This window comes from Cryptomeria japonica, chromosome 6 (genome assembly GCF_030272615.1).
Source record: "Cryptomeria japonica chromosome 6, Sugi_1.0, whole genome shotgun sequence".
Classification (NCBI taxonomy): Eukaryota; Viridiplantae; Streptophyta; class Pinopsida; order Cupressales; family Cupressaceae; genus Cryptomeria; species Cryptomeria japonica.
The window spans coordinates 533,940,673-534,084,851 of record NC_081410.1 but is presented as its reverse complement, the minus strand read 5'-3'; the positions used below and the strand labels follow the sequence as shown (position 1 = coordinate 534,084,851).

Here is a 144,179-nt window from a genome sequence, read left to right as displayed (position 1 = left end):
CATTGTTGTGACATTCTTGTCTTTTGGATGTATCTATGCTACCTTAAAGTGATTGCTCCTAGTAAGGTGTACCCAATTGCTTTAACATAAGGGCATAGACTCTTCTCTATGTTACACTTTATGCACACAACACTAAGATATGGTTTGTACACTTTGATAACACACCATTATATGTTGTTGCATGTTGCAGCACCCATTTTGCATTTGATCTTTGTTCAGATTACTCTGTAAGTTGGCACTTTGTTTTGTAATCTTTGTGCTTGGTACGTTCACTGTAGCACCCATTTTTTAGTTGATTTTTTTTCAGATTATGATACATGAGCATCCCCGATTCTTGGCAATCTTGCATCAACCAAAAATATTTCTTTTATGTTTGTTTTTGTTTTGCAGTTTCAGCATTTCATTCTGCATTTTCTTACATTGGCTCACCAGATCTTGTGGAGTTGAATTTTTATTGAGGACATGATCATATTCCTTATTCCTAAACCGTAGAGAATTTCGATCATTTTTCGGCAAGTTATCGATTCTGGTTTTCGAGACAGTTTTCTAGCACCGAAACCTTTTGGACCTATTCACATTAGTGAATCTACAGGATCTCTTTCGGAGCTTGTGGAGCCCTATGCATTGATTCTATTGGCCATTTGGAGGAATTAATTATGTGTTGCATTGATGTTTTATCATTGATGTCAACACTAGCTATTTTGGTTGCTTTACCGGTATCCTTCTGGTTGGATTGGATCATTATCATTCGGTATACTCTAGTATGTTTGGGTTATGGAATTGGCTTATTCATGCTACTCATGTTCATGTTCAGTCAGTTGGTATTGATCTGGTGATCAGATGCTATCTTGTATGCTAGTTAGCTTGGTTTGTTGTTCCGGTGAGGATTTCATCGGCAGAGCTTTGTTGAAGATCTTTAATGATATGCATAAGTGGTGTTGGTGTGGCTTCTAGTGGAGATTCAGGATGTTGATGGTGATCATGTTTGAGACTTAGTTGATTGGGATCATTACTTTAGTGTGTGTGGACCTATATTGGGTCCTAGTATTATCTAGGTTATGGATCAACTTAATGTAACGTATGGATTGGACCTCTCGATGTGTTTCCAGGATGCCTTATGGGTTGGATATTATTTGTTTGGTCTCAGGCCGACATGTTTTGTAATTATGTAATTGTTTTATTGTTTGTGGCCAAGGGTTTGTATATATATGATGTAAGATCTCATTGTAGATCATATAAAAAAGGAATATAGGTGAGGATGTGTATGAACGAATAATGTAATAATCATTCAGGCAGAGGCCTTGGTCAATCATTGGTGATCGAGTTGGGTTTATGTAAGAGGATTTACTCCTTCGGTATTGAGCTTAATCGGAACTATATTCAAGCATAGGAGATGTGATCTTTGCAATTCATTCCTTCTTTTGGATTGTAGTCTGGATTTCTTTGTAGTCAGTGAGACTCCTTTCGTGATGAGCAATGTAGTCTAGGCTATTGGCCTTCCTACAAGAGCAAGCCCCTCAATTATAATTCACATACTTACTTTAAAAGTATTATCTGACTATGGGTAGGCTTTCCATCATGGTTTTCCCCTTTACCGGGTTTTCCACATACAAAGCTTGGTGTCATGTGGGTGGTATTTATTCTCTGATTGTTGTTTATGCTTAATTGCTTTATGCATTTCGGTATTGATCTTTTGGGTTCCGGTATTAAACTTTTAATTACTTAAGGTTTCAATAATCTAATGACAATTGATTCACCCCCCCCTCTTAGTTGTCTTTCGGTTATTCAAACTGTCTAACAAAATTTGATGTTCTTTGGCATGTGGCCAACATTCCTCTTGATCCATACTTCATACTTTGGATTTTCCGGAGGAATCTCTTTGGCGGAGGCCAACCTGTTGGTTTACACATTTGGTCTTGTTCTTTGACATTTGATCACTTTTTGGGTCGACCAGATCCCCTTGGATCATATAAATCATTATAATTGAGCATTAGAAGTCAAGTAAGAAATTAATAAGAGATCATATAGAATATAGTAGATAGATCTTAGGTTTGGAGGTTCGGGAGTGACCTATTTTGTAATTAAGCATATTTGTAGCAGGCTAGTGAGATGAATCTTGTAACCTGAATGTTACCGGTTATCTGTAAATGGTTTTCATGATCTAATTCACTAAGTTTTGCATTGCCTCCATCATAGTTTCTTGTTTCCGTTGTGTTTACTCTTGCTGCCTGGTCCAGATTGATCTCTTTGAGGTCCCTCACAACTAGTGACTGCACCAAGTGGTATCAGAGTGAGATTTTGTTCTAGAGATTGTGTTGTCCTGAGAATTTTGTTGTAGGGTGGTGGATTATGAATCCAACCTGCAGCTGCAGAGGAATGGCATGAAGATGGCGTGAAGAGGAAATAGGAATGGTGGAGCGCATGGAAATGCAGACCTTGTTGTGATGAAAATATTGCAAGGAATTGCAACCCAGTTGGAAGCCATTGAGACAGCCCAAAGAAGAGGTTGACATATTGAAGATGTAAGCAAAGATGAGGAAAAAGAGGCCCCAGCAGAACAAGTAACAAATCCATCGGCGATCGGTCCAAATGAAGAAAGGTTCTTGAGGATTTTGAGTAAGGCAAACACTAAACCATATTTTACCTCACTGAACTATGATGGAAAGTTGGATTTAGATGAATTGATGGATTGGATCTCGAAGATAAAGAAGTATTTTGATTTTGAGAACACTGCAGAGGAAAGAAAGGTGAACTATTCATGTACCCTGTTGAAAGGTCATGCATCTCTTTGGTGGGAGAATTTGCATGTTGATAGATAGATAAAAGGTAAACATAAGATCAAATCATGGGAGCAGATGGTTGTTAAGTTAAAATTAAATTTTATGCCAACGGATTATCAACTAAACCTGTTCCAGAAGTTTTAGAACTTGAAGTAAAAGGAATCTAGTGTGAAGGAGTACACCGAATCATTCTACAAGTTGGATATCAAATCTGGACATGTCGATGATGAGGTTGAACAAGTTGTGAGATATTTGAATGGACTATGGATTTCTATACAAGATGAACTCAATTTGTTCAAATTTCAGAGCATTGAAGAAGCGTACCAATATACCTTGAAAGAAAAAGAAAAGCTGAACAAAAGACATGAGCAGAGACAATGAGGAAGATTTTGAGGAAGAGGAAACACCAGAGGAAGAGGAACATTTACGGATTAGAACAAGGACAAGGAAGTAAGTAAAGAAGGTAATTCATACCGGAAGGATGACAAAAATTTCTACCGGATGGCTACCAAAATGAAAATTTTGGAAAAGATGAAAGAAGACAAGATAAGAGAGTGTTTAGAGGAACTTTCTATAAGTTTGGAAGAGAATGACATCATTCTTTTGAATGTAAGAAGACAAAGAACACTGGGAGAACAACATTGGTGGAAGAAAGCCCCACTGGATCACCTAACAAACCGGAAGATAGAGAACTATTGATGATGAGGAGAGATTTGTTTCATACCGGAGAAGATGAGGAGCCCTTGTAGAGGAGAAAGTTGTTCAAGACCAGATGTAAGGTATCTGGTAAGTGTTGTAAAGTTGTTATTGATAGTGGTAGTTCAGATAATCTTGTTTCAGAAGAAATAGTGAATAAGTTGAAGTTGGAAAGGTTGAAACACCCTAAGCCTTATCAGATAGCATGGATTTAGGACGATCATAAGTTGTTAGTAAGTGAGCAATGTTTGGTGAAATTGAAAATTGGAAATTATCATGATGAAGTCTTGTGTGATATTATGCCTATGGATATTTGTCACCTTCTGTTGGGTAGGCCTTGACAGTTTGATAGACAGGCGATACATGATGGGATAAAGAACATATATAGTATTGTAGCAAATGGGATGAAATAAACCTTGTTACCCTTGGAGGAACCCTTCAAGAGTGAAGTCTGCACGAATGCTAGAATCTGTTTGGTGGATGGAAGGAAATTCTAGGATGGAATGAGATATGAGAACGTGTGTTTTGCCTTAGTTCCTAAGAAGACTGAGCATCTAGAGCATGAAGAAGAAGAACCGGAAGAGATAACGGAGTTTCCAATAGATTATGAAGACATCATTTCAGATAATATACCTGATGGATTACCACTCGTGAGAAGTATCAATCATTGCATGGACCTAGTTTTCAGAGCTACTTTGCCTAACAAAGCTGCACACCGATTGACACTGGCAGAGAATGAAGAGTTGAATAGACAAGTGCAATAATTGTTGAAGAAAGGTTTGATCGAAGAAAGTATGAGTCCTTGTGCAGTACCAATAGTACTAGCACCTAAGTAGAATGGAGAATGGAGGATGTGTACCAATTCCAAAGTAATAAACAAGATCACAGTGAAGTACCGGTTTCCTTTACCTAGGATGGACGACATAATGGACTATTTGAGTGGAACCAAATACTACACAAAGATAGACTTGAAGAGTGGATGTCATAAAATTAGAATCAGAGAAGGAGATGAGTGGAAGACATCATTCAAGACAAATGAAGGATTGTATGAATGGTTGGTGATTCCTTTTGGGTTGACTAATGCACTGAGTACTTTCATGAGGTTGATGAATGGGGTATTAAAGAAATTCTTGGGTAAGTTTTTTATTGTATATTTGGATGATATTTTGATTTTCAATAAGACAAAAGAGGAGCAATTGTTGCATTTAAGACAAGTTTTGCAGAGGTTGAGAGAACAAAAGTTGTTGATAAATCTTAAGAAGTGTACTTTCATGAAGGAAGAGTTAATCTATTTGGGATTTGTGATATCTGCAGATGGATTGAAGATGAACCCTAAGAAAGTAAAAGCAATTGTTGAATGGCCTACACTGGAGAGCATTGGAGAGGTAAGATAATTTCATGGATTGGCTAGTTTCTACTGGAAGTTCATCAAAAATTTTAGTTCAGTTTGTAACCCTATGACTAAGATAATGAGGGGAGGTAGGAAGGAATTCAAGTGGACAACTAGAGCAAACAAATTTTTTGAATTACTGAAGCAAAAAGCGATTGAGCAGCCTGTGTTAGCTTTACCAGATTTCAACAAAGTGTTTCAAGTAGAGTGTGATGCAAGTGGAACTGCAATTGGAGCTGTATTAAGTCAGGAAGGGAGAGCAATAGCTTATTTTAGTGAGAAGTTGAATGATTCCCAGAGCAGATATTCAGTGTATGATCAGGAGTTTTATCCCATAATTCAAGCCTTGAAAAAATGGAGACATTACCTATTGCCTAAGGAGTTTGTGTTATATACTGATCACCAAGCCTTATAGTATTTGAGCAGTCAGAGTAAGTTGAATCGGAGAAATATCAGATGGGTAGAATTTTTGTAGAGTTACACCTTTGTGTTGAAGCATAGAAGTGGGAAATCTAACAAAGTTGTTGATGCATTGAGTAGAAGGAGGAATTTGTTGATAGAAATGATAGTGACAGTATTAGGATTTGAGGAGTTGAAGACCTTGTATGATGGTGACCCAGATTTTGCAAATCCTTGGAAAGAATGTAGAGAACCAGTTATGTTAGATAGAAGCAAGTGGTTGGATTACTTCATTCAGGATGGGATTTTATTCAAAGGAGTTCAGTTGTGCATACCTAAGAGTTATATGAGGGACAATCTGATAAAGGTGAAACATAGTGGAGGATTAGTTGGACACTTTGATGTTGATAAGACAATAGCATTGGTGAGTGAGCATTACTTTTGGCCTCAGATTCATAAGGATGTTAGGAAATTTGTGCAGAGTTGTATAATTTGTCAAGTTGCAAAAGGCAGTGGTCATAATGTGGAATTGTATAAGCCTTTGACAGTACTAGAGAGACCTTGGGAGGATATAAGCATGGATTTCATATTTGGATTTCCTAAGACAGGGAGAGGGAATGATTCTATATTTGTGGTAGTGGATAGATTCTCGAAGATGGCTCATTTAAAACCTTGTAAGAAAACATCAGATGCAGTGCATATAGCTAACCTATTTTTCAAAGAAGTGGTGAGATTGCATGGATTACCTAAGAGAATAGTTTCAGACAGAGATACTAAGTTTGTTGGTTATTTATGGAGAACACTTTGGAAAAAGATGAAGAGATATTTGAAATTCAGTTCTAATTTTCACCCCATAGACTAATGGACAAACAAAAGTAGTAAACCGGAGCTTGGGAAAAAATTTGATATGCTTGGTTGGAGAAAAGACCAGAAGTTGGGATTTGATTCTTACACAAGCAGAGTTTGCCTAAAATAATTCAGTGAATGGGAGTACCAGAAGAAAACCTTTTGAGATTGTAAGTGGAGCACACCCTAGAGGTATATCAAAATTAAGAGATGTCAATAATGAAGACAAGCAGAGTGCAGAGGCAGAAGACTTTGCAGATCACATGAAGGCCTTGAATATTCAGGTTAAGAAACATTTGGAGGACATGAACATAAAGCATAAAAAGAAAGCAGATGAGAAACGAAGACATAAGGAATTTGAAGTTGGCGATGAAGTGATGGTGTACTTGAGAAAAGAGAGATTTCCAATTGGAACCTATAACAAGTTGCAGATGAGGAAGTTCAGTTATGGAAATGCATATGAAGTGGAGTTACCAGATAGTTTGAGTATTTCACCTATATTTAACATTGGAGATCTATATCAGTATCATGAACCAAAATTCAGTGAGGATAGTATTGCAAACTTGGAGAAACAGTTGCCTCAAAAGGAGCCAGATCAGATTGAAGACATTTTGGATAGCAGGATTGGGCGTAGCACCCGGAGTAGTCAGTATAAGGAGTATCTTGTGAAATGGAAGGACAGACCAATTGAATATTCATCTTGGATTTCTCAGGCAGGGGTGGACCACCTTGGTTTTCCTTTGACCCCGATAAAGTGAGAGACTCACTTTTTCAACAACCTTGGGTGTCTGATGCAGGAGCATCCTCGGGTCTTGGAAATTTTGCAACAACCAAAAATATTTATTTTCTATTTGTTTTTGTTTTGTAGTTCCATCATTTCATTCTGCATTTTCTTGCATTGGCTCACTGGATATTGTAGAGTTGGATTTTGCTTGAGGACATGATCATATTCCTTATTCCTAAACCACTGAGCATTTGGATCATTTTCCGGCAAGTTATCGATTTCAGTTTCTGAGACAGTTTTATGGCACCAAAATCGTTTGGGCCTATTCACATTAGTGAATCTACTGGATTCCTTCTATAGCTTGCAGAGCCCTATGTGTTGATTCTGATGTTCTTTGGCATGTGGCCGACCTTCCTTTTAATCCACACTTCATCCTTTGGATTTTCTGGAGGAATCTCTTTGGCGAAGGCCGACCTATTGGTTTACATGTTTGGTCTTGTCCTTCGGCATTGATCCCTTTTTGGGCCGCCTTAGATCATATAAATCATTGTAATTAAGCATTATAATTCAAGTAAGAAAGTAAGAAGATATCAAATAGAATATAGTAGATGGATCTTAGGTTTGGAGGTCCAAGAGTGACCTGTTCTATAATTAAGCATGTTTGTAGCAGGCCAGTGAGCCAAATCTTGTAACCCATATGTTATCGGTTATCTATAAATAGTTTTAATGATCTAATTCACTCAATTCTGCATTGCCTCTATCATAGTTTCTTATTTCCATTGTGTTTACTCTTGTTGCCCGATCCAAATTGATTTCTTTGAGGTGCCTCCCAACCGATGACTGCACCAGATTATTTAGAAATCAAGATTTTTCTTTGCAATATCTCTTCCTTCTAACATGACTCATATTAAGAAGCTCCTTACTAGATCAATAATTCATTTCTTTTCTCTCTACTCTCATATAGATCATAGTAAACAATTTCTTACTACACCTACAATCCATATCTCTTTGCTCCATGTGTTTCTCTATTTATCCTAATGTTTAAACCGATGACATCCTAAGTCCTCGGGGGATTGATGTTTCTCATCTCTTTAATGACTTAGTGAAATTCTTTTGATGTTATTCTATACTTTATTGAGTATGAGTGTAAGTTTATAGTCCCACTAAATGGGGGCAAAATGCAGTGTCATAAATTGTATCCTCGTATAATTTCATACTCACCTATTCCTCACCTTAGTGTTTCTACCTTCTATACCCTAATTATGCTCGATTCTCCTAAAAAAAATATCAAATCTATGATCTCTTCCTTCTCCTCTTACTTCTTGACCTTTTCTCAGCCCAGATTGAATGGACTAGTGTGCTAGTCCTCCTCGACTAAGGCACCTAGTGCCATAGTCCAACTCAAAAGGGCCCAAATTTGAATCCTCCAACAGTTGAAATTTGTTTAGCAGGAAAAGATATATGATGTCATCCTTCATAATTTTCAACATTTTTCAATTGAGCGAGAAATCAAGCATCATTAAAGCAATGAAGGAGAGGTCAAATATTCAAATTTCAAGCATTAAAGATGGAATCCATGATCAATTTTATGTGAAGACATTCATGAATCCTACATATCAACATCGATCTTTTTATGAAGACTTCAAGGCAAAGGATATTCATAAAGGAAGGTATAACATTTTAATTTAGCATCTATTTCCAAATCTAGCCTCTACCCTATAAGGGTAACCTCTCTTTTTCATTTATTTGTCACTGCAAAGTTAATTTTAACCTAGGGTTTGACCTAGGAAAACCCCTGTCAATCCAACACCATTTTTCCTCTAATTTATTTGCAGGTTTCAAATTTTGGAGAGAAGGAATATAGATCCAAAAAGTATAGACTGAGACAAAGAGAACTAGATTTTGAAGAAGCAAAAAACCCTAGACAATGGCAATCACTGAACAATGTCTAACACATTTTTGAAGAAATTTCAAGACAATATGTTGAGTGACATCCTAATCCCAAATATGTTATCAATATCTACATATTACATATTTAGGACTAGGAAACCTATTGACATAGTCCAATACTCTCGAGATCAAATTGTAGACACATGTTCCTTTCTAATTCCCATTTACAGGCCTATACTCAAAGTCTACATATTTGATTTGTAGTTTTTAGTATGTTGATTACTCTCAATTTTGCATCATTATCCCTAGTTCTTTCATTTAACCATTCTAACTTATCCAGCTACAACAATTCAACAAAAAGGGAAGTGGCCTATAATTTTGCTTAGCTCTACCTTAGGTTTGTAGTTGGGCCTATTGATCATTTCCCCAATGTAAGTTGTTTTGAATGTGTTTAACTCTTATTTTGAATGTTTAGACTAGTGAATCTCATTTCCACAACATTATAGTTAGTCTATGTTATTCCATATCATCCTTAGTTGCATTTAGTTGCATTAATCCTTTAAATTCATTATTCCATTGAATCATTCATAATATAGTCTTGTTAGTCTATGTCATTCTATATCATTTTCAATTGCATTTAGTTGCATTAATCAATTAGTAGATTCATTATCCACTTTCATTACCATTTAGTTGCATTAGAAATAATATAGGCTTTTTAACCTTTTTTACTTCATCTCATTATCATCTAGTTTCATCTCGCATACTATAGACTTGTTAGTCTATGCTATTTAATTTATCATAGTTATCTAATTGTGCATGCATAATATATACTTGATAGTCTTTGTTAATCAATTTTTTAGTTTCATTAGGTTCAATACCCATTTGGCTCATTTAAATTAATTTTAACCATCATTGTATTAATGTGTGATTTGATTTCAATCACTTCTTATTCTTAACATAATCCACTTCATTTTAAAATCAAATATATCATTATGCAATAGATCCATTTTTTGTTACCATTAATTTCATAAACATAATAATCTCATAAACATCATCAACATGTACATCATAATCAATGATCATCTCATCCATACATCATAGGCATAAACATATATATGTACCATATTCTACATCATAATTATTAATGCCATCACATAAATAGACATGCATCATAAGCCTATCCATCGATGATCATCCCATCTGGTATTACACATATCAATAACTTATAAGTACATTGACACATTCATGCATAATCATCATATCTTGCATATCACTTGTTATTTCAGAACATAGATCATAAACATCCATTACAATAATCATATGTACATCGTAAGACTATAATCAATAATCTATCAAATTTATAGGATCATACTAAGTCATACACATAATACATAATGTCAAATCTCTAGTCAAAAGTATGTCAATTTTGTGCTCCCAAGCTCTCCAGATAGAGTTGTCTCCCTTTAATTGTATTGACGTAGACCCTCCTGCTACCCCTACTACTGTGGTGACCCTCGTCCTCTTCATCCTAGTGGTAATATCAAAAAATCTTGATTAGTGACAAGCCCCACTCCTAATTTATTTAGATCCACTCCTAGTTGATTTAATCACTACCTCATATGATCGTACTTGTTGTGTTGGTGGCACTCCCATTTCATATTTCCCTTGATAATGTGATGCCTCTCATATCAGTTGAGCTAGATCCCTAGATAGGTATCTAGTTAAATTCACCATCCCATATATTTCATTTATGCTCCAAGCATTGGCTATCTCCTGCCTCAGCATGGTTCATTTGCTACTAGTGATCTACATTACACATCCTGGACACAATAAGAAAGTTGTAAGCTATATCTATCTAATGTTAGAATATCCTTATCTATTGTTAGCCCATCCCTCTATACTGCCAAGTTGTCTCATTGTATAATGGAAGTATCTTCCTCTCCAGTCAACATATCTCACTTTGTGGCCAGGCTATTTCAATCATCTATCACCCTATCAAGTTCTTCCTAAGTCTGTCTAATCTACTAAAAAACTAATCAACCTCAATATGAGTGGTCACTAGTTGTACCACTACATCCCCATCTCCTCTTGTGGACACTTATCCCTCTCTTGGCTCTGGACCCTCACCCATATCCATTCTATCCAAGATCTATGAGCTTGAGGACCCCTCATTGATGCTACTTCTATTTCCTCCTATCCCTTTATCTACCCTTATTGGAAACCCTCTCTCTCCTCCACATCTACCTCTATGTAATCCTCTCCAATAATCTCCTCTCACTTCTCTAGTTGCCTTGGGGAATATCGTATTTATCCCCCCCTCTTCATCTTTTCCCTCCTCTACCTCAATCCTAACCCTTGTTCTCTATCTAATCCATGCAACTTCTCCTAGGGTGGCCTCCATCCACCCCAACATTTTTGTCATTGGCTTGTGGATAATCCCAGATGACCTCCATTCCTAATACCAATCCATGTACTTGTTTGTGGTACCAAGGTCATCCACACCCCCCATGCACATCTCAAATGCTCCAATCTCCTCTACTCCTAGGTAGTAAAGGTTATGTCTATGTGAGGACCCCAATCATTGATCTCTCATGTGACCCATGCAAAGACATGGGGTCCCTCCATGATATCCTATATAATTTCAAAATATTGTCTACCTTTTCTAGCCTATATCTCACAATAATAAACACCTAATATCTTATAATGTAACAAAGAGTTATCATATACAACATAATGTGTGTCCTCGTCCTAGCTCTCATCTCTCCTATATAGCCCGCATACAATGTCTCCCTCCTTCAAATTATCCATAAATCTCCTCTAATTGCTCATCCCTCCAATCTCTTTGTAGAGGAATTTTTACCTTGAGTTAAAGGCCATAGGTACGTCCACCTCCTTGTCCTTCCTCACCCCATGGGTTGTGTCATAAGAGTGTGTTCCCAAACCAATGGCAATACCAATGTCGCATGTGTTATATGTTGATCTATATAGCGTATCAAATGAAAATTTGACATAGATGTGCTAGCATCCACATCCCCCATGCAAATTGTTGTTGTCAAGTGACCATCTTCGCAATGCACACTTTCAACCCTAAGGTATAGTGTAGGCTAGTCATATGTAGCGGGAGTACCCCACTAACTACTATGAAAATAAACAATGTCACCCCAATAACATCAGTAGTGCCCTGTCTAGGTCCACTTCTCGACATGTCATGGGCATATCCATCCTCCCAAACATCCTTTGTAGGGTCTCCATTGGCACTCTATCCTAGTATACACCTATCACCCTCAAATCAAGAGCCACAAAATCCTCTAGACATCCTCCAAGGTGAGCATTGTCTCCCAAGTTGGGAGACAAAATATTGAGGTCTTACTCTTCCATCTCTCAACTAATCTTGTTAGCATGTCTCTATTTTCCCTTGTAGATTACGAAAAGTTAAGTTCTATGAAGTTATAAATTAGTTGATGATATTATAAATTTTTTTTAGATATGTCATGAATACAAAGCATAATTAAATTGTGATAGCTTCACAAATTGGAACTATAGGTGATAGGGGTTTTCTGGATAGTCAAACTAACTCTCTATCACGGATGTTTGCATGGCATGCAAATTTAGCGTAGTGTGATATTATCTTGTATGAACAGATAAAAGAACTATTGTGGGAAACAATAGTACAACCTCTATGCAAATTTCAAAGATAAAAATAATAGAACGTGATAGAATAAAATATATTAATTATTACCTATTTAAATAAATAGATGGAAGGATAAAAGGAAAGGGAAGAAATCAATTGAGAATCAAAAAGTTGTAAGAACTTCCACAAGGCAACATTTCTTTGAAACCTTCACACAAAAGACCTGAGAGAGAGTTTGGGTGATTTTTAAGGGGATTGCCTTAGTCAAACCCCCACTTTGGTATTTCCACCTCCACGATCAACTAAGATCTATTGAGAGAGAAAAGACATGCAAAGAGACATAAAAAAGATATACATGCTTCAAATGATAAATAATACAATGAACTGAAAGAGTGCTTCAAAAATACAATTTACCAATCTATCATGGTAGGGAAGACAATCTAGATGAGAGCAGAGTTGTCTCCATGCTGATACCATGAGAGAGGAAGATTAATCTTTGAAGCTTCAACATTATTGCCAATGCAATAGTAAGAGCTTCAAGAGAGAAAAAAATTGTACATGGGTGAGGAAAATGGAGAAGAATGCAAAAGAATGTTGGAGAGTGTGAATCAAAGTGAATCAAATAGCCAAAATGGAAGTTCAAACTTGAATATATATCAAGTCCAAATTCATTTGTGATGCCTATGCAAATTGATAGAGGTGTTACATTACAAAATGTAGAAAGCATAATGCTTCAACAAACAATCAAGTTGTAGATTTTTGTGAGATGCTAGCACGTCATGTGGACATCTTCATGTTAGACATTCTTCCAAGAAAAATTGGACTTAGGGGTCAGAAATCAACCTTTCTATGTTAAAAATAAGCATATTTAATTAAATTACTATCTAGTTGTGTAATTATCTTTTATTAATATAAAGGGGAGGTTTTTGTGATATGAAATTGTAGGGTGTGCAATTTGCGACATTACATGTTTTCCCACTTTAGCAAGCATATGATATGGAAAATGAGTGAGATAAAGTAGTAATAATATTTTGAAAGAATTTTATCTACTATGCAAAGAGGACATAGTATTGTTTATCTATGTTGCCATAATCCCAGGGAAAAGATTTTCAATGTTGTTGTAGATTCATCACAAACATGGTAGTTGTATACAAACATGTTAGGAAAAGAATAAACAATAAATTTCTTAGACACATAAAAGATGTTGATAAGTATGGATAACAAGTTGTGTTATACTAGAGCATACAACAATCTAATCAGCTTGTGACTATTGTAAGATATGTTGTAGGACAATCACAAAAAAGAGACAAGATATCTATATAAAGACCTAGAGTGTAGCAGGGTGCCCCATGTTAGACTGTAAATGTAATAAGATAGCTAAAATTAGATATATTGTTCAAAAATAAGCTCGAAAGAGTGAAATGTGATAATGGGATTTCCCCCTTAAAATGTTTTGTGTTACTTTAAGGAGTGAAAGTCGTTTTAAGAAGAGATGTTGCATCATGAAATACATAGAAAAATTATCCATGGAATAATATCCTGAAAAGGATAACACATAAAAGCCACAACATCAATAAGAACATAGATAATCTAACACTAGGGGATCCAACTATACAAGGTTAGTATGATTCATAATAGGGAAGTATCTATATATATTTCTATATGAACTAACATTATATCCCCAAATACATTGGAACAAAAACTACAAAGAAAGATAATATAAAAATAAATAAAAGTTGGATCAACATGGAAGAGACCTAAATGTCGCAATGCTTTGTATTGTATCCAAACTAAAAAAATGCATCAATTTACAAAATAGAGAAGAATGATGATACAAATAGAAGAATTGACAACAAATTTTCTCCTTTGTATCCAAGTACCTACAAGAGTAGTTTGGGTACTCCAGTAGAGAGGACAAACAATCATGAAAACTCTAATCTAAAGACATAAATATACTATAATAAATTATATCTAACAATTATTTTTCCTCCAAATCTAGATCATCATAAGGGGAAGGAGGTCAATTGTGTATAAGCATAATGGCTAGGGCAGTAGTAGGTGTCTCACCTACAACAAGAGCCAAGGATGAAGTTGCTTCAACATCTTCATCAAGTAGTTAATGGGAAGCAAGTGTTAATGATCTTGTGAAGATAGTTGATAATGTTAAAATATCCTCCAGAGAGTCAAACATGCACTTCTCATAGGAGTAGTGTGGTGACTACACTGTAGGATGTTGAATAGTTAGAGGATCATTGCCAACTTCTAAAAAAGGTGCAGTGAAAAAATCTAGAGGAACCTCCTTGAGCACAAGAATAGAAGATAGGTTGGTAGGTGAGGGAGAATGTGGGGCAGATTTCATTTGATAGAACTTAGGAATAAAAACCTTCTCAAACTTGTGGTTAGGAAATTAATATGATATCTTCGCATCAAATATAGTAGGTTTGAGGAGCCCTAGAAAGCTAGGATGAATAGTGTGTTATGAAGCAAAAAGAGCAACAAGATTTGCACTAGATAACACTTTATGTGAACCGTGTCTATGGGCTCACCAAAAGGTGGAATATCAAGTAGCAAGGATGTGAAGAGATTTTAAGAAGGGAGTGATGAACACTTGCACCTTTCTGGGGTAAGGTTAGTCAGGATCACTTGAAGGAGCTGAAAGAAAGCTAGAAGTAGTAGAAGCTAAAGATAAAATAAGAATAGAAGAAGTCGATGAAAGTTCAAGAGTAGAACCAAAAAGAGACTGAAGAGAAGAAGCAAAGGCTCATTTTTAGTCTTCTTGAGGGAGTCTCATTCATGAGCCATCACATACCAACAACACTTATGCTCATGTGCAATAGAATTTTGATGATGATGGAGTCCAGGAATAGAGACCATAGAACAATCTAGGGTGACCTACTCTATAGATGAAGTTGTCTTCACATCTGATATCGGTGGAGGAATAGACTCCATAGGTTGGGCAAGAGGTGCTACAGGTGCAAGAGCTTTAGTTTCAACCACAGGTGCCTTTCCTCACTTTGTCTTAGGGGTAGGAGAGGGGATGAGAGGAGCCCTCTAGGATCAATACATAGAAGCTACAAGTGAGGTACAAAACTCAAAATAATGTTTCCCTTTTCCATACAAAGTAGGTTGAGTGATAGTAGGAAGAACTAGAAGCCAAAATACCTTAGGTTTAGACTTAAACAACGTGGGTGCCTTTCCTCTCCCTATGTCAAGCACAATTGTAGGAACAAAAGAAACCACTTCAGGTTGTGAATCCTTGGAAGAATGAGAGGGCCTACTCAACAAAGCATTCTTTTCTTTAGCTCTCAAAAAGGAAGGCACAAAAGATGAAGTACATTGTTTTCACGGGGACTTCATTGGCTAGGAAATATTATATCATGCATGTTCAAATCGGGGGATTTAATACCCAAAAAACTTAGCTCAATATATTTCCTATTTGGAGAAAATAGGGGGGTTTTTAATTCGGATCGTGTATTGGGAGGGGGTGACAAAAAAGGAGTTTAGGGCAATATTTTTTTAAAATAGGGGGATTCTTTCGTATGCCATGAATGCACATTATATAACCTAAGTTCACTAATTGAAGGACCCATGATTTTTGTACAAGAGTAGGCTGAGTAGGAGAAACAAAAAAGAAGAGGTCAGAAGTACTAAAGAAGGTGTTGAGCTGGTGCAGGAACACCATAGGTTCAAGTTGGATATAGTTGTCATTTTTGGTTTTCTTGTAATGGTTTTATATAATAAGGTCATCAAGACAATTTTATGTGAATTTGAGGTCATATTAGGTTGCTAGGTGTGTGGAATAATCAATTTGCAAATGTTGTCAAGTTTTCAACAAAGTTGTAAATGCACTTTTTGTATTTTTGTTATGTATGTGGAAGTTGAATGGTTGGAAGTTGAAAATTAGTTTGTAACTATTGGGAATTTGTTGGAAATTCCTTAAAAAGGATTTGTAAGGTCAAATTCAGTGGTGGTGGTTGAATTTTAAATAAAAGAAATGAAAATATAACCATGTTTCCTACATTTTCCAACATTTTATTGTTGTTATTGGCTTTGGTACGGATCTGTACAGATGAATGGGCTTATAAAACCAATTGGACATTAAATTTAATTAGATCTACTTAATTTTTATTTTATTCTCATGGAACTATGTTTTTTATTGAGCAAGTTATCACCATTTTACTAAAAACTGTTGGAAACCCTACCTAGGGCTTATAGTGAACAAGAAATTTGATTGTCTTCCATTTCCCACGGTGGAAAATTCTACAATTCAATGAAATTTTTTATTTTTTGTGTCTAATTTTATATCCCAAAGTCACAGAGCAAGGTGGTACGGTTTACACATGTTAAAACTTGTTTTAGACCTGAACTGTTATGTTTCAGCATGGCAAAGCCATGAATACTGGAGCGATTTGTATAAAAGGTGTTTGAAATTGCATGGTTAGCAAGTGGGACATGTTTTGGGGTGTATAAGGACCCCATCAGTGCAAAGGGGTGATTTGAAAATCATTGGATCATTGATTTTGGCCAAGCCCTAGTGTTCTAGGCCCTTAACTAGCCCTTTTAGGCCTAATTGGCATAGTTACAGCCAAAATATGAGTGAATTAGTACAAATTAACACCCATTTATTTTTGAGATATGTTGTATAAATCCCAAATGGGTATCCAAAAGTGGTCTTATATTTTCTAGATCACTTATGGTTTGAAAGTTATGACCAAAATACACGAATTGTTGCTCCCTTTAGGCCTAATTGCTAAATTACCAGTCAATTGTTGAGGGTGTTGGTCCAAAACAACCCTACCTTCATTTAGGATATTTTATAGAGGGGAATAAAAGGTATCTCAAAATGCAACCATATTGTGGAGATAAAATATGCCTGGGAAGATATGGTTGAAATATTCATTTTGATGTACTACTAGGAATTGAGAGCCTAGAAAGGAGTTATCCACCATTTAAAGGTTTGAGACTTTCATTTGATGTTTGAAAGCTTTCATAGTTGTGAAATATGGTATTAATTAATTCATATCCACCCATTATCTGCGTCATGAGCCCTCAATCTTGTAATGATTGCGTGCCTTATATAACTAGTTACAATAAGATAACATGGTCCCTACAAGGGTGGGCTAAAATTGATCAAGTGAGAAGCCACATTGATACCACTAATTTTTATTCAATTTATTGGAAAAAATGCACAATTCCATCATGAGAAAACTTTAAACATTTGTGGCTAATTGAAGTGATTGTGTTCATGGAAATTATCCAAGGAATGCTCCACTTCACTCTAAACAAATCAAACTCAATAATAATAACAAATGTTGTGTCCATAATCTTGCAAGAGTTTGTAGAGAAATGCCATCATGAGTATGAATGGTAGCTTTAGACTCCTCATAATTATCCCTATGGATACTATTGATGAATATTGTTTCCTCCCTTATCACATTGACTATATTTGTAGGATCAACCATAATGCCAATGTCTACTATCTAGTTGATTTGAGCAAGAATGTACAATGAATATTATTCTTCATTAAAAGGAACATTGTTTGTCATGAAAGATATGTCAGGAATATTTACTTTATTATGTTGGGGAGAGATAGTAATTATGCTCACCATATTGATATACTCATAGCTCATTGGTATAGAAGAAGATGGTCTAGCTATGCAATTTGAATAATGAGAAGGAAAGGGATTTGTGTAAATATGCAGTTATTGATTTGGATTAGCAACCAAATTATTTGAGTTTTACCTTTTATCATCAATAAGGATGCTACCATTATCTATTTGGTCTTGGATGATGTGTTGAAGACACAAACAATACTTAGTATCATAACCTAACACTCGATGGTATTGGAATTTTTTTGCATGTCATAATAACTAGGGTATCACTTGTTGCTAAGGAGTGGTCTTATCTCTAAAAGGGTAATTATATTATCTTTTAACAACTTTTACAACATTAAAAATAACTTTATTTTTCTTTAACCCTACAGGGGAATATGTAGCCCAATGGCTATCGGGATGAAAAGGATGAGGTAGATCCTTCATACTATGTCAAAGTCTACTAATATTCATGCAACACAATACACATATGAAAAAAAAAAGTGTGCTTTGTTAAAATAACATTATGTTATAATGTTGACTATATATTACCAATAAACACATCTATATGTCTAAATCTAGTAAGACATATGAGATTTAGGAATAGAAAGACTAATACCTAGAGATAAAATTAGTAACCTTCTCATGAGTCCCTAGCTTACAATGGACCAAATAAGTGAAAGTGATCTATTCTATTGATCTCCTAAAGTGTTGGAGGAACCAATTTATCAATTTCTCAAATAAGAAAATGAAGTTATCAAGAAGTGAGTAGAACCAATCCAACATGGTTTTATTGAGGGACTGTGGGAAGATTTTTGCTAGTAGGGAATGTTGAAATAATAAGTCACTACAAAGAGAAATGAAGTAAGATATGTAAATTTATGGATCTCCTTGTCTATTGTGCTTGTAAAATTTTGATATCTCCATGCCTAAGGCATGGGTGTGTTGAGGATAGTCAAGCATAAACATCTTCGACGATAATAGGGCTATATCGTTGATTGAGAAGTAGAATTAGTGAGATTGGCTAATTGTGACTGCATGTGACCCATATTTTGCAATAGGGTGTTAAAGATATGGTTCAATTATGTAAGTCAATGCATGTGGGATCTCAAGGCCCTTATGATGTGACCTGAAAATGTCTCTCAGATTCCCAATGATAGGGCCGCTTGAGTATAGAAGGAGTCTCAATTCAAAAAATTATTGAAATTATTTTAGGTTCTCATTCATGGATTAGACATTCTCAAAGGGTATCCTAAGAGTAGACTCATGATCCATAGCAAGGGAAGATCCAAGCAATGGAGTACTAGGTACATAATGTGGTAGTGTAGGGACATAGTTTGGAGGATTTAGATTGTGTGAGAACATTGATCTTGGTCTAGGAGACTGAAAGTACATTTAGAAGTAGTGGATTGGGTTGTGAAGCTCATAAGAAGCGAACACAACATTTGATCTAACAAAATTGAAGAAAAAAGAGAAGGAAAATTTGTGAAAATATTTTTCAAAAGATTTGTCTAGTTTTGCACAAGTTTTTCTACAAGGAGTGTTCACGGCAGGTTTACCAAAATGTCAAGTGTGAAAAGTGGACTTCTACAAAAGGACAACTATCCCTTGAGAGATTAACTTCCAACTATACATTTGAATAAATTAGAGGTAATCACTCCCTTCTAGTTTATCCAATTAATCATGAAGTCATAAATTAACTAATGAGGCTGTGAGATTTTTATGAATGTATCATGAATATAAAATATAGTTAAATTATGAGAACATCATACACAAAAAGTGCAAGTGATAGATATTTTTTAGACAATCAAACTAGCTCTATATCATGGATATTTGCACGACGCATAGATGATAGTGTGGTGCATTGTCATCTTGTATGCATAGAAAACATAACTATCACAAGGAAAAATAGTACAACCTCTACATAGATTTCAAGGAAAATATACTAGATTATGATAGAATAAAAAATATTAGTTGTTACATATTAAAACTGGGTGGAAGGATAAAATGGAAAGGGAAGAAATCACCTAAGAACCTAAAAGTTGTAAGAGATTCCACGGGGAGAAATTCCTCTAAAACCTACACGTAAAAGAGGAAAAATAGAGGTTGGAGTGGTTATTTATGGGCTTTCCTTAATCAAACCCTCACTTTGGTGTTTTCATGTCCATAAACAGATAAGATGGATTGGGCTAGGAAAGACGTGTAAAGAGATAAAAATGGATCTATATGCTTCAAATAAGAAAAAATACAATAAAATCAAAGAGTGCTTCAAAAATATGATATACCAATCCCCCAAAATAGAGGAAGACAATCTCGATGAAAGTAGAGTTTTCTCCACATAGATACTATGAGAGAGGGAGAATAATCTTCAAAGCTTCAACATAATTATCAATATAATAGTAAGAGCTTCAAGAGAATAGTATTTTGTTATGCATATGTGATAATAAAAAATGGCCAAGAATGCAAGAGAATGATGGAGAATGTGCATTAAAGCAAATCAAAGATCCAAAATGGAAATTCAAACTTGAATATACAAAGTTTGGATTCATTTGTGATGCTCAGGCATGTTGATAGGGGTGTTACACTATTAGAATGCATGAAGTGTAATGCTCCATTGGTTTTTTCAAGTTAGTATTTTTTGTGGGATACTAGCATGTCACATGAATAACTGCAAATTATTTATTCCATTCTAGGAATTCACATGTGGAAAACATAATATTAAAGAATTATGTTCACAAAACACCTTAACCACTGCCACTAGAACCCATTACCCCTCATGAATGTATTACAAACAATAGTATAATAATTATTAGAAATTATTTTCCCTATACACTTTCAGTTCCTTAAAACACTTTCCAAGGATTTTGGAGCCACATCATAGGATTTTCAAGGTAGATGGCACCTTAATCCTACCAAGATACCCTGTATGTCCATAATTGAAGATTGAAGGACAAAATGTTCATAATTTTCATAGTTTTTTTAGTGGACGAAACCCCCTCAATCAATCATAAGAGATTTTGCACGAGGATTGTTATTGAGCTTCGCTAATTTACTATTTAGGTGGATCTTACAACACTTATTTGTCTAAGGCAACTCTCTTAGCAATTATGGTTTGTAATTCTAAGATGGCTGCTATAACACCATTGCTTGTAGATTCATCATATTTCATGATAATAATATTCATGTTATTGTTTCCAAAAACCTTGTTTATTGAATTGATTGTAAGTATATTTTTTGTTGTAATAAGAGTAATTAATTATTGTGAATTATGTTGACTATTCATTTTAAGAGCTTCTAATTTATTTTTGCATATTCTATCAAGTATATCACCTATTCCATTGGATATGATTGCAATTACAATTTATTCATGTATGTTCCACAGATTTTTAAAAATATACAATAATCCAAATCAAGGATATTATAAAGGTATCATAGCCTTTATCTTGACAACCATTGGATCAAGGGTTTATGTGATTTAGGAGAGACAATATAGTAGATAGGAGGTGTTATTTGACAAAGGAAAAAAAGGCCGAAGCCATGTTTGATGCAATGATCAATGTTGATGCAAAGCAAAGAGAAATAGCTCAAGCACTCAAAGACACAATGGAAATGTTGGTGAAATTATTCTAAGGATAAAAATCTTACGAAACTAGACTCACATTCTGAAGGAGACATGCATTAACGATTAATCGAACAGTTAGTTCTTCACCCAATCTCTTCTAATTAAATTTCCTACAAAGAGAAGATCAACGAGAAGAAGGGGCAACAATGTAAATTGACGACTTTTCAACTATGTGCATTGAATACAAATCCTTGGAGCAAGAAAATTTGGATAATCTATTGTTTTCAACATTCTACAACATCAAATCCAAAATGGTCCTTGAATCGAGAAGAAAATATTGAAATCAGGCTAACAAAATATCACAACAATGTTTGGCCAAGGTACCTATACCTATTTTTCATGAGGCACAAAAGTGTTCAACCTACGCTTGGATCCAAAACATCAACATGTGTGTTTACCTAAATCCAATGTTACTAGCCATCAAGTATGTCTCACTACAACTAGAAGAGGTGACCCATAAATGATGGTATCATTGCATAGTGACACAAGGGCATAGTCTCATCACTAATTTTGGAGAGTTCGAGCAATTATTGATTGAAAAATTTGATAGGGTTGATCCAAAAAGTCACTTTCAGTAATTGACAAAGCATAACCACTTCTAATCACTGTAATACTATATAGATGACTTTCAAAACATAACTATCAAAATTCCTAATGTATTTGAAGAAAGGATCATGGTTCTATTTGTAGAAGGGTTGGTAAAGCCACTTGATGGATTAATTAAGACATTGAATCCTTCTTCTTTTCAAGAGGCAGTCAAAAGGGCCCTCTCTTTGCATTCTTCCTTATGTTAATCCTATGCTAGTGCTCCATGTATAAACCAAAAGAAGTTACAAAAGGGAGAATCAAACACAGAAGATTATGCCACCTTTAAAAATAAATGAATACAACAAAAATGAACTCAAGAGGAAGCTACTCTATTTTCATTGTAAGGAACCCTAGTAGTGAGGCCATTAGTGTCTTGGAAAAGGTTAAGTGCACTATGTTGAAGTCAAGTTAGATAAGGAAATGGAAGTTGAGACTAAGAAGTCAAACACAAAATCTAATGAAAAAGGAGAAGACCTAGGGAAGGAATACTTTCAGTTCTCTCAATAACTCAAAGGTACAATCTATTCAAGATTCATAGAGAACTAGTAGGCCAAAGGATCATTGTCTTGATTAATAGTGGAGCAACCAACAATTTAATAGATGAGGTTCTAGTGTCAAAAAGAGACTTAACAACTCATTTTCAAGGGATTCAATATGAATGTGGCTAATGGACTTACAAATTTAGTAGTTAAAAATTACTCTTGGGGATCATTTGATATGTGATGATTTCTATGTGATCGAACTGGGAGATACCAACATGGTCCATGATGTATAGTGGCTATAATTTTTGGGAGAATTCTCATAGAAATACCAATCAATGGAATAAAAATTTAGAACTATAGTTCTCAATGAAATCTAAAATTGATCCCACCCAAATGATCACTAATAAAATAATGGAAAGATATTTCAATAGGGGACAAGTAGTTTCGGTAACTAGCTACTTGGTCACGCAAAAACAATCATCCATGAACAAGAAGGAATCTTATCATTTTGATTTGCAAGTTGTTTTAGGCAAGCATAGTAAAAATTTTCAAAAAAATTCTCCCAAGATTGTCACCTAACCAAGGGTTCCAACACATTATTAGGTTTGAAGCAAGTGCAAGGCTAATGATAACCATCCCTACCATTACTCAAGGATCCATGAAAAAGAAATAGAGAAGGCAATAAAGGAGCTACTTACTATGAGCTACACTAAGCCAAGTTCTAGTCCATTTACCTCTACAATAGTATTAGTGATGAGAATGTGTGTTGACTATCCTACATTATATAACAAAACAAACAAGAATGGATATCATATCCCTATGATCAACAAATTGATAAATGAGCTGCATGGAGTTGTATGCTTCTCAAAGATTGATTTGCACTCAAAATGCAGGATGAATATGCTCCAAAGACTACTTTTAAGTGTCACTATAGATGCTTCAAGTTTCTAGTCATGCCTTTTGGATTGATTAATAGTTTAGCAACCTCCCAAATATGCATGAACAATGTATTTAGCAAGAAATTAAGAAAGTTTGTTCTAGGTTTCCTTCTTGATATTTTGATTTACAATAAAACTTGGAAGGAGCGCCTAAAGCATTTGGATGAAGTCTTGAGCATATTAGACTGACACACAATCTTTTCCAAACAATCAAAGTATAAGTTTGGGCTTATGGAGATTCTTCATTTGAGTCATCTTACTAGTGAACAATAGTCCAAGTGGAGCAAGAAAAGGTTGAGCCATTCAAGATTAGTCAACCCCCAAGAATACATTGCAATTAAGAGGACTCTTAATATTATGCTGAGAGGTTTGTAAAGGATTTCTCTCAATTTGTAGTATCACACAAATTTAACTAAGAAGGGATCATTAAAGTAGATAGATGCTATCAAGAAGGATTTTAGCAAACTACAAATATAATGTGTTCTTCGCCAATGCTTGTTGTCCCAACTTTTCCAATTCCTTTTTGGTTGGAATGTGATGCTTCTAGTAAGGGCATTAGAACTAGTGTAATACAATAGCAACATCGCATTACTTTTTAATGTAGAAAAATAACGAAGGAAGAAAATAAGTTTTTTATTTATGATAAGGAAATGGTAGTGATCATACATTTCTTAGTAAATTTTAGTCAATACTACTTGTGTGAAAAGTTTTTGGTTAATACTAATAACAATAATCTTAAGTAATTTCTCAATCATAAGAACTTGAATGAAAGACAACAAAAGTGAACAAGAAAATTGGAAGGATATAATTTTGATATTGAATATGTGAAGGGTAAGCATAATCTAGTTGTTGATGCATTATCTCATAGACCCTCTATGTGTCATTTCTAAAATCTATGCTAGTTGGGTTACCACAATCATATTTGAATATGGGAAGAACAATTTTACCACTAAGTTGTTGGATGGAAGAGTACAAGGTGATAGGTTCAAAGTGGTAGGACACCTAATTCTACATAAAGTGAGGAAATATTTGATTCCAAAGTCAAAGATGAATTGAAATATTTTAAGGGACATGCATGATACTCCTCTACAATGCATCAAGGATATTTAAGACATATAAACATAACAAAGAGAGATTCTCCTAGAGAGAAATGAAAAGGGATGTTCTCAAGAACATCAAGGAATGTTCATCTCTCCAATTGGAAAATTCTATCATGCAAGAATGCTTAACCTTTCTCAATCCTAAGAAAAAATAGTAAAATATATCTATGGACTTTATCACTAGGCTACCCAAAATAAATAGAAAAGACAAAATCTTTGTGGTGGTGGAAAAAATCACCAAGTATATATATATTTTTTGTCATATATTTCAACTCCTTGGCTCCACAATTTGTTTTGATTAGATAAGCACGAAAAGGGCCCAACCCATTATAGATTAGCCACCAAGGAAAATAGGATGAATCTAACAAGACATGAAGTTGAAAAGAAAAAACTAGCTAGAAACTAGAAGCTTTTGACCAGAGCAACAAGAAATAAGGGTCCTGACCATATATTTGAGGCTTCTCTTTCACAACACATGAAATATCAAGATGAGAAGAGAAATAACATTTCCTCCTATGAAGCACAGTCCAAGCAATACCATCGTCCAAGAACCCATTATCCTGGGAAACAACTTTGACATCCCCACTTGGGGATCTACCTCAATCATAAGAGGGACAATGAGAGAACCTGACATAAGACAAGTGTCAGCTGCAAGAGAAGGTTGGGCCAAAGCAGCCACAAGAACAACAAGAGTTACACTTGTAACAAGAGTCGGGCATGTTGCTAGATAATCTATAGTTGAGGCAATCAAACTTGAAGTAGGAGGGACCTTAGCAAGAGCGGTGAGAAAGGCCAAGGTCACGTTAGCATTGAGGCACACATTGGGAATATCCTCTAAGGAGATAGGAACCTCGACAATCAAGTAGTCTTCATTGGCATTCTTCCGCCAAGTGTAAGAACCATTCCATCATGAAAGAGAACAGTATTAAGCTAAGTGACCAATAATGAAGCAATGACAACCTCTAAATAGGACACCCTCATAGTCCAATCATCGCATCCAAGGCCTATCCCAACCTAAAACACCACATCACCATGAAGGGGTTTGGAGATGTCAATAACAACCAATATATGAGAAAACATGGTATGCCCTAACTGCACAATATAATCATCAACTTTTAGAAAGTGGCCCATTGAGTTAACCATCGCCTCAAAAAAAGTGTCCTCCCAAAGCTAGAGGGGAAGATTTGAGAGTCTGATCCAAACTCGGTGCACATGAAGTGGTTTGGAGAGGGGTTTGAAGGATGGAGGTCAAGGATTGACAAAGAGGAAATGTTCCCCCCAAGCCCAATGATCTCTAAGCACCAAATATTTATCCCCTAAAGAGGAAAAAGAGGCAATGAAACAACCTTTTGCATATGGGTAGAGATCAATTATGTCAACCACAATGGGCTTCTAATTAGTTGAGACCCAACTATGAAAATCACGAAGAGAAGGCCACGGGTTGGAGAACCGATACACCAAACATTTGTAATGGTAGAAATCCTCATTTTCATTAACCTCGCACCTCAAATAACCACTAGAGTTGGTTTGGCACAAGAGAGAGGATGAATCACTGATTGGGAGAGAGCAAAACCAGACTTGGTGGCTTGGTCAAAACTATGTGAACCATCCAAAGAATGACCAACAAGGGCAGCAACTCCAGCACTAGGATACATAGTAGAAGCACCCCCACCAGGGTCAATAGAGGAAATGTGTCCCATAACCTCAGAGAGAGACCAAGCACAACCCTATGTCGTGCCAATAACAGAAGCATCTAGCTACCTAGAAGAAGCACCAAGGGGAAAAGAGGCCATTGGTCAAGGCTTAAAAGACTCAGAAGAACTTGCATTAAAATTCATCCTTGAAATCCCCTCAAAGATAGGCGCAAAGAACCCAAAAATAGGTTTTCACATAACCTCGGACCCAAACAACAAACCAATGAGCAAGGTTGTAGCAAACAAAGGAAAAAAATCAAATGGAGCATGCACGTAAGCAAGGTTTGTAGAGGCAATGCAGGTGGGAGCAAGAGTATAATCCATTTCAAAAAAAATCCCAAATTGTTGATTTATTCTTCAATGAGGTTTTTTTATTACATGAGTTACCTAAGAACATTGTTCATGATAGAGACATCAAATTCTTTGGTCACTTTTGAGAGAGATTAGTTTTCTTGGCAAGAACAAAGATCATCCCTAACACAAGTTATCACCTCTCGATGGATGGACAAACAAAAATTGTCAACAGATAGATCAAAGGGTAACTGAGATATTATGTTCTAGACAACAAACAACTTTGGTCATGTAGTTATACTTGGGAGAAGATTGTTATAAAACCTTCTATCATATGTCAATAAGTATGTCACCTTTGTTGGATTTGTATGGATAAATGATCCAAACCCAAAGCAACATATATGATTTAAGAAAATTCAACAGTTATTGAAATTCACAAACCATTTTCAGCATGCCCAAAAGTAATAGAAACTCTATGCAAACCAAAGGCATACCAGAAGATTTTTTGAAGTTGGTGACATGATCTACCTAAGGCTACGATCCTACATGCAGTCTTCATTGAAGAAGAAAGAGCAAAAAAGTTGAAACCCAAAATTTATGGTCCCTACAAGATCATAAGAAAGGTGATAGAAGTAGCCAATGAACTAGAGCTACCCAAGAATAGTATAATTCACAACATCTTTCATGTTTACTTCCATAAAAATCATTGGGGTAGCATGTTGTATCATCAAAAGACTTATCACCTTTAGATGATAAAGGAAGATTCATTTTAATATTAGAAGCTATAATGGATAATCATAAAAGGGAGCTAAGAAATATAACCATTAGAAATTTTTTGTTGAGGTGTAAGGGTCTACCAATTGAGTATTCTACATGGAAAGAAGCCAACATCTTGAAGCTTTCATATTTAAATTGTTTGAGGGCATGCAATCTCAAGAAGGGAAGACTGTTGTGTCCCTTTTTCCCGGAGATTTTTTATTGACTCGTAAACTCATTTTTCATTTCTAATCGGCTTCGGGAAAGTAACATAGAGAAATGTATGTGTAAATTAAGGACCCGAATTGTGGGGGCCATAGGTGTTATGTAACAAACTAATTATTTTTAAAATATGATGTCAAAAAAAGATTGTGTGTGGATGCATTTTGTAGGGATTGGGAAAGAATTTAAAATTTGCACACTTAATCAAAACAATGATGGAGAGAATTCAACCTTGTTGATTTACTAATTTACTCGAATGGATTGGAAACCTTATATGTCTATCACTAGAGAATGGAGGACATAAACACTTTAATTTCCATGGTTGGTGGATGAAACCCTCGGAACTAATCCCAAGCAATTCCACACAAGGATTGTAATTGGACTTCACTAATGTATTGTTCAAGCAATTCTGACAATGCACATTTATCTAGGCAATTCTTAAAATACATGTTTATATAGTTTAAGGTGGCTCTCTTAGTGCCTAGTATTTTGAACCATGAGGTGGCTCTTGTAGGACCATTGGTAGTAGGTTATATCACATTTCTTGATAATAATATTGTTGCTATTATTCCAGAAAGATTGGTAAACCAAATTGATTGTAAGTACACTTTTTGATGTAATAAGAGTAATTAGTCATTGTGAGTTATTGTATTGACTATTCATTTTGCAAGAGTTTATATTTTATTTATGCATATTCTATTAAGTATATTAGTCATTGCACTAGATCTTCTTAGAATTAAGATTAAATCATTGATTTTCATGGAGATAAATCAATAGAAATATATAATAAACCTAATCAAGGATACTATAGTTTACCCAACAAGAGATGACAAGTATCCATAGCCAAAATATCACATAAATTCTCCAATATGAAAATGAACAAAGCATTGCTCGCTTACTGCTAGTTGGTACTCTTTGCAACCATGATACCTTGTACAGGGTGAGGTGTGGCATCATTTTCAACTGAAGCTTCTCCACCATCTTAGTTTATACCAAGTTTTTAATGCTCTCACCATTCTAACGTTGTAAATTGCACCCTGTGTAGTTCCATGACACATAAGTGCCTTCACTTTTTAATTGGAGATATTCTTGTGGCTTCTGCCTCATCTACTTGCCCGCTTGGTCTTCCTTGTCATCCTTTTTGTCCCCTTTCCCTACTATGTTGATTGTTTGACTCGGGGACACCTACATGCTACGAAGATGTTTGCACGCTCCACTAGTGTCTAGCAAAAATGGAGTCTGAAGGTAGTTGTTGGAGAGTTACACCTGCTATTTTCAATAGTGTAATGCCTCCTTTTACATCCATTGACGTCGGGATTCCATTCTTGGTTGTTTATCTTGTCTTCTAGACTTCATTTTGGCTAGCTAATTGATCTTTTGAATTCTTTGGGCTCTCCGCACAATCTCTCATGCTTTCTTAGACATATCACTGATTTTTTTGCATCATATTCACATATGTTAGTCATGCCATCACCATCATTTAAGCTTGTCATCTCTGAGGGTTTAGTACTTGTCTCACTCTACCGAGCTTCATGCTTCTTGGTGTTGAAAAGGAGTTGCTTCTTCCTCTCTTCTTGCATTTTCATTTATCTCCATTAGCATATCATTTGTGTTATCTTTCTTATTATTCTTGCATTATCATTTTATCCACATCAATCTATTTTGGTTGTTTGTGGAGGTGGAAGCACTGAAGTGGGGGTCTGATTGTGGCAGACCTCTAAATCACAGCCAAACATTTTCGTCCCCGTTCTTATGTGTGCAGGTTTGGCATGGGAAGAAACTACATTGGTTGGAAGCTTCATTAGCTAGACTTTTTATGAAACTCGTACTTGGTTTTTATTGCATTTTTTGGTACAACCTCTTTCTCTATCTGTATAGGACGCACATACATTGTTCTCTCATCCACGACTCGTGCTTGCGTCCTGGACAGAGATCTTATGGAGTCTGCGAGACTATCCCTGTGACATGTGCTTTCGAGTTTTGTGGTTAAAACATTGTTTATCTAATAGCAGTAGTTGGTTTTGTGCTTTCATTTTATTATAGTGAGTCAGCTTAGAGGTCTAAAGACTTCGAAGGTTGCTTTGAGTGGAGAGGAAGTTAGTAAGTCCATGAGAAGTTTAACCGCATTTTGTAGTCGTTCAGTTTTCATTCTCTACATTTTAATGAACTCGAATGAACCCACCTCCTCTATATTTATTTATTTCAAAAACTTGGCAAAAATTTTACTTAAAGAATTAAGTGCTCGTGTCGGGTTCCTCTTTTGCACACTTTCTGAGTTGTCGAATCATTGTGAGGCTTGTCTATGAGATTTAAGACCCAAACTACTTTTGGAGTTGTTGTGAGGAGAACTTCTAGACCAAGTATCCCACTGAATTGTTATAGTCTTATAAGACTTGGCCCAATGTTCTTGGGAATGTAGATCCTAATGATCCTTTTGCTTCTCATGCTTTCCCTAATAATATTATTACGCGGGGCTCTTCTACATTTCGCTCGCAATCTAATTTCCGAAACAACACTAAAGAATAGTCCTCTGGGGTCTCCTCCTATTGATCATGAGTCTACTTTTGTGATCTTGTTTGACCAAATTCAATCCTTAGAGGAGAACCCTAGGGATTTTGAAATATTCTTGAATCGAGAGAATATCCTCCCTCAAGCCAGCTCCATTATTAATAATCTAAGAGATATGCTTATCTCAGATAGTATGAACCTGGAAGTGTTAACGGCTTTATCTATTATTGTGAAGTCTCATGTCCCTCTTGTGAGGCTAGCACCTAAGATGATCACTCTGATACCACTGGTCCATGGATTAGCGTTGTTATCCCTGGAATGTCAATTCACATGGTCGACATTGGTCTTGTTGTAGATCATCTATCTGGTGGTGCTATTTCAAGCATTAGTGTTTCTCTAGTTCCTTTGAGGTACACTAGCATGTCTACTAGCTCCATTGTTTCCACTTCCACTACTCATGCTGCTTCCACTAGCATTTGTGTGGGTGTTAGTACTAGCTCGGGTTGTAGGGGTGGTTTTGGTGCTTGTGTCTTTGTTGCTATGCATAACTTGTATCTACCTAATCCACCTAATAATCATGTCTTAAATACCATTTTGTAGAACATGGGATAGTTGCAACATCTCACCACCCTCGTATCTGATGTTAACTAATCCTCACTCCTAGCATATTATCATTTCAGTTCGCTTGACTTGAGCATCTTAAAAGCCATCATTCCACATGGGGCTAAGGCATTGAAATTTGATTGGTATAATGGAGAAGGGGATCCACATGTGCACAATGATTCTTTCATGACTGTGTGTAGCGATTATCATTATGTGGACTTTGTAAACTGAAACTATTCTCTCGATCTCTTAAGGGGACCATGTTAGAATGGTAGAATTCCTTACCCAATCATTCTATCTATACTTTTGATCAGCTCATGGATACATTTCTCAAGCGTTTACAAGCAAACATTGGTAGCAAGGTCACTATAGCTGACCTTGTTCATTATAAATAGAAACCAAATGAGAAGGTTGCATATTTTATCCCGTTATCAATCTATATCAACCAAAATACCTTGTGCCCTACCACACAAAAATCTTCGACAGTAAGGGAAAAGTAGCCTCTTAATCAATATTCAAATGTCACCAATCTTTATTCTGCACTCACTGATTATCAACATAAAATGACTTTGTTCAGAGATTCTACTTCAAACTCTCGCAATGATGCCTTCAAGGGTGCATCTTCCTCAAGAGGTTCTAGAAAGAAGAAAGTTATGGCAAATGTTATCACTATTTGCCAAGCAACTGAGAAGAGTACTTTTGAGCCTTGGTAGAATCAGGTCTTTACTAAGTTATCGGATTCCTATTTGAGCATATTGCAAAAATTGTTAAAGGAAAATCTTGTGACCCTTCTCGAAAGTAGATTGTTGCCTGACAACAAACCATACCCTTGTTGGTGGGATGGATCAAAGTTCTGTTGGTACCATCATGTGTTTGGCCACGACACTAAACCTTCTATGCATCCACGACATATTTTCCAAGACAATATAGACAAATGTGCCATCTAGATCAATGAGAAAAAACATAAATCTAATAAATTTGTTGACAAGGCGAAAAATGAGCTTCAAGTCTACACTGATCCTTTCCCATTGCATTCATCTAACTTTATTTCTGCATCATCAAATCCTACATCAACTAGTGGCTATTATGTGAATATAGTTACTATCACTCTAATATTGTCCCCTAACTAGAGGATGAAATCTTATGATATATCTTTCACACCTCTAGATGCTCCTTATTATGGGGAGCTTGCTCCTTTATACATCCTTGGGAAGATAAATGGACACACTATTATAGGTGTGATGGTTGACCCTTCATGTAGAGTCGATGTCATTACGGAGGAGACTTTGTTTATTAATGGTTTTCATAGAGAAAGATATGATGAATGTCGTGTGACAATCAGAACACATGATGGGCGTTTTATTCCTCTTTTGGGTTGCACCACCTTAATGGTCCTTGTGGGACCCGAGGCAATATCAAGAACATTTGTTGTTATTCCCAAGTCAGACTTATTCTATGTCAAGCTAGGCATTAAATGGCTAGTTGCTATGGATGTGGTCCCCTCGATTGTGCATAAGTGTTCATAGTTTCCTCATGAAGGTACAGTGCACATTGTCCAAGACACTGGTTACGAACCACTAGTGGCCCATGGGGGATTTTTGCTTGGTCATTTTTTGCCTACTCCAATTAGGCCTCTACTTCCCCATTGTTATCTCTTATACAAAGCTATAAGGATAAGACAATGTAGTTGGCACCTAAGTCGGTTCAACTTTTTATTTCTTTAGGTCCTCCAACATTATTTTTTGCTCCTTCCCTATCTGCTTCTGTACTATAGCATGTTGTGTCCTCCACTCCTTCGTTAGGGGCTAAGAACATGTGTGTTCCTTAGGGTAGACCTCCTTGTCCATCAAGGACTACATGGCATCCAGTGGTGTTCTCTATTCTTGTATCTATACCTAGCACAACCAATGGAAAGGAACCCGTGTTGCCGACATCTAAGGCTCGTCCTCCAATCAAGTTATCGATCCTCGTCGATATCCCTCATCCTACTCGGTATGGTAAGGGTAGGTGTTTGCCTCGTGCTCGTCCTTCACCTCTAACTCTTGTATCTCAACCTCCAAGGGCACCCCCTATTCTTTCGACAACTCATAGAAAAAAATGGGGAAGGGTGTCCATGGCTAAACCTGCAGTTCCTACTACAGTGCAACCTCCTACCTTATTGGTTGGACATTCTTTGATAAAAATGACACCAATGGCCTCTCCTATGGAGCAAGATGTTGTTGGGCCTTCTCACGCTTCTCTTCTTGGTCCTCATCTACACTAGAACCAACTTGTGCGTGAGCATAAGCATCATCAACGAGTGATGGCTCAGAAATGTGAGCTTGCTCTATAGACTGAGGATGACTCGTCGATGTCTTCTCCTGCTTTTGTTATATGTGTGCCTACTTATGCTCTTATTGCTCCTTCTATTAGCTCTGCATCTGCATCTGCTCCATCCTTTGTGTTTTTGATTGTCACTCCAAGGATCGTCGATGAGCCTCCCCCTAAATAGGTATAGGTTATCATTACTTCCTCCTTGGAGCCTCCCCACATCATTTCCTTGTTTTATAAACCTCCATTCTCCTAGCTAATTGACATGTTGCATACATAAGTTGTGTCCCATGTAGTGTTGTCTAATCCTCCTAATTCACACTTGCATATTCATCATAGCTTTCCCAAGGTACTCAGACCTTCTACAATTGATAGGAGGCCTTCACCTCTGCAATAGCCTAAGCATAAGTTTGAGCAGGGCCTCGTTCCAGAGTTCCATTGTTGGAAATCAATTTTAGCAGGATCTTTGTCAGCTTATTTTCCTACTTCTCTATGTTGTTGAGGAGACCCCACTTCCTCCAAAGTTTGTCATTTCCCCACTTCCAAAGGCCAACAGTGTAGCTCCTATTTTGTCGCCTTGGGCCGAATCGCCTGCCTCTTCTACAAGGGAGCATTGATTTGACTCTTTAGAGGATATTCTAGCATTGTTGATGATCTTCACACAGTCGTTGACTTTTGCCTCTCAAAAGCTCTTAGATGACAATGTTTTGGCTACATCATCCTTGGCTCTTACTACTGGTGAGATACCTAGTACCACCCTAGTGATTATCCCTCTTCGAGCTCGTCCTCCTTCCTTGTATGATCAAAATGGGGAGGATGATGATCTGATTATGGGGATTACTAGGACGATACTCATATCTTACATATTATAGTGTGCCTATCTGTGTCCCCTCATTTTGTTCTTTAGATGTTTGTGCCCTCTTGATGAACCCAGGTCACTTTGTAAGTTCTTGGATACAAAGGGTGATATCTTTTTTTATGTGTTTGTGCTCTCCTGGAGGACCCAAATTACTTTGTAGGTACTTAGAAATAAGGGATTATCTGTCGTGCCCTTCTTCTATTTGTTCACCATCCATCTTCTATTTGTTGTATCTTGACTTTTGACATTCTAGGACGATCAAAAGCATTGGGGGTATTTAGGCTTCCTTTTGTGTTTACCTAAATTTTTATTTTTTCTGTCTTCATGTGCCTTTCTTCAGATCTAAAAACTTCGAGACCATGATGAGTAACTCATATGCAAATACATTACATTATATAATTTCACTATAGTGAGTTGTTCTAACACCAAATAATTGGATCCCCCTATCTTTGTGTTTTTATTGATGTTATGGATATGATGTGTCATTTATCACAAGGTGGCATTTCATGGAAGCATCTAGCTATGTTAACATGACATAAATATCTCTTCTCCTTAAAATGACTTGTGTCCCCTTTGTGTCACACATATCATGTTGCAAGGTGTGTTCCCTCGGTCTCCTTATGTTGTGCAACACAATGCTCGGGTTTGTGACATGGCTTAACCGCCTCTCGTGGATTCATTAAATCTCGTGCTTGTATCGGGTATTAACGGATTGATCTTTTGGTGCAAAGACAACCGTGTTAATAACAAGTGGTATCAAAGCCTAGGTCACAAGTTCAAACCCCTCGCTTGCGCTAGGGGGGGAATGTTGCAAGGTGTGTGCCCTTGGTCTCCATGTGTTGTGCAACATAGTGCTTAGGTTTGTGGCATGGATTAACCACCTCTAATGGATTCATTAAAACAAGTCATTTTATTGGTGCAATGGCAACTGTGTTTATAACATATTATTGTAAGGGGGGCTATCATATCTACAATCATATTATTTTTATTTCAATATCATATCTATAGTAATATTTTATCATATCTTTTATCTATTGCCTTTGGGGGAACCAAACCACTATCTATATTAATTATTAATCTCTTATGTGGTTGTCCTACAACATGGTTTGCAAATGTCGCATGTCACCCTATCGTATGGCTATCTAGCTATTGGGTGAATATTTCACAACTAACTTGATTCAACCAATTGCAAAATAATAGTTTCAACCATAGTGTGTGAGACGCAATCCCTCCTCTTTGTAAGGGAAGGCTCCCCTTGTTTATTGCTACCAAAAACCACTAACACTTAACTAGGAGCTAAAATTGCGTACACTAAGCTAATTAATAAGGTGTTACTTTCACCATATTCTCTTTTTTCAAAATAGGTGTTCTTCCTTCATCATATCCTCTTCTTTCAAAATAGATAATCCTTTCTTACAATAAAATTTCAAGTACAACCAAGCAGAGTTGGTAACTAAGAAGCTCATGAAAGCTCAAAGACTTTCTATGACTTCCAATAAAGCTTCAGGAACAAAGATGAAATATATGTGTAGCTCAAAGACTTCAACATACATTTCACCTTAAATGCACAAACGCAAAAAGTAAAAGTAGCACAAAGACTACAAGTTATCTCCTTGCTTGAGCATGAAACATTAGCTTCAAATGGGAAGTAGCTCAAAGACTGCAAGATCAAGTTTGATGACATAATATTAATTTTAAACACAATGAGCAACTCAGAGGCTACAAGATTGGGTTTAAATCTCTCTCAGATAACACCATAATATTCATGATCAAATCCGAATAATGTTGTCACATTACAACTTGTTCCAACACAAAGATTGAAAGCAATTTGTCTATTTTATTGATTGCAAATTGGTTTACATCTAAAAACAAAGTTTTAGAGTGGTTCCCAAACCGACAGAGTTTTATTGTATTGCCAAAAGATTATTATTTACAATGAAGCCCCTCATATTTATAGAGGAAAGCTTATGAGCAAAAATAGGAAAGATTGCAACTAACTATGACTTATTCAACAGCAGAGTCCTATTCGACTTTGGACTTGTGTTGTTGTTACATGTCATTTTATATGTACAAAAAGACATGTAAAATGTTTAAAACAAATTACAAATAACATAAACTAGAAAGCATGGAGAAAATGACTAAGTGTCTCAAAACACATCTTCATTATCATCATCCTTCTTCAGAAAACCTTCATATTGTTGCAAGGTAGCCTGTATTTCAATTCATCTAGTCTTGGTGTGTGGAATCTAGCATCTAGAGTGGAATGCAGTACTGATTTGAAGAATTCCTAGAGTTAGACAAAATAAACCGAAAATTGCAAATCGGGGTTTTAAACCTGATTTGCGCCTAGGAGGGTTCAACACATGCAAGTCATGTAGATTGGGTTTGTATTTGAGATGATGTAGTTCGGAGATATGGCTCCGATTTACACCAATGTGAAGGTCTCGAGGTGTAATTCAAAGTTATAACCCCGAACTACACTTGTGATTGTATTTTGGGTGTGATTCAGAGTTACAACTCCAAACTGCACTTTTGATTACAAATGATAAGATAGGTGTAGTTGGGGTTACAACTCTGAACTATACTTGAATATGATGCTTGAGTGCAGTTCAGAGTTACAACCACGAACTGTAACTTGGGAATGCATAGGCTTTGTGTAGTTCGAAGTTGTAACTTTGAACTGCACTTAAGGGGTAAGACCGGTGTAGCTCAGAGTTGTAACTTCGAGCTGCACTTGAAGGGTAGGAATAACTTTGACAAAGCATGTAGTTCGGAGTTGTAACTCCGAACTACACTTGTGGTGTATAGAAAACATGCATTTTGGGTTTTCAAACCCAAAATGCACCTATTCTTAAGTCATGTGCAAAATCGGAGCTTAACTCTAAAAATGTACAAAGAAATAGAAACTAAATCCTAAAAAGGCAATTTATCAATCTTTTAAATCAACAAATTGAGACTCAAATCAAGACAATTTCTCAAAGGCAAAGTCATGAACAAGGAAAACAAAAATTTTACCTCGATCAACATGCTTAGAGCACATGGGCTACAAATTGGACAAAATTTGTAGGGGTTATTCCATGTTTTCACCGATTCTAAAATCGAGGACAACAACTGGCTCTGATTTCCTTAGATTGTGGAAGGGGAGAAGAATCCAGAACTCTAAGTGCCTTCATCAATCCATTGGGCTATGGAGTCAAGCAACAAAGACACAAAAAAACATGAAGGATGACACGACTAACGAAAAATAACCGACTGAAACAGAACACGAATTTGTGCAACTATACTTATTGGAAAGGGACAGCTAACCTAACCTAGACTGACCAACAACGGGAACTTACTCAAATGAACCCATTCACTAATTCTCCAAAATAGTTGCCCTTCTTTAACAGCTTGCAATGTTGTAAAAAAAAAAAGCAACCACAACCAGTTGAAGCACAAACAGTTGTACCATAGCTTGATGCACCACTTCCTGGAAGAAATGAATGAATGCACTTGCCTCCTCAAGTTGGTCAGATGTACTGCTGCTCCAAAGTGGATCAATGAATCTAGGTTGCCCTTTCTCAACTGTAAATGTATCTTTAGTCTCACTCCATGCTCAAGTACAAGTATGACCTTTGATGACTTGCTAGCTTCCAACCAACCTAGATGTCTTATAGGACATCCCCTTCATATGACGTAGAATGAGCTCTTCTTGTCGGTACCACTTTTATCAGTTGCTTCTTCAACCACAATCTCATGTTAAGTGGAATAATTTTCCTCGTGTGATTCAAGTGAAAACATGGTTGCATAGCTTGCTTCATCATTTTGTTCACAAACTTTAAATTTGGGAGATATTGAGTTGTTATCAAGACTTGAGCAAAACTCCTCTATTATGTTTGTGAAAAGGTCTTCATCAAGTTCTCTAGTAGTTCTCTCATGCATAATATGTTCAAGTTCATGACCTTGAAATACATATGCATTATTTCCATCTTGTTCTAATGGACTTGGTACCTTCATGCCATTTTTCTAACATCTCATGATGTTATAGTCCTCATTTATCAGCACCTTAGAAAACTGGCCTTCAACCTCTTTCTTATTCCCATGGTATCTTTCGTAATCTCTTCTTCTTGTTCAACAACTTCTTCATAATGCACTAATCAGGTATGAGAGTCGCCAGCTATGTCTTCTTCCTTCTCTTGGGAGAGATTAGCAAGATCAATGTGTTCAAATTCAAAGTTCCCCACTGCTGCCTTTATTGGTGGTGCCTTGAGTGCAAGCCTTTATAGTGGTGAAGGAACCTTGTTCCGATTCCTTGTAGTATAATTGGAAGCATTATTTGGATAAGTACTTGGAATGTCTTTGTAAGGAGAAGAGAAAACAGCTTGAGCTATTTGATTTTTTAGGGCAAGCAACTCATCAGCCAACCCTTGCACAATGAGATCAATATTATTTCTTGTAGATAAATCCAAACAAGAATTCCTTTGGATCCATTAGGATCTTTCCTTATCTTTCTTTCAAAGATCAAAACATCTCCAGCCTCAATTGCTAAGGTTTGTGTAGCTGCAAGGCCTCTTGGAATTGCCCTTCTCAACAAGAACCCACCTTAGCAACTGAGCATTGATGAAGAAGCACTCCAAATTTTTAGCGGTGGGTTGAGCCACCATTGGAATTTTGTTAGATAGCTTGTTGAATTTGGCTACAAACCCCCACATGGGTTCTTGTGGCTCTTTTTTCATTTGTGTGAGTTGTGCTACCAATGCATGAGAATCTTTAGTTGGCTTGAACCTCTCTTTAAACTTTGTTTTGAGTGTTTGACAATTGGCGATGGTTTGAGGAGCTAGACGATAGAACCAATTGGTAGCCGCACCTTGTAATATTTCAACAAACAATCTTACTGAAGCATCTTCATGTTCTACCCAAGAACACCACATGCAATATAAAAAGCAGTGATATGCTCGTCTAGATGTTGCTTGTTGTCTCTATAGAACTTCATAATGTTCTTTCATGAGCCTTGAGGAAGCGGATGGAGAGGTGGTGTCAAATTCAAAGGACCAAAAGCATTTGGCCAAGGACCTTGAGAAACCATTTTACATGTCCTTTTACCAAAGTAGAAGCTTGAGATGTAAATCAGCAACAATAAAAATTACCAACAATAAGAGATTGGTGTACTTCAACCAAAAGCGTGATGTGCTTGGTTGCGTATCTGTATCCCCAGTTGAGTCACCAAAAACTTTTGGGTGAATATTTTGCAACTAACTTGATTCAACTAATTGCAAAATAATAGTTTCAACCATAGTGTGTGAGACATGGTCTCTCTTCTTTGTAAGGGGAGGCTCCCCCTATTTATTGCTACCAAAAACCACTAACACTTAACTAGGAGCTCAAATTATGTACACTAAGCTAATCAATAAGGTGTTACTTTCACCATATTCTCTTTTTTCAAAATAGGTGTTCTTCCTTCATCATATCCTCTTCTTTCAGAATAGATGATCCTTTCTTATAATTAAATTTCAAGTACAACCAAACAGACTCAGTAACTAAGAAGCTCATGAAAGCTCAAAGACTTTCCATGACTTCCTATAAAGCTTTAGGAACAAATATGAAATATACATGTAGCTCAAAGACTTCAACATACACTTCACCTTAAATGCACAAACATAGAAGGTAAAAGCAACACAAAGACTACAAGTTATCACCTTGCTTGAGTGTGAAACATTAGCTTCAAACGTTATAAGTAGCTCAAAGACTATAAGATCAAGTTAGACAACATAACATCAATTTTAAACACAATGAGCAGCTCAAAGACAACAAGATTGGGTTTAAATCTCTTTCAAATAACACCACAATACGCACGATCAAGTCCAAATAATATCATCACATTAAAACTTGTTCCAACACAAAGATTGAGAGCAATTTGTCTCTTTTATTGATTGCAATTTGGTTTACATCTAAAAACAAAGTTTTAGAGTGCTTCCCAAACCAACAAAGTTTTATCGCATTGCAAAAAGATTATTATTTACAATGAAGCCCCTTGTATTTATAAAGGAAAGCTTATGAGCAAAAAGAGGAAAAATTGCAACTATGACTTATTCAACAACAAAGTCCTATTTGACTTTGGACTTGTGTTGTTGTTATATGTCATTTTATATGTACAAAGAGACATGTAAATTTTTGAAAACAAATTACAAATTACATAAACAAAAAAGCATGGAGAAAATGACTGGCTTGAAACACATCTTCATTATCATCATCCTTCTTTAGAAAATCTTCATATTGTTGCAAGGTACCTTGTATTTCTAGTCATCTGATCATGGTGTGTGGAATCTAGCATCTAGAGTGGAATGCAATATTGATTTGAAGAATTCCTAGAGTTAGACCAAATAGACCAAAAATTGCAAATCGAGGTTTAAAACCTTATTTGCACCTGGGAGGTTTCAACACATGCAAGTCATGCAAATTGGGTTTGTATTTGAGATTGTGTAGTTCGGAGTTATAACTCCAATTTACAACCAATGTAAAGGTCTCTAGGTGTAATTCAAACTTATAACCCCGAACTACACTCGAGATTGTATTTTGGGCATGATTTGGAGTTACAACTCCGAACTACACTTTTGATTACAATTGATAGGATAGGTTTAGTTAGGGTTACAACTTCGAACTACACTTGAATATAATGCTTGGGTGCAGTTTGGAGTTACAACCCCGAACTGCATCTTGGGAATGCATAGGCTTTGTGTAGTTTAGAGTTGTAACTCCGAGCTCCGATGTAGACCGGTGTAGTTTGAAGTTGTAACTCTGAAACGCATTTGAAGGGTAGGAATAACTTTGACAAAGCATGTAGTTCAGAGTTGTAACTTTGAACTACACCTATGGTGTGAAGCAAACATGCATTTCGGGTTTGTAAACCCAAAATACACCTATTCTTAAGTCATGTGCAAAAGCAATGTTTAACTCTAAAAATGCACAAAGAAATAAAAACTAACTCCTAAAAAGATAAAATATCAATCTTTTAGATCGACAAATTGAGACTCAAATCAAGACGATTTCTTGAAGGCCAAGTCATGAGTGAGGAAAATAGAATTTTTACCTCGATCAATGTGCTTAGAGCACATGGGCTACAAATTGGACAAAATTTGTATGGGTTATTCCAGGTTTTTGCCAAGCCTAAAATCAGGGACAACACTAGCATAACACAACTTGCTACCCATACCGATGCAATCTAACAATCTTTAATCTCAGTGATCATTATCTTGCAATCTCCATCTAATCGTTAGTCCTTTTTTTATCAAAATTTTTGTTTCTTAATCTAACATGTTTGTGATTAAATAGCTCAGCAAAATTTCACAAAGGTTCAAGTCTCTTCCGTGGGGGCAACTCCATACAAATAGAGGATTCTACTTCTGCTTCATATCTTGGTGTAATTTTTTGAACTTTTTCTAGTTAAACTTGCATCTCACGATTTATGCACCCCGTGTAATTCCATGTCACATAAATGCCTTCGCTTTAAGTTGAATTGGAGATATTCCCTTAGCTTCCACCTCATTTGCTTGCCCGCTTGGCCTACCTTGTCATCCTTTTTGTCCTCTTTCCTGACTATGTTGATTGTCTTAATCAGGGGCACCTACACTAAGGAGGAATCCACGCATCACGCTAGTATCCCATGAAAATGCTATTCAAAAGTGGTCGTTGGAGCGTTACACCTGCTATTTTTGGCAACGTAATGCCTCCTATGTCCATCGACATCAAGATTCCTTTCTAGGTTGTTTATCTTGCCTTTTGGCCTTTGTTTTGGTTGGCTAATCGATCTTTTGAATTATGTGGGCTCTCCAAACAATCTATCATACTTTCATAGACATATCACTAGTTTTTTTGCATCATATTCACGTTTGTTCGTCACACCATCACCATTGTTGAAACTTGTCATCTCCAAGGTTTAGTACTTTCTTCACTCCAACCAGCTTCTCGCCTCTTGGTGTTGAAGGAGAGTTGCTTCTTCCTCTCTTGTTGTATTTTCATTGATCTCCATTAGCATATCGTTTGTGCTATCTTTCATATTATTCTTGCATTATCGTTTTATCCATCAATCTATCTTGGTTGTCAATGAAGGTAGAAACATCGAAGCGGGGGTTTGACTGTTGCATACCTCTAAATCACAACCCCACCATTTTTGTCATTGTTCTTTTGTGTGCAGGTTTGGCATGGCAAGAAACTAACATTGCCTAAAAGCTTCATTAGGTAGACTTCCTAAGAAACTTCCCCTTTTCTCTCTCATTTCGTTATTTCATTTCAATTAGTTGTTGATTTTGCATCGTTGTTCTCATCACACTAAATAGTCAAAACTCATATCGGGTTGTCATTACATTTTCTGGTATGGTCTTTGCACTCTATCCATATAGGACACCAGCATGTCGTGCAATCATCCATGACCTGCATGTGCGTGCTGGATAGAGAGCTTATAGACTTTGCCAAATGATCTTTGTGACCTGTGTTTTTGGGTTTTGTGGTTAAAACATTATAATTTGTTAGCAATAGTTAGTTTTGTGCTTTCGTTTTATTACAATGAATTAACTTAGAGGTCCAAAGAATTCAAAGGTTGCTCCAAGTGGGGAGGATGTCAGTGAATCCTCAAGAGGTTTAACCACCTTTCACAGAAGTTCACTTTTCCTTCTCTATAACTATCTACAAAAACCTTGCAACATTTCCATTTCGACTTGCATATAATCTTGAAAGGTTCTACCTGTGAGCAAGTTCATCTTCTTTCTTCAATTTTACCGATACTCATCATCATGAGAGATTCCCCTTGCTTAGGCTTCTTTGCATGTCTATGTGGTACTGCATATTCTCCATCAATTTGTGCGAGGTGGTTTCACATTTGACCTATTATCCCATGATTTTCTTGAGCTAGCAAGCACTTTATAATTCTACGGCCAACTTCTCCACATCAATAGAAAATGAACCCTTTACCTCTTCCTCTTTAGTAACTTGCTCTTCCCCTGGAGGAATTTCCTCTCTTGCTTCTTGATTGTAGTTGTCATCTCGAGAAGTGCTAAACTCACTCTCACTATTCTCATATCTTTTATTTTTACCAAATCTCCCTCTTCCTCTCGTATCGTTTGTTGCTTTCTAGCTAGCTTGTCCTCTACTCTCAAGCCACATCGATGGGCTGCTTCTACCAGTCTCACTCAAATTATGCTAAATTCATCTTGAATAGCTATCTAGAGCCTATTGATATGCCTTGTAACATTTTCCTCGTCACCCTCTACATGGCCAACTCCTATGTTGAGCTAGTAAAACTCTTCTATATAAGTTTTGATGCTCAACTCTCTTCGATTCATTTTTTGCAATTGATTCAACACATTTTGGTGGTAATCTGTGGGTAAAAAAATTTGAAAGAATAATATGAAAGATAGCACAAACGATGTGCTAATGGAGATCAATGAAAATACAAGAAGAGAGGAAGATAGCACAAACGATAAGCTATCGTTTGTGGGTAATTTGTGCTCTCTTTTCCCCACATTTGTCTCACAAAAAGGATGCATGGCCCTTCAATTTGTTACTAGTGAGCTTCACCCTCTTTGAAACTTTAATGGATTCAGAATTGAAATACTTCTCCATCTCTGCAATCCAATCCACAAGTTCTTCAGCATTCAAACTCCCATTGTAACACAGTCTCCATCTGTGGCTGATTCCTAATGAGTGAAATAGCCCTTATAAAAGGCTCATTCATGTATACACCCCTTTGGTCTACTTTTTCATCCTCACATTTTATTGTTTCCAATGCCTCTCACCTTGTTGCCATTGCCCTCAACATCTCTGTTAATCTCAACATTTCCATGAGCCATGTCTTTTTAGGGCCCTCTACAATTACAAGATCCACACACCTGATTCAAGACTTTTTAGGGCTCTCAAGATTGACAACTTGAGCAATCCCAACAAGCTTGACTAGATCTGGTACCACTTAATGCAGTCGAGAAGTGGGGCCCTGAAGTTAGGCAGCCAGCCCAAACAGCTTCACAAACCTTTCTAATAACAGCAGAAACCAGTTACAGTGGTTCAGAATATTAAAATCACAACACAGCATTTGATGATTCCCAAACCAACCTTCATGTGGCCTATTATAGGCACTCAGCCAAAGAAAAAAAAATTACAAAGCCAACAGAAGGTTCCACCTCAAAAAATTTAACTGCAATCCAGTATGTAGCCTGGCAACATTAATTTGCAAGCATTTAGCAATCAAAAATACTTAAAAAACCCAAAAGTCATCGTATGTTATAGCTGCAAGCCTCCAGCCTCGCCTTAAAAAAGCACACACTTTTAACTTAGAAAATCATCCCACTTATTATCAGCATCAATAATATGCAGGTACTGTCCTCTTTTGTTTGTATTCTACTCAAATATGCCAAGTTCAGTTCATTGCGGAGAGGTATATGCAAGGTAGCCACCACAGTCCTGGTTGCAATAATCAAGTGTGCCAATAAAGCGTTCAAGCAGCCATAACAGGTGGAAAAAGAAGCCCGATATAGAATGGTTACCCCTGGGTTGGTAACCACCCAGTCAAAAGGAAATAAATGCCTGACAACCAGTGGTGAATTACCATTCATCAGGGAATATTAAGTGTAGCTGTCCAAGATCAGCAAACAGGAGCTGCAACACAGAGAAAAAATCTAGAATAAAAAATGTCAAAATCATTAGAAATCTGCTTTCGGGATGCATAGGATAGTACAGCCCCCAGATGCTCCTGCATCATCAATTAAGGGCTCCAGCAGCTTCATGATTTCTTCCTCGTCCTCATCACCATTGTTATTCTGCTTTCTTTCTTGTACTTCGGCCTTTTGAGGTCTTTTTTTATGGCCACTTGCTTCTGGACCTTTCACTTCTTTGCCATGGCTCCTGCTAATTGGTGAAGCATTTACAAACCCTAGAAACCTTCAATTGGAAGATACAGTGCTTAAATTGATGATTTATAGGATGGATTTGAATTAAAGACGAGTCTTCATTACAGTTTTACAAATCACATAGTAGTTTTGAAATATGATTTGCACCACCATCCCCCAGTTTTTATAAAAATAAAATTGCTGTCCCAAAACCCGTTCTTGGATTTCAAAAGTATGAATGTTACATTCATAGCATTTCATACACTATGACTCATCTCAAGTGTAGACTGCTCCTAACAAAATGCCCTGCCTTCTTCTGCAATAACATATCCAATTGCAAAAATTAATCTTTTTAAAAGACCTCTTCAAACATCCACAAAACAAGCCCGTGATTAATTGTTCAAACTCTTCATTTCTCAGAGTTATAAAATGGAAAACACCTGTCTATAAGCACAACCCTTTGAAGCCATTGAACTAACATAAAAAAGTAGCTTGTTTTCCTCTCGTGTTTATCATCACATCGAGGTCCATAAAAGATAGCAATTGCAGTAGAAAACCTTCATAAGATAAATAAAATTTTGACTGTCATGAATAATATTCAACTAAGCCTTAGGGCAGCTTTTACACCATCTCTAGTGCTGCCTAAAGAACTTCAGTAAAAGGCATGCTTAATTTACATTAGATAATTAGAGATACGTGGCAAACCAACAGAGAGACTATGAAATGTATATCTTATCAACTCATAGTTGAATTACAAAATATTGGCATATCAGCTCCCACCAGAATGAAATCTTTGACATAATGTCAATCTTGAATGTCCTAGATTGTTGGTCTCTATGCCCAGCTTCACATTTATTCAATTTAGGTTGTCTTACAGTAAAAGTAAACCGGTCTGCGAGATTAAAGCACACAATATCAACCCAACATTCATTGTGAATTCAGCTGTGTATTGCTAGAGTTTTCTTGACTAAAAATTATATAATTTGGGGAACTGTGCCTAAACAGATGGGCAACCAATCTGAGAATGTTTATGATTAAATTTTTTAACTCATTGCAGATTCATGTCGAAATAGTCCTGCACATGGAGTGATGCAGTTAGACGAGGCTTAAGTTTGATTTACTTCTCACAATTCATATAATTCAAATAGAGCAGAAATTTTATGTTCAAGACATTAGTCCAAACCTGCCCAAAGATGCACTATTTGTGCGTGACTTCTGTACTCTGGTTGCTCCTGTTGGAGGTGTTGTGGTCCTGTGGTCATCAATTTCATTTTGTAGAGACGCATTTGCATTTGTCTTTCCAAAATCTCCTGACTGGATTGTGTCTGCAATGTATTGAAGACCCTGAAAGATTGCAACAAAGAAAATAAATCAGCTTGCAAACAGCAGCAAAAAGAAAGCCATACATCCAAACAATAACCATGCTAAAATGCAAGTTATTGAGAATGTAACCCCTAGGCATTTCTTGGGCTTTAACTATGTCCGATAATATAGCCAAATAATTACTTGAATTGCATTTAAAAAAAACCTCCAATCATTTATTCTTTGAATTAAAACCCAAAACTAGGTCTTCTATCTAATTCAAACATATAAAAGAGGATAAAATCAATTTGTATCCCTTCCACCAAATTTTTCTTGACAAATATTGGAGACTACCGTGCTTATTCCGGGACGGGGATGGCAGGGGACAGGAGTACGCATTTCCAGGACGGTGATATTTTTAGCCAAATTTTGGGGACGGCTAAGGGACGGCAAAGGAGACGGCTATATAAAAATAGGGAAATTTAAAATATTCATAGGAAAACATGGATAAAACATGCATGTATACATTATAGAACCTTAACATATAAGAACTAGCAGACTTCTTATGCCAAATTTGTGTTAAATTGAGAGTAAAGTCAAATTGCTTATAAAATTCACTGTCACTATGCAGAATTTATGGGGACGTCCCCTAGGAGTCCCGTCCCCGGGACGGGGACACTTGAAAAAAAACCTGGGGACGCATCCCCGGGTAACGTAGGAAATTAGAGTAACAGCACCCACTGTAACCAAACATTAAATACATTCAACCAAAAAAGAGAAATTTTAACCAATATTACTTTTGATTGAACTGGGAGTTTTTACACTATACCTTCAAACTGTTGTCCTCTGCATATACAGGGGCGGGAAGCATTTTTGAAGCTTTTGCAGGCATGTTCTGTCAAACAAATTTTGATGTCAGAAATCATATATGCATGAATATTAAGTTTAAAAAACATTTTATATCATCTGCAAATCATGCTTCTACTGTTCTACAACAGAGGCACATTATTCTGACTATAACATTCAAAATAGACAAGATAAAGGGATTGATAAAGAAATTTTGCATAGATATATAATCTGGGAAGGCATAAATAACATAAATTAAATGAATTCCTTTGAAAAATATCTTCCATATATACATCTGCTTACTTAAAGAAAGCATGACATACCTAATTCTGATTTGGCACAATATCTTAAAGATTTAACCAGCTATATAATTATACATTAACTTCCATTCAGTCACACCTCTAAAAGGTGATGCAGGCACACCTGTCTACCTTGCATTTTTATTAAGGATTCTTGCTCCTTTGAAAACGACAACAATAGTCATCCACAATTCAAGGAGAACAAGCCCACCAGACAATCATGCAGTTATCAGTGTAAACATCAAGGCATTCAAAGGCGTCACCCTCTGCCACTTTAAATTCTCAAATGGAAAACAAGATAACCATATTGCCAAAAACCTTTACACCGGTATTGACTTGCTCTGCTGCTCTTAAGATGTATCTTAATAGCTTAGGCAAACAAAAGTATGATGGACTGGTAATTCAATTTCTCACAGCTGCGGACAATTCTAATAAACGAACCTGATTGACCAATGTTTTATCAGGGAAGAAAACAAAATACCTTCCAAATCCTAAACTAACCTCTAGATATTTTGCCATGCTGCCATCTTTATCTCCTCCAACAAACCTACAAAGATATGCCACACCTACATTTGCAAAGTCCTGCCGAAACAATATTCAGTTAATATTGGCATTCACATGAACATGCACTTGCTGTGAATAGAACGAGTGATAATTCATTTCAAATAATGACCCAATATACTTTAAAATCTAAAAGCAGAGTTGCATAGAAATGGATGCAGTATTGGATATGCATATGGTATCAAATATGGATATGGCAAGTTTTCAAGATCCTCTAAAACAGATATGACAATTATAAAAATATACATTTATTCAATTAATTATACACATCTAAGGGAACATAACTTTCAAAATGTTTAGTTGTATATACTTTGGTTTGTCTTTAGTGATATAAATAAGTGCAAGGGAAAAGAAATTTATATGTTTTATTCTTTGTGCAATTTGTTTAAAGTTATTTTTATAAACCAGATATGACAGTAAATGCTGTGGTACTGTACCAAGTACCCAGAAGTATCATATTTGTATCCAGTATCACATAGGTAGATATAGGTATCTAGGCAAGGTAGGAAAAGAATCCTGTAACACTATCTAAAAGCTTTCTCATATAATTTAAGGTCCTTAAAAGTACACTTGGGAGCCCTCTATCAGTTAGAAAGAGTATCAATTTGAATAACTGACACTGTATGGAATCTAACAAGCACACAAGAAAATTGAAATGTATGTGCATTTGAATGGTTGGCTGCAACACATCATTATTTTGTTGTGCATTAAAACCTGTCTGTGTAAACTAATTGGCTCAATGCTTGAGCTCCAAGTGCCCTTCATGACACTACTTAAGGATGTGGTGTCTGTATGCACTCTATGAGAATGTGTAAGCCAGTACATACCTGGCCAGATGGGGAAAAGTGTCTTGATATAAAAATAGATTTACTCTGATTAAAGAAAGAATATCAGAACATGTCACTATGCATACATGCGTATGTACATCCACAAAATGTAGCATATCCCTGCTTGAAAACAACAAAAAGGGTTCTACAAATTGAAGGGCTGCTTTTAATTTGAAGGCTAAATGCAAGAAAAACCATGTGTAGGAAAGCTATAAACAAGATTCTGCATTAACATAGATACAAGAATACTCAGATTGATACAGGTCAAAGTTGTTGGCAACAAGTACAAGATAATCATAGATAAGTGAGGATATAAAGAGTTAATAAGCTAAATCTTGTGTTACCTGTTTACCATCAAGCATACCAATCTTCTTCTCCTGAACAGATTTAGCCACAAAACAATAAAATGGATGAGTTAAAAACAATGACCTTGAAACAATTACAAATTTGTTAGACATCAGTAAGATGACTCACCAAACCACAAACCATTTTTTGAATTTCTTCTATGTCAAAACCAATTTGTGAAAGGTCTCCTCGAACATCAGATACCTGATCATAGAAGTTTATAATTATAAACAAATAGCCTTGCAAAGCTCTATAATTCTCTTGTAAACCTTTAGCAAAAGACCACTAAAATTGAAACAAATGACCTCCAGAAAATCAAGAGTCGCATTCAAGAGGAGACCTCATTCTTGATTAATTTAGATAGTTCCTTCTGTTCGTCCATCTTCTCATCTATGTTTTCAATCCTCTGGGTCAAGTGTCTCTTTGTTGCCTGAACAAAACAACCAGTAACTCCACTCTCCCAAACATCAAGGACTATAGCATACATTTGAAGAGCAAATATATCATATTAAAGCAGCATATAAAAAAAATATTAACATTACCGCAAGAGCTTCTGAAAGCTGGTCCAAATGTTTGGTCATACTAGCAACAACATTTGCCACATTGCGTTTGGTTACATACATAAAATCAGACAAGGACAGTCCCTGTCAATTCAACAATCATAAATTGTAAGCAAAGCAGTTGATGCCCACATTCTCACCAAACAAACATGCTTGAAGTAAAAATTGCGTGCAAAATTTATTCTTGAACGTGCCCAACTCTAGGATCAAAATAAGATGCATACATTATTGCCACACGAAAAAAGGTACAGCAGTTAAATTATATTTCACAGAAAGTGCTCAAACGGATCTATAATACTTTTGCACATGTAGAAGATTATCCTGGACTCCAGTAGCAAAAATCTAAGCACTATATTAAAGAAATTTGGATAATCATAGAAACAAATATATTACACTATAGTAACTAACATTTTGCTAATCACTTATAATATTGCAATGGTTATGAAAAACATACTTTCCACCACATGTAACCATAGCCCAATGCTCCTAGCATGGCAGCTGGCATTGCAAGAGATGCTAGATTGCCTGTAAAAGCAGACAGGAAAAATCTACTGAGCAATATTTACCAGTGACTAAACATTTTTTTTGGAAAGTTAGCAATGACCAAACGTTATTTTCTGTTGATCTTAAGTTATATTAACCCATTATCATTTAAATCAACAAAAAACTCTTTTGTAAAGGTAAAATTTGTAATTAGAACAAAAATGATAAAATCTAAACTTAAGATAAAGGAAACATCAAAAAAAGTAACTCAATCATCCCATTTTCAAAGTCTTTCTTCGCATTTCCTACCTTGGAACTTCCATTCAGATTGTGTTTGCTGTTAAATTACATTTGTTAATGTTGCCAGTTACATAACTTACAAAGAATATTTACTTGTTGGAATTGTCAACAGTTAACCACAATTTATTTGTTTAGCTCTCCATCATTATGACCAACATACAAAACAGAGTCTCCACCATGCTTTGTTTTATATGATACAGTAGCAGGAAAAATTCTACAAGATTGCCAATCAGGAAGAGATTTTTCATGATATATCACTGCTCTTTCTTCTCGCTTTAAAAAGCTCAAAATTTGCAGGAAACTAATTGTGATGTTCTAAAATATGCAACTCACAAATTACCAATATTCATGACTGACCTTTACTTATGTGGCATGGGAACTTGACACAGGCAGAGCATTGTGGGTATGTGTTTCCTTATAGAATGAACTAGAAGAGCATTTTAAATATAAGTCCTTAGTTTTATACTTGCCTTTCATGCACATAGCATTCAACATTATATTCCATGGTACATATAATGATCCATATTCAGATCAGTTTTATTAAATTTATTGCAAGTAGAAAAATTATGAGCTAAAAACCTAAGCACATGCATACACAGTAAGGTTAAAAGAAATATTTAAAAATTGGCAACCTTAAGGTTTAAAGGAAAAGAAGATTAAAAAAAACTAAACCTGAAGGTTACAGTTCGGTTACACCTAGCAGCCTTCATGTTTAGTGAAATAAATTAACTAGAAAAAACCTAACTCTAAACTAAAAAGTTTAGTAATAGCATGTGCAAACTTTAAACTTGAATTTAGTTACTTGTTACTGTAAATTAAAAAAATTAAATATAAAATCCCAGCTCTAACCCTAGACTAATAAACTAGATAATAGCTTGGAATTATATTTAGATTTCGCATATCAACAACAATATTTAGTTAAAAATAAAAAGAAAACACTGAACCTAATCTAAAATAAAGTATTATGTTAAGATTAGGGTTTATGGCATTGCTAGAACTGAGGGTTTAAGTTGATGTTTGGCTTTTTTTAATGTCAGGGTTTAGGGTCAAAAGATATTTACACCCTAAACATTTACATCAAATAAGTTGCAAACCCTAATCCTACCCCAACAAAGTTAAACTATTAAACAAAAAAGCTCTTAGCTCTTTCCCACTGCAACTTGAACATAAGTGTGTAAATCAGCAATGCCAAACGCATGCCCTAATTTGTTGACAACTGGTCCCTTTGTTATGTTGTTTGCCTTTGCCCTGTGAATCTCAAAAATTTTGCATTTGGGTTGTGATGTTGAAAAAATGATGCAAAACCGATAAAACTAGGTGTTTCAACAATCAAAGCAATGACAAAGCACTGAATTTTGCCAAAATTGCATTCCCTTGCAACTTTATGTTATGTTTTGGGCCTGTGTCCAGTCCCCAGCATGTGTTAAGGCCCATTATAGCCTTGTCCCTTTTCCTTCACCAGATTGCCAACTTTCTTTATCAAATTTCAATCATTCTCACTAACCTGATACCACAAGTTAAATTTGAGTGATTTCCCCACAATGCAAATGCAACATGCTAGCATCCCACAAAATTCCAACAATTTAAATGTCGGTTTCCTACCAAGTGAGCTCTTGAAACCTACTGTAACGCTTGTTTATCAAAAAAAAACCTCCTAAATATGAATTTGACCCTTAAGCTTTTGATGAACCCTTTTGAAAACCGATCTTTGATTTTGCCACTTCTCCAACAACAAGAAATCCTTCTCTCTTGGCTATGCTTGGCTGAACATACCTCCATTGTTGAAGATTGTTGAGGCTACATGTTGAATTCTCATATTGACAATTCCATGCGCTCACTTCTCTCTTCTACATCGTGTTGGTGATATTGTTTCAAAAATATCATTCCTATTTGTATAACACTATAGCACTTATTTATCATTTCCTTCGACATTTATATTGGCAAATCTCTTGGTGATTATCACCACCCTTTATCTATCTCATATACATAGTTTACCAATCCTCATAGACCTCAGATTTGATATTCAAAGTTTTGTTTTGATTTGCTGTTCGTAGTCCTAGATGCACTTAGGCTAAGTGCACACGTGCATTTTCCTATTTTCCATTTGACCACCCATGAAAGTTGAAAGACCAAACTAGTGGTTTGACCATTCTTGACAAGCTTCCAAGCAGTCCCAACCATTTCTCTTGTTCTAGCTACAAGTATTCGAAAGACTATAACTATATGAAGGTTTCACTATTTCTCGTCCTTTTTCCTTGTCATTTTTATTACTTATTTCAAAATACATAGATTAAATTGATTTTCTAGCAATATGTGTATCCTGGTGTCTCCTAGTTTCTTGTTTCCTGATGTGCAATTGAGTTTGAAATCTAGAGAAAACTTTGAATTTTGGAACTTATCTGGACCACAGCATGTAAGGTGGAGGTCTAGAGGACGAATGAGCTCCATCCTCTAGTGTCAAGTTTCTTCATTCTGCTATTTACAATTTTGAATTCAGTTTGTTGTTTATGTATTTTAGTTTCCTGTAAATTAACATTTTACAATTCAGACCACATTAATGTAACATAAAAGTTAAACAGTAACGTATATTTCATTGTTACAAGAAAATGGATTATTCAATAACCCAAATTTAAAACACAGATTATTAATAACCTCAATTCTTTTCACTATTTTACTTAAGTTGCATGTTTTTGACCAATGACTGAAAAACTTGGTCAAAAGAAAAAACCAGCACGTTGGTCTGACAAGGCATGACCCAACTGCCAATCCACATTTACTCATGATTACTCACATTCTTTCCCCTTTTTCATTTCTATGAAGATGAGTGCACATCAAGAAAATGTAGGTGAAAATGCTCTGGCCAGAGGCATCATGAGGATACTGACAGAATTCTAAGTTTAATAAGACAGCTCAAAGTATCAGAGGAGCACATGGGTTCTAAGAACTGCCATGAAGGTATCAATGCTTAAGAGATCAAGTCAAAGGCCGCTAGAGAAATAAAAAACAGAGCCAAAACAGCCTTGGCTTAACAAGTAGAATAATTTGGAGAGAAGAACAAGGCTGTAACAGCACATCATATTAGTTGAGAATATTTTAGGAAAAGAAAAGGTGAATGACAAGTTGAAGGTTGATCTATTTCCAAGTCCATTACAAGGATATGCAATAGAATGTATGGTCAACTCAAGACAGGGAAAAAAGAGAATTGGGACCAAAATAAAGTTTTAAAGAAGTGGCATACTGTTAGTGTATAATCATGCTTAGGTGCTTAGGTGGCTTGTCCATGTGGCATCTTGCCCATTTGGCAAGTTAGGTAGGATGGTAGGTGGGATATTTGTCCTTTATAATACCTTCACTCCTCTCCTATTTACTCACTCATTTACGCAATCTTCTTCATTTGTTTGCAATTCTCTCTCATTTGTTGTTTCTATTTGCCTAGTGCTCCTAGCTAAATCTCACATGGTATCAGACCCTTTTCTTAGTGCAATGAAGACGCAAATTGAAAGCAAATTCTTCATGAAGAGTTGGAATGAGAACTGCAATTTTGTCTTGGTTGAGCAAATTGACCATAGACCTGCAAAAATTTGGTGAAATCATTTCAATATTTGCAAATTCTCTCATATTTGTAGAAAAAAATTTAAATATTTGCAGTTTCATTGATTTTTTGAGAAAATTTGTTTAAATGTTAAAGAAATTTGTAAAATATTTGCAGTGTATTTTCATTACTTGTTGAAATCTGCCTTTACAAAGTCAATATTTGCAGGTTGCAATCAATTTTTGGCAAAAAATTGAAGTTTATTTCCAGAAGAGTTTCAATATTTGCATTAAATCTGCAATATTTGGCATCGATTGTCAGCAATATTGCCATTCATTTTGCAAATGTGTTGAGATAGCAGAGGTATTTTGAGAAATCAATCTCAAAAATTGTGCAATTACAAGAAATTTCCATTCACTGGCTTCAATTTGCAAACTTGGCACAAATTTAGCTCCAAACTGCAAGCTGTTTGAATCGATCTGCGAATTTGGAACATTTGTTTGCATCAAGACCTCTATTGTGGCATCAATCTGACAGTGGCATATAAACCTGCTGTGTAAAATTGACTGAGACGTCTTGCCTTTGGTCTGCAGTTGTGGCATGTACTGTTGGTGATCCAAGGCATGGTGAACACTTAAGCCCTTGGATGTTTCCAACCCAAGGGGGCTTAACTTTTCCTTATTTTTCCCCTCTAAATTTGTATAAGCAAATTTTTTTTAAATTCCTGCCAGGCATTTTTTTTTAAATGTATTTTAAGGCAATCTGAGAAAACTCCTTGAGTGTCATTTTTTTGACATTTCTTCAATTTGCAATTGTAATGTCCATTTTTGTAAATGCCCTAGTTTTTGTCATAAATTCACAAATCCAGAATGAAACAAGGGCAAACATAGTTAGAAATATAATCTTCATTTAAGAATAAGATGAGATATGCCTATTTTTCGAAACCCACAATGAGATTAGACAACAATGTAGATATAACTCATGAAATACATCCAGTTCTAGGGTTAGGATATGTATATATTGATCTATACAACCCATATCAACAATTACATGGAAACTCAACCATAATGAGGGTTGAACTGGAAGACATGATGAGGTGACCCAAGTATCCTCTACCCTGGGCCCAACAGCAAGACCTTATCCTTTGTGGCCTCATGTGATCCTTAACCGATGGTCCTCAACCATCATCATGAGGTGGCGTACCTAGTGAGGGCTTTACACCATTCCCCTCCATCATATCAACCTCTAACCTCTTATGATTGATTCATTTCAACAATTGATCCATGTGGACATAGTAGGGAAGCTACAATAGGGTGCCCTTGACCCTCAACCCTAGGCCCAAGGTTAGGACCTTATCCTCCTTGGACTCATGTGGTCCTTAACCGATGGTCCTTAACCATCATCATGAGGTGGCCCCGTGGTCCTTAACCAATGGTCCTTGACCATCTTTACGAGGCGTTGTGCCCAGTGAGGAATCTCTCACTGTTCCTCCTATTGTGGCCCTTCTATCACAATTGCAAACAATGATAAAACATACAAATTATACATCACAATCCTCATGTTACAAAATATAGAGTACATGGATGCAAAGGAAATAAGTTATAAATATATGAACATTAGAAGAACATAAGTAATTTTTAAGTGCGTGTGCATGTGTGTGTGCACGTGTGTGTCGTAATATTATTTTAATTCATTCATACCAAATCGCAGCACTTGTATCCTCCGTGCTGAGTTAATAATATTAAATTGTACTAATGTTAATTGTATTAACAATATTAATTGTATTAGTAGTATTATATTGTATTAATAGTATCATAGTGTATTAACAGTAATTATATTATATTAACAGCATCATGTTGTATTAACAGTATTTTTATTATATTAACAGCATCATGTTGTATTAACAGTATTTTTATTATATTAACAGCATCATGTTGTATTGGCAGTATTTTATTATTTTAACAGCATTATGTTGTGTTAGTATTTTATTTTATTAGCAGCATCATATTGTATTAGTAACATCCTATGATATTATTAACAACTTTAGTTGACCATATTCTTACCTGCACGTATTACCCAGACCGTGGGTTGCTGACCTTTTTCCTTTGTTTCCTCTTACTTACCTTTTTCCATATTCTCTTCTTTTCCTTGTTCGATCCTTGGCTGGAAAAGTCTGACTCTATTTAAAGAGTCTCAATGGGTATGCCTTCCTATAAGAGACGTGTGAAATGGAATGTCTCTTGATCGTAGTTTTTGCCAACTAAAACTAGTATCGGTCCACATAATATTTATTGATATTAAATAATTATTGTGAATATAATTTAACAATAATTATTATTGATTGCAAATTAATATTTATTGTGTCTATTGAATAAATATTATTTAACAGTAATTATTATTGAAATTATTTTTGTAAGTTAATATTTATTGAGGCTATAAATAATTATTGTGAATATTAGTTAATAATAATTATTGGTTGTGATTATAAATGCAAATCAGTATTTATTTAATAATTATTGTGAATAATGGTTAATAGTAATATACATTAACAAATAAATAAATAGTTTAGATCCTCTTCAAATAGAATGTAAATACTCAAAATATAAGAGCTATTACAGAGACTAATTGAAATATTATGGGGTTTACGCATGTAATCATGAATTGAGATAAAGTTTCGTTTTTGGGGGGTCCATCATGTCAAAACCAGAATTTCATCCTTCTATTGTCTAGCTGAATCCAAAAAACTATTCGTCTTGAAAACAAGGGATACTGAATCACTGCAGTGAGTGTGGTCTATTGCCCTATCTCCTTGCACTCGTTCCTGAGCCACATAACAAATATTAGAAGAACAAAAGGTTTAACAAAAATAGAAAGTTTATGGGCTCATACGCATTACAGTTTACGATGGATATATTCATCACATAGAGCACACTGAGTACCATTTTATTGCTTGGGCTATCATCCAGCAATTGTTTGCAGATCTTGAATATTCATCTAATTGTGATGTTCCCTTCATTCAGACACCTACTACCTTGGATTGTACGGACACATCCTCAAAGAGTGATCAGTTGTCATACAGCACTCCTCCACATCCTGTTGTTTCCACAGTTCCGGACACTCCATTTCCTCTAGTTGAGGACATTTCATCTCCTTTAGTTGAGATCACTTCATCTATTGTCGCTATTTCCAAGTTCAATGATGCTTCTTCGACAACTTCCAGTGGTTCAATGCAGTAGGACTTTTATTGTCTTATTGAGATCGCTCATTGGGGCATATTTCTTCCAGACATTGCATCTTTGTTTGTAGAATGATAGAATCCCACATTACAAACTTGGAGGACACCATTGAGGACATCCATATCCTCTTTCTTGACAGCTCCTATGGAGTTGCATCATCTTCTTCTGATGTTATGAGCGCTCAGACCCTCCTGTTCTCTTTGCTATATTTGCTTCTAACAAGGCAGTACCAGATTCCCATTGGTCCAGCTATCGACATACATCCATGGTCACTGTACTTGAATTAGCTATGGTACTTGATTCATCTTATCAGCATTGATCACACTTCAGCATTGGCTTAGAGACATTTGAGCAGCATTTGAAGTGGTCATCTTTGTCTTTGGACTATGATCTGCATCGATCTTCATCAAATTCTGGATTGTCATCTTCGTCATTGTGGCGGAGAACCCTTGATTGTTTGGTAGACCTTTTAGCATCAAAATGGGGACACTTGGGCAGAGTTCAGAGGCATCATACATCTTGAGTTTTCTTGTCTCGCATTCCTTTCAGGAATGAGAAGATAACTTGCATCCTTTTGTGGTTCTATTTCTTCCCAAGGGGAGGAATGTTGTTCTGTGGGCTTCAATCATCTTCAGCATTCATTGTCAAGCATCTACCATCACTGCAGGCAACCCTTCATTGAGGGGGCGCTACATGATCTCTCTCCTTCTCTCATATGGGAAGGATTTTTCCCTCACATGGGGTTTTGTACTTCTCATCTGTTCCCCTCATTTAAGGGGGATTTTTTTCCCACAGGGTTTTCTCCTCTTCTTTATGAGGTGCATTGTACATAGGCATTGAACTTGGGTACCTCATTAGGCTTTGATGCTGGGAGCCACTTTTTTGCCTCACCTAAGCCATGCTTAAGGGGGGTGTTGGTATGTAATCATGCTTAGGTGCTTAGGTGGCTTGTTCATGAGGCATCTTGCCCATGTAGCAATTCAGGTAGGGTGGCAGGTATGCTATTTGTCCCTTATACCTCCACTCCTGTCCTATGAACTCACTCATTCTATGCAATCATCTTCATTTGTTGTTTCTATTTTCCAAGTGTTCCTAGCTAGAACTCACACATACAATGCGCATATATATAATCAACTTTCGAGCTTGAAAAAGGAAAAAGAGAATTGATTGAATATTATGAATGAATGCTTCAGATGCTTGAAAAATCAACTAGAATACTGATGCACAACAGCAGTATGTTGGAAAAATAAATTTGCAGAATTTGAGAGACTTGGATGGCACACACTAGAATGAAAGTGGTTTGCATTTATTATTGACCAGGGAAGTCACAAGGTAGTTGTAACTTACATCTAAGTTGCTAGATGTGAATTAGGTATGGGTATAGATACATGGGTACATATTACCAGTACAGCTAAAAAAATTGGGGGGCTGAGTATGTTCAGAGTACGACCATACAAAAAATATATAAAAATCATATATATATATTTGCAACCTAAAGCTGGAATCAAGATGAGATTAGGGTTTAAGTTACCTTTTAGACATAACTAAATTATGTTGTTACATCATCAATGTACATCACTCAAATACATTAACATTATTTCGAATGATAGTTCGCATGAGTTTTCCACAGTCCATGAAGTAAAAGTACACTAGCTTGTGGTGTTTACTGTGTATGGTATATCAAATATTAAATTATATCTTATATTCATTATGACTTAACTGAAGACAACTTCAAGATTGTCCTAGAATTTGAAAGAGAATTGAATCAAGAGTTTTAGTCATTAGATGTCTACATCTGAATTACACAAAAGTCCATATAAACCAATCAAGAAAGTTTGTGTGTCTCCAATTTTCTTGAAAATTGCAGCAGCAAGCCATTGCTTCAACTTGTCCATCTGCAGAGTTTGGACATAACAAACTGGTCCAGTGCAAATCGAAATTAAAAAAATTTGATAGCTTCATCTATAAGCATTATATCAAGCCAATAGGCAAGGCAGAAGAATGACTTCCACTCACTACTAGAAGTCTAGAAACACTAGTGAACACAATCTCAGCCTAATTTGCAAAACTCATAGCAGCAAAAATCGTTTGGGGAAAAAATTGGCAAATCAAAAGTACAAGATTTTTTGAAAAAAAAAAGCAAGGGAAAAAATCAGATTTAAAACAATGTATATTATTATTATATTAATATAAATATATAATTATAATATATTATAATTATTAATAATATTTTTTTAGACTGCAGGAATCGGGTATATAATTATATTATTATAGTTATAAGATTTTTTAATAATTTAATATAATATATTCATATAATGATATATATTATACTATTGATATGTTATTATTATATATATAATATATATTATGACTAATATATATATTATTGCATTATATTATTATTTAATATAACTACTAACATTTATATTATATTATAGCTATAAGATTTTTTTATAAATAAAAAAATGATAAATCTTCATCGACTATAAAATAGTACTTAATAAGTAATTAATTGTAATATAATTATTATATATTAGTACAATAAAATTATATTATATTATTTTAAAATATAAATTTTATATATTAATATAGTTTAATAATTATAATAAAATTATTAATATACTATATATATTATAAATAAATATACATACAAGTAGGGGGATGACCCTACAACGCAGCAATTAGCTGTGAGCCTCCTACATGGGAGGTCTTGGGTTCAAGTCTACTCGACTAGTTCTTAGCTCCAGGGAAAAGCTAAAAATACCGCTTCGGCTGTGACTCATCAAATATATATATATAAGTTAAAAATCAAAATTATATTTAAAACAACATTCTAAATTAATAAAAAAATTGTGCAATATAATTATCTATTAACTTTAATAATAATTTATAAAAAGAATAGAAATTTAGCCGTTGTGATGCCACCACTGCAGCATTTACCCCCGACCTCTAGGGTTTCTACTAGTTTGCACAGTCACAGTGTTGTCTCCCAATCGTGGTGATGACCTTGTGAAGTTTTGGCACATGCTACTGACACCTCGTGTGGTTTTGGGCAAGATCTTTCTTTTCCTTATATGGGTGGCTCTCATCCTGTCGTTGGTGGTTTTTTGCAGGGCATTGAAGTTAACTGTGTTTCATTACATAACAGTGGTAACCAACTTGGAGACTTTTCAAAAGGATGCTCATATGAAACGGGCAGATGAGGTAAGTAAGGGTTTTTTGGGCACGGGGATCAACTGGATAGGGGACTCCAAAGGAGTAGTGTTGCTCCTTCTTTGGGGTGAACCAGCGATTGACAAGTCAACGGTGAGTTTTGATGCGGAAAACTCAGATGAAGTGAAGGAAAACGAACTTTATTTAGCTAAGAAGGGGTTGATTGGGCAGTTTCAAGGTTTTTGGCCAAGTTTGGCAGAACTACACAAGTGGATTACGGAATGCTGGAACCCCATTTTGGATGGAGATGTGTAGATCTACCCTAGCGCCCAAGGTTTTTTTAAGGTGGTTTTCGATAACGAGCAGGACAAGAAGAGAATACTTTGTGAGCATCTTTGGAGCTAGGAGGAGAAGCACATACTTTTATTGAAACCTTGGTATCCTACCTCCAACCCTACTATGGAGTGACTGCCTAAATTGTCATTATAGTTGTGGTTTGAATCTTGCTTCAAAGCTATAGGAAATACTTCAGGGAAGTTTTTGGGAGTGGATGTGGGTTCCATGGATTATCTGCATACCACCTATGCACGTATATTAGTTGAGATGGACCTGTCAAAAGCTCCTCCTGTTGAGTTATCTCTTAAGTTAGCAAAGGGAATTTCGGTGCAAATAGTAGACTATGAAAATATCCCCTTTAGATGCAGAAGATGTTATCAAACAAGGTCATAAGGCTACTAAATGTACCAAGAAGAAATTGAATGAATTGGCTACCAGGTGGAGAGAGGTTTCCCCCCACCGCTATTCAATGGAGGAGGATACTACCATTCATAAAGAGGGAAACGATAAGAAAGCTGACAAAACTGCCAAGGAAAAGCTGAGCAAGGATGTTGCAAGCAAGGAAGCTAATAAATCAGCAAAGGGTAAGGTGAGCATGGTCCCCTCAATTTTAAAAGATACAGGGGATGGACATCTATGAACAAGAACATTATTGGTTGTGGCTCTGCAATGGGCGTGCATGGTAGTCATGCTAGTTCACTTGTGCGGTGGGGGGTAATGTGGTTTCATCTTGTGAATCTGCCGGGGTGTCTCAGGGTGTTATTGAGAAGGGGGATGGGTGGATAGAGGTGCAAGGGAAGAGGAACAAGAGAGCAATGAAGGAAGGTTCTTTCAATCGATTGACTCGCCCTATTGATTCGAGTGGAGTTTAGTAGAAAGACTTATGTTGACCTGTTGATGGGATCTTTGCACTTTGGTGCTTTGTAGTTTGGGGAGGTGGCTCCTTGGTTGTAGCCCCACCTAATTCGGGCCAAGCTTAAAACCTGACCTATATTAAATAAATACTCTTTTACCAATCAAAAAAAAAAATTATAAAAAGAATAAAAAATAAAATAAATTAAATAACTTATCAAAATATCATTAGAAAAATGAAAAGATTTTTAAAATAAGTACATTTCTATTAAATAAAAATCGCATGACAAATTTTTGAAAGATTTTGAAGAAAATATAATTGCAATAACTTAAAGGTAAAAAGTTTCCTAATAGTCCTCTCGAAGAAAGGCAAGAAAAAAGAAGAAAGGGCAATTTTTTTGTCTGAAACATATGCCATGTCCATGTCTCACCTTTCGGCGAGAATGTTTGCCCCACAATCACTGCAAATATATCAGAGCCATTATGTTTAAAATGGTGAAAATGAGCAAATTTTATTAGAATATTTAATTATATTTTAGTCAGTTATATTTAGTTCTTTATTAATGGTCATTTAGCTTTTTGGTCCGTTTAGTCTTTTAAGTCTTTTATAAGAATACATAGTTAGCTTTTTAGTTTTAGATTTTTAGCTTTATTTGACGTTTTAAGCTTTTTAGCTTCATGTTGAAGCTTTAATTTTACGGTTCATTCTTTTTAGAACACCGTATTGTAATTCCTTTATATACGTTGTATATTCGTAATTAATTCATTCAATTAAATTATTTTTCATGGTATCAGAGCATGGAAATTCAAAACTTTGGAAGTTTTTCTAAGTGAAATTTTGAAGTTTTTTTTGAAGAGATTTTTAAAATAAAATCTATTCTTTTTTTAAAATAAAAATAGCAGGTTTTTTTCTCTTCTTCGGTTCTTTTTTGGAAGTCTGGTTCGAGAGTTGTTTTTTTGCAAGAGGGTTTCTGGTGTGATTTTCTGAGATCGTGGGTTTTCCAAGAGCCACAATTTTCGCATTCTCTCCCTACACGCACGTTCTTTTTTCTCTGTGACCTGCAATTTTTCGGCGCTCATGTCTTTGTTATTTCCGCAATTTTAGTCACTTTTCTCTACGCGCTAGGTTTTTCCGCGAACCAGCATTTTTTTTCATGATTTTAAAGCACTCGGGTGTCAGTTTTTTGCTGGGAGGCAGCAGTTTTTTGGCATCAACACATGACCTGCCACAACGCCGACTAGAGACTCTACATTGCCTCAACAACCAAGGGTTTAGCCCTATTTTTTTATGTTTTTTTTCACAAAAACATCGTCTGTATTTTTTTACTGATTTTATTTTTAAAAAATCAATATTATTTTCTGCAAATTATTATTTTTCTGATTTTTTTTAAAAAAATTACAGGTTTTAAATTTGCATGAAATTTTAATTTATGGGTTTTTCAACAACCTCGGAATTTGTGCATTGGGATTCATGCCTCGAATTTCGTTCTAGGGTTTCAGATTCTTTGTGCATTTGTTTCTATTCTAATTTTTAATCAAATTCTTTTGTCTCATTTCTCATGCCTTCACAAGGTTGCCCTCATTCAACCTCAGATTCTGTGATGACATCTTTGACCAACATCATGTTGAAACACAGTCAGAAGTTCAACGGCTGCAACTACAACACCTAGAAACAACGCATGCTGACCATTTTTGAGTATCATTGCCTTGATCAGATTGTTCTAGGCAAGGTTACTCGTCCTACAACAACAGGTACAAACCAGGATAAATTTGATGAGCACACTCGTGAGGCATCAAGTTGTTTGTCACAGATGATCAACTCCCTCAAGTGCCTTCAGGTAAAACAGCTAAAGAGATCCGAGATCTCTTGAAGGATCTTCATGAAACATCCGACAAAAGCCAAGCTTTTTTTCTGAAGAATATGTTGTTTTCTATCATGATGGATGAGAAGACATCTATCCAAGCACATCTTACAAAGATTAAAGACATTCGTGACCAATTGGAAGCTATAGGTCGGAAAATGGAGGAAGAGGATATGGTAGTGATCACGCTGAAAAGCATGCCCCAATCCTACGAGTATTTCATTGATACGCTCAATATCTCTTTTACTAATGTTGATCTAAAGTTTCCTGATCTTTGCAACAAGCTTCTATAGCAGTGTTGTGACGTTTTCACACATCGCCCCATTGCAAATGGGGACCCCCACTCTTTTTTGCTTTCTAGGATAGTGGTAGAATCTTTTGCTATTAACCTTTGCATTGAAGAGGTGTGGTTTCTCAAAGTGGCCAAGAGCTAATCAAGTCAAGTTTCTCTCTCTTGATTAAGTGAAGTTAGTTAGTTGTCAAAACTTAGGAAATGAATGATTATATGATGATCATTCCATTGGATCATCACCATTGGCTTGTGAGATGTGAAACGAGATGTCTTGGGCTGCTCTTCAATGGCATTGACAGTCACTTCCTTTGCTCTTCAATGGCATTGACAGTCACTTCCTTTGCTCTTCCATGGCATCGACAGTCACCTTGACCTCATAGAAGCAAAATGTGAGATGTGAACTGAGGTGATGTGAGATGAGGTGTCAATTTGAGCAATATAGGCAAGGTTTGATAGGTGAATCCCTTGGATGAAATTTCACTCAATATAGAAAGATTTCCTTTGCCATCCAAGATAGGTGAGAGATCTGATCACACTTCATTGAGAGGCAGGTTGTAAAGGTAAAATTTGCTTAAGTGTATGAAAATTTCCTTTGCTCTCTTGCTGGAGCGAACCCACTTCCATTGCGCCTTCATAGGAGCGAAATGACTTCCATTGCTCCTTCAAAGGAGCGAACTTCCTACCCTTGCCACCTAGGGGGGGCCCAAGATGCCTTAAATTGCAATATGGAACCTTGGTCAAGCAATGAATTTGATTTTAACCAGCAACATGAAAATTTGGCTAAGTATGTGCAAACTTCCATTTGCTCCTTCTTGGGAGCGAACTTGCTTCCTTTGCCAATGGAAGGGAGCAAAGTGACTTCCTTTGCCAATGGAAAGGAGCAAATTCACTTCCTTTGCCAATGGAAAGGAGCGACACGACTTCCATTGCATGCTTGAAGGTGATTTGGTGAACTTGAACAAATGAAGGAACAAATTGATGAAGACATGATGGAATGATGCTGGAAAGTTTCAAGTTTAAGTCATTCCCCTTGCTCCCTCATTGCAGCAAATTCGCTTCCTTTGCCAATGGAAGGGAGCGAACCTTCTTCCTTTGCCAATGGAAAGGAGAGAAATGGCTTCCAAGGCATTCTTTGAAGATAATTTGATGAATTTACACACATGAAGAACAAAACCTTAAGGCATGAATTGATGAAAGGGGACAAATTGATGAAAAAGTTGCTAAGAGCAAGCTGGATGGCAAATTCAATGCACTTCCTTTGCCAATGGAAGGTAGCGAACTTCCAATAACCACGCCTAGCAGCACGAACAAACACATTTTGGTGCCAAAATTTGAATTTAAAAAAGGAAAATGTGAAATGCCAATAAAGTGGGCCTATATCAAAAGACACATCTTTTCCTTCAAATGCCTATAAATGTCAAGTTGGAATCAGTCATTTGAACACAAAAGCAAAGTGAATTCCTTCCCCAAACAGCAAATTTAATTATAATGGCAGCGAATTCATCTTCAGCAAGTCAGCCTAGGCAGAGCTAAGTGATCCTTCCATATATTATCAGAGCTATAAGGAATAAAAGATGGATGGAGTTAAGATGTTCATTCGATACCTACTTGTTGGTTTTGCAGGTGACAAAGGAGGAAATCAAAGGGGCCAGGTTGTAGGAAGATCAGAACAAGTATCCCAAGGAGGAAATTTCAACACTAAGGCCAAGTTCGAGTCATGCAAAGTGGAGATCAAGGTCAAGGTCCAAGATACAAGGAAGATTACAATTCTACCACACGAAAGTCTATAAAGTGTATCAACAATCCTCACAACTTCAAAGTGGAACATGGAAGTAGATGTCTTCAAGAGGAGAGGTTTCATCAACAAGCAAAAGGGTATCAATGAAGGTGACTTCACAAGAAGGATTTTGAGGTATTCAAGAACTCTCACTACATCATGATGACATGAAGAGGTCAAAACCTTGAAGTGTAATGGAGAGGTCATACAACTATATCAAGGCAAGATAAGCAAGCAAAGATGGGGGATTGACTCAACCATGATGATGCTTCCCATCATCACCACATTGAGCGAGCTTGAGATGTTGAGTATCAAGAGATATTGCTCAACATTCCTTTATGATAATCAATTAAGTCTACAAGCGAACTGAGGTGTCATCCTAGTCATCATTCCACCAATCGGAGGGTTCTACATCAGCATGTCCGGATTCAATGAACCAAGCTCATCCATGGAGGCACAAATTCCAATGTACCTACCCCCACTATCTATTGGTCAAATATTCAAGAGAAGACATGTGTCCAAATATTGTAATTATTTCATTGGCTAAGAAGAGTTTGTTCCAACAAACCCTAATTAGGGTTTCATATTGTAATCTTAGCCATTGATCTCAAATCGATCTGAGCCTTTGAATTGTAATGAGCTCTCTATATAAGGCTCAAACTTCTCATTTGTAAGGGTTAATGGGGGGTTAAGAGCGAATAGGAAGTTAATAGCAAGTTGATATATGTTAGATAGCAAGCAGTTAGGATAGAGTAGGAGAAGAAGAAATTGTTGCAAGGCTTGTAAATGAATATAATCTTTTCATTGAAGATATGGTGAAATGTGTTATTTCAACAAGCAACATGGTTTCTACTTCTCATTTGCTTTCATGTTGATTAGATGATGAAAGGAAATGTGAATGATTAATGATGAAATTTATATATCCATGCCACTAGCGATTTTTTGATTGTTGTAGTATCCCAGTAATTTTTTTTTGTTTTTTAACAGCAAGAGTTACAAGCAAACACATCAACCCGTTAAGGTTAGAGAAATAATCCAAACTGCTGAAAGGGAACCCTTTCACCTTTTGTTCACCGAGAGCCCAATCTAGGAGGGTGAGAGCATACGGTGTTCCGGGGATCATTAGCACCATAAAACAAACTCAAAATTACAATGCCTGGGCGGCAAGCTAGCCCCTTCTACTTATCCAGCAGGATAGAAACCAAACTCTTGGCGGTAAACCAGCCAAGGGAAAATAACAAGAAACTGAAACTCAATCACTCTACCGCATATTTCAGCGGGAGGACATTACATTAAGCTATCACTCTACCGCATTTTTCAGCGGGAGGACCATTGTATTAAAACTTATCACTCGACCACTTATTCAGTGGGAGGACTGAGTACATAAACGGAATTACAAGCAAGAAGGCGGCAAGCCAGCCTCTTCCACTTATGCAGTGGGGATTACAAATAAGAACAGCAAGAATGGATGATCAGTACTACTGAAACAACCTTACAAAATAGAGATAAGATGAGAAGGGTAATACAGATTTCTACAGCAAGAATATAAATTTCTGTTACAACCAATCTGCAGGCTGAAAGTACAAATCAGCAGCCTATGGAAACACCAAAATGCTCATAATTCCCTCATTTTTCACCCGAATCCACTCAAATCAGTCCCAAACCCACAATATATCACTCACAACAGCAACCAATCTAGACTACACTCCAAACAACCCAATATTCATTTGGCATGCATCCCAATGCAGGTACAAAAACCCACGCTATGCTTAGGAAGTTTGATTTTGTCTAGGAAATTCATTGCTTAATTAAAATTGCTAAAAACTCACAAAGTGTATCGCCATTGCTAGGAAGGAGGATAGAGTTGATACCAATAACCATCAGTCGCTCCAGCAGAGAGGTGTGATTGAAAATGTGCTTCAGCCATAGGCAAAACCAGCAGTCTCCAGAATCACTTCAGCATCAAAAATGTCTACGGCCAACTCTGAGAATGTAAGAGAACACAATGCACAGCTAGGTACTGTATTTCAAGTACGAAACCGGGTAGCACTAGGGAGACGCACTCCGAAGCCTCAAGTTCTGTCGCCAAACCGGCAACATAACATTACAATTTTCCAAGATGATGCAAATGGGAGCCCAAGTCTCATATTTATAACTTCACACACCTCAAACTCAAATGCAAATTCCTTCAATTTCAACGCTTTTCATTTGCATTTCATCCCACTACATGTGGACCCAAGTGTGGCGCCATTTCCCCACAAGTCAAACCTCACGCCCAAGGCTTGGACCCACGTTAATTACTTGGCAAATAAGAGAGATGCAATATAAAATAATATCCCTCCAAATAAATTCGACATCCCTTATTACACAAGAATTTCGCCAAATACTTAGGATAAAAAATAAGCATTAATCCCAAATTCAATAAATCAGTAGCAATTAATCAAATTAATTAAATATTAAACCTTATGATAAGGAAATAATATTTAATTTATCACATATGACTCCCGTCCTGATAACTGTCAAAACCCGGATGAAACTGAGCCAGGAAGACCACAGAACTACTGTAGAAACAGGACCCTATCCACTGCCAAAAATAGAATTATGCTATACTGCCACTTACTAAAAATAGTAAGTCAAGAACTAATGCTCCGAAAAGCATGATCTTCGTGCCCAGAGATAGAGCATGGAGAGCTCTGTAGGATAGTGTCACCAAAATAGCCATCCCCTGACTTACTTAAAATAGTAAGTCCTCGTTCCATCAATGCTGGACCCTTCATTCTTCATTCCACCTAGCCTACGGGTCTCAGGGATAGGCTAATGGACCACTGGAAGGTCATCAATGAGAAGGGGACATTACAATTGTAAGTTTGCATTGTATGGTGAACTGGAACTCTTAATGACCTTAACTTCAATTGCTACTTGCCTCATTGATGTGCATCGTCTTGATGGTGTCTATGTCGTTGCTAATGATTTGAACATCATTTTGCTCTCCTTAGAAGATCGCACTCGTTTTGTGGAGTTGTTTATTAGACCCCTCAAACCCTATGTTTTTTGCCCTCTTTTAATTCTCCAAGCAAGTAGTTAGAATCTAAGTTTCAGCAATTCAAGCATTCAAATATTCAATGTAAGGCCCCTTGGATTAATAGCCATCACAACAACCAATTATGCTTATCCACAAGTCGTGACCCGACATTAAAAACCTTGGAGTCTTCCACTTGATCACACAGTTTAGGATTTGGAAGGACTTTGCTCAAGAGAGGATAAGATACTTTTGGGTATTTTATTTTGTGTTTAATTGTGCTTAAAAAACACATCAACAAGCAGGATAGATGGAAGCAATAGTTTGGAAGAAGCGCTAGTTCGTCCACTAAATAGGCCTTCACAAACAAAGCTTCAGATAAGAACAAGGGTAAAGCTCAGTCTTTCCAGCAGAAAGGACAAGGTCAAGGTCAACCTCAGCAGTCTTCGAGGAAGAAGAGTTTATAGTGTAACTGTTCTCATTTTATGACACCCTAGGTCCATCAGTGAAAACCGATCAAAGATACGATCAATGGACCGACGCTGCCCTAGTTGATCAAGGAGAAAAGTAGTGGAATTAGGAATTGTGAAGTGTTGTCTTGTCTGGAGGAAGTTCTTTCCTTAGCTTCTTCTTCACTTCCCCGGAACTCCGAAACCCCGAGGTTCTGAAGTTCCCTTCCCCGGAACTTCGAAACCCCAAGGTTCCGAAGTTCCTTACCTTGGCTTTTTCCTTTCCTTGTCTCTTTCCCCGGAACTCTGAAACCCTGAGGTTCTGAAGTTCCTTCCCTTTATCTTCTCTCTTTTCTTCCAGGAGCTCCGGAACCCCGAGGTTCCGAAGTTCCTTTCCCTTGCCCTTTTCTTTTCCCAGAACTCCAGAACCTCGAGGCTCCGAAGTTCCTCTGCTAGATCTCGTCTTTTCCTTTCCTTGCCTCCTTCTCTGTTCCCCAGAACTCCGAAACCCCAAGGTTCTAAAGTCCCTTCCTTGCTGCCTTTTTTCCTAGCGTCTCTTTCCTCTTCCCCGGAACTCCAGAACCCCGAGGTTTCGAAGTTCCTTCCCTGTCTTCCCCACTTCAGGAACCCGAGTTTCCGAAGTCCTCCGACTTCTTCTGGCTTGCAACACTTCCAAATGGCGTGATCAACACTCAAAGCTTTAAATGCTCCAACAACTCTGGCGACTTGTACACCTTTTGTGGAGCTACAGGGGTGCATTTAATGTTTTTGCTGGATTTCCATCAAGAGAGGTACAGGGTCATGCTTATTGTGGTTACTTATGTCATGCCTGCATGCTCTGAATTTGGAATGTCAGTCAATCCACCTTCTTGAAGTGCTTTTCTTCTTAGGATTGCATTTTCAGGGTATGGCCAGGTTGCTTGCATGTACACAATGTCAGGTGCATGCACTTCCCTGCATTCCCTGACTGACATTTCCCAGCACACACAAGGGTCAAGGCTTCTCTCCCTTGACCAATGGTCTCTCTTATGCGACCAGTTTTCTATATAAGGTTGTTATGCCTCATTGTAAAGGGTTCTCTCCCTACTGGCTTGAGCTATTCTATGCTCTTTCACTTCTCTTGTATTTATTTTGCAATTCTGCAATTGTAAGTTTGGCCATTGGCCTTTGAATGAATTGAAATTACCATTCTTGTCTTCCTTCAACTTATGCATGTTGTGTATGTTTCCTTACCTTCATCATAGGTGTATGTTTTGTGGCTCTTCTCTCATATATGTTGTGTTAATTTATTTCTGAGTGTGACTTGTGGGAAATCTTCTCCCCTTTGACATTTAGCAAATTCTAACCTCCATACATGCATTGGGGTCACTCATGCAACTGAAGTTTATGCATCTCTTGGGTATTTCAGTTGATCCTTTGTGCCATTTCGGGTGGGGAGAGAAACATCTCTTATCTTGGTGCATCACCTCCTTTCATTTTAAGCATTTCTCTCTTCCCTTTTCCTCTGCAAGTTGTTAGGATAGGCTTAGGAGTAAGTTTTGAAGTGTTGAGTTGGTTCAACACTTGCACTTGGATTGAGAAGGAAGTCGGCCTTCTCCAAAGATTCAACCCCCTTGCGCAAGGTCCCCCACACTTCAGGGTTGTTTCCATGTTTCATGAGGTTGTTGAGTTAATAGCTCGGCAAGGGTGCAAGCTCTTGTGATAACAGTAACTATTGTCATCAGTTTGGCCATTTGGTGAAAGATTGCAGGAAGTTGATAGCATCCACACAATCTAAATAGGGAGGGTCCAAGCAAAAGGCCAATTCTGCCACGCATCCTGATCAAAAGGAATCTGCCTTCTATGCGTTCATGGCCCAACACCCATTTGATGATGTCACATCATTAGCCTCGTACATTGACTCTAGAGCCTCTCGACATTTCACACATCGTCGGGATTGGTTTACAAAGTACATGCCTTCCACTTATTTAGTGATATTTGGAGGAGGCGAAGAGTATATTGTTGTCGGCAAGGGCAACGTTCAGATTTCATCTAGTAGGAGGGATTTGATATTTCTCGATGTATACTTTGTACCCAGGTATGGCACCCAATCTACTATCAGTCAATCAAATTATGCTTCATTCTCCACAACTGGATGTCGCTTTTGGTTTGCACAAGTGCAACATTGTTGACAAGGAGACTCGCACTGCTGTTGTTGTTGGCATTGAGGATCATGGTCTTTATAAACTTGTTGATTCTGGTGATTCTCAGAAGCATGCCTTGGCAGCCAAGACTAATTCTATCAACAATATTTGGCACCAACGTTATGGGCACCTGAATATTCACTATCTCTCTCAGTTGGTTCGGGAGAATTTAGTTGTTGGATTACCTGAGATTCAGACTCAGAATCATGGAGTTTGTGGAGCTTGTCAGGTTGGAAAGCAGCACAGGACTCCATTTTTAGATGGAGACGCTTGGAGAGCATCCAAGGTCTTGCAGCTAGTTCATGCAGATATTTGTGGTCCCATGAACACTCCATCAGTCACTAGATGCAGGTATTTTCTATTGTTTGTTGATGATTTCAGCAAACGCATGTGGGTGTATTTTCTCAAGCGGAAATCAAAGGTGTTTAGCATGTTTCAGAAGTTTAAGGCCTTTGTAGAAAAAGAGTCTAGCTGTCAGATAGTCACTCTTCGAGCCGACAATGGAGGGAAATTTTGTTCTACAGAATTCACCAACTTTTGTGCATCACATGGCATTAAGCATCAGCTTACCACACCTTACACCCCTCAACAAAACGATGTTGTTGAGCGCAAGAACCGTACAGTCACTGGGATGGCTTGGTCTATGTTGGAGCATAGAAATGTTCCAAAGAAATTTTGGGCGGAAGCAATCTTCACTGCAGTCTATCTTCTGAACCGGTCTCCCACACAGACTGTTAAGAAGATGACTCCAGAGGAAGCTTGGTTTGGCAGGAAGCCCAAAATTAGTCATCTGAAAGTTTTTGGCTCTACAGCTTATGTTTGGATTCCAGATGCCAAGTGCACCAAACTAGATTCCAAGAGTCAGAAATTGATGTTTACCGGCTGCAATGACAACCATAAGGCTTATCAGCTGATTGTTGTAGACACTGATCGTCTCATATTCAATCGAGATGTGGTGTTTGATGAAGAACGAGGGCATTTTCAGCCTTCTTCTCCTGTTTTGAGCACTGAGGATCAGCATCCAAATGCTACAGATATGGGTGTTCGCATTCCCTTAGCTCCACCTGATGGGAGGTATTCAACTAACTCTACAGTTGTGGGGTCTCCCAGGCATGACATTGTGCCATATGACTTTCCTCGGGTACATTCGGATCCAAATCCAGATGAGCTTGCTCCAAATATTATAGGTAACATTCTTCATCCTACAGCAGATGTTGGTACTTCTACTCTCCGACCTAAGTGGTGGGCCAAGACCATAGGTGATCTTCATGATGATGAGCTCATTGAACGTAGATCAGCTAGAGGCAAGAGCAAGCAGAATACAGTTAATTTTGCTCTTATGGCCAACATTCATAGTATTCATGAGCCTCAAATATATTCAGAGGCTAAAGGTGTACCTAAGTGGGAACAGGCTATGGCAGCTGAGCACCATAGTCTTTTGAAGAACAACACTTGGGTGTTATCAGATCTTCTACCAAGGAAGAAGCCCATTGGCTGCAAATGGTTGTATAAAGCTAATGGAACCCTTGATAAGTACAAGGCTCGGTTAGTAGCAAAAGGGTTTTCACAAAAGGAGGGCATCAACTATGAGGAGACATTTGCTCCCACAGCCAAGATGAGTACCATTCGGCTTGTCCTCGCCCTCTCAGCTCAATTTGGATGGAAAGTCCATCAAATAGATGTCAAGAGTGCTTTCCTCAATGGTGATTTGCAAGAAAAAGTCTACATGATGCAGCCTCCAGGTTTCAAAGTTGCTAGTGAAGGACACCAGGTATGCAGACTTGTCAAAGCACTCTACAGCCTCAAACAGGCTCCTTGTGCATGGTACATAAAAATTGATAAGTACTTAATTGATCAAGGCTTTCATGGGAGTCCTTCCGATCCCAATTTGTATGTCAAGCATACTGGTAGTGATATTCTATCTCTTGTCGTCTATGTCGATGATCTCATCATTACTAGTAGTGCAACGCATTTGATCAAGCAGGTCAAACAGAATTTGTGCAAGAAATTTAATATGATAGATTTGGGACTTCTCCATTATTGTCTCAGTGTAGAGGTTTGGCAGACTAATAGCCACATATTCATTTCTCAGTCAAAGTATGCCAAGAGTCTGCTGGATAAATTTTGAATGCAAGATTGCAAACCTACATCTACACCTAGGGAGATAGGCCTGAAATTATCAGCCAAATCAGATTGGGGGGGGGGGGGGGATAGTAGTTGGAGGAGTTCCAGCTGTTGAGAGAATAATTTACTTCCTTTTGGAATTCCCTTCCATTAACATCATCAAATGGCACGAAGGGAACTTCTTTTTGTCTCCGCTCCGCTCGAGCATGCTACTGGATATGGACCTGTAGGATCTATCTTTCTTTCTTTGTCCTGGTGCCTTCCTTCCCGATAGAAACTTTATTGCCTCCCACTGGATGGAGAATAAACACCTTATGGCAGCTACCCTTGTTTCTCAACATTACTCCTCAGCTTTGTTAGGCCATCCTGAACCCCTGGTTAGCATCCAAAACATCGAACCTACCTTAACTAGATATTGGCACTCGACAGCTACTCCTCACTGGACAGCTACTCGGGACTTCTAATCTGTCAACTAGCAGTTGCCATGGAATAGAGATAGCGATTGGAGGTAAAGTAATGCTAGCCCGGGGGATGGAGAAGACTTTCGTCGCCTATAGAATAGTAGGGCCTCCCTAACAATAAACCCTATTTCCTTTACTCACAGTGCAGAAAATATCCAATAGCTACTAGATGAGTCTTCATTCAAGCAACTAGTGGGCAGCCTCATCTATCTCACCGCCACTAGACCTGACATCAATTATGCTGTGAGCTATATTTCTCACTTCATGTCAGCTCCAAAAGCTAAACATTGTGTTGCAACGAAGCGTATGCTAAGGTATGTTAAGGGCACTTCTAATTTTGGCATTCTGTACAGTAGAAGCAGAGATCCTCAGCTGGTTGGTTTTACAAAATCAAATTGGCCAGGTTGTGTTGATGATAGAAAGTCAACTTCTGGGTATGTTTTCAGTTTGGGCAGAGGTGCAGTCACACAGACTAGCAAGAAGCAGCAGGCAATAGCTCTTTCCTCAACTGAAGCAGAATATCGAGGAACTGTTAAGGCAGCTTGTGAGGCAATTTGGCTACATAGGATGCTTGCAGACATGCAAATGTCTCAACCAGGACCTACTCCCTTGTTTTCTGATAATCAAGGTGTTATGAAATTAGCCAAAAATCCAATCTTCCATGAGTGGACCAAGCATGTGGAACTTCATTGTCATTTCATCCGCAAGCATGTTGAAGATGGATCAGTGATATTGCAGTACACTCCAACAGAAGATCAAACTGCAGATATCCTCACCAAGTCTCTAGGCCCGACAAAGTTTGTCAAATTTAGAGTGCAACTTGGTGTAATAGATAGAATGACCATTAAGGGAGGGTATTAGAATATTTAATTATACTTTAGTCATTAGTATTTAATTCTTTATTAATGGTCATTTTGCTTTTTAGTTCATTTAGTCTTTTAAGTGTAATTATTGCTTCTTTTATAAGAACGCATAGTTAGCTTTTTAGTTTTAGCTTTTTAGCGTTTTAAGCTTTTTAGCTTCATGTTGAAGCTTTAGTTTTACGGTTCGTTCTTTTTAGAACACCGTCTTGTAATTCCTTTATATACGTTGTATATTTGTAATTAATTCATTCAATTAAATTATTTTTCAGATATAAAGCCTACCAACGCGAGTAGGTAAAATCCCGCACATTTTAAAATAAAAAAAATGAGTAGGTATAAACCCTACCAATGTGAGTAGGTAAAATCCCGCACATTATTTTGCTAAAAAATTGCAATTAATCGGATAAAACTCTGCATAAATCATTGAAAATCGGCAACAAAGCGGCAATTAATGATTTATTTAAAAAACATGATTTTTAAGGGGAAAAAATCGAGAATATTGTCAATTCACGATTAATTGCAATTTTGGCAATTTATTCCCGATTTTTGCTTCTATGGCAAAACTAGTCTCAAGATTTGATCAGGCTTCTTCCATGTCAAATTCACCACCTAGACAAAATTGACTATCCAAAATACAAAAGGCAAGACAACACAAAGAGAACTTTATCTTCATCCTTCTACCATGCAAAAATTTGCAACTAGTGATCATGATTGTGATCACATGCAACATAACATCAAGATCAACCTCAACCATTCCTTAGGATTGAGTAGCAGCATTTGTCACACTATCTCTAGACTCCTTAACCAAGCAATCCCTATAAAATGCCCTCCATTTTTTGTTGCTGATGAACCACCCAGCTTCATGGGGGCCAAAGATGGGAAGTAATTCATAATTGGAGGGGGAAAAAACATACCTACAAACACATGTTATTGGTTTTGCATGCCACTCTTCAAAATACTTCTTTCACTTTTCTAAAACCCTTCTAAAGGTGTTCAGAAAATTTACCAAGTTGCTCAAACCATTTCTTACATAACCCATGAGAGAAAAGCATGCATACAAGCTTACGAAATAACCATAATGCAAAGATCAAAAACATATCACAAGATTACACAAGATGTACCCTAATAAAACTCTCAACAGGGAAAAATCCAACCTCCAAGAGCATCCTTATTCGGCAACAAAACAAATTATGGTACACTTATAGAGTCCACACAAATATTTTTAAAAACACCGAGTTCCTCCAATGCATCCTCTATATGTCCCAACATAATGAGCAGCCATGCAATCACACATCCCATACCATGCTTCACAGATGCACTCAACAAGAGAGCCCACTACAAATGTGTGTATATGCTGTTATAGAATCAATCTCACACAAAACAACCAATTGGTAAAGTAAAACCATGAATACAAATAACCATTGATCCCAACATTTACTTTATTGGTACTAAGTTTCCCAATATCAAACTTTTTTTCTATCTACAACCCAGACATAAAATATCTAACCAATGTCACTCATAAATTTACCCAAATAAATGTTTTAATATGGCTAAACACATCTTCTAAAGAGGCACCATAAGTAAATATTTATTTTACATAATTAATATAATTATTTCTTGTACAAGGCGTACAACACCAATAACGCTATGTATATGTTATTACTATTACTATTAGCATTAGCATTCTCATCCCATTCTACATTGTCAGCCTTCCCATTCATTTCACCTCAACATCATCATAATTTTCATTTCCAATCCTATGAGTTTTTGTTCTCATATGCAAACCATCAATACTCATGCCCATATGCATAAGCACTATTTGTTGGATATTAGTGCTGTATATTTTGCATGTTGTACACTCCACCATACCTAGTGGGGCATAAAGCTGTTAATGCATAATAGTTTCGGTAAGATAAATGATTGAATGAGAGATAAATGAAGTCTCTCATTCAATCATTTATCATATTGATAACTATGATAAAACCATCAAGCAATTGAATCATCCTTGATAGTCACTCTATATTTGTATATGATCAAACTATTGATTAAACCATACTCTGTATCTTCCTCATGTTCATCTATTTAATGAATCTTATATCTCGATGAATATCGATCTAATATAATGATGACTCCGATTAATATATTATTATCGGATTGCATTAGATCGGGTTGCATATTATATCGGGGTGCATATAGTATATGTATCAAATGCATAGTTATCGGTTAGTATTATGTTAGTCACCGATAGTTATCGGTGTGTTAGTCTACACCGATAGTTATCGGTTGTCAAGGCTAACGCACCGATAACTATCGGCTGTTAGCATTGACAGCAACCGATATACTATCAGGTGGCAGCGCTTGGTAAATACCGATAATCATCGGTTATACTCACACCGATTAACATTTACGTAACATGCAGTTTATTAGTATTAACAATAAGACATGATCAAGTAATGTCTTTATCGGTCATGACCGATCAAGGCATTGCTTGACCGTGCCTTGTTTGTCATATACTTATAGCAAGTGGCATTCGTGAGATAGGACATAAAAAAATATAAAATGCTCCTCTCACCTGCCACAAATAAGAAGATATTCAGATATATACATTAAGGCAATCATAGGTTAGACAATAGAATATAACTTGCATATTGAATGTAAATTGGACATCTTTTACATGGTATCAGAGCCAGGTTAAATCGAACCTGAGGCTGTTCAATTTTGTGGAAAATTCAATCAAGCATATATTCAACATCAAAATTCTTCTAATGGGTAGCACCATCAGATTTGTTGAAGCAATCAGACAACTCCTCATCTAGGTCCGAACTTCTTTGAGCGTGGTGATTTGGATATCCCGATTGCCTATTCTAATGCAATCTGGATATTAAGGGAGATCGATTCTACTCTCAGGGAATCAACTACAGTTTGCACAGTAAGAGCCAAGTTCTTTGTGGAATCACCAGGGAGCAATTCTATGTGAATCGAACAAGGCAATAAGGAAGGTTGCAAGTCAAAATTTAATGGCGGATATGTGTCTCTAACTGTCCATAAGATCATAGGAGTAACCAATGCACTCTAGATGAACACTTGTTCACAGTGCCTTGTTATCATCAGACAACGACAACTGTATGATCAATTGTCGGGCATTCCTACCATGAGACAAGATTATCTTGTCAAGTGCCTTTCTATACGAGGATGGGTTCGAACATGCCGCATGAAGAGGTCTATCACATTCATAGAGTAATGAAACATAAGTTGATGGATATTATCACAGGTTGTGTGAGTATCATCTCCTTCTAGTTGTGAAAGGAGTTGAAACCCTTGCGATGCGATCTGGAACTCTTTTGTCTCAAAGTTTTGCAGAGGTGATGACATGGTACACACACCCCGTGAACACAGTTACGAGTACAGTTGCGCTACAAAGATAATAGAGTATGTAGCATCAAATGCGGGAGAGATGATCTTCCATGTTCCAAGCAGACACTACAAAGCAATGTAATATGAAAGAGTGATAACCAGATCGGAAATTATGATCTTCTAAACAAGCTTCTAATCGTTGTAGCCAGTGGCCATCCTCCTAGTCGGTTGGAAAAGAAGGATTTTTGCTGGAGGAGTGCAATGGAGGAAAACAGTTGATAAATAATCCAAACAAATGTGAAGATGGAGAGACTTCTCTTCATCTTGTTTTCTCGGCAGGGTCACGCAAATACGTTTCATTTGCTTTTGAGAAGGGAGCTGAAGTAGACATTCAAGATGGCCGGAAACAGACACCTTTGGACGATGCAATTACATGTAGACAAGATGCAGTCACAAATGTCTTTATGAAACTAGAGCAAATTGCCAAAGTAATAAAGAAAAATGGATCAACAACGAAAGTTCAAGGGAAGCGGCAAGATCTCGATCTGACATAAATCTGATGGATTGTCTATGTATCGAATCACTTAGCAAGCTTTTTTTTGTGATTGGTAGTTCCATCTATTGAATTGGGCATTAAGGTTTATCTTTAATGTTGTTCGGCGCTAGCGCCACAACATTGGAAACAATACTCCTATATTTGCCAGTCAGAGAGTGACATGAGAAGCGATGGTCTTACTGTAGACAAAACCAATTCGATGCTCTCGTTTATAGCATGTACAGATTTACAGAGAAGGGTCTTCATTTGAATGCATGGCTGGGAAGATTATTGAGGAAGATCGATGCCACATTGATACTGCTGAGTGTCCTGTGCGTGGCATATGGGCTCAACATCTCAGAGATCCTGGTTATGTCAGATGAACACAACAACTAAAAGTATGTATATCAAAGAGCAACCATAAAATGAGATCTAAATCTTCAAGTGCAACGAATCAGGAATGAACAATTGTTGGATTGCGAGGAAGACTAATAAACAAAGAGATAAGTAATCCATGTTTGATTAATGATCATGAATTTCATATGTAGTTATTAATTCATGCAATTACATTATGCGTATTATTTGTGAATCAACATTGTCAGTAGGTGTCCGCACATGACAAGCTGCATTTGAATATCTTGTTTCAAATTCTTCAACGTACTATGAGAAACTTGCCCCTTACATGCAGGTCATCTTTAGAATCACAACAAAAGCAGTTAAAAGTGATGAAGAGCTTGTTGCTCTTTAGGCAGTAGAGTTTTAAAGTACTATTTGTGATGAAGAATTCAAGAAGAATGTAGAGGGGACTTTAATGGAGATTCTGAGTTTTCGCATTTCCATTCTATAAACAAGTATTTGCCTGCAGAAGTGCAACAGTCCATGAGGAAGCACTGTTGACCATAGGGGCCCTTGCTCATGCTACTGGTGGTGAATTTGCTAAGTACATGCCAGAGTTCTATAAGTCATGTTTTGCAGGTGATCTTTCAAGATAAAGAAAGGACAGACCAAGAAGCATAAGAGATTTCATTCAAGGGAGAGAGAACTCGATGTTTGCAGTCATAGGACTGAGTTGATGGCGATAAGTATTTATCGAAGAAGAAGAACCCATACAGTTTGTCCTTGCGATTTGGTTCTTCGAAGAGGAGGTCAGATGGTTGATATCAGATTCAGAGGGAGTCTAACATTTCATCAGAAGCAACCTTAGACAAGGAGGTCAGAAGGTTGATATCAGGTTCAGAGGGAGCCACACCATCATGAAGATATGCTTAATGCATCCTTCTCTGTGAGAGAGAAGTTTGAGGAGCAAGCCCTTGTTAATACACTCTTCTCTGTGAGGGAGAAGTTTGAGGTGGAGGCCCTTGTTCCACACTCTAGGAGTAGCCATGGTGAATGTCATTTCATGACTATATTATTAGCAAGGATTCCTCCCTAGCTAAGAGGGAGTGTTGATGTTGAAGTGGCCACCCTTGTGAAGAGACATATGGTGTCATTGAGGACCGACCCCTTGCAAAAGGGTGCCTCCCTTATATATATAGAAGATGCAAACTCATTCTCTGATCCATTCAATTTATGTGAAGAGCAGTTTATATATTAGCTAGAGCAGATCAATCCTGTGAAGAAGGCCAATCAGATTTGTTCTTGTGAAATTTGCTTCAAGGAGTGAAGCAACATATATTGGGCCCGTATCTTGCATTATTGCTAGACATATTTGATATATAAAGAAGACATTTTTATGCTTGGTGTTTCTCCCTCGAGTAGGAGGGGTTTCCCTTGGAGATCAAACTGCAGATATTCTGACCAAACCTCTTTCAGAGTGAAGGTTGATCACTTCAGAAAAGGTTTAGGTATGATAGAAAGGTAATTTGCTTTGTAATCTGTATTTGCATGTTTAATGTGTAAACTTCTTTGTCATGACAGGACATTTTTGGATTTTATCCCCTGGGTTCATATCTAAGAGGTGACGATCTCTCAAGATAGTGAACACTTGTATGGGGACATTATAAGGTGACGATCTTATAATGTCCAAACCAGTTATCATGTTGGATCTCTGGTATGTCATGGATGTGCCATGATTGTGTTGTGATATTACATTTGAAATAGAATGCTAGTGCACTTATCACAACTTGGATATGTTGAAAATTTAATTACTTTCATATGATTATCCTTAAGTATTGTGTGTGTAGGCAATACTGATATCACGTGCTTAGGTGATATCATGTCATTACAATATGACTAACCCCTTGTATCACGTGTTTAGGTGATACTTCATATTTGAAAGGTATAATCCTATGTAGAGTAAGATTATGAAACCTCATAAGGAATCTTTACCATCATAAGAAATGAGATGATAGATATGGTAACTTTATCTTCCCTAGCTAAGAGGGAGTGTTGATAATATATATAGTGTCGATAGTAATCCTACAGGCCGACTAACTGAAACCAAATATGTAAATAGCCTATCGGCCTTACATATTTGGTAAACCAATTATTTACTATCACCATGCTTTATACATTATTCGTTTAATCCTTATATGCATGATTAATAAGCAAAGTAATATTATTTAAATCAATATGGGTATAACCGATTGGGCCTTGATTAAATATCTTTGTTGGCATTGTCCAAACGATCTTATAATGCCCAAACCAGTTATCATGGTGGATCTCTGGTGGATCATGAATGAAGCCATGATTGTGTTGTGGTAAAACATTCATATGAAGTGTTAATGCACATACCACAACTTGGATAAGATGAGAATTTAAATCTTTCTCATATGATTATCCTTAAGTATTGCGTGTTTAGGCAATACTGATATCACATGCTTGGGTGATATCTTGTCAAATGCAAGATTGACATAATGAACTATAGTATCACATGTATAGGTGATATACTTCATACCAAATGTTTAAGTGGTGTGATTCCCATGAATGACTAAAAGAATAACTATCAATTAAATTATGATGCTTGAATATATTGTCTACATTCATCTTACCTAGCTAAGAGGGAGTGTTAATGCATAATAGCTTTGGTAAGATAAATGATTGAATGAGAGATAAATGAAGTCTCTCATTCAATCATTTATCATATCGATAACTATGATAAAACCATCAAGCAATTGAATCATCCTTGATAGTCACTCTATATTTGTATATGATCAAACTATTGATTAAACTATACTCTGTATCTTCCTCATGTTCATCTATTTAATGAATCTTATATCTAGATGAATATCGATCTCATATAATGATGACTCCGATTAATATATTATTATCAGATTGCATTAGATCGGGTTGCATATTATATCGGGGTGCATATAGTATATGTATCGAATGCATAGTTATCGGTTAGTATTATGTTAGTCACCAATAGTTATCGGTGTGTTAGTCTACACCAATAGTTATCGGTTGTCAAGGCTAACACACCGATAACTATCGGCTGTTAGCATTGACAGCCACCGATATACTATCGGGTGGCAGTGCTTGGTAAATACCGATAATCATCGGTTATACTCCACACCGATTAACATTTACATAACATGCAGTTTATTAATATTAACAATAAGACACGATCAAGTAATGTCTTGATCGGTCTCAAGGCTAACACACCAATAACTATCGGCTGTTAGCATTGACAGCCACCGATATACTATCGGGTGGCAGCGCTTGGTAAATACCGATAATCATCGGTTATACTCCACACCGATTAACATTTACGTAACATGCAGTTTATTAGTATTAACAATAAGACACGATCAAGTAATGTCTTGATCGGTCATGACCGATCAAGGCATTGCTTGACCATGCCTTGTTTGTCATATACTTATAGCAAGTGGCATTCGTGAGATAGGACATAAAAAAATATAAAATGCTCCTCTCACCTGCCACAAATAAGAAGATATTCAGATATATACATTAAGGCAATCATAGGTTAGACAATAGAATATAACTTGCATATTGAATGTAAATTGGACATCTTTTACAAAAGCTAGGGCCCAGCTAGCGAGTATAGGGGTTGTGTGGGATTTTTGGGTTATTATAGGGTGGTATTTCAACCAATGGTCTATGTTGGTTGTATCATAATACCGCTTACCAATTTCTTGTTGGAGTTGATGGTGAGCCCCACAACTCCCAAAAATCACTTGCAACCAAAACTCCTATCACAATCGAGAGAAAAAAGCAAGATGGATTTGTTGTTCAACCTTTGAATTGTAATAGGAGTTGTTCCAGGCCACATTGAAGATGACAATCCAGAATCTCCTAGAAACAGATGTAGAACATAATCCAAAGATAAAGGTGACTCCTCCAAATGCTGATCAAAGGTCTCCACACCAATGCCAAACTGTGACAGATGAGGAGGAAGAGAAGGAACAAGAAAATCAAAATATTCCCCCACAACATCTGAAAAAGATGGCGCAACTCCATATGAAGCAACATCAAGGAGGAAATGGATATCCCCAATAATGTCCTCCGAATCCGCAGAATAGGGCACACAAAACAAACTTGTAATGTCTATCAAGTGATCATCCCAAGTAGTTGTATCTGGAAGACAAAAGAAATGTTTGAATGTAGCAACACAAGCATCAACAAATGCAACAATAGATGAAGGAGATGGAATATCAGCACATCTCTAGAATCTTATAGCTAAGATCCAAATGACCATACTAAGTCTCCTTGAAAGTGTCCACACTAGATGCCATAGTGTGTACATCAGCCAAAGGAACGATAGGAACAAAATGTGAGGTGTAGACTCAAGATGCACTTGAGCAAAATTCAAGGACAACATGTATCATCTTTCTTCCCTCATCTTCCTTTCAAGAATGGAAGACATCTTGCGTAAAATTTTGGTTTTGTTTCTTCCCGAGGGAAGAAATGTCGTTCAACATGAATGGATGGATCATCTTCAACCAAATCTTGCGTGGTATAGAACATTCTATACCAACTCTTACATTTCTTGCAGTGATGAGCCTAGAAATGAATTAGGGTTAAGCACAAGCAAGAAATATCTCATTGTACTATAAATGGTTTGATCAATATAGTGAGTGCTATTTTTGTTGGTTATTTTTCCAAATAGGCTCCAACTTTTTGAGGGTGAATGATATTGGTATTTTGTGTCATCATTTTATATCTATTGCATATAAGATTTTGCTAGCATTGCTTCTTTGGCATGAGTTAAGCACAAGCAAGAAATATCTCATTGTACTATAAATGGTTTGGTCAATATAGTGAGTGCTATTTTGGTTTGATCAATATAGTGAGTGCTATTTTTGTTGGTTATTTTTCCAAATAGGTTCCAACTTTTTGAGGGTGAATGATATTGGTATTTTGTGTCATCATTTTATATCTATTGCATATAAGATTTTGTTAGCATTGCTTCTTTGGCATGAGTTAAGCACAAGCAAGAAATATCTCATTGTACTATAAATGGTTTGATCAATATAGTGAGTGCTATTTTTGTTGGTTATTTTTCCAAATAGGTTCCAACTTTTTGAGGGTGAACGATATTTCTATTTTGTGTGTCATCATTTTATTTCTATTGCATATAAGATTTTGTTAGCATTGCTTCTGTGGCATGGGTTTATTCAATATGATATTATTTCTCTTCACCAAAAATAATCACAAATGAATTAAAATTAAGCACAAGCAAGAAATATCTCATTACATTGTGCAAGGTTCAATTAATAGAGCAAGTGCTATTTATTGCTGGGTTTTATTCTAAACAGGTTCCAACTTTCCAAGGGCAAATGATTGCGGTATATGGTGAGTGTGTTATTATTTTCTTTCTATTGCATATAGTATTTTGTTAGCATTGCTTCTCCCGCATGGGTTTATTGGTAGTATTTCTCTTCACCATTCCACCCTACCAGGAGTTCAACTCATGGAGCTGTAAATGCCAACTGTAACATCACTCTGCTAAGATGGAAACCACCAGCCAGCTTCCACAAGCACCAGCTGGCTTACACAAAACTTCCATTTCCTATGGACCTATGTGTTCAACTGATAGGAAACAAAACTCTAGACTTCAACAGAAAATAAGTAATTGCAGACTGATTAATATATTGTAGGATTTCACCAAAATTTGCAAAACATTACGCTTATATTACAGTTTTAAGATCGGGTTCTTATTTTAAATGTATTGAGCAATATGCCCTAATTTGCTATTCAATCATATCGTTACCATTCATCCATGATGTTGGTGTCCATCCATATCATTCATCATTCATAGGAACAATATGGATTCCCTGCAGATTTCTCATTTTAGCCTTATCTAACATTTTTTTGTTTTAAGCAGCAACTTGTCTCCTTGGACAATGCATTTGACAGAATTTGACAGCAGATTTCTTTCTCTTCTTCAACATTCTTTTCTATCAAATTAGTTTGTTGTACCCACTCCTAAGGCTTCCTCACTTTTAACAGCATACCCCTCTTAAGGCTCTGATTCCAAATGATGGAAGAATGAATGCATAGAGTTTCAGAGAATCGAATGCACACACTTCAATGAGTCACTTTATTTGTTATTTAATGGGTAAGTTATGAGGTAGGACAACTTACATTGTAAGTTAAATTTTAGACATAACAAAATGATGCTATTGCAGCATTAACATGCATCACATAACATAAAATGTCTAGTATTAAAATACATCTAATACAGTACACTGTGAATGCATTAACGAACTTGTCCACCAAGAGTTTGAGAATCAAGGCAACATCAGATTGTATTATGATACTTATAACAAATCCCAACACAAAGCAAAAGCAATATTTGCAGGCTTAGAATTCACCAGAGGATAGTGATGATGCATCTGGATTGTAAATGCTAGTGAAGCTCTTTGACAAGGTTTTGAAAGAAAAACCAAAATGAAGTCAGGTATTTAATGCATGAAATTTCACATTGAGGGGCATAAGGAGGATTAATTTCCAATAAAGCTATGCATAATCTGTGAATCAGAACACATGCCATCATAATATATTCGTTTAATCTGAAGCCTAAGAATAAAGACAATTCTTGAGGGACGAACAAAACCCATCAAAATAAAGACATTCAAATAAATCAATGACTAAAAGGAGTCGTAGCCATAACAGCCATCAAGGGGCAAGGTAAAATTTTGATTCAATATAGATCATCCAACAAGTAGAGGCTCCTTGCCATCTGTTGCCCTCAAAATCAAAATTAGCCTAAATGTTATGTGCAGAATGTGGTCTCAAAGAACCCCAAGATAAGGAATTTCTCAAAGATATAATAAACCAATAATTTTGAGTGTTAAGGATAAAGATAATGATCTGCACTTATTAGCCATTACAGGAACAGTGAAGAAAAAAGAAACATTATATATTCATTGAGAAACAACGAATGTGGGAAATTATTCCAGCTATCCACAACACAAACAACCAGTCACATGATAATGGATGGCTCAGGAAACCATGTCATAAGCTCCAATTCGAGTAAATAAGCTGAGGAAAGATAGGCATCCAATGTAGAGCATTCCTGGCCACAGAAAACTCAAAGAGATGGTCAACATGCAAGTGAAAAAGAACAATGGGTGGCAAGAAAAGCAGACTCCTTTACAGCATTCGATGGCCTTGATACAAGTCAAAACACTAACCATTGAAAAAAATACAATTGATGCATTGGCTATCCCAATTAGCACAATCTCAAACACTAGAAGAGCCAAATAATGGGTATGTACTGGTTTTGGGAAAATATATTAAAAATATCACTTGTCTAATTAAGATACGGTGTTACCTAACTTGCTGAATTGGCAACAATTGCAATCAATATTTTTACTGAGTACAAGGATTTTTTTTAATGGACCTACCAAAGTATCTCAAGGGAGCACACCCAGAATCACATCCATTTGAATTGACTATAGGAGAAATAAGAAAACAATAAGAAATGAAACCTATACATGTTTCCTGGGTACATCAGGAAATTGAAAAAAAGACGGATTTTCCAACTACAACCAAATTGAAAGAATTTCAGATGGATTTTCCTGCTACAACCAAATTAGATGTATTGGTGAGAATAAATTGAACACTATAACTATCCTTAACTTTGGTGCCCATGCATATAGCTCAATATCATTTGGCTTATGTAATGCTCCAGCTACATTTCAGAAAGGAATTTTATATGTTTTTAACATTTTATAAACGGCTACCCATAGAGGACTTCATTTGGATTATTGGTGCAATCATGCAATGAGAGATGATCATTTGAGGGAGATTTCACACCACCTGACTATATCGAGCGGCATTTCTGCTCTCAAATCTGAATAAGTGTATTGATGGCATCACAGGACAAATTGCCAGATCAAGTAGTGTGATAACCACAAATAAACAATGACCAATTTAAGTTATTAAAGAGCTGCAAGCCATTAGAAAGATAGAACAAGTAATGATATCAGATTTCCACAATCCATAATATTAATCAATGCTGAATTTCTGGATTAGATTGTGTGTTAGTTGTTGCCTCTAATCCAGAAATTCAGCATTGATTCCATTTTGTTAGAATAAGGGAGAGCAGAGCTGAAATCTAATTTGATAAGACTCTTTGTAAAGAAAGGGGGCACTATTTGAAAGGGGATCTAAGCAGAATGAAGCATTTGAAAAGTTGAAGATAATGGTGGCTAGCGTGCCTATTCTGGCACACCCTATCTGGGATATGAAACTTCATTTTACTATAGGAACCTCCAACTTTGCAATTGCTTGTACTTTAGCCCTATATGAAACTTCATTTTACTATAGGAACCTCCAACTTTGCAATTGCTTGTACTTTAGCCCTAAATCAATTGTTGACTAGTGCAGAACAGAATTATACAACAGAAAGAAATATTAGATTAATATTTGCATATCTTATAGTTTAATGGTCAATAATGTATTTTAGGCGTAATCTTAAATAGATTAGATTCTTATTTCTTTCTAATTTTGTTTCCAGTTATCAAATGTTTCTTTAGGAGACTTCATTTGTGTAATTCCTATATGTACATTCAATTCTTTTAATAAAATTATGCAATTACATCATTTCATGGTATCAGAGCAGGAATAAAAAAAAAAATCATTTTTATCATCGTAAAAATTTTCACAGTAATATTTTAGTGAAAAAATTTCAAAAGTTTTTTTGTGTGATCACGTCCCTGTGATTTTCAAAGGTTTTCTGGTCCCAAAATTATCACGGGTTTTTTGTTCACATTGTAAGCGGCATCTTCTTTTATTTGATAATCACGGCTTGTTTGGGGGCTGTCTTTGTTTCTTCCTGAGCCGTCGTTGCAGTTTCTGCTGGTTCGTGGGTTATAACGCGATTTCTTCTCGCGTTTTCTGTTCTTGTTCAACCTGTGCAACGTATTTCCATCGACCTCTTCTGCAAAACCATCGACCATCTCTATGTTTCGTCGCGTTTTGTCTACTCGCAACGTGTTCTTTTGTCTCAGCCAATGACACAATTTTTGTGCGTTAGCCCTGTCACAATCGTGGGTCACTACTGCAAATTTTTATGTTCTTGGTGCGCGATTTTTTGAGCCGCCTTTTCGTCTCTGTGATTTTTTTCATGTTTTCTGGACATGATCCTCTCTGTAACTTTCGAAGGTTTTTTGAGAGCTCATACCTGCAGCTCAGGTTTGTGTTTATGCTGCCTGTCTTCTGGTCGATTTCTTTCAAAAATCGAAAATCTCTGTGCCTTAGTGCCTCAATTTTTATGCAATCAAATTTTCAACAGATTTTCGCCTCTTTCTATTCTCCTCGTTTTCTGTGCCTCGGAAAGCGTGAAAGATGGCGTCTTTGACCAACATTATGTTGGAAGGTGTTGTGAGGTATTCACACATCGCCCCATTGCAAATGGGGACCCCCACTTTTTGCTTTCTGGGTTGTCTTAGGGTCTTTGCTATTAATCTTTGCATTGAAGGGATAGAGTTTCTCAAGTATCTAGAGGGTCATCATGTCAGGTTGGTCTCCTCAGTGGAGTGAAGTAAGACATTAAGCGTTGCAAAAAATGATTCGTAGATGAAAGAATTGAGGATTGAACAAATTGAGCAAAGTCAGGTGAAAGGACTAAGTCAAGAGTCTTTCCTAAGGATGTGTACCTCGCTCCCTCGCTGGACCAAAATTTGCCCAAGAACCTTGACCCCGTACCTTGCTAAGGACATAGACTCCCGTACCTTGCTCGGGTCATAGAGCAAAATTTTTTGATGACCTTGCCAAGGTCCAAGAGTAAAAATCTTCACAAGGACGTGTACCTTCCAAAGGTTCTAGAGCGAACTTCTTTATCTTGAGCTTGTCCTTGGAGAGGACATAGAACGATTTTCATTTTAGGTCCTATCCTTGGAGAGGACATTGAGCGAAATTTTCATTTTAGGTATTGTCCTTAAATTGAGCGAATTTCATTTTGAGTCATGTCCTTCCAAAGGTCAGAGAGCGGATTTCATCATGTCTTTACCAAGGTCTTGGAGCGAAATTCTTATCCAAGTCACGTACCTTAGAAAGGACATAGAGCGAATTCCATTTTGAGTCTTGTCCTTGGAAAGGTCCTAGAGCGAACTTGACCTTGTCCTTCCAAAGGACATAGAGCAAACTCTCCACCTTGACCTTGTCCTTCCAAAGGACATTGAGTGAACTTTTTCACTTAACCATGTACCTTACTCAAAGCTTGGGGTGAAAACTTTTATCAAGAGATATGTACCTTGCCATGAAAATCGGATGAAATTCGACAATGGAAAAATTCAAAAAAAAATTCGGATAAAATTCGCCTTCTATAATTTTGTTTATTTTTAAATATATGCATACTTCTAATAAATTATCAGAATAGCGACCCTTGTTGGAGAAAATCCGAGCGCGACCCAGCAGTTGTAGACACCCATGACCCAATAGATACAAAGCATATACAAAGAATACCCACGACCAGCTGAGTTGTGTTTAGAGACGGATAGTAGTGCTTTATAGAGAAAATTTGATTAAATTCGATTTTTTTTATAGAAGTTTGAAATTCGATTAAATTCGAACCTCATCCATGAAAATCGCCGTATCCTGTGACTTAGGTTGAAACTACAACACCTAGAAGCAGCAAATGATGACCATATTTGAATATCCCTGCATTGATGCACTCGTTCTGGGTACGAAAAACGCATCCTACAACAGCTAGATAGGAACAAGACAAATTTGATGAGCGCAAACGGGAAGATGTGATTCTTATCAAACTTTCAGTTACTGATGATCAGCTGCCTCAAGTGTCGTCAGGCAAAACAACTGCAGAGATATGGACTCATCTGAAGGATCTCAATGAAACATCAAACAAGATGTCGTGCGTTCTTTCTAAAGAACCAGTTGTTCTCGATAATGATGCCTAAAAAGATGTCTTTGTAGGAGCATCTCACGAACATCAAGGACATCCATGATCAATAGGAGGCGATTGGTCGAAAGATGGAGGAAGAAGACATGGTAGTTATCACTCTGAAAAGTCTACCAAAGTCTTATGAGCACTTTATTGAGACGCTCAACATTACCTCAACTAATGATGACTTGAAGTTTCTATAGCTTTGCAACAAACTTCTGCAATAGGATCGCTGGAAACAGCAGTTTGGTAGCGGTGCTAGTTCGTCCTCCATAGAGCAGGCCTTCTCTGCTAAATCCTTTGCTAAGGATAAAGGGAAAAGTCAGTCCTCTCAACAGAAAGGCTCGAGTCAATCCCAAGACAACTCCAAGAAAAAGAACAATTAGTGTAATTATTGGCACAAGTATGGTCACATGAAGAAAGACTGTAGGCAATGCTTGGCTTCTAAACAGAAGAAGCAGGAAGGATCTCAACCGAAAGCTAATGTTGCAAAGCACACTGAACAAAAGGAATCTGCCTTTTACGCCTTTATGGCTAAAAGACCTGCAAGTCATGTGAAGTCCTCTGCCTGGTATATTGATTCAGGTGCTTCTCGACACTTCACTCATCGACACGATTGGTTCACAAAATATCAACCTTTCACCGATTTTGTGATCTTTGGAGGAGAGGAGTATACCGTTGTCAGAAAGGGCAACGTGCAGATTCAGTCTAGTGGGAGGAATTTAATTTTCCTCAGTGTATACTATGTTCCAAGCATGGAACTCAACCTTCTCTCTGTGAGTTAGATTATGAGACACTCTCCTTGACTTGATGTAGTATTCAGTTCGTACAAATGCAATATTGATGATTAAGAGACTCGCACTACAGTTGTTGTGAGCATTGAGGATCATGGTCTTTATAGACTTGTTGACAGTGGTGTTCTCAGGAACATGCTACGGCAGCCAAAAGTTCTTCCATCAGCAATTTTTGGCATCAGCAACATGGCCATTTGAACATTCACTATCTCTCTTAGCTAGTTCGAGAGGATCTAGTTGTTGGTCTACCTGAGATTCAGACTCGGAATCATGGAGTTTACAGAGCTTGTCAAGCTGGAAAGTAGCATCGGACTCCATTTACGGATGGTGATTCTTGGCGAGCTTCTAAGGTATTGCAATTGGTTCATGCTAACATTTGTGGTCCGATGAACACTCCTTCAGTTACCGAGTCCAGGTATTTCTTGTTATTTGTTGATGATTTTAGTCACAAAATGTGAGTGTATTTTCTTAAACAAAAATCAGAGGTGTTTGGTATGTTTTAGAAGTTTAAGGCCTTGGTAGAAAAAGAGTCTGGTCAACAAATTATAACTCTTAGGTCAGACAATTGGGGGGAATCTTGTTCTTCTAATTTCTCCAACTTTTGTGCACATCATGGCATCAAGCGTCAACTTACGACACCTTACACCCCTTAGCAGAACAGTGTTGTTGAGAGAAGAAACTGCACAATAACTGAGATAGCTCGGTCTATGTTGGAACATAGAAGTGTTCCAAAGAAATTTTGGGCAGAATTAGTCTACGCTATTGTCTATCTTTTAAATCGGTCTCCAACACAAGTCGTGAAGAAGAAGACTCCAGAGGAAGCCTGGTCTTGCAGGAAGCCCAAAATCAGCCAGCTAAAAGTTTTTGGCTCTACATCTTATGTTTGGATTCTAGATGCTAAGCGCACAAAGCTAGATTCTAAGAGTCAGAAACTACTGTTCATCGGGTATAGTGATAATCACAAAGCTTACCAGTTGATTGATGTAGACATTGACCATCTCATATTGAGTTGGGATGTTGTTTTTTGATGAAGAACAAGGGCCTTTTCAGCTCTCTTCTCCTGTTTTGAGCCATGAGGATCAACCTCTGAAGGCTAAGGATTTGGGTGTTCGTCTTCCCTTAGGTTCACCTGATGGGAGGGACTCAGCAGACTCTGACTCTGAAGTTGTGGAGTCCCCTCAGCATGTTGTTACACCACCCGACTTTCCTCAAGAGAATCTTGAGCAGCATCCTAATGACTTTGTTATTGATATTACTGGTGATGTTGATCCACCTGTTTTAGATGTTTGTACCTCTACTCTCCGGCCTAAGTGGTGGGCCAAGACTATTGGTGATCTTCATGATGATGAGCTCATTGAGGGTAGATTGTCTAGAAAATAGAGCAAACAGTAGCATACAATGAATTTGCTCTCATGGCCAACATTCACAATGTTTATGAGCCTCAAACATATTCAGAGGTGAAGCAGTCACCGACTAGGAGGGACCTCAAGAGATCAATCCAGACCGGTCAGCAAGAGTAAACACAATGGAAACACAAAGACATGATGGAGGCAATGCAGAACAGATTGGATTATAACATGAAAACTGATTACAACCAACCGATAACAACCAGGTTACTGAAACCGGCTCACAGGCCTGCTAAAACATGCTCAAAAGTATAGGTCACAACCGAGACCTCAAATCTTAAGATCTATCTTCTATGTTCAATCTCACTTCTTCATTCTATTCTAATGCTCTATTACAATGATTTATACGATCCAAGGGGATCCGGTCGGCCCAAAAAGGGATCAAAACCCGAAGAACAATACCTAACGTGCAAAACCAACAAGGTTGGCCTCCGCCAAGAGATTCCTCTGGAAAATCCAAAGGATGAAGAGTAGATCATGAGAAAAGGTCGGCCACACGCCAAGGAACATCGAAATCAACGCTTAGGGTTCCACAAGCTACGGAAGGGATCCGATAGATCACAAATGCAAATAGGTCCAGGCAACCGATAACAGGAAACTATCACGAGAAACCGGTAGCGATAACTTGCCGGAAAACGATCCAAATGCTTCACGATTTGGAAATAAGGAAGATGATCAGGTCTTCAAGCAAAATCCAACTCCACAGGATCCGGTGAGCCAAATCCAGGACACAAAGAAAGAAATGCTGAAACTGCAAAGAGAAAGCAAAAACAGAATGGAAAATATTTTTGGTTGATGCAAGATTGCTATGAACCAGGGATGCTCCTGCATCAAGAGGCTAAAGGTATACCTGAGTGGGAATAGGCTATGGAAGTTGAACACTGTAGTCTTCTGAAGAACAACACTTGGGTTCTCTTTGATCTTCCACCTGGGAAGAAGCCCATTGGCTGCAAATGGGTGTATAAAGTTAAGTATAAGGTTGATGGAACCCTCGATAAGTACAAGGCTCAGTTAGTTGCTCGGGGATTCTCACAGAAAGCAGACTTTGACTATGAGGAGACTTTTGCTCTTACGGCCAAAATGAGTACAATTTGGCTTGTCCTTGTCATGTCAGCCCAGTTTGGTTGGAAAGTCCATCAAATGGATGTCAAGAGTGCATTCCTCAATGGTGTGTTGCAAGAAGAAGTCTATATGATGCAACCTCCAGGATTCAAACTTGCCGGTAAAGAACACCAGGTATCTAGGCTGGTGAAAGCACTTTATGGCCTGAAACAAGCTCCTCGGGCTTGGTACATAAAGATTGAGAAGTACCTCTATGATCAAGGCTTTCAAAGGAGTCCTTTCAATTCCAATCTATATGTCAAAAATTTTGGTGGTGATATTCTTTTACTTCTCATCTATGTTGATGATCCGATTATCACTGGTAGTTCAACACTTTTGATCGAGCAGATCAAACAGAGTTTGTGTCAATCCTTTGACATGATAGACTTGGGACTTCTGCATTACTGCTTAGGTGTTGAGGTTTGGCAGATTGATGGCAGTATCTTTATCTCTCAATCGAAGTATGCCAAGAGTCTACTTGATAAGTATCGAATGCAAGATTGAAAACCTACCTCTACACCTATGGAAAAAGGGCTGAAGTTATTAGCCAATTCAGATTCACCTATGGGGGACGAATCAGCATTCAAGCAACTAGTGGGCAATCTCACCTATCTCACCACCACTAAACCTGATCTCAGTTATGTAGTGAGATCAGAGTTCCAGGACTCACCAAAACTCGGCGAGTCACGGGTCGAGTCACCCTCGGCGAGTCCTGGGTGGCTCGAACCCGGCCTCGGCGAGTTTTGGCCGAGTCCCGGCGAGTCCTGGAACTCGGTGACTCGGCTCGGACTCGGCGAGTCTTGAGCCCAAAACTCGGCCGGCGTAAACAGTCGAAAAAAGCAAAAAAAAAACATTTAAAAAATGGTTTTGCTTGCTTTTTTTTTCATTTATATTTTTAGCTTAGTTGTAAAAGGCATCTCATTTCATTCTATTGAAAAAATAGGAGGAGAAGAGTGAGTTGTGAGGAAAAAGAAGAGAGCATAGTAGGGCAACCAGCAAGGAGGAGGAGTAGAATTTCTTCAACAAATCACATTGGGGCAGTGTAATACTTGCATTTGGTGCATCAAAAGCTTGTTAGAGAGGATTGGAAAGAGGTTGCATTTCATTTCAACCTTTTTATAAGAGGTAAGATTTATATTTTTTGGTTTTTTTGGTCTTTTATAAGCAAAATTTACGTTTTTTTTTGTTTTCTTAAAACTTAAAGAAATCAGCAAACCCTACAATGTACATTTTTTTTGTTTAAAAATGTACATTGTAGGGTTTGCTGATTTTTTTATGTTTTGAAATGAAAAAACAATCTACATGGTAGGTTTGCTAATTTCTTTGAAAAAAATGATGCAAATTCTATTACATTTTTTTTTGTATCAAAATCAAAACATTGCTATTATATTTTTTTTTGTATTAATTTATAATTTAACAATGGACAAATATTCATTTTTTTTGTAATTGTGTCTTATTCCAGCAACCTTCAACTTTTGAAAACAATGTCTACTTCCAGTCCTCCTCATAGAGCAATCCCGGGTAGAAAAGATCCAGCTTGGAAATATACAGAACCTTTTCCTGGGCAAAAAAAAGGAGAGGCAAAATGTAAATTTTGCAAAACAATCTTTCATGGAGGCATAAATAGATTGAAATACCACCTTGCCGGCATACATGGCCATGATGCAGAGCCTTGCACAAAAGCACTTCCTGAGGCTATTCGTGAGTGCCAAGTGCTATTAGAAACATTTGAGACTCGAAAAGAAATAAAGAAGAGGCAAAGGGAGGAGTTGGCTCAAGCTAGCATTGGTTGTGTTGGAGAGGCCTCTTCCATGCCTTCATATTGTCCTAGTGGGAGTGCTAGTGCTTCTGTTGCCGGTAGTGTCAGTGCTAGTGGTAGTATCAATGCAACTCCAACCATTGGTCCTAGAGTTCGTAAATCTAGGATGGATTCATATTTTGAGCCACGCACTACTCTTGGTGCCCAACCTTCACTTGAGAGTATGGCTTGGAACAAAGAGGTACACAATAAGGCTAAAGCTGCAATTGGAAGATTTTGGTTTTATTGCAATATTCCATTCTTCGCAGCCAGGTAATTCCTTTTAGTTTTTATTTGATTGTTTTAAGTTTTTAAGTTGTTAATATTCTTAATTTGTTTTGTGACTTTGTGATTGTCTAAGACTCTAATTTTATAATTTTATACTTATCTTATTTAATTTATTTGTGATAGGTCTCCTTATTGGCAAAGCATGGTTGATGCCATTGCTATTTGTGGGGCGGGTTTCAAAGCCCCTTCTGATTCCGAGATAAGTGGCCCAATCTTGATAGAATCGGTGGCTGATGTAAAAGCCACATTAGAGGAACATAGAGAGATATGGAAGAAGAAGGGTTGCACCATCATGACCGATGGTTGGACTGATAGGAGAAATCGGACGCTCCTAAATTTTCTTGTTTCTTCTGCAGGTGATTGAATAACTTGAATTTTATTAAATGATTCTTATTCGTATTTTTTTTTTGAGTTGAGATTTATTGAATGATCATTGATCACTGTTTTTGCTTTGTTTTCAAATTTCAGGTGGCACCATGTTCATTAAGTCCATTGATGCTTCCGCACATTCTAAAAATGCCACTTACCTATGTGAGGTTATAGAGGAGGTCATATATGAAGTGGGCGAGGAGAATGTAGTACAAGTGGTGACCGATAATGCAGCAAATTATGTTGCTGCAGGTAAACTTTTGATGGAGAGGCACCCATCTATATTTTGGTCTCCCTGTGCTGCCCATTGCATTGACCTCATGTTGGAGGACATTGCTAAGATTGCATGGATCAGGACATGTGTAGAGAAGGCAAAAAATATTTGCAAATTTGTATACAATCATGCATGGGTCCTTAACTTAATGAGGCAATACACGGGGCAGAAGGAGTTGGCTCGTCCTGGAATCACTAGATTTGCCACGAACTTCATCACACTGCAATCCTTGATTCGCAGTAAGGCAGCTTTGAGACGTATGCTTGTTGGTGAGGAGTGGACTTCCTCATCCTATGCTACGAGTGTTGCAGGAGTTGATGTTGCAGATTACATTTTTGATGAGCCAGGCTTTTGGACCCCTTGTGCTGAGATCGTGAAGGTAAAATTTTTAAGCATTTTAATCTCTACCTTATGTTTTAAGTTTTAAGTTTTTATTTTTATTCGTATTTTTCTTTTATTTGCTTATTTTCATTTACAATTTCACACTTACATTAACTGATATTACATATTGTTTCACAATATTTGCAGTTCATTGAGCCCTTGGTAGTTCTCCTACGTGTTGCTGACGGGGAGAAGCCCGCAATGGGCTACATATACGAGGGCATGGATAGGGCCAAGGAGGGCATCAAATCTGCCTATGAAGGGGATGAGAGTAAGTATCGTCCCATTTGGGATATCATTGACAGGAGATGGCAGACCCAGCTTCACAGGCCCATTCATGCAGCTGCTTATTACCTCAATCCGGCATTCCATTTCCGCCCTGATTTCAAGGCGGATGAGGAGGTTCTTAGTGGGCTCTACTCAGTGATAGAGCGAATGTCGCCTGGTCATAGCAGCAATATAGTCCAGGAGCTAGAGGCTTTTTCTAATGCTGAAGGGGAGGTCTTCTCTCGTATGCTTTGCAAAGAAAATCGGACAAAAATGCAGCCAAGTAAAATGTATATTTTAAGAAATTAAGAGCATAATTTTAATTATATGTTATTCAATTTGTTATTAATTATTAAATGAGGCTGATTTTGTTTTCCTTTTTCTCATCTCAGATAGGTGGTGGCAGATGTTTGGTCCTAAAACACCAAATCTTCAACAGGTAGCCATTCGTATTTTGAGCCAACCATGCAGTGCTTCCGGTTGTGAGCGCAATTGGAGTATGTTTGAGCACATACACTCCAAGAGGCGCAATAGACTGTCTATGGAGAGGTTGAATGATCTAGTCTTTGTTCATTACAACCTCCGTCTTAGACACAAACAGGTTATGGACCATGACAGCACCCCGATCACGCTAGAGGAGGTTGATCCAAAATCTGAGTGGATCAGTGAGGCTACAGATCCTATGTTTGGTGATGAGGACTTAGATTGGATCGACGAGGTAGATAGAGAGGCTGAGGTTGTAGCCATGGCAGAGGAGGAGGTTAGAGCCAGAGCCAGAGCCAGAGCCAGAGCCAGAGCCAGAGCCAAAGCCAGAGCTAGAGCCAGACACAGCTGATGTTTGTGAGGGTAGAATGGAGTCACGGGCAGAGAGTATGGCTGTTGATGCATCCAAGACCTACCTTAGGGTTAGACGCCTTCGTAGGAAGGACCCAGGCTCCTTTGAGCCATAGACTTGTAGTTGTTTTACTTTTGATATATGTGTGGAACTGGAACATTTGAATTTTGATGTCATGGATTTGATATTCCATGAGTTTTGTAATATTTTTACATTTGACACTATTTATATATCTATGGTTATTGGTTGCTATTTCCTTCAGCTACAATTTGCGTTTATACTAATGTGATCGATGTATACTTGTGTATGTGATCAAATTAACTTCTATTTGATGATGTTATTGTGTATTTTAAGGTTTGTTTAATAAAGGGTGCATGAAACAAGTTTTAAATCCTTAAAAATCGCTAAATTTCTTGGGTTTTTCACTTTGCCGAGTCCTAGCCGATCCGAGTCCCGAGTCCTGAGTCGAGTCACCCTTGCCGAGTCCGCGCCGAGTCCGAGTCCCGTTTCTTTGAGTGAGATACATCTCTCGCTTCATGATAGCTCCTAAAGCTGATCATTGGGTTGCAGCGAAGCGTGTGTTGAGATGTGTGAAGAGCAATCCTGACTTTGGCATTCTGTATGGCAGAAGCAAAGATCCTAGACTCATTGGTTACATAAACTCGGGTTGGGCAGGTTCTGTTGATGATAGGAAGTCTACATCTAGGTATGTCTTCAATCTGGGAAGAGGTGCAGTCACATGGACCAGCAAGAAGCAACTGGGGGTAGCTCTTTCCTCGACCGAAGCAAAATATCAGGGAACTGTTAAAGCAACTAGTGAGGCAGTTTGGCTTCGAAGGATGCTTTCAGACATGCAAATGTCTCAAGCAGGTCCTTGACAATCAAGGGGCACTCAAACTTGCTAAAAATCCGGTCTTCCATGAAAGAACCAAGCATGTGGAGCTTCATTGGCATTTCATCCGCCAGCTTGTAGAAGAGGGATCAATTCAGTTGCAATATGTTCGTAAGTACAAAAAACTGTGTGTGCGTGTGCGTGTGAGTGTGCGTGTGCATGTGAGTGTGCGTGTCCTGGAAGCATGGAATAAGATTGTCACATAGCATCGTATAAACAACAAAACCACCATAAACTTCTTAGATCTTGTCTTGTGACTTACAACTGAAGAAGTATTGAATATATACAAATCACATCACACTACTGATGATCATGAAAGTGGCGTGGGAATAGGAAGCTAATTGTAATTTAGCTTATGTTTATTTTAGAAAAAGATTGGGACTCTAAATCTCTATGGAGATCACCTATTCTATTAAAAGTATTGTGTATATCTCAGATTGTAAGATCTGATACAAGTTCAGGGATTTCTATATTCAGTGAGTACAACTGCTCAAGTGTGTAAATCATAAGTGAGCTAAGGAAACTGAATATTTCTGTTGCTGTTCATAACCCAAGGATTGTAAATCAGCATGAGCTAATGCATGGGTATTCTGCTGTTGCGATTGAGCACTCCTCTAGTACATTGTATAAGGTTAACAATTAAGAAGTCAGAATTCAATTGTTCGCTGTTCTATTTTATCTTGCTTCAGACATTAAAAAAAATTGAATAAATCTATCATATGTCTATTGCTGTTCTCAATAATTTTAAGTCTTAAACCTGCATGATAACTTGCAAAACAATCACACAAATCCGCACGTCTGAAACACATATCTCTTCAAGCAAGAAACCCTCATTGCTATTAATTTTATAAAATTTTGCAAACAAAAACATAAATTTGGGCACCCAGACGTCCAGGTTCGCCTTGGGTTCGCCCCAGACGAACCAGCTTGCCTGGGCACGAACCCTGGCCAAACCCAAAGGCAAACCAGACCGGACCAGTACCAGACCCTGAACCCTGTGACTTAGATTATTAAAGCTTAAAGAAAACTATGAATATTATCCCTGTGCTAATCGATGGAAGTATTGTCATTGATGTCAAAGATGCAAGAAGACAAATCAGTCATGTCAAAGGTGATGGTTAAAGGAATTGGGTAGTTGTGATTTATATGAATTGGATAGCTGTGATCTATATGAAGAAGACATCTACATGAAACCATTGAAGATGATTAGTATTGAAGATTCTAACAGGACAGTGGATCGTTTGATTGAAGAAAGACAAAGCAGACTGTTAGTAATTAAACAACGATCAAGTAACTACTATCGACATGCAGCAAACAAACTCCTTGTCTAGTATAGTGATTTGTTTAATCTCTAATTCTGCTAGAGATGGTGACTTTATGAAGAAATAAGTTTAAGATAATGCATCGACTTCTTCAGTATGAATAGCGAATAGAATTCACAATGATCAGGTTGTGCAGTATATGCACATGATCATCATCAGTCACAGTAATGGAAGGATTGACTATAATGAATCCAGAACGTTGCAGCCGACTAAGCAGTGAAATAAGATAGGACAAGCTCGATTGGCCACGAGAGTATATCACCATGAATGAGAAAAGATCGAATATAGAAGTCTTGGTTACAGAGATCGCCAATTTAATGATAATATGCAGCGACTGGTATAAAAGTGGTGAAAGTTTTTCTTAAGGAAATCATGGAGGATGCATGTGACTTAATAATCTCTTAAGTTTAACGAAATATGCTTGCTCATTATATTTTTGGCATGGGCTCTTCATATGTCAACTTTCAAACTGGTTTGAGTCGTTGGACTCGAATGCAGAAAAGAATCTTGATATTGGGATATCAGAATTGCACAGACATCTCTTTGGCGACGGTAGTTTTTTATTATCAGACAGAGGCTTCCATCAGATGCAAACTTGTATCAAATGAGAATTATATGATCCTAAGTTTCCAGGATCGAGTGCATTGAATATAGTTTCTGGCTGTATGAACTTGAAGTGATTATGATTTATATTTGGATTCCTATATTATGAAAAAATATTCCCTTGTGAATGATTGATAAGGCGATGATAGCAATACTGATGAATATCAAAGCGATTAAAGTCTTTTAAGACAATGGAGGGGAGAACGTATTGATAGATTGCTGAGCAATACAACAGTGGCGATATAATTATAAAATCACTGATCTCTCAATAAAGTCAGCGATGTGTCAAAGTAGCGACTAATACGAAGGCAGTGGTTTTTGTATTAAGAAAATACAATGATGTGGCAAAGCGTGTGAATAGAAGTCACTCATTGTGATGCGACGTAAAGTCAGTGACTATATTATCAGCGACTAGAGTATTGAAGGCCAAGGTTTATTTCTGCTGTCACAGTAATAGTTGGTGCACGATTTTCTAATGACATTTCCTTGAATTGTGAATTGAACCCAGCGAAACCAAGAATAGCCGTATATAATATCTGAAGACCATATACATTATGAGGAGTCAGGAAATTATATGGACCATTTTTTATAAGGATGTTTATATACATGAAGCCTAATACAATTGTCAGAGATTCATAGTGCAACGATCTGTATAACAGTGAGTACAGCGACTATGATAAGCACATCGATAGAAGCTAGAAATAAAAGATTATATCCAGCGTGGAATACATGTGCGGCACAGAGACTGGAACAGCGATGGGTATGTCAAATGTGGCCCGATACTTCAGCGACTGCATTTGTTATAAATCAGTAAAAGATTTCATAAGAAAAAAGTTTATCATGAAGAGCGACGAATTAATTAAGAGTTCATTCTATAAAGAAAAGCAATTACAAGAAGTTTATGTTAGACAATAATTAATGTAAATGATAGTTATAATGGAAAGGTGCGATTTATCGATTAAATAAAAGAGCAGATTCATTTAGAGAGGAATTATTTTTTAAAGATTGATATGTAAGACAAGTCAGCAAATGGTCAAAAGGTGCGATTATCTTTGAACAAGATTAGTGACTTATTTTGGGGGGTGTCTATAATGAATGATGGTGTCTTTTAGAATACATCCCTCTTGGTAAAAGTATATAAAGAGGATTATAGTTGGTGATTGGGGTGTGTGTGTGGACGTAGAAGACGATACAGAATTTGTAAAGGTAGTGCGTGGAAGGTATATCATTCTGATTTGTTACAGAAGAGCAGAAATAAATATGAAGAATATTTCAGACTTATGAAGGGTCACCTTTATTGGTGAAGAGGTATATACTGAAGTAGTATAAAAATAGATGAGTAATAGGTGTGAAAAGTAAGAGAGTTTAATATGATATCCCTCTAAATAGTGAGCAGATTTATGAAGACTTTTTAGAGCATATTTTTGAAGACTTTGTGAGGCAGATTTTAGCAGACTTATGAAGCATGCTGGAGCAGACTTATAGGACATATAAAATAGAGTATTGTGAGGAGAAGTATGAACAGATTTATAAAGTTTAGTGAAGATATTGTAATCAGTTTTGTCACAGATTTATTGTCAGCATTATAACAGTTTGTAGAAGGAAGTTTGAAAAGAATAGAATCCATCATCTGTTGTAGAAGCAACATTGTCAAGGTGGAAAATCAGATTTATGTGAAGTGGGTTGGTGCTCACAAATTATGAAGTGGGAGTTGGTGCTCACAAAATTCAGAAGTGGGAGTTGGTGCTTCCAGTGGGTTGGTGCTCACAAAATCAGATTTGGGAGTTGGTGCTCACAAACATAAGGGTTGGTGCCTATGAAATATTGTAAAAGAAGAAATATATAAAAGCATTGATTTACCGTGGTTTTCTCCCGTAAGGGTTTCCACATATATATCTTGTGTTCAACTTGTGTTCATATTAGATAGATTACATATGAATGTTAGCATGCAATGAATACGGTAATAAGATAAGTTATATACTTATGATTGAAGTTGAAAAAGATTGTTATTATACTAATTCACGCCCCCCCGCCCCCCCCACTCTCTCAGTATAACCGTGTGCTCTTCACTGATAACCATGCCAAAGCAACAGATACAACAAGTGTGGCTATAATGAATAAAGCATAGCTTATTAAGAAAAAAAAGGATTAGGCGGAGCTAATTGCACCATTAAGGGCACACAGCGCATCCTTTATAACTGGAAAGGCAATACTTAAGTTCAGTTCAAGCAAGAGCAAGAAGCAGGAATGCACATGAAATTCTTGATACCAAATCTATAAGTGACAGTATAAACCAATTCATAGATAGGTTGAGCTTAAATAGAGTTTTTTGTACAAACTAATTCAACCGATAGTGCAAGAACACCTCCTAAAGCCTCAACAGAAAATAAACCTACACATGACCAGTATTGAGAAGCACAGAGATTTTGAGTTGAGTATTTAATTCGGTTATACCTGACAAAAATAAAGCTTCAGAAGAAAGGTTAAAAAACTCAAACCAATTCAGTATGGATATTTCTGTATTTGGCAACAGATAAGATTAAATTACTTCAAATTAGAACTGTGACCTTACATTAGGAACATGATCATAGCATCATCAGTCACATTAAGCTCAAGATTTGTAGCAAAAAGGCAACAAGATTTTTGACATGCTCAAATAATTTTCACCAACATCCAAAGCCTTTCCTGGGTACAAATGAGGGCCTAAGAAGATATTGCAATATGGTGGCTTTATTGGATCAATTCCATGATGAATTGCCAATTAAGATTCTTAAGAAGAATTAAAAGGGCCTCTTCTCTAAAGGTGAACATTGATCATCAACAGAGAAAGACCAAGGGAGCAGAAACAGTACCCTTTTGGGATTCAGAAAGTCTAGTGACATTCACACATTGTGTTGAAGCTCTGACACTCAAAGTCCAAAGTTCTCAGTATAAGGGAAACGATGAAGACAATTTCCATGTTACTTCAGCTACTCAAGAACCCAAGTGACTATTATGCATTTTATAAAATGAGTCAATGGCATTCCAAAGCCTGAATTCCCAAAAGAATGAAGACAAAAGCTAAAAGTTGAAAAAAGCCCGCAAAAGCCTTGTATTTGAGAAATTGGGGATACCTGGTGCAATAAAGCAGCAAATGGCAAATAATAAGTATGTGCCGCATTGCACATTATGGTTCCAAAATTCCAAGTAAACTGAGAAGTTTAACAATGGACACTGGCACATGAAATGATGCACTTTAAAGATTAGGAAAATGAACAGCAGACTGCTGAAACAACAAATGTTATAACTTGATATGCATATCAAAATCCCATTTGACAAGTAAAGACAGCAAAATCTGGGATGATCCCATTACCCACTCAGCATATTCTCCTACTTAGCCAAACTTCAACTGTTTAACATATACTATATTCAGGATCCAGAGATCTACAGTGAGAATAAGTGTAATGAAGCACATCCAATTGTCATAATGCCAAGAATACAGAGAAAGTAACCCAATTGTTGAGACATGGAAAAAACATGATCATTCATAACAGATCAGCGGCCAGAGATTTTCTAAAGCCCTGAAAGAGTTATAGAGAAGACTGATCAGTTTTCCGTTTCAACTTGGTATTTACTGTTGGTATATGTATTTGGAAGGTTCTTTGAATCCTTAAATGAAGCTTTATCCTTTCGAGTTATTATGTGAAAAATCCTTGTTCCATGAGGACACGCACCCATCCCTCCAACACCCAAACATCCCCACATTTCCAGAATGTGGGGACTTGGGGGAAACATTCCCACACTGTCCCACCACCGACCTGGGGATGTTTCCGGGACGTCCCCCTGGTTTGGGGATGACTTGAGGACTTTGGGATGTCTCCAGGATGTCCAAGGGATTTCCAAGAATCTCCCAACTGTCCCTTGAAATCCCAAGCATCCCCCAAGGCAGAAAAATAAAAAAGTCGATATTATTTTATAAACAAAATGTTTTTAATCTGCATGCCACAAACCCTAACCTTGTTGTCTATGGGACCCACATAGACCCTAAGTACACACCAAAAACTTATAAATAGGTATCTAAGCCTCATTCCAAATCACTCTCGAGTTTTAGAAATAGTAAGGACTTTGTGTTGAAGAAACAAATTGACAAAACTGTTTCCCAGATCTAGGTTCTTGGTCCCCTCATCCCCAAGACCCATTCCCCACATCCCCCTGCCCCAAGACTCCATGGAAAATAGGTGAAAATAGAAACTCAGGTCATGTATTACAGTGGCAATCTAATTTAATTGTCAGCAAGTGACATTTCAGATTATGTATGCATTGTTACCTTTTGCAGAATGGTTACTTGAACTTCCTCAAGAATTTACCGACAATGCATGAGCCACATGAGTTGAACTTACAGGAGTCTACAAACATAATTATCAAAAGAAGTAATTAATTCTTTAAGTCATTTACATTTGGGACCATTGTCTTGACTCTCCCCATTGAGAGCAGATCACTTAACATCTTTCCGTATCTTTCATTTGCACAGCACATGTCCAAGATTTTGCATGAGATTGAATGTACATTGTTTATAGCACGCACTAATATTTATCACCTGCAGTTTGATGGGCAGGACACTGACAAAGAGATAAAAGTGCAACTCATGAAGAAACTATAGTCATTCCCAAGATATGAAAACCAAAATCACTTAGTCTCACACATTAACAGGCAAATAATTTAGAAATACATTCTACAAGATGTTTCCCATCTGTAGGAAACTAGTCTTCTGCAATGAACCAACAAAAGCAGATACAAGAGGGCTTCAAGTTTCTTCCAGAGTCAAACAACTTTACACATACCACTTCGTCCAGAGTTCGAATTCACTATTATTGGTCCAGATGGTAATTGCCTTAACTCTTTTTGTATTCGTCCAACCTACATTGTAAAAAACAGTGTTACATATCAATGAAATTATAAACACCTATGTGCGATTGAAGTTTAAAATTTCTATCATTTGTCTTATCTGAGATACGAAAGAAAGAAAACCATCTGATTAGAATTTGCTGATTACATTCACTTAATATTTATTCCTGAAAGTTAAGTGCCAGATCACTCCTGATCTAGGGGTGGATGATGTTACTAGTTCTTCTGCCCCAAGGATTTATCAAAGCATGTAACAAAACTGGTTTCCATCCTCTAATAACCAAAATTAACGGGTGTAACCATGTAATAATTCATCTTTTTGCTTCCAAGTCCAAGTTATATTAACAGACAAAACAAAATTTCAGTAATTCTTCATCTCAAATACTATGCAAATTGTTAATAGAAACTAATCCACAAATCATCAACTGATTTTCCTAGAATTTAGGTTGAGTGATCCAAATTATAGATTTAAGTGAGCTGTTATACAAATTCATTTAGCAAAACATTAAGGAAAAACATGTAGTTTATTTGTCCACGCTAGTTTCCCATCATAGACATGTAAGGATTTACTTGCCAGTTATTTGAATTGCTAATCCAATTTACCTGAGCTGCAAGAGCAGCGACATGATCAGAGGCACCATGTGACGATTCACCTCCTCTGTCCAAATTGCTTGTCAGTGACTGCAACCAAAAACAAGCAGACAACCTAGATTTAGAAAAAACAAACAATAAGAAGTGGACTCCTAATCCTTAAGTTCTCTAAAAATTAGGCCGAGTGTACATTAAAACATTGAAACAATCAAAAAAATTAGAATTGTCTAACATCATAATATGGAGTAAAACACAAATGCATAAGCCTTTTCTACAGCAGAAATTTATGATAAATGCATCTAGAAAAACATACCATCTGGTAATTGAAAAAAAAAATCCCTAAGAGGCCATAAATTGTGCTTTCCTTCAAACGATATAGAAAAACAATCTTGCCTCAAGTTGGGACGGGTATATTTTACTCAATTTGATATGAAAACCCTCAAAAACTTCAAGCAAATTATGCAGGCTAATATGTAATCATGAACTGCACTTTACCATTTTCATGTGCAGTTCAGTTTTATTAATCTGATAGAACAAAGAAGAAATAAACAGGAGCAATCCCAAATTTCAAAATCTTAGATAAGCATGCCAAAAAGATTGTCAACCAGACTTTTGCAGTCTTGGGAGAAAAATATTACAAGAGCTTGTGATAAAAGAACACAAGGACAAGCAAAATTCAAAAATAGAAAATCACAATTATGTAGCTCACTCCATAAGCCTGTCCAAGATCTAAAAGCAAAACATAAACTTATCTTCCTTTAGCATGTATTAGTAACAATCCTCTGGATATTGAAGCAAATATCCCATCATAAAATTGTTGAGGAAAGTGTGATCGAACTAAGCATTTCTCTTAAGAGAACACCTGACTTGTAAACAGTACCCTTGCTTCTTGAAACAAGAACTCGCCATATATCATATATTACATATTTCATTTTGTTTCAATTTGTTGTAGCCAATTCTTAGAGTAACTCACTGAATACTTCCAATAGAAATTTTGCCACTTTTGAGATGCAGTTTATGTACAGTAAAGAATGGCTTTGGTTCATAAGCAAACCAAACTTCAAATCACTTTTAGCGGAATACATTGGCACAGGGATGATGATGTAATCTTTGTTAAAAGGTTACAAGGCAAGTCTGTGCTTTTCTGCGTTTTTTGACAAAGCAAATGATGTAGTTTGTCTGAGTCATCATTTATTTTACAATAAAATGCTTCCCAAGTAGATGTTGCCCTACACTGCAATCTTTTTAAAATCTTGCTCTCCTTTCTTAGTCTTGCTGATGTATTATACATGGCTTTCTTTCGTAATTTCATTGTTTGAATGGTAGAAATTAATGGGGGACAGAGGGGGGCAGGAGAGTTGGGATTTGGGGTATGCAAGCTATTATTTCGGATATCTGGAACTACGAAATAGTTGACAAAAAATAAATATTATGCAACTGATATATCTCTATCCTCTTCAATAATAAAATACTTGAAGAAACAACTACCTTCTTGAACTCTTGAAATTGCAGCAATCTTGATCAGAGGTTACAAGAAATTTAGTTCTGATCACTTGTCTTTTGGCAATGGTAGAATGATGGAAGAACCCTCGATTTCTACTTACAATAGATAAATTCTCCTCTATAAATACTTTTCAAGTCTTCTTTGGCTAACCTATCCACTCCACTAAGGTCATCTTCTATTATTGCATTCAAAACTCTCAAAACCACTCTGTTAACTGTGATGTCCCCACACAAGACCTTGTCCAGTATGATTAATATGGAGAAAGCTCCTTGTATCATCTTTAATAATAAAGATGGCTACAATACCAAACAGGATATAAATACAACAATTCTAATTAAGACTCATCCAAGTATACTACAGTCAAAGGGGTACGCTTCGGTCAGTCAGTCAAGCGATTCATAACATCAAGTGATCATAAGCATCCATTACAGTATCATTGATGTGATATGAGAACAATAGAGAATTTGATTAAGGATCACGTAACAATAGCCAGCGATAAGAAGTCGACATAAGAACAACAATCGTACTAAAAGGATACGACGTTATCAATTTGACAAAGACCCAATCAATGGAAGGAATTGGAATCAATTAAGCATATCTGACAAGAAGGGACAAGTATGGAGAAGTTTGATACAATTAAGTGAATGAGGAAATAAAGCATCCTTGCCATTATATATTTATGGGATTCATGATGAAGTCATCTGATTAACCATCCTTAATAGGAGTAATTGTATGAATACCTTGGACTAATATAATTGAAAGAATCACATTTGAGATTTCCGCTGCAGTTATGAGAACTAGCAATCGCTTATGCTAACATCAATTGATAATAGCAACTAATATGAGTAATACTTATCATCGACGGTTCAATTGAGACCACTAAGTATCGTTAATAGCCAGAATATTGAGGATATCGGTGATATATATGCCACGATAGATTAACGATGGCTGATATAAAATATTAATATCAAAAGGTTCGAATTAAGTCTTGTGTTACTGGGGCGTGATTCCTTCACCCCATATGCATCTCATGGATAGGAAACGATATGAGCAAGAATGAAGACTTAGCCAATTATGGAATCAAGCCAAATAATATTATCACTGAGGAAGATCTATGGAATTGGAGATTGAACGCATATGCAGATTCAAGAATATCGATTAAGGCAAAACTCATGATTGTGGTATACGGAGGATTGATTAGAGTAAAGAGATGGGTTAATAACAATTAGCCTATGTGCTCGCTTAGTAAATACGAACAATAACTAATCAGCAGAAATTAAGAGAATTATATTATTCAGTAAGAAGGTGATTAAGAAATGACAAATAATTATTAGCATAATAAAGGGATGTGAACTGCTTATGAGACATGTCTCTTGGGCATTCAAGCAATACAACCCTTAAAGCTCATAACGTATTTATTGGGGATCGACTTCATTCCAGGAAGGCATTGGAACCTTTTATCTATTATTTGTATCCTTTATTGGACCTGCTCATTTGAGCATCAGCATTTGGCATAGTCCAGTTGCATAGTTCGAAGGTAATAATCAGAGACAACGACAGTGTGGCAAATGCAGATTGACGATATTAGAGACAACGTCATTAATCATAATTGTAATCATAGACCTTCATAACAGGGACAGACATATCACTATAAGTGGTATCATTATATACTTTTCATAAAGACATATAAGGAACGATAGACCATCATATCATTCTACGTGATGTCTGGAATCAGTATTGTATATGGGACAAGACTAGGCACCGCAAGAATAACAGCGAGCACAATTCCAGTTTATATTGATGTATCAGATAGGGCTTTACATCAAGGGGTATCAACTTATACTGTCATTATCTCAAACATTATTTGAGACTTTAAGGAAAGAAACCTCTTACAATTGATTAAGTTAATTGTTCCCTAATTCTTAAAGGATGCCAAAGGGGGACATTACATTAACAAAATCACTTTTAAAGGTGTCTATGGGAACTTATCCTTTCCACATTTTACAGTGAGATCTTTCCTTGTATCCCTTTTGAGAAAGGCTAGAGTTATGATTGGTGTAAGTTCCACTGTGCCTCCATCTCGATTCAAACTTTCTGTAATGTATTGCATACCTATAATTTAGGTTATTGCAAGCAAAGTCAATATTTTTTGCCTTAACATCCCACAATTATAAGTTGGCTACAAGGCCATAGAAAATTAGAGATAAGGAAGACAGAAAATGGTGATCTCTTTTCTCTTTGTTATTCAAAATAGATATAAATAGCATGCCTAGAACTAATTCATCTTCTAGATGTAGATCTCTATACATTTCTAATGCTTTCCACAATTCCTTCTTTTGGATTGAGTTCGAAGGAATATAAGAATTTGATCTCCTCAAAGAAGAAAAATTAAATTGCAACATCTACATTCCATTTCTTGAAATGAAGATTTCCGAAAATTACTCATAACAGCTAGACATCTAAATTAGTGTTTAGTACTGACTGCTTTCCAATTTTATATGTTCATATCTTCTCTATAGATCTTCCATCCCATGCTCTTCTAATGTTGTTTCCTAATGCAGAACCAGATCTGGTTTCAAATGAAGCAGCTGCCATTTCAGCATCCTTCATGCGCTCAAGTGCATAATTTTACTCCACAAATAAGCATTTGGAGGGTTTGGGGAATTAAAATACCCCACAGAACCTTATCAATACACCCACAACTTTCCTAACCAGATAGAGAATCACCCTCATTGAGTTCATGTTAACTTTTTCTCTGTTACCAGACCAATGTCAGAAAGCTTTTCTTGCAAGATTATTGTCTGTTTCTCGTCACTATTCCTTCCCATAACACACTGTGTAACTTGGATGAAAATTAACTATGAGAAGTATGCATTGGAACCAAACATGTTATTTTCTGCTGCTGATACTTATTCTACAGAAGATTACATGTCCATCAGGAAATTTTCCTTCTTAACAAATAATCCAGCATGGATTATCACTTACCAGTTACCAATGGTAAAGAAAATGCAGCAAATCAAAACTGGATGCAGGATATAAGTACGATGCCTTTAACCCTCATAAGAGTTTTTATCTACCTTTGCATTCACCCACAATTTCAATACACCATACGAATATTAACTGCAGCTAAATGAACTCAGTACCTGAATTTCTGAAAGTATATCAGATAAGCGAGTATTCTTCAGTAGAACAGACCCTGTCAGACCTGAATTACAAGAAAAAAGGGGCAAATAAATACCAAAAGCATTCTCGTTTTGCATGCAAGTTTGAAATCAAAACCATTCCAAAATAAAGATAACTAGGTGAATGTTCGAAATCATGACATCAGATTATAATTTATTTTGCTATTAAAAATTTAAAATATATATATTTATATCAATAACAATGGGATTATTAGTCCCATTCATGGGTTAATTGTTAAGGAAGAGAATATTGACAAAGAGAAATGGAAGGCTCTGAGAGTAGGGGTCAAGATGAAGCAAAAGGCCATCATAGTGAGGCAGGGAAAAGATTTGTCATTAGGAATTCCCCAGAGAATTTCTGCTGGGGGCTTCCTTGCATCTCGGTCTAAAACAAACAATGAGATGGAGTGGGAGGCCTTTTAGGCTGGTCTCAAAGCATCTTATGTGGATGGGTATCATATGCTAGAAGCGGAAGAGATTTCTAAATTAATTATACAGTCAACAAAAAATTGTGTCCAAATTTTGTGTAAATGTGTTTGCTGCAAGAGGAAGTCTTATCTTGGATTACAAATTTTGATCAGATTTCCTTGTCTCATTGTTACAGAGAGCAGAAAATGGTGGCTGATTATCTTTGCTAATAAACGGGTTATCCACGTTAATTTCTCCTCCCTTGAAACCAAGGATATGAAGGATTGTAAAGACCTAGTGCAATATGTTTTAATTGAAAAACCCCTATAATGATAGTGGCAGCCTAGGTATAAGGATGTATCATAATTGATTGGATGTCTTAAAAGGTTGATTTGCCATTTACAAGCTCAAGTGTTTACTCTTTGAAAATGAAATATACTGCTAAAGGCAGTCTGAAGGCTTCAAGTATTGTTAGGTTTTTCAATGGCAGTGGTTCTTTTGTGAGCAAACCATTTGGTGGTTTAGTGAAGCTTCTCTTTGGTGTTGTCTGCTGTTAGCAGTGTGTTTTGGCAGGGTAATGGCTCAAATGGGGACTGGCAGAAACCAACATCATCATGGCAATGTGTCAGACTTTAGGCTCAAGAGAGGCATGCTCAGGGTACTGAAAGCTATGCTTGGGACAGATGGTCTGTATGATAATGGCCAGCTGAGGCCATGAGGTAACATCATGAATGACTGTTTAAAGAAACTGCAAGGTGTGGTGGGGGATGTGGAGTGTTGTAAAAGTCTGATTGCGTCCCTTCTAAATCCAGAACCAACTTTGGATGATGAGTTGGAAGAAAGGTAAGCTTCCTCCTCTGAGGTGCATTACAAGAAGCAATTTATGAGTGGGGAGTGGATTTGCAGTTACTGAACTATAGGGTTCTAATACTAAAGGAACATGTTTGTGATTTGGACACCTTCTGTCAAGACACAAGTCAAGTAATGAAAAACTTGGTTATTTCTCTTCATAAAGGTGTGCTCGAGGTAAGGGTATACCCTGCCTGTGCTAGAAGATGCCCATGTGTTTCGTGCAATGCATCATGCTGAGGTGAAAAGAGATATTCAATCCCACAGACTGAAGCTGGTGAAAGGGCCACAGATTCTGCCTATGGAATTAGTTAATGGTGTCTGGTAATGGTGTGCATTCCAGGGCCTGTCATCAGTGGAAATCTCCCCTGCATGGCCCCAGCATGTTAAGAGCTTGTGCACCGAAACTTTCACTAAGGCAGATGCTTTGCCTGGTTTCATGGTATAGATGCTTCAGTTTTGTTAGGATGCCGTCTCCAATGTGTCAGCTCAGGCTTTTGGTATGTCTGGGCTCTTACCTGAAATCTCATTTGTTGAACTTGACAGCATACTTGTTGGACAACCAGGGATTCTGTTTCTTTCTGCTACGCCTGGTTATAGGCTGTCCATGCAATTCGTTCTGTATGTGTTTGCAGTTTAGTAGGGTTGGGAACTCTTAACAGAGCCCCGATATAATAATCTAAAAAAGCAATGGGATTATTTAATTGTGAGCCCAAACACAACCTTCTTATATAAATAGGCACAATCCTTTTGGGTTAATGGGCCAACCTACCTTTCTAAGCAATTGGTTCACCATCCAACCATCCATCAACCTGCGTTTAAGCTGTTGGGTCCACCAACTTGCCACTAGCCAATGTGTCCAAATGCAATGTATCTAGTTTGTTTGGGAATGCTTGGCATGTGTTTAATAAAAGATACGTGCAAAAATTGAAAATGTCATAAGCAAACCCATTGATCTTAGAAGTATGATTATGTTTTGGATGGAACATAGGACAGAAGATGCTCCAACTGCTCATTCAAGCACAATTTCTTTACTTTTTCTGGAAAAATTTGTGACCCGAGACAGCATTCAGGCCTTCTCAGGAAAGTTCTCTACTCTTAAAGTTTATGTAAAAAAAATTATAATTTTCAGCAATATTAAATTTCCTTTTTCGTTCATTAGTTTCAAACTTAGTTTTAATTATTGAGAATCAATTTCAGATTTTGGTTATTTAACAGATACCAAACTTTGGTGCGAAGGGATTATTAAGGCCTCAAATTGCAGCATTGATCAGCTAAGTTAACCTCTAATTTTCAAGTTGTGGTCTACTAGGAGGTGATGTGATCATAAGTGAAAGATGGTTGATGACCTTGGGGAATCCGACATGAGCTTGAAAAAATTGTAACTGAAAATTGACAGGTGATTACAGTCAGAGGACTGCAACTCAGTACCAACAATTGAAACCAGCATATAAAATGTATAAGCATACAAAATGTCCAAGCAGCTTGCTAAGGATGAGCCATGTTTCAATTTCCAATGCAAACCGTGGAAGGCTTATATATAGCGGAACAAGTACATAGACAACCAAGACGGGAGTAACTGCAACCAATAAAGTGAAGAGTTTGCATGATTCCTAGATCTACCCAATGAGTTGTCATTTGATTGGAGAAAAGAGTACATTATAGAATCGGAAGTTAAGACTCCTCAATCACTTTCCCTGCTAACATGTATCATACATCGTCTAAAAATGTCTCTCAGGACTCGCCTAATGGATTGCCACTGAACATAAGCAAAAACTGGCTGCAAAAAATTTGGATTACAAACATTTTTTGTTTTGTTTTATGCCAATAATAGTGATAATTTTGGGTCACAGGCCCTACCCACCTTTTCATGTAAATTGGAAAACCGGTTTTGAATTAACTTGAATGGGCAAACCCAAACTGTAGTTAGTGGGTCCACCAATCTACCTTTTGGTTGATAAGCATGCATGCAGTGTACCTAAGGTTTTTAGTAGGATTCAGCACAAGTAAAAAGTAGCAATTCCAAATGCATAAAGTGAACAAGTCATAAATGCAAATTAGCTATTAATACACCCTTAAGCCTTAGGAGAGTAATTATATTTTAAATAGAATTTATTATGCAAAAGTATACAGCAATTGTGTTTGGGCCAAAGACAACCCAAAATGTTCCCCCTTGAGTATAAATTGAGGAAGAATCATCTTTTGTGTACCTTCTGGATATTTCTATCATTCTAATTTCTAATTTCAACAATTTGCTCCATTCGTTGGGGCGATTCTGACATTTTAATAGTTTTTATCAAACTAATTGAATGGAGTTGATCCACTAAGGCCTCACTACTTAAAATTGGAATTTGCTGGTGTAGACCTATCAGAGATGTGCTCCTCCCATATTTTCCATTAATTTTTTGTAGTACATTTTTATTTTCAGCATTATTTGTCATGATTTTTTTTTAATTACAACAGGCTTATGTAGGAGCCCTTCAAAAACATGACCAAAATGCAAGCAACTAATAGAAAAAATATGAAGCCCATCAAGCATATAAACAGAGCCTGAAGAAAAGCCAAACCGTGAAATGCATTCTACAGATGCCTGTCACACCCAGCCCCATGAAGGAAGGGGTCACAAGGTTTCAAACCATTCTTCCCACAAGCCTTAACAGCAGGGAACCAATAAATAAACTAACAGAAAGTCATGAGACCCACAAACTCCTAAAACTGGAGAATCAAGGACAGGGCAGATAAATACAGGAAGCAAAGCATAGCTAAGAAACAAGTCACCAAAAGGAAGAGTCAGCTGGCTTAAAATGGCAAGCCGCACCTCCTCACTCTTGTCATCAAATCCAATGCCACATACCAGATGATGCTTTAAGCCACCCCTCCACAAAATAAATGCCAAAATGATGATCATCAAACATGGAAAGCCATCTTGGGATAATGTAAATGAGCATTAAAAACATTTATCAATAATGTTAGGCTAGAGGTCCACCCAAACAATGAACGCAAAATCTGACAAGGGTGCTTGTTCACATTAAAACCCCCCGGTCTAAGGTTTGCCGCTGGGTTCCCTTGTTTGGTATGCCTTTTTAGTTTTCCAACAGCGCAGGGCGCGTAGGACAATTGTCCGCACGGCGTTACTCCCTCGGTCCGTATTTGGCGTCTAGTTTTAGGAGCAGCGTGATAGTGACAAATGGCAAGGCATGCTGATTGGTTTCTTTTTCGGGGCCCACCTTTTAGCGCAGTAAGCGAGCGGTTTCCCACATTTTTGTAATTTTCCTAGCAGCTTGTCCCCAATTAGTAAAATCTTTTCAGTTCGTGGCAGTATGCGGACCGTTGCAAGCGAGAAATGGAATTCCAAGGGCCGTTTTGCTGGGTGTGATCTCCCGGGCGACACGGCATGTTTTTCTCTTCAGGGAGGTTATGCCTTTTTGGCGTGTTTTGGGAGTTGTTTTCAGGAGCCGAGTGCTCAATTTATGCAGGTTTTTTCCCTATTGCTGGGGGTTCAGAACTTTTAAAAGAACAATTAAGTTTACTTAGTAGAGGTTTTCAGCCTTTAAAACTATTATTGTTTGTCTGAAGAAGGTTATTCAAATTGTGCCTGCGGCCTTTATGACACCTTTTTCAGTATGCTTTGATGGTCTTTTCTGTGCTGTTCTGTTAGGATTCCAATAACTTTGGGAATATATCTATCTAAGATTTTGCTGACTAAACTATGTTTCGCACTTGTTATCTGGTAAATGCATGATGAGTATTTCCTTTTGTCGCAAAGAAATTTAATTGTATCTTTGGTTATGTTGATCCGGACTTGTAGACTGTTGAATGGGCTTATGAAAGTCATATGTTTTTGGACTTTGTATGCTCATGTCTTTTAATGATCTGGCGTATCGCCTCAGTAGTCTAGTTTTTACTGTTTTTAAAGTGTTTCTTTCTTCCCCTTTCCTCAAAACACCAAGGAAGAGTCGGCTTCTCAATCTCGGAGGTCATTCAGTGAAACCTGCACAATCAGTCCCCCACCATTGAATTTCCCATAAGGCTGTTTGTTTCCAAAGTAAAATTCAGAGTCAACAGTTCTTTTTCTGGCACGCCCGGTGGGACCAATTACTTCAAAATATATTTCTGAGCTAGTTTATGAGTCATAGGCCTGTCACCAGGAGTCAGACAGCTTTAAACCCTCACCTTCTTTTTCCTCCATTGGTGACCGTCCATTCAGCCACAGTTTCGCCTTCTCAGGGTTTTCCCACAATCATACATGCTGTGATGGCACAAGTTCCTCCCAGAAATTTTGTGACTTGGGATAATGGTAGCCCCCTCATTCCCCCAATTCCACCTGTGGTTTGGGGAGCCATCCCGACAGCCGCACTTAAGGCCGTTCCTAAGTTCACAGGAGAATGTCATAAAACCCCTGGGGAGCATCTGCAAGATGTAGCTATTGTCTGCACTGTCCATGGTATCACCGAGCAGAACGTAGCTCTGAGGTTGCTCGTAGCATCTTTCAAAGGAAAAGCTTTGCACTGGTTCAGATCCTTAGGCCCTAGCATTATAGGAGATTGGGATCAGTTGGGAGATCGTTTCTTTCAGAGATTCTCAGATAAAGCTAACAGATCGTCCTTAATGCACCAACTCATTACAATAAAGAGAGCTCCGACCGAAGCACTAACCGATTTTAATCTAAGGTTTCAACGAACCTAGCAGAGGATACCATTGTCTGCTCGTCCTCCGGCGGATATGGCTTTTGTATTCTATCTAAAAGCTTTCAATTCTGACATATCAGTGATGATTCAATCTTTAGAAGGTAACACTCTTCCGCAAGCATTTGATATAGCAATCCAAGCTAAAAATAACCTTATTGACGCTGGAAAGCTAGCCCCTTGCCCTATAATGCCAGTATTCCCTGAAATATCTACCCAAGTCGTGGAAGAGGCCGCTCCTAGTACGTCTGCTCCGCAATCTATGTACTCGTTCCCTACTCCCCAAACCGCTTCTTTGGCTGCTAAAGTTAGTGATATGAAAAATCTCCTGAGATCCTTCTCCAATGAAATTGTCAACCTAAAAAGAGCCCAGGTCTCGCCCACCAAGCCCCCTTTTCAGCAAAATTTCCAAGGGAACCGACCTCCGTACCAACATACGAATCATCGTGCTGAAAAACCTCTTCCGCCGAATGGCCAAATAGTCCCAGTCCCTAATCCGTTGCAGGCTGTCTACCCAACCGCTGGTAGAGAACTAACAGTAGGTCAAAATAACTTGGCAGACGACACCAACTCTTGGTGTTTCCCGTGCAACAATGCTCATACTCCGAGGAATTGCCCAAGGGGGAATTTGCAGCAGAAGGTTGCAGAACAAAGGAACTCAGGCATGACACCAGATGAATCTGCATATACATCTCCGGGTATGGGCAATGCGGCTTTTGTCGCTCAGATGCAAGGGATGTCATTACAACAAGAAGCGGAGATCACCCCTGACCATGCGCTTTTTTCATGGATGGAGGACGAGGACGCAGTACTGACCAATGGCGTAATCACCCCAAAGGATGGAGCCCCTCTTGTGCACTCAGATTACAATCTTCACTCTAAAAGGCGTTTGACCAGGGAAGACGCCGGCAATATGAGATCAGTGCCCGTGGACAGGCCCCCGGAACCATCGGTCATCAATTATGCCTATCCGAGGAAAGAGTTCATCCCTTATAAGCCGAAAGAATCAAAGGTTCTCACGCCTCAGGTGCTGGATGTAGTTGAACAGTTGAAGAAAGCCTCGGCTCATGTCTCTCTGTGGGATCTCCTGAGTATCCCAGAGCAAAAGAACAAACTAAGAGAGGCATTGTCTCGTGACCAAAAGGACGCAAGTGCGGTAGCTCCACAATCCCTTCAGACTGACGGAACGGGTCCCCGACCAGCAGCTAGTAAAGCGCGCTCTCCGGCCGTATTGACAAATGAAAGCTCACCCCCAGCTACCCAAAGAAAAGGTAAGCCTAAGCCAAATCCTTTTTACCTTACCCTTATAGTTGGAGATAAACTTTTGCATAACTCCATGATAGATTCTGGGGCTAGAACTACTGTCATGCCTAAGCAAATTGCCGAGGTGTTAAACATCAAGTATGATCCTTTGAATAAAGGAGTCATGTAGCTCGATGGGAACAGGGTTCAAACGGTAGGTCTCATCAAAAGCCTCCCCCTAACATTGTTTGCATGTCCAAGTGTAACAGTGTCCCAAGAAGTAGTAGTCATCGATATCCCCCCTGTCTTTGGACTCTGTCTTTCTCGAGATTTTACCGCTAAAATAGGATGCTATATGTCCCTAGATTGGTCCATCTTATCCTCCGTACCTGACATGGCGCCAAGATGAAAATCCTTTTAGAACCCCTTCACGCTGAGCACATAGCTGACCAGGCCTTGATTAATTTCGAGCCTACCCACACCTCTATATCCAATGATGAACGAAAGGTGGTAGAGCTTTTAGAAGACGAAGAAGTGACGGGAGAGATTCCGCTTGAGCAAGAAGCTTTCCTAAATGAGTTCATAGATTCGGACTCCTTCTCTAATTACCATGCCACCGGCCTGGGTACCTATTACATTTTTGAAGAAAATCAGATCATCCCAAAGCTCACCAAGGATCTATTCTCTAAAGATTAGTTGTCTTCGGCACTGTGGACCCTACACTTCGATGACGCTAAATGCAAAATGGGCTCCGGAACCGGGGTTTGTCTCACTCCCCCTTTGGGCGATCAAATCCGAAAGCCTTTCCGGTTGCAGTTTGCATGCTCAAATAATGAAGCAGAGTATGAAGGATTGATTCAAGGTTTGAACATGGTAGAAAAGATGGGCATTAAAAAATTGAAAGTCCTTGGCGATTCTGAGCTAGTGGTTCACCAAGTTCAAGGGATATCCAGTGCTAAGCATGTCCGCATGAGGTCTTACCGTGCCAGAGTGTGGAATCTAATAGAAAGTTTTGATGCTTTCAATATCATAAACATTCCTCGGAAACTAAACACAATAGCAGATCACATGGCCACCATAGGAGCAAATTTTGATCCTGCTACGGACTTCCTAACCGGCTCCCAAGCAGTCAGCGTGGTGGTCCGCCCGGCTATTCCCGACAATGATGCATATTGGCAAGTGTTTGAAAGTGATGAACAGATCGCTTTGTTCATCCAAAGCTTGGGAGAATTTGCTGACCAACTGCAACCTAAGATAAAAGAAGCTTACGGGAATCAGGTCGTTCAATTAAGTCCAATAAGCTCCCTAATGGTTTGATCACCTTAGAGAACCTGTTTGACCATGAGGATGCTAAAAAGGATAAGCGAAAGCTCACGGCAATTAAAGAAGATTACGTCGAGATGTCAGTCGGCAGCAGGAGAATTCTCAAGGTAGGAAAAGGTGTTTCCTCCGAAGACAGAGAAGTTGGCCCGATACTGTGATGAATATGAAGGTGTTATGGCTTGGTCTTATGAGGATTTAAGGGGTTGCGATCCTAACATCATCCAGCATGCTATCGAGCTCGCAAATGAGGCTAAGCCAGTCCGGCAAAAGCAAAGACCAGTCAGCCCAAAAATTGAATCCCTCATGGCTCAAGAATTGAAAGAGCTCATCAAATCAAGGATCATTTACCCCATAAAGCACAGTACATGGGTGTCCAATTTGGTCCCTGTTAGGAAGAAAAATGGAGATATCCGGCTCTGTGTGGACTTCCGAGATCTAAATCGAGCGTAGCTCAAAGACCACTATCCCCTGCCATCAATGGAACAATTACTGAGCACAGTGGCCGGATCAGAAATGTTCTCAATGCTCAACGGTTTCTCAGGATATAACAAGGTAAGTGTGAAAGCGGAGGACCAGCACAAGACGACGTTCACTACTAAGTGGGGAACGTTTGCATACCAAAAGATGCCTTTCGGCTTGTCAAATGCTGGAGCAACTTTTCAAAGGGCCATGGATTTAGCTTTCAAAGAGCTAATTAATAAGATCATCTTAATATACTTAGATAACCTGACTATGTTTTCCAAACACCGGGAGGATCATTTTGATCATCCCGAGTTAGTCCTCCAAAAATGTCTTGAATTTGGGATCTCCTTAAACCCAAAGAAATGTATCTTTGGGGTTCCTCAAGGTAAATTACTTGGGCATATAGTTTCAAAAGAGGGTGTCTCCATTGATCCAAACCGAGTCAAGGCTATTAAAGGCCTTCCCCTTCCGGTCAACAAAAAGGGAGTCCAATCCTTTCTAGGAAAGGTCAATTTTGTTAGTCGTTTTATCTCTGACTTCGCCGGAATAATAAGACCCATCACTCTCATGCTGAAAAAAGATATACATTTCAAATGGACTGCTGAAGCCAAAAAAGCTTTTGATGAAATAAAAAATGTCATCTGTTCCGCTCCCGTATTGTCTAACCCAGACATGTCTAAGGATTTCATAATGTACGTTTATTCTGGTCAGCATAGCATCGCCATGGTTCTAACCCAAAAAGACGCCCAAAGAGGAGGAGAGCGTCCCATAGCTTTCCATTCAAATACTCTTAAGGATTATGAGGTCCAATACAACTTTGTCGAAAAGAAGGCCTTAGCAACCATAAAAGGACTAAAGAAGTTTAGGCATTTCATTGCCTGTAATAAAATCACGGTGTACGTAACCCATCCCACAGTAAGGGAATACATCATGAAGGGCGACATCACTGAAAAGAGGGCAAATTGGATCACTAAGATTCTAGAATATGATGTCGATATCAAGCCAACAAAGCTTGTTCGCGGGAGAGGCCTCTGTGAATATATAGTGTAGGACTGTGAACCCCATGGTGATGAAGCGGCCGTAGAGGAAACGGTTATGTTTGTGCCCGATGTTCCCAGTGACAGTTGGATTGACAAAAGGAAGCATTTTATGAAGCCTGGGATTTTTCCTGAAAATCTTCCCTCGGCTAAGAAGAGGTTCTACAGACTCCAAAATAGCGATTTCCACTTAATAGATGGAACTCTTTTCAAAAGGGATTTTGATGGAGTTTTGCTCCATTGTGTGGACCGGAGCCAAGCTGATAAAATCCTACATGAGTTTCACTACGGCTCCTCAGGAGGCCACTTCTCTACACCCACAACCGCTATCAAGATTACCCAAGCTGGATATTTTTGGCCATCCATGTTCAAAGATACACACAATTTAGTAAGAGGATGCAAAGAGTGCCAATATTACACAGGAAGAAGTAAGAAAGCTGCAATGCCACTCAGGCCCGTGTCAGTGGAAGAGCCTTTCGCTCAATGGGGCCTTGATTTTATTGGAATGATCAAACCCCCAAGTTCAGCCGGACATAAGTGGATCCTAACTGCTACTGATTATTTCACCAGATGGTCCGAAGTCGTTCCTTTACGGAATTCATCTGAAAGCGAGCTGTTGGCTTTCCTAGAGGATCTGACGTGCCAGTACGGCCCCCCAAAAACCGTTATATCAGATAATGCGCACGCATTCACAAGCTCGCGAATTACCCAATTCGCCCTCAACAGAGGTATTTATCTCGAAACCTCTTCTAACTACTACCCTTAAGGGAATGGACTTGCTGAATCTACTAACAAGAACCTGATCAGACTTATCAAAAGGATAGGTTCTGAATACAAGAGGGAGTGGCACCACCACCTATGAAGCGCACTATGGGCAGACCGCATAACGCCCAAACAGATTCTAAAAAACTCCCCGTACAAGCTGGTATACGGGAAAGATGCACTTTTCCCCATGTCACTAGAGATCCTGGCATTGCAATTGCTAAAATCAATGGAAGTTGCCGAAAACGGCCCCATGGCCGTAAGGTTGGGAGAGATTATGGAGCTAGAAGAAGCGAGGGAGGCAACTTTCACGACTCTCCAAGATAGACAGGAAGTCGTCAAAAGATGGTTTGACAGTAAAAAGAGTTCTAATTTGATTTTCGCCCTCGAAGACCTTGTATTGAAATATAACGAGAGGATGGCGAAACCTGGTCAGCACGCCAAGTTCGACTGCCTATGGGAGGGACCTTTCCGCATTATGGGTTGCAAAGGTTTCAATGCTTTCAAGTTAGAAGACATGAATGGGGACCCCCTCCCCATCCCGGTTAACGGTTTCCACCTCAAGCCTTTTCATTAAGGGTTCCCTTCCCTTTTTAAGATATATAATGTATATAGTGCCTATTTATCTTATTTAATTTCTAGTCAGAATCAAGCAAGCAGAAGACGGATAAAGGAGAAAAGAAAAAATCGATTATATAAAGAGCTTCTTATATTTTTGTTACAAAATGAGTAGGCTCTTGGCCTCTCCTTTTTCTACAATCTTTTTGGTTCAAGTCCAGGTCGACGGTTCGTCACCTCTTCAGTGGCTCTCCTTAGTCTCTCCCTCGTCAGTGTCGGAGTTTTCTTCTTCCCCCAGTCACTCCAAGTCAAAGGAGCTCTCGAGCTCCTCGAGCATGAAAATGACAACCAGGTTTGGCTGCTGATCTGGCATTAAAATTCTCGGGAAGATATAGTCTCTGAATCCAGTATACCAGTTCATGCCTTCCGGAACCGGGATTATCAAATGGACGCGCAGAAGAAATTCCGCGGCAAGCTCGGCGCGGTACCGATGAGAGGACAGCGTCATGGTTTTCAACCCACCGATGAGTGGATGCCAAGCCACCTCCTCGTTGAGTGTGATGAACCACTCCAAGTCAAACACCATAGGGAGCCCTCGGAAGGGTACATAGTATGCAACTACATTCTCCAGTCCACCCAAGTAATCCTCGGGAAAAAGAGCCTGAGTCAGCTGCGTCGCTAGCACCCCAGACTGACCACAATCCAGCAGAGAGGCTATTAATCGTGAGAAGATGTCTGTATTCACTCAATACCGGTCTAGGTTACCAACAAAATCCTCTCCATGTATCCATTTAATGGCGACTATTATTAAAGGGTTCTTCCTACGCGTCATCCCCTACAACCTCCGGTCTAAAATATTTCCCAAGAAAGCGACCTGCGTTTTCTTGCTGACGAGCCTAACAAGAGTATCCATTTCTACAAAAGCTTCGTCGTTAAAGCTTGCAATATGGTAAAAGAATGTCTGAAAAGACATACTTATAGTAGAATTTCGGCAGATGGATGACCAATGCTCAGAGCTCATGCCTTCCCAAATTCCAATGTTTCTGTCATGTCTCTATTAATTCGCGTCATGCGAATGGGATTGTCTTCAGGATACTGAGGTCTTGTCAGTTACCTCGAAGAGAGAGGTGGATGTGAGCAAAGAGCCATGCGTACATTCAGGTACGTCACGCTTTAAATATTAAGTTCCGCCAGACTGTTTCAGCCCGCGCGATCATTATTTCTGACCGATCCCCTCGATCAAAGAAAAGATTTGCTTGAGGAACTTCCCCTCGAGTAATGTCGAATTAGCCAAAGGTTTTCTAGGGAAGCGGGAATGACGGCGCCCTTCATCTGCGGGGGTTTATTGCAGCAACAATTTGAGCTGGTGCGCGTGTAAGCAAGTCCTTGCCATTAAGCACTTGGCTTTCGCGAAAATCCAGGAAAAAGAAGGAAAGTTTTATGCCTATAATGGATTCTGAGGCCGCGTCCGCAAGTGTTGTTCCCAAAGGTTTCTGGGTTAATGTTTTCGAAGAACTACCTTATTCTGCGCATGCTATCCCTCCAAAGAAGGAGTATCCAAAGACGAAGGCCAAGGCTAAAACGACAACCCGGAATGCGTCTGTTGTTCTGGATTCTTTGGAAAATATTTTTGAGCCCGAGATCCGTAAGCAGCCCAAGAACCTCAGAGAGGCTGCTTGCTCGAGGATGCTGCATCACAGAAATGATCCTCAATCCGTGGCGGTGCGTTTCCGGAAAAGTGGTGCTCCCCAATCCTTGGTTCCCACAGTCCCGTACTACCCTGAGCTCATAGCAGCTTGTGCGGAGGTTTTTGACCCCACCTCGTGCTCTGTTAGCGACTCCCTCCTGAGATTGGTCATATCTCCAGAAGCCATTAGGGAGATGATGTGCTTCCCAATTTTCGAAATAACAGAGGTTTTCTCAAAAAAATCAATGGAGGAGTTTCTGAGCACCAGGAGAGACGCTTTGACTTTCTGTCAAAATACCCTCAACCGAAGTCTGTCGGCTGGACTTCTGAAGTTCCCTTTGTCCTACAATGACCTAAAGCAAGACGACCTCAAAGATATCTCTTCTACCCTGGCATGGTTGTGTGGTCATGATAGCGACCGGGATATCACAGCTTCCATGATGGGTTTTCTCTTCAAATGTAGGAAGCAAAGAGAACCTTTTCACTTTGACTTCTCTGTAACTATTGCTTGAGCCATCATTAAGCAATTATCTAAGTTCCAGCAGTTGCAGCGCTTCAGATTCTCTTCGGTATTGGTACACCTGCTTTTGCACCAAAATGAAACTTTCTTCGCACAGTTCATGCGCTTGGCCACTTACGACGAGTCGGGAAATGTAATGTCGGTGTCCTACTAGACACCCCTGCTGATGGCCTCCTATGATTCCTATCAGTTTTCAGATCTGTTCATGGCTCCCGTATTCGAGGACTTTGGAGTGATCCCCAATGAGCCATTAGCCCGTTTCTCTCAGATTCAGATGAACTGGATGCAAAATGAGCGTCCTCCTTGCGACTGGTTCGTGGGCCCTGATTTTTCTTTCATCCGCGTGCATGGGTTCTCCGAAGAACCTTTCCAGCTACCCACTTACGTAACTGACCGAACCCTGGCCCTTGAAATGGCAAGGCAGTTGGCGAGAATTGAGCAAGCCATCGGCGCTGGAAAGCATGATACCTCTATCACCGAAGATAACAAGGCCATTGGCCCAATCACTCTAGTAAGAAGAAAAATTGCAGAGGAAACCCTGATGTCAAAAATGGTTCAGCTTGGTTTTGTAGTAATTGATGACTCTTGGAGTTATGACCCTGATGGTTGCTTAAGCAAAAGAAAGAATGTCGTCAGGCATGAGCCTCGGAACTTATGGGCGGAGCGCATGAACCCCCGGGTTGATGACCCGAACCTATATGTGGGCCCTGACGATTTTCCTGTTTTAGAACGCCCCCCATGGCTAAAGTTCTATTCTCCCGTGCAAAGGTTCAACCCTGCGAAGCCTATTCCTCGGGCGTTGTTGGAAAACATGAAGACTTTAGCTTGGTCCAGAAAGAAAAGAGAAGATTTTTGGGTTTATCGACAGGAGGTAAATCAGCCTAGAGCCAACATCGGGAATGCATCCCTGGATGAGCGTTTTGAGCAGGAATGGTGTAGGGTAAATAAATCTGATGATGAGACAAATGACAGTTCCTCACGCGGGGACTCGTCTCCCGAGGTGGCCGCCCGGCAAGAGGTTGAGGTTATAAATATTGAAGGGCAAGAGTCGGAATCACAAACTCTCCTTTAGATAGCGCAGCTCGCAGGCCTCATTCGTTGGCCAATAAGAGGCGGTCTGAGAAGCAATCCTTCAAGAGCCCTCCAAAGAAGAAGCCATACCCTAGCGCGTTAGGAGGAAATCCACCCTCTCAATTTTCGGCAACATCTTCAAATCTTCAGCAGCCGCCACCTTCTGCTGTTTAGGTACGTCCTTTTTTTCCTTCATCTCTGGCTCAGGATATTCTTTCGGCTATCCCCATGACCGCAATGTAGACGTCGGTCCCTACCGCTCTCACTCTAGCCCCGGCGGGTACGCTGGTTGATCCCCAAGATGTGCTCCTGCAGGCTTCTGTCCCTTTCCCAACCATGGCTTTCATATCCGCAGCATTTCCATCGCCCGCATCAGAAGTAGCCCCTGTGTCGTGTAAGCTAGGTTTTAAAGAGTCATCTCCCCAGGTTATGGGCGCAGCGTCCTCAAGTCCATTCCCATTAGGGGGTTCCCCTTTTGTCCCGTTATTTTCCCCGTCAGCTCTAGCCCACCCCATCCAGACTGCTTTCGCTGGACCCATTTCGCATTTCCCCTTTGCAGTCCCTCCTGGTGCAGCTTTTGCAGGTCAAGCCATCGATCATTTAGATGATTTCCAGCAACAGGTCGTTTATGATAGAACCGCTAGCCTGAGTAAGACGAGCAAGCGAAAGGAAAAGGAAGGCGCTCGTCCAGCACGCCCTCGTTTACAAACACACTTCAGTGAGCAAAAGGATTGCCTCTACTTTGCAAATCTTGTTCCTAAGGTCGACAAACCGGAATCTCAGATGAGACCAGATGATTACGCGCTACAAGCGATCAGCGTTAGTCTTCAAAGCACCACGGCATCTGACAAGGTTGGAATGATGGAGGAGACTTCAAAAGCAGTATCCACAAATTTTATCAAGAAAAGTCGTCGTCTGGAAAAGCTCCAAGCAGAGAATGTTAGTCTCCGAGATTCCCTTACCCAGCAAAGGAAGGAAGATAAAGCCCAAGGCTTAGAAATCAATCGTCTGCAAAGTCTGCTAGCTCAGGCTAATTCAGAGAAAGGGAAGTTGCAGTCGGCCTTTAACAATGTGAGCTCTCAGCTAAAAGGCCAAGAAGCGACAAGGAATGTGGCTTTGAAGGAATTGCAAGAGAGGGATGCAGAAATACAACAATTAAAGGCTACCTCTAGGGATGTTGCCCAGGTCCAGATGCAGCTGCGCGAAGAAATCCTTCTCAAAGGGGATTACGTCCGTCAATTGAGTGAAGCCCAAGTAGCACTGTCTAAGGAAAAGACAAATTTTGAAGCAGAGCTAAAAGTGAGAGAGGCTAGTCTTGGACAATCTGGTGAGCGCATTTCAGAGTTGGAGACTCTTTTGCGGCATGAGCAAGATCGTACATTGCAGCTGCAGCAAGTTGTTAGGACTGGGGAGGCAAAGATCCTTACTTTGGAGAATCAAGTGGCCATTGAACAAAGTAAATGCAGTCGGCTCTAGCAAGAAATGGTTGCGAAAGATAATGAAATTTCGCGATTGCTGAGCATTCCACCTCCGCAACAGATTTCTCCAGATTTTTCTACCATGTTGACAGAGCTGTATGTTTCTCATTGGGAAAAGGTAAAACAGTACTATCCATCCCTGCAGCCTGTGTTAAGATTCCTTAGTGACGCACAGTCCCTCTGCACTGAGACCGATGCCCTCATTAGCAGTTCCATGCTTGTCATCGGTCCTAAGTTCCCAGTAGCCCAAAGTCTTATTCAGTTGTTGTATTCCGCCTAGGATGAGGGACTAGGGGAGAAAGGGATTGCTAACCGCCGGCAATTGATTAAAAAGACTAATGTTTTCGTGAACCGGCACACAATAATCATGCAGGTTTCAGCGGCCCTGGCGCCTTTGCAATTTTCAGTTCCAGACATCAAGCGGCGCTTTGAGAGGTTCGTTTCTTTGGACCTGCCCTCTCCTTTTCCTGCGGATGATACTGTGCTAGGGATTGAACAAATATTACGCCAGGTCGAGTATTTGCAACAAGATAGAGCTTTCTTGCAACGCTTGGGAAATCCTATTTTGGTGACCGAGGTGGAGTGTCTTTTACACCCTCTAGCCCAGCTCTCTGCTCTCCTAAAACAGGTCCAAGACGAGCCTATACCCCTACCTTTTGATGAAGTAATTTGCCTGGATCAATATTTCCAGAATTTAGAGGTGCAAGCTATGCTCTTTGAGGATGAATGGTTGCCTTTGCAACAGGCCTTCGATCTGCTCCATCCCGTTTTGGCAAGAAATCTGGTCTGCGAGCCAGTAATTTTGGGTTCTCCTATTCCGCAGGCAAAATTTCCCCTATTAGTCGCCAAGAAATGTTCACATTAAAACCCCCCGGTCTAAAGTTTGCCGCTGGGTTCCCTTGTTTGGTTTGCCTTTTTAGTTTTCAAGCAACGCAGGGCGCATAGGACAATTGTCCGCACGGCGTTACTCCCTCGGTCCGTATTTGGCGTCCAGTTTTTGGAGCAGCACGATAGTGACAAATGCAAGGCGTGCTGACTAGTTTCTTTTTCGAGGCCCACCTTTTAGCGCAGTAAGCAAGCGGTTTCCCGCATTTTTGTAATTTTCCTAGCAGCCTGTCCGCGGTTAGTAAAATATTTTTGATTCGTGGCAGTATGCAGACCGTTGCAGGCGAGAAATGGAATTCCAGGGACCGTTTTGCTGGGTGTGATCTCCCGGGCGACACGGCATGTTTTTCTGTTCAGGGAGGTTATGCCTTTTTGGCATGTTTTGGGAGTTGTTTTCAGGAGCCGAGTGCTCTATTTATGCGGGTTTTTTCCTTGTTGTTGGGGGTTCAGAACTTTTAAAAGAACAATTAAGTTTACTTAGTAGAGGTTTTCAGCCTTTAAAACTATTATTGTTTGTCTGAAGAAGGTTATTCAAATTGTGCCTGCGGCCTTTATGACACCTTTTTCAGTATGCTTTGATGGTCTTTTCTGTGTTGTTCTGTTAGGATTCCAATAACCTTGGGAATATATCTATCTAAGATTTTGCTGATTAAACTATGTTTCGCACTTGTTATCTAGTAAATGCATGATGAGTATTTCCTTATGTCGCAAAGAAATTTAATTGTATCTTTGGTTATGTTCTTGATCCCAACTTGTAGACTGTTGAATGGGCTTATGAAAGTCATATGTTTTTGGACTTTGTATGCTCATGTCTTTTATTGATCTGGCGTATTGCCTCAGTAGTCTAGTTTTTACTATTTTTAAGGTGTTTCTTCTTCCCCTTTCCTCAAAACATCAAGTAAGAGCCGGCTTCTCAATCCTGGAGGTCATTCAGTGAAACCTGCGCAATCGGTCCCCCACCACTGAATTTCTCATAAGGCTGTTTGTTTCCAAAATAAAATTCAGAGTCAACAATGCTCACAAAGGACAACCTATCTGAAGAAGATATCCCAAACCATCCCAAGCATCCAGATGTTCTACCACCAGCAGAAAGGAGACAGGTCGATGCCTGCATTAGCTATCAAATTTGCCACCTTATTACACTCTCTAATGCAGTGAGCAAAACATCATCAAAAATTTTGCAAATAGCTAGAGCTTTATCCAAAATGACTTCAGCTTACAATTTGGTTATTTCATCTTATGACAAACCTTAAATGACTTCTGAAGAGTCCCCTTCTACTATCAATATCTTGCAACCCAAATATTTAGCCAAATAAAGACCTTCCACTACAGCCACACATTCTGCCTCATTATCGCTACCATAGTTTGAAGACTTGTGGACTCGCCACGGACTCGCGAGTCCATGGGAGCCACGAGTCGACTCGCCAAGGACTCGCGAGGCGAGTCCTGGCAAGTCTATCTGAAAGACTCGCGAGTCTTTTGCAAGGACTCGCGTGAGTCTTTTGCACGGACTCGCAAGTCTTTCAGATGGACTCGCGCGCCCCAGAAAAAACGTCATGCAAGCTTTAAAAGTGAGTTTTTTGCCTTCATTTGGCATAACTGAGGGAGTGACAAAAAAAAGAAAAATAACACCCGACGCCTTTATAAAATAATAAAAGTATTTTTGGCCTCGCGGGGCGCTGCCCCTTGACCCCAAACCCCCATCGAAAAATATAGGGGGAAACTGCACTGATGTAGGGAAAATTTAACATCCAAGTTTGATTAGGCTTCGTATAACAACATAATTAGCATTGAAGAAATCTTGGTATTATACATTTTAGAGTTGAAAGTTTGAAACTATGAGTATGAATGATGAAATTTCAAATATTGTGCGTTTGTAGATCATATGACATGTGTAATGTTTCAATTATGGCTCTTATGTTCTCTAAATGCATTAATTTCTTTATGTTTTTTTGTAAAACTACGGTTTTTTTTTTTGCCGAGTCCTTGCCGAGCCTTTCGCGAGTCTTTCACAAGTCCGAGTCCAAGTCCAAATTTTTGGTTTGCTGAGTCCGTGGCAAGTCCGAGTTTTAAAACTTTGATCGCTACAAACACCCAGAAAGAAGGAACAAATTTAGCAAGCCCCCCAGGGTCATCCCCAAAATAATTTCCACGCTTGCTGTACCTCGATTCTCTTTGAAAACCCCGACAAAATTAAGCTGGAGGAAACTAACATGAAGTTTACTCCAATGAGCTAACTTTCTAACAAACAATTATTTATCTGACCTTAAAAAATATACTCTGGCAATTGTACAGGAGTGACTCGGTTTCAAATTATCCAAGACACTTAAAACCTGAAAGGCATGTTACAACTAAAAGATATTTTGCAGAGGTTGTGGAGTATTCAGAGTTGGATGAATGAAATTGTAGAGCATTGAAAATAAGTTACATTTGAAAACTGTGAATCAAGGTTTAAATATTTAACCCCATCACAATAAGGGGAGTCACAGTTTAGTCGCTGAATTGCAACCCTAAGATCAAAGAAAACATGTGCCACCTAAGACAAATGTTTATACACTAAAATCAATAGCATTATTATAAGTTCAATAAAAAATACATAGAGGAGTGTGTGCTAAGCGTATCCCCTTGCCTCCTAATATTCACTAAAATACATGAAGAAAAATGTAGTTAATGGCTACTGATGGAGGTCATTTTGTTATTACTTCAAACAGCAGGTCAGCTTCCAGAAAAATTAAAAATTCTAGTTGACAGATTGTTAAATTCCTAGAAAATATAGACTTCTTACAAAACAGGATGGGGTATATGCAAAGTCCTTGTCTCTAGCCTCTAAACGATTGTGGCTTTCCAAGCAAATTCCTGAGAGACATAAATAAGCGCTGACATTGCATAAAATACCACATCCTGGTGCAGTCAAAGACAGAAGCAAGTCCCGGATAAGTTTGACGGAAGAGATACACTAAGATTCTGGCTACAACAAAACAAATAAATAATGGACGAAGCTGAACGAAAGTCCCCGGTGAAGTTAACAGAAATGATACGCTATGGCTACGACTAGACAGAAGCTCATCTCCCAAACAAATACTTATTCAAATAAGAGAAATAACTCGGAATGACCAGTTTTCTTAAGGTCAAACACACTGAGCTCAATTTTCAATGAGTAATTGAGGGGAATTTCACTAATTTAGGGCACGGGACTGTCATTCCTCGACTCGCCGTAAGAAGTGAATCAGGAATGTTAAAATGTGGAAAATTCGCCCTAATTTTACTGGCATGTTTATCATCCGTTGGCTTAAAAAAAGAGCATAATACCTACCTGCGCCTACGAGAAGCACAAATTTTGAAAACCCAATACCAGCTTGCGCCGCCATTTTTACTGGAAATCCGCCGATTCAAAGTTTCTTTTTTTTCCCTCCAACCGTCACAATTCACTCAAGATTTGGCCGGGCTCTGTATAATTTTACGAGGACCGCGATCGCGATCGCGATCGCAATTGCAATTGAACGTCGCAATATCGTTACGAGGCAGAGCGAAGGCTAAATCCATCAAAGTCGTAACGTACCCAAAAATGCCTATAAAGTGACTGCCACTTATTTTGGCTTACATGGTTGACAACTAATCAAGAAATTGATTTATTTTTTATTTCTTTATTTTTTTATTTTTTAAAGAAATTGTAATTTATTTCGGAGTCTTCTATTCTGTGTACTCCCATAATATTCTTTTCTTTCGGGGTGTCCTTATCTGTGTACTCCAAAAATACTCGTTCGAATTTTTCCTTAAAATATAATATTGAGATTATTATTTTATTTTGTTTTATGAAATAATATCATTTATACTAATTTCTTAAAGTCCGTAAAAATATATAATATAAAAAATATATGGAAAAAGCCAGGTCTTATAGTCTACTTAAAGTGAAGCTTAACATAACTCATATCATTTATACTAATTTTTTTTAAGTTTCGAAATATATGTACTATAAAAAATATATGGAAAAAGCTAAATCTTATGGTCTATGTAAGGGCATGTTCCCATGCGGCTGCTTAGCATTTTGGCTAGCAGTGGCTGCTCAATAATTTTAAGAATTATTTGTGGAGCAGCTGGCCCCATGAATATTTATCTTTGCTGCTTATTTTTAAACAAAACATTAGTAGAACGTATGCATTGACATGCTATTTTTTTCTAAAACCGTATATATGACACTTCAAATTATAAATAAACCGTAAAAAATATAGTAGGTAATATATATACTAGTTTAGAATGTTTATTATAAAAATACAAATTTATTTAGTAGGTAATATATATACTAGTTTAGAATGTTTATTATAAAAATACAAATTTATTTAGAATATTTTGAAATGGAAGGATTTAAAATATGGAAGGATGTAGTTGTTTCTAATTTTATAATATTTTAATATGATTTTTTAGAATAGTTCTATTTTTTCATATGAATTTAGAAACTTGTCATAATTGAAATGATAGAATATAATTGATAAAATATTTTAATATGAATTTTTACAATATATTCTATTTTTTAATATATTAATTTAGAAACTTAGTCAATTTAATTTTTTAAATATATTTAATAAGATTGTTATAGAAATTTGTCATAATATATATATTTTTAAAATTTTAATGTTTATTATTACTAAATTAGTAATTATTAATTGATTATCATTTAATGTTAATATATAATATATATTAGTGTATTAATCTAGAAACTTATTTAGTAAATTTAAGATTTTTGCATATATTATTAATTTATCATTATTTTCTCATTAAGACAATGATTTTCATTTCATCCCAAGAAAGATGTGCATTGCATTTTGGTGTGGCTTCAATCTTCTACTTTTATATTTTTTTACAGTTAATATTTTTCTTAAAACGTCAAATGACAGCCATTGAAATGACTAAACTGTAATAAAAAATTCATATGACAGGTAGGGGTGACTGTCAAATTCCAGACCTGGTATTAATACTAATTTGTGCACTTAAAATTTGAAAAACAAAATAGAAATAAAATCTTAAAAAAAGAGGGAGAGCAAATTATGGAGCCACGTGGCACTTTTGTTAGTTGCTTATTTTAGCCCCCCCTTTTCTTCCATGGCTTATTTTTAATTCCTAAACAATAGCTGCTCCACCAAAAAATGGAAAGATTCTAAATTATCCCTTTTTCACAATTTTAAAGTTGCATGGGAACACTTAACTACTTAAATTTAAGCAGAAAATAGAGTTAAGTAGTCGCATGGGAACATAAGGTAAGTGTAGTTTACCACAACATATTAAAAAAATATATAATAATAATAATAATATGTTAAGTAGCAAAAGCTATTGAACTAGTACCACAAATTGAGTCATAATCATCTAATTTCTATATGTATTCAGATTATGTTGGTCATTAGATATAGGTTTTTAGTTTGTAAGAGTACCATTATTGGTATGTTCATCCTACATATCTTATGCAGGGTAATCAACAATTGTAGGAGGAGAAATGGTCAATGCAAGTCAAGAAAACTTACTACTATCCCACCAAATTGAGGCACCTCTAGCATAGGGCTAAGACGAAGTTGAAGGTTGATAAGAAATTGAAGACCATCCATGGTCATTGTGAACATGAGCTCGATTTTGAGGAGCATGAGAATTATACAAATCACACCTACAAGAACTATGACTCTTACCATGTTGATGTCCTCTAGAAGGGGATTGGCCCTAGAACTGGAAGAATTTTTTGACAAAATGCTAGCAACCATACAAATGGCATCACTCAATGATCAAGAAGCCCTTGAGATGGACGAATTCAAGTGTAATTTTATTAACTTGTACTTATATTTGTATTAATACATTTTAGTGTATCATAATTTAAAAAACGTGGAGAAATTACCCTTAATAGCACATCTACAAAAAGGGAACATAAGTCCTATATTTCCAAATGCTAGTAGAATTTTTCACTATGAAAGCATTTAGCATATTGTAATAGACTTGGCAAAACTTCTAGGCTAATCTTCTAAAAGTATAATGTGTCGAGAAAAATGCCTAGGCTAAAAAGCTTAGAAATATTATAGATTTAATTTCATATCTATAGGCTCCGGGATAAAATAAAAAAATATGCTTAATAGTTTCTTGATGCCCACAAAAAGGGCAAGGAGGATTGGCAACTCCCAAATGAATCAATTTGGAATCAATAAGAAGACCCTAACATAAAATGCACCTAACAAAAGGTGTAAGCTTTAGTTCAATAATGGCAAACCAAATAGTTTAGAATTTGTGCTACCATGATCCAAATGGGGGAGTAAAGAGCTCATCTATCATTAACTTTGTGTACCATATGAAAGTGTGATGAGATTCAAGCATAATCTTTGAAAGGTTTATAATTAAAAAATAGTTTATCAAGATACCAATTTCAAACTTTTCATCATGATTTTAAACCCTATATCTCAATTTTAATTACATGGCATCTCCATGAGAATAGAGTCAATAATAATATAAAAGGATTCAAAATCCAAAAGGGTGAGAATATTCTTGGTGGTTCTAGATAAAATATATGGAAGGGTAATAATGCCTCTATTGAAAAATTAAAGCATAGACTTAAGGAACCTTTGTTAGAGGCCTACCTAATAAGTCATATGAGACCACAATATAGAATCATCATTCTCATATAACACAATATGAAATTAATTTATGATTTTAAATAAGTCATGGCATTAATATCCTCTCATTCTTTCATATGCTTCTAATAAAAAAAGTACTTTGGATACATGAATAAGCTCCTTCATGTAAAGGGTTGAATGAAGACTAAGGTCTCTCCAAGCTTTACACCCATGAGGCACTTTGGGAGAGACATAGTGTTGAACCAAAAAATTCAAGTTGCATCACCATCAAAGGCTTTAATTATCTATTTAGCATATAAGTTTGTACCTTTTTATTGTACGTAATGAGACAAAGCCCTCTAGAAACAAAAACTCAAAGCCACTCTATGAAATCATTTGCTTTGTTCTAGTGAAGCTTGTGAAAATCTATGAGCAGATTTTCTAGCTTTTGATACAAAGCTTTAGAAGGTACCCAACTTGAATAATATAATAAACTTGAGTGGAAACTATAACCTTAAAACAAACACTGAACTTTCCTACAAGGGAGAATGACTTGATCCAATAAGATAACTTTTGTTTGTAATTCAATTACAACAACTTGCCATGATGTTGAGAAAGAAGCTTGAAAGGCAAAAGGAATGACTAAGAATCTAGAAATATCTCCATGATCAATCCATTTACAATGAAAAGTATAGAGCGAAGTAGGTTTAGGGAAGAAAAGTTGTAACGTTGATTTTTTTCCAATGAATACTTGAACTAGAAGCTAAGAAAAAAGTTGTATCATGTTATTGAAAACCCTATGTCTTAACTAAACCAAATATTCCTATATGAGTTACATATAGCAATGATAAGTGACTATTCCTATATGTTGGACTTTGAGTATATAAAAAATAAATTGAGAAGCATGGAAAAAGGAATGAATATAGAAAATTAATAATTTTCTATCATGCTTTGTTGCTAGAAAATATAAAGGAAAAGTCCCTTCACAACCTCTACCTTTAGGTAATAGAGGTATGTGCACCTCAACAAAATTGTGCACATAGATGTATAATAGAGGTATATGCACCGCATATTAGGACTTTTAGGACAATTATAATCTTCATTATTATTGTTTATTGTTTATTAGATTTAGTAGCAATGAAAGCAATAATAATAAAGAGAAATCTCAAGTTGAGAATTTATACAAATGAATAAACTTAAAAATAACTACAACAATTGAGGAATTAAGCCAACTAAAAAATAACCTAACATGAACTATTTCCAACATAATTTCTTGACCTATTCAACCAAATTTATTTCCCTTCTTGCCTCACAATATGAAGTTTGAATATTAGGGGTACGAACAAGCCACTTTTTGGGGTAATGTGTTAGTTAGCTTTAAATTCTCTTCATGGCTCTAGAGAAAACATTTTAAATTTAATGAATCCATCTTTAAAAAAGTTCAAGGCGCAATCCTAGGGAAATTTGGCAAGAGGTCTATCTTAGTACATTAAGATGTCAAAGAAATTACCCCTCAAGATTACCAAATGACCTAAGTCAATTTAGGTAAACAAAAAAAAGTGAAGAAAAGGTGGCCTATCTAGACTCTGCTATTAAAAATTTGAAGTCAAGAATTTCTAGAGATGAAGAAACTAGAAAATAACTCAAAGAACAACTACTAAAATTAAGAAATTTTGTAAAAGATTTGATAGCTCCAATAACATTTACACCTACTAATTTTACAAATATACCAATTTTGATATCCAAGAGTGAGGTTGATAACTTATCCTTCCAATAGTTGGATATATACGATCCTAAATGAATCTTGTGAGTGATTAACAAAAATATGGTTAAATGTGAGTGATTAACCTTTCTTGAAAAGTAAGAGATCCTTGTGAATATCTTACTTCTTTGCACATATTGAGTCATCTTCCGTCTTGGGTAGCCCCCCCTTCTCTCTTCTTCAATCCATTCTTATTGGAAGAGGAAGGTTGTGATATCAATGAGTGCACAATCATACAACAAAATAAAATAGGGAATACACATTTGTTGGGGTGCACATACCTCTCTTACTCGAAGAGGAAGGTTGTGATATCATTGAACATACCATTTGAGATATATTTTACACAAAAGTGTATTCCACGTTATTTTTAATCCTTGCTCTATTAATCCTTTTGAGTCTCTCTCTCTCTCTCTCTCTCTCTCTCTCTCTCTCTCTCTCTCTCTCTCTCTCTCTCTCTCTCTCTCTCTCTCTCTCTCATTCCACTCTCTCTTCAAATTCCATTCCACTTTGTAGAATTTTTAATATCTTTGATGACATTTGTGTAAAGCAGAAAAATCGAACCCTAGTTGTTCTCCCCTCCCCAACTCCAAGGAGAGAGAAGGGAGGTCACTAGGGTTGATGGTTTTCACTTAGGAGAGACTTTACATTCAAAAGAGGGGTTGAAACCCATAAGATCCAATCCCACACAATGCAGGATTGGATTCTAAATGAGTTTCAAGGGTTAAGACATCAAGGATACCCTCTTTTGTAAAGAATATAGATAGAATGATTGAACTAGGAATGTATGTAGAAGCAAGAAAGATTCGCTAGTAAACAGAGATAGGGATATGGGATGAAGCTGCAGACCTGGAATTAGTAGTAAAATGTTGAGATGATGTTGTTCTGCAAATTTGAGCGAAAGTTGACAGGACGATGGCGCCCAGCGTGCACACGGTCCTCCGAAAAATCCGCGAAACGAAGGGGGACCTGTTCGTCTCTGCACAAGGATTCCAGATCTTCAATTACAGCCGCGTACCTGCAACCTACACATAGAAAAGAGAGGACGATTGGGGGGTTAGGGATTAGGGGTTTGCCTTTAGGTCAAACCCCAGTTTTGGAATTAACCAAGAAATGAGAATGTTGTAAATGTAAATGTTTGTAATGTAAACAAGTACTGATACCTTGTTGTAAGAATGTTCGTATTCTTACATGCAAAGGTGTAATGTATGTTATGTGTTATGTGTTGTAAGTGATCTCCTCTTCAATGGTTGAATCCTTGTCTTGAATGCAACACCTAGCCTTGAATGGAGACTTAGAATGCTCAATTGCTTGAAGGAATACTTGAATGCTTGAATGTTTGAATGTTTGAATATCGCTTCCGCGTCTTGCTCTTGCTTGTTTCCTTCCTCCCTTTCTAGGAGAGGAAAAGTAGTTTATATACTTGTCAATTAGGGTTGAGAGACTGATTTTCCCAACCTTAGGCCGACCTAGAAACAATATTTTCCAATTTGCAAACTTCAAGACCCGATGCCCAAAAGGAGACCGGGCCCAAAATAGGGCCAGGGACCAGGGCACTGGGCGCCATGGTCCCACCTCCCAGGACAGCAGGGTGCAAGGAGGGATCATGCCAAGGTGCAGAAAAATGCAGTTTTTGGTGTCGTAAACAGGTTTCGGGGTCTCCATTCAAGTTCAACGCTGCGCCGCCATCGTGAAGACCCAAATGCAGTCGAAATTGCAAGTGTCACAATTTTAGGATGCTACATTTAGCCCCCACTTTAGCGGGAGTATAAGCGTACGCCCATACTTCCGGTAAAATACAAGGAAACAACATTGAGAGACTTTCACCACGTCAAGGAGGCAAGATACACCAAGCCCCCAGTGGACTAAGGATCTTACGACTTCGATTGACAAAGTAAAAGGCAAGATCACGAGGGAGAACATGACTATCAGTAGTAAGGTTCCCTCACTATGAGTCATGCAAGAAAAATACCAAAAATTTTCAAGGCAAAGCTAAATTCGCCAAGAAATTTTGAAGTATCTTGAAAAGATATGAACGGGATGTATGCCCCCCTACGTTAAAGCGATCACACACGCCTCACCGGGGGTGATTGCTTTAAGGTAGTGATACATATAAGAAATTAGAAAGGAGCACGTTATCACAGGGATTTAGCCCCCAAGTGTGAGATAAGCCCAAGGATAATAGACACAAAACACAAAGCACAAGGTGACTTCGCTTTCCTCGGGGTCAATATGTTGTATGATAATTCATGTATATCATATGTATGTATGCATAATTGTTCTTCATTCCCCAATCAAGGAAGGTCACCTAGAAGAAGGGAACACATGTGTCTTTTGAGTCAACATGAGAGAGACCAAAAGAGATCTCAATGCTTTGCATCATCCTCAAGTAGACAAAACTAAGGACAAAAAATAGAAGAATGAGAATAACACATAGAAGAAGTAACAAAAGAGATCAAGAGAGGAGGAGAGAGTCTGCTATGCTAATGAAACTAGTCTAGCACGTCATCTACCCCCCGATCTTGCTGATCAATATTTCGGGAAGGTAGGAAACATGCTAGAGGAGGAACATCCAACACAGCAGATGGAGCTATCACAAGATCCAAACAAGGGCTATGTTCATGTTCCGAGCCACGTTGTTCTTGTCTAGGAGCTAGGATAAGTGCTTTAGAAAAATCGTTAGATAAATGGTTATCAACATCAACATATTCATATTCACTATCAGAATGAAGAGGAGTAACATTTTCATCATGAATAACATTTTCATCTATATCATCATCAAGATTTATAAAAATAGGATCTTTAACTCGCACAGGATCAAGACCATCATGCATCTTATGTTTAGGAGATTTCGGCTTAATCTTCGGCTGAGGAGAAAATGGAATAATACTGGCTGAAGGTGTTTTTGGGGATTGCAAAGTTTGAGAAGCGGCTGCTTGAGCTCTAAGACGACGCTTTCGTCGGCGTTCACGTGTAGAACGATTTCGTCTAGTCTTAGTAGGAAGTTGAGAAGATTGAGGAGGAGGAATGTTCTCATCCTTTTCACTTGGGTGTTTAGGTTGTGGTCTCTTAGGTTGAATAATAGGAGAAGAGGAAGGTCTCTTCGCTCCATAAGAGGAAGGAGGAGGAACTACTCCATATAAGGGAGGAATATTTGGTTTAGGAAGGAGACCAAGTCCATCATGACGAGGAGGTATAGGTCTACTTTTAGGAAGTTTATTAGTCATAGGCATAGTCACATTCATAGGGATGGGTTGGGAATCTTCTTGAGGAAAGACATTAGTTTTATCTTTCAAAGGAAGAACTTCCTTCTCAAGAATGATAGGAATATCAAGTTTGGGTGTTCTAGGTTCACTTAGAGATAGGATCATATCTTTTTTCCACCTTTGATAAGATTTGAAAAGATGATCACTTCGCGGAGGAAGAGATTGGAATTGTTCAGGCCAAAAGTAATCAATAGGAACGCTAGAAGTTCTTTCAGCTGGTTTAAAGAGGCTATGATTGACAGTAACAACTTCACCATTATGGGGAAATTTCAAACACTTGTGAATAGGAGAAGCAATAGCTTTCATGGAAGATAGCCAAGGATAGCCTAGCTTCACACGAAATTGTTCGGATGATGGAATAATAGCAAAGCTCATATCAAGGGATTTGTTATGGACCTCAATAGGTAATGTAATAGAACCAATTGCAGGAGAAGAAAATGCATCAAATAATTTCACAACCACATTTGTTTCGTCATAGATCACTTGATTCAATTGCAAAGTAAAAAGAAATTCTTCAGTAATGATATTAACCATACAAGAAGGATCAATAAGCACTCCACGGCAAGGTGTATTCTTGACTTTTGCAACTACATATAAAGGACCATCAAGTGCCCCGATAGTTTCACTGGAATCAAAGGTGATGGAAGGTTCTTTAGGGATTTTCTGCTGCTCTACAAAGTTAATCACATTCGGAGTCATAGACACAAGATCATCAGGTGAGAGAGAGGAATCATTAGTATCAATCGCATTAGAGGTATGAGAAGGCAATGGATCAGTAAAAATCTTAAGATTTTGGTTAGGAGGAGCTATAGATGTGTTGCCTTTATCATTCACACCAGAAACAGAGATAGTGTTATTATCAATCAAATCTTGAATTTTACCCTTTAAAGCAAAACATTTTTCAGTATCATGCCCAGGATGACGATGAAATTGACAAAAAGATTTGTTATCAAAATAGGGTGAATTAATCTTTGCAGGATCTATTTGCCTTATAGGAGGAAGAGTAAGCACATTTTGTTCCAATAACTTATTCATAATACTATGCAATGATTCATTCAAAGGAGTAAACTTTCTTTCTTTCTTGAAAAACTTAGAAATAGGAGGCACACCTGATGCTGCATTCACATTGTTGTTGATGATGTTTTCATTGAATTTAATGGACTCTATGTTCGGTTTAAACTTCCCAAATGGTTGTTGACTACTATCACCCTTATCACTCGGAGCCATAGGATTTGCTTGTTCCATTTGACTCACAGTCAGTTGATAATTGTGAAGAGTTGCGCACAACTGTTGGAAAGAAGTAAACTCAGAAAACAGAAGTTTTTCTCTAATATCCTTTTGTAAATTAGAAATAAAGATTCTTTGAATATCATTGTCAGGTACTGGAAAAGAAATTTGAGCATACAAATGCTTATATCTACCAATGAAATCAGTCACTTTTTCTTTAACACCTTGTTTACAATGCATTAAATCAATCAAAGTAACTTTAGGACTTATATTGTTTTGAAATTGTTGAATAAAAGCATTTGCAAGTTGTTTGAAAGAAGTAATAGAATAGGAAGGCAACGAGCAATACCATTGTAGGGCTTTATCTCTTAATGTTCTAGTAAACAGTTTTGCAAGCAACCTTTGGTCATAAGCAAAATCAGTACATATTGTTTGAAAGGTCTTAACATGTGTTAGAGGGTCACCCTTACCATTATAAAGCTCCAAATGCGGAATTTCAACATGTTTAGGGGGAATAGCTCGAACAATGTCAAGAGAAAGTGGGCTCGCGACATCAAATGTGGGCACACTAAACTTAGATTGATTCATAGAGGCAATTTGTTGCTGCAAAGAAGAGACAGTTTGTGCAAGATTGTTAATGATCGCTTCAGTCAAAGAGTTCATATTAGACGTGTTAGATTGTGATGGAGGTATTATGTTATTGAAAGAAGGTATTGATTGAGAGTAAGGTGGTGGGACACTATGATAGTTAGTCATAGGAGATGATTGGAAAGGAGGAACACTACAAGGAGGAATGGAATGGTTAAATGAATTGCCCCCTTGCGTCATGTTTATTTGTGGAGATGAAATAGGGACACTCATTGAAGGAATGAATGAAGAAGTTGGATTGAATGAAGGAAGAGGGTTGATTGAAGAAGAAGGATTGCCCCCATGACTAGTGATCATAGGAGGAATGTCTTGTATTGAAGTAGTCATTATGTTTGATGTAAAAGTAGGTATACTAGCAATAGGAGTTGTCAAAGGAATAGAATGATTAACTTGAGTAGGAGGTTGTGTATAACCTAAAGTTTCGGCACAACTCTTCATAGGCATCACATTCGAATCCACAATGTGTGCAATACCACACAAAATATCAATTCCATTCTTATCACTTTGAACCATACGTTTTAGACCCTCAATTAATGAAAGAGCTTCGCTATCGGGGTATTCTTGAGACATCCATTGTCGAAAATCATCAAATTGGTTATCCAATTTTGAAAGTTGTTCTACAGAAACCTCATGGAGAGCTTCTTCATCATTAAGAGGATTAGAGGAATTACCCATGTCCTCGTTAAATAGGCCATTCAAATTAGGTTCCATCTCCTCAGTAATTAAACCTTGGAAGGACTTAATTCTAAGGCTTCGTCTAACGGGAATAGTGTAAGTAGGGCTTATTGTTGTAAAACTCATGCACTAAAGAGAGAGAGAGAAGATTTTGAATTTTAGAGGTAGCAAATTTCAATAAAATCAGCCAATCTCCTAGATTTAAGTTGTTAAATGCAATCAGGACAATCTCCCAAAATTTCGGAAAAAATGTCTGGGACCGTGGCGAACGGAGTGCACACGGTCCTCGCAACTTTTTTCGAAATTTTTAGGGATGAAAGTTATGATGATTTTAAAGCTAATCTGAAAAAATTGAGTGATTTTACAATCTGTAGATAGGCCAAATTAAAGTTGCAATCTCAAAATTGAACCCTACCAAGATTGTTGAAAAATGCAAAATTTGAATTTTGAAAAAGAGGGGGAAACTGAAATTTTGAATTTTATGATTTTAGAGGGATACTAAAAGCAATGCAAGTTTTGAAATTTTAAGAATTGACTCAATTTCACGCAAAATTCAATTTTGAAAATGGAAATCAAGGTTGTTGCAATTAAACACTTAATTTCAAAAGTCACAAACTGCAAAAATTTGAATAAAGCACTGAAATTTCGAATGAATGCCAACACACTTTTCAGATTTAGGACTGTAAGAAACACAATTTTAACACAAATTTCAATTTCAACAATTTTTGAATGATTATAAGCCTCAATCCAAGCAATCGCTAGACCAACTTTGACTTTAATTTTGAAAGTGTTAAAATTGATAAAATTAGCCAAAATTCTGGATTTTAGCAGAAAAATACAGTAAGATCTAGCTCCTGAAATTTCAGAAAAAATGTTGGGGACGATGGCACTCGGGGTGCACATGGTCCTCGCAACTTTTTTCCAAATTTTCAGGGATGAGAGATATTGTGATTTTATTGCGGAATCCAAAGTTACAGCCGATTTGGAAGTGTTTTGATTAGTGAAATTATCAGTCAAAGGTTGAATCAAGAAGGTCTTAAAAATTAGGGTTTTGACATTTAACCACTTAATTTTTAGAATTAAAGCACAAATATGAATTGACAATTTGCAATAGAAGGGTAAATTTGAAAGAAGCATTAACAATTAAACATTCCACAAGCTTAATTACTAAAAAGAAAATTTTAGGGTTTTTATGCAATTAGCCTCTAAAATTTGCAAAAGATCAAACATGGAAATGTAATTAAGGAAGCAAAATTTTCAGACCTAACCATGAATAATCAGAATGTGGATGTTCACGTCGGGTTCACCAAAATGTAAAGCGGAAAAATCGAACCCTAGTTGTTCTCCCCTCCCCAACTCCAAGGAGAGAGAAGGGAGGTCACTAGGGTTGATGGTTTTCACTTAGGAGAGACTTTACATTCAAAAGAGGGGTTGAAACCCACAAGATCCAATCCCACACAATGCAGGATTGGATTCTAATTGAGTTTCAAGGGTTAAGACATCAAGGATACCCTCTTTTGTAAAGAATATAGATAGAATGATTGAACTAGGAATGTATGTAGAAGCAAGAAAGATTCGCTTGTAAACAGAGATAGGGATATGGGATGAAGCTGCAGACCTGGAATTAGCAATAAAATGTTGAGATGATGTTGTTCTGCAAATTTGAGCGAAAGTTGACGGGACGATGGCGCCCGACGTGCACACGGTCCTCTAAAAAATCCGCGAAACGAAGGGGGACCTGTTCGTCTCTGCACAAGGATTCCAGATCTTCAATTACAGCCGCGTACCTGCAACCTACACACAGAAAAGAGAGGATGATTGGGGGGTTAGGGATTAGGGGTTTGCCTTTAGGTCAAACCCCGGTTTTGGAATTAACCAAGAAATGAGAATGCTGTAAATGTAAATGTTTGTAATGTAAACAAGTACTGATACCTTGTTTGTAAGAATGTTTGTATTCTTACATGCGAAGGTGTAATGTATGTTATGTGTTATGTGTTGTAAGTGATCTCCTCTTCAATGGTTGAATCCTTGTCTTGAATGCAACACCTAGCCTTGAATGGAGACTTAGAATGCTCAATTGCTTGAAGGAATACTTGAATGCTTGAATGTTTGAATGTTTGAATATCGCTTCCGCATCTTGCTCTTGCTTATTTCCTTCCTCCCTTTCTAGGAGAGGAAAAGTAGTTTATATACTTGTCAATTAGGGTTGAGAGACTGATTTTCCCGACCTTAGGCTGACCTAGAAACAATATTTTCCAATTTGCAAACTTCAAGACCCGATGCCTAAAAGGAGACCGGGCCCAAAATAGGGCCAGGGACCAGGGCGCTGGGCGCCATGGTCCCACCTCCCGGGACAGTAGGGTGCAAGGAGGGATCATGCCAAGGTGCATAAAAATGCAGTTTTTGGTGTCGTAAACAGGTTTCGAGGTCTCCATTCAGGTTCAACATTGCGCCGCCATCGTGAAGACCCAAATGCAGTCGAAATTGCAAGTGTCGCAATTTTAGGACGCTACAATTTGTAACTATTAATTCTACAAATATCCCAATTTTGATATCCAAGAGTGAGGTTGATAACTTGTAGGTGATGAAATAGAGGGATCAAATATTGGATTTATGGCAATTTATTTCAAAATTATTACACATTCCCTTAGCACATGACATTTTGACCTAGATCCTATGTACCGAGTGGATTTGTGTCACCTCATTTTACAAAGCATGACAATAGTGTTGACCATATAACATATACAATACTTCAAAGTTATATTTATCCATTAGTTTCATAAGGATAAATTTATTTCTATTTGATATTCCATCAATTTTGAGAGGTCATATGCTTGTACATATAGTTATGTATTACTACATGCTTCTATCACTTCATTTGAGGATTTTCATAGTTATGTATTACCTTGATACCTCTTGATTATATTTAT

The 144,179-nt window shown here is 37.6% G+C and overlaps 1 protein-coding gene across 1 annotated transcript; it reads right to left on the bottom strand.

Moving 5' to 3' along the window:
* Window positions 1–45,316: 45,316 nt before the first annotated feature.
* Window positions 45,317–130,673, bottom strand: LOC131067998 (uncharacterized). The gene is made up of 13 exons (XM_058003183.2): window positions 130,407–130,673; window positions 110,088–110,149; window positions 105,453–105,530; window positions 104,786–104,861; window positions 49,968–50,038; window positions 49,496–49,597; window positions 49,294–49,383; window positions 49,083–49,157; window positions 48,953–48,985; window positions 47,722–47,802; window positions 46,905–46,970; window positions 45,957–46,117; window positions 45,317–45,848 (listed from the first exon to the last, which is right to left on the bottom strand). Exons 1-13 carry the CDS (start codon window positions 130,459–130,461, stop codon window positions 45,833–45,835), a joined length of 966 nt encoding a protein of 321 aa, XP_057859166.2. The 5' UTR covers window positions 130,462–130,673; the 3' UTR covers window positions 45,317–45,832.
* Window positions 130,674–144,179: the final 13,506 nt, after the last annotated feature.

Bases quoted from the DNA above. Each gene is read 5' to 3' on its own strand.
- LOC131067998 (XM_058003183.2), bottom strand. From the start codon at position 130,461: ATGGCGGCGCAAGCTGGTATTGGGTTTTCAAAATTTGTGCTTCTCGTA. The intron at 105,531-110,087 runs GTACTGAGTTCA...TTTTGGTTGCAG, and splicing joins ATATACTTTCAGAAATTCAG to TCACTGACAAGCAATTTGGA. The intron at 49,598-49,967 runs GTATGTTTTTCA...TTGAATTGACAG, and splicing joins ATGGTTACATGTGGTGGAAA to GGACTGTCCTTGTCTGATTT.